Source organism: Malaclemys terrapin, chromosome 3 (genome assembly GCF_027887155.1).
Source record: "Malaclemys terrapin pileata isolate rMalTer1 chromosome 3, rMalTer1.hap1, whole genome shotgun sequence".
Lineage (NCBI taxonomy): Eukaryota > Metazoa > Chordata > Testudines > Emydidae > Malaclemys > Malaclemys terrapin.
Genome location: NC_071507.1, coordinates 147,076,286 through 147,220,464, shown reverse-complemented (window position 1 = coordinate 147,220,464; position 144,179 = coordinate 147,076,286). Strand labels below are relative to the sequence as shown.

The window sequence follows — 144,179 nt, the reverse complement described above, 5'->3', positions numbered from 1 at the left end:
CCCATTGCTTCTTGTCCTATTCTCAGAGATTAACTAGAAGAATTTTTCTCCCTTCTTGTAACCTTTTCTGTACTTGGAAACTGTTATCATGTCCCCCCTTTCTCTTCTCCAGACTAAACAAACCCAGTTTTTTCAATCTTCCATCACAGGTCAAGTTTAATCATTTGTATTGATCTTTTATCTCTGGACTTTCTCCAATTTGTCCACATCTTTCCTGAAATGTGGTGCCCAGAACTGGAAAATATCTGGTTAGAGTATGGTAATATTACAGTGCAGAACTAATGCTGTTTGGGTTCCCAACTCTACATTTCCATACCTTGACATATTTGGATTTCACTTAAATTTAACCTAAGTCTTGAATTTCCTAGGTTTATAATGCTTGGGATTTTTTAAAAATAATTATACCATCTCTGTAATTTTTTTTACCTTAAATTTCCTATGTAGGCACTCAACCTTAACTCCATCTTAACACAGTCAAATATGAGTATAAATACCAGACAAAAACAAACACCACACACAATTGCTAGACACTTAAGTTACTCTTATAATGGTATAGGCCCAATATAAAAGTAGTTTTGACTTAAAAAGGGCTTTTTTTTCTTTCCAATGGCTATATAGTTTTGCTGACTAGGATGCAAACATTATGCACAAAATTCCTAAAATAAATACCTACTATACAAGTATCTATACCATGAGATAACTTTGAACAAAATTATGATAATTCTTTGAGGCTGACTCCACAGCCAGCCTATACAGAATAACCAAACATTGCATGGATGCTGAGTTGTATTAGTTTTCAAGAGAATTTGTTTTAAAAATATAATTTATTTTGTAGAACTTCAGCATAATATCCTCTAAAATCCCAGAGGATGCTTCTCTTATTCACACTACCTAGTCAAGCAGCATAAACTAGATTATGAAAAATTAAATTAGCTGCATACCTTTCTGGAAGTTATTGCTAAATTGATTAGCATCTAGGTTAAAAATGCCAAGTCTATAATATAAAACACATAAGATAAAACATACCAATAAACAACATTATTAATAAACACATATATACAGTGTACTGCACAGATTGTAAAATGATTGTGCATAGTCATGTACAAACAATTTACGTGGTATTACTTATTTGCAATAGAAACCATTTTCTATTCACCCTACTGCTGTAAAATGGATAATACAAGTTAATGTATGACGCTCATACTGGAAAGAAGCATTCCTACTCAATTTGTTAAATTAAATTGTTAAATTAAAAAAATGTGGGTGGGGGACGTGAGGAAAGTTATCTCACCTTAATTCTTTTCTCACTCTCCTCCAGTCTGTTCTCTGCTGAGGCTAGCTTCTTTGCCAGTTCATCTCGTTCAGCTAAGTGCTTATCTTCAGAAAGCTTTTTCAGTTTTTGCAAAGAATTTTTTGTCCTGTACAGTTCATCCTCTGACTCTTTCAGTCTTCTCTCAGTTGTGCGTTCTCTCTCTCGAGATTTTCGTAAGCGCTCCCTTAATATTCTAATCTCATTGTTATGTCGAGCGAGGAGTTGAGAGATTTCATTTTCTGTATCTTCAAACTTATTCAAGGCTTTCTCCTGCCTGTACTGAAGCCTCTTCAGTGCCCTGTTTTCTTTCTGCAGCTCATCTAGTTTGATGTGGAGTTCAGTTACTTCATTCCGAAGCTCATTGATTTTTAGCAGTCTGGCAGAAAGAACCCTTTTTGTAACAAGATCTATATCTTTTGCAGGAGAATCCCTATTGAGGCTCTGGGAGCGAAACCCCCACCTTCTCCCTCTTTTGGCTGGTGCATATTTGGAAACTGGTTTCTTAGTGGCTTAAAAAAAAGCAGATTTTACTGTAAGGAACTCAGCAAAGCCCATTGCTATTTTTTTTTTTTTCTATTTAAGCAGGCATCTTCCTTGAAATAAAGCCCTTCTTGCCTGAGAGATTTTTTTACAGTACCTACGTCATGGTGGTTTTCTTTAGAGAAATCAAACACAAAAATGTTTATTCTCATTTTCATCGCTACAGGATAGAGATTTATGCTTATGATACACTGCAAAGCTGTTATATACTTTGATTTTCTTCTTACTCTGACTTTGAAACCAATTATGCCGCTTGCAACCATCAGAATGAAATGATAAAGTAATCATCTGTAGTAGTTATATTTTTGTTCATTAATTTCAGATTTCATTATAAGTGTTTTAAATAGAAATACTGTATCTCTGTACACATTTAAAATGGTGATCACCAGAGCTTCAGCTAGTTTTGTAGCAAGCATGCTGCAATTTTATTAGATACATTCAAAAGTACATATATAGTATTTCTGGAAACCTGCTACTGTACTTGCTATAAAGACGATGACAACAATGGGTTCATTGCAGTTAGAAACAAAGTTCTAAACCCTATGAAAATTTGTTCTTCCCTGATAAATTTTAGTTCTGTCACATGTTATTTTCCAAGGAGCATCCTCATTTTAGTATTAATAGATACTAATCCCAATTAATTTAAAATATTATTTGTATGTGTTTCATATATACACAACATACAGATACTATTTTAAAGTGATTTGGGATTAGTGTAGGTATATATATAATTTTAATATATAAAAATACAATTAGTATATTTATACAAACACAAACACACACACACACACACATAAATAAAAGCTTAGCTTTGGTCTTTTTGCATAGCTCAAACCATAATCATACTGCATAAGGCAAATAACCCATAGAAAAATTGTCATTTAGAGAACTGAACATATGCAGTTATTACTGAACTAATGCAGAATAGCCTTTAGAAGCAACATATCGGATGCCATCCTATACCTGCCATTGCAGCTTCTGAATCATGAGACTGGTATACAGCAGAAACACACTACAGTACACAAATCAGGTATTAGCTAAGAGGGAGCATGCACTATCTCCTCTATTTTCCCTTTTGGCACTTACTGTATCTCCTCTATTCTACAGACAGCATTCAATGGAAAACAGCAGCTTTTAAATCTTTTCTTAGTTTCCCCTAAGCATTTCACACACACACTCATCCAATAATATTTCTGATACTCAGTTTTCCATAGCTTGATCATATACAATACTCAGTTTTCCTTTCAGATAGAGAGGATTTGGCACATTACATTCAGTTATGAAAGGGTTAGGTAATAATTATACCACAGGGCTACCCCCGCTGCTTCAACCTATTTAATGGGTTCAGATAAATCTACCAATATAGATTTTATTTTCCAATACATATCAAGCACTCCAGAGTCTCACATATGGTTTTGCACTTTTGACCATCTGTATAAATCTGGGAACGAAAGATTGGTGTGGTGATCCTGCCATTTCTGAAAGACACTTGACATGTATGCCTTCATGTCAACAGATACAATCAGTTTTTGCCACAAAACCTGAACAACCACCCTCTTTCCTCCACAACACATTGCAACAAAACCATGGCAATTCTGTTTCCCAGAGACCTACATGTGAAGCTAACATACAAACAGGCAGGGGGACTTGACACTCCTTAGCTCAGCTGAATTGAGCACCATGTCAGCACCAAATAGGTCAACAAAGAAAGAGGGGTTAAGGCCATGATCCATGGCATTTCATTGATTTGAGGCCTCATTATGATCTAGTCAGACCTCTTGCATAACAAAGGTCACAGAATTTCACCGAGTGATTCCTGCATCAAGCGCATTGTGACAAACACTGTACCACATGCACTATATTTGGGGACTATTTAAGAATGTTATCTGTATCTTTGTGATACTATTGTATCACTCTGATAAAAAATTATCTGCGAAAGCAAGGAACTAAAAATCAGTGTGTGTGGGAGTGATTACTACAAATCCTGGGACAAGTAAACAACTTGAAAGAAGTACCACAGCTAGGGAAAATTGAGATTTTGATCCAATCAACAGACATGAACCTTTGTCCAAACCGTACTGAAAGGTTGGAGAGACAAGGGTCTGTACATGACTGAGGCAGGCTTAAGTATGTGTTTAGACCTTTTATTTTTTGTGTTTTCTCTGCATTGCTTTTGTCCTTAAATAAAAGTACTTTGCTTTGGAAGAGTTGTTTCATTATTTGCAACCACTTGCATACACTGTCCATAGCCCCTTTGAGAGAAAGCAAAGCACAGGTGCTGGATTCCAGTCAGGCCTGCGGGAATAATCACAGTGAAGTGCAGGGGGTTGCAGCCTAAAACCCCAGTCAGAAGGGAGAGGGATGCAGGTCTCTGCCCAGAGAGACATGAAGGCGAGTCCTGAGACTTAAGAGGGCACTCCTTGAGCAGACCAGAGGGGTCAAAGAAACGGTGAGACTCATAACTTCTGGTTGAGATAGAGTATATCTTTTAGAAAGACAGGATATATTATAACTCAAACTGGAAGTTGTGTGCGATGGCTCAGTATAAGCAGCCAAAACTCAGTATAGAGGCTGTTCAGTCATTGTCCACCTTAGGAGCCCCAGAGCTAGTCTCTTCTCACTTCTTGCTGGATGGGGAGTAGGGTGACCAGATGTCCCAATTTTATAGGGACGGTCCCGATTTTTGGGGTCTTTTTCTTATATAGGCTCCTATTACCGACCATCTGTTCCGATTTTTCACACCTGCTGTCTGGTCACTCTAGTGGGGAGTAAGTTCCATTACCTCCACAATCCCAGTCAGCAAAGCAGTTTACCCAGGGGATTGAGGTGGGGGTGTGTTGGTAAGGGAGATGGGAGTGGAATGAATTTTAACTTTGGAGAATAATCAATTAAAGCACTTTTGTTTTTGAAGCTCCAAGGATGGAAATATGAATATTTCTTTTGAGAAAGAACACACTATATATAACTACAGTGGAAAGTCTAGTAAAACAGATATCCACAACAAAGATCTTTGGGACATTTTGTCTAAGAAATTATAAATATTCTTCCCTGGATTTAAGTATTATATATACACTGTATAACAAGAGTTTGCTTCAAGAAATCCAATGACAACCTTTGGAAAATAAGCAGATCTGAAGTTCTGTTGCAATTAGAGGATGGGACCAGGGCAGAATTCACTTGTCTTTTTATTTCTTGTCAATAATAATAATAATAATAATAATAATCTAAAATTAAGTTTAGCAGAATGTTATAGACAAAGGCTCATTTCAGTTATCAAAATAAAAGTTACAGACCACTTACCAAACATAAAATAATTTATATTTTCTTCCCTCAAAGTTTAAAATACAGCTGACCCTAGCAGACTCTTTCAGGGTGCCATGTTTTGTGATCTGCTTACCTTGGTAATGCACAAGGCTACTCAAAGTCTCTGTTTTGTGATCTTTTTTCCCATGGCTTGTAGACTGAGAGCTTAGTGTAAGTGATCGGTCAGAGACATGAGATGCATTATCTTCATCTGAATAGTAGGAGTTGCTATTTTTATCACCATCCGATGTTCTGTCATGGTCAGAATCCAAGCTCCTTGTTCTTTCTCCCATTTCTCAAATCACAGTTGTTCTTCAGATTTTTCTCAAAGAATGTTCATTTTGGCAGGCAAGAACTTTTTAGTAGTTAGAGGTAAAACTGTTGACTCCTTTCCAAATCTTTTTTATCCTCATGTTCAGAACATGAGCTCTTGGCATTCATTTTAGCAAGCAGGGGCCATCATTCATAATGCATTTTTTCTACAACAATTAAAAAAAAGGAACTGAGAATATTTTAGTGGTTCAGCTTTTAGATTTCAGACAGAAAACCTCCCAAAAAGGGCAAGATAATTCAGGATTCCCACGGTCTCATGCCAAACATGTCTGTGTATCAGCCTCATCAATTATGTCAACAGGAATAGGTATCACTCTGGGAATTGCTCAATAGCCTTTTTGGGTATTGCACACAAAAACACCCTTCCCCACCACCCAAAACAATGAAATGGTGGATTTAAGCATTTCAGCATTCCACACTATAAAAAGTTATAAAGAGGTAATATTTGGACCACAAAACTGCTGACAGAATTCTTAAAATTTAGACCCAGAGTTGAGGATCACAGGCTTTGGGGCATTTTGTTTTCATAGTAACACTCTGCAAGACTAATGCCAGACACAAAAATTAGTGAGGAGACCCTCTGTAAACAGTTGATGACCAGTAAATGCCGACCTAGGCCTGAAGAGTTCTAGGCACAGCAAAGGACAGACAGACGTGAAACACAAGGAAGTGGTTGTTATCCCAGCTAGTGACGGTGCTGATGGAAAATCAGCAGCTTTGACCCCCAAGCCCGTCCCTCCCCTCAAGCCCCCTTACCCCTCCTCCCCACTCCCAGCGCCCTCTCCTCAAGCACCCTCCCAAAACCCACTCCCAACCCCTCCCTCTTCCCCTCAAGCTCCCTCCCCCACACTCCCTCCACCCCACTCCCAGCCCTTCCCATCCCCCACACGCCATTCGCCGACCCCCTCCCTCTCCACACTCCCAGCCCCTCCCCTATGACCCCCCCAATCCCAGCCCCCGGCCCTAGCAACGAAGCCGGGTCCATACGAGGCTCTGCCCAGCCCCCGCCCGGTACCTAGTGCCGCCGGCTCCACGCCGCATCCCCTCCCAAGCCGACCCCCCCAGGCGGTTGGCGGGCCTGGCCTGCGCTTAAAGGGGCCGCCGCCCGTCTCGGGATATTTACAGCGGGTTCCAGGGCAACGGGGCAAGGAGGGAGGCGGGGAATGGGCGGGGCGGGCAGCGGGATATGAAGCTACCCATTGACTGCCCGTCCTGCCAAATCAACAGTGCGGAGCCAGTCCCTGCTCCTGATTGGCTTCGGGGCGAGTGGAAGGCGCCCTTCCTATTGGCCGGGAGTTTGTGGAGGCTGCGCAAGGGGGGCTGCTGATTGGCTATTGTGCAAGAGCCTCGAAGTGTGAACTCTGGCCTTAATGGGAGGGGGAAGAAAAGGGCGCATGGCCGAGGAGGGGAAGCTGGGGCCGGGCCGGGACCAGGAGTCGAGTGCGACCCGCCGCGCCGAGTGCGGTGTCCTGGAGCCCCCCTGCCAGTCTTGCCCCGCTGCACCATGGCTACAGCAGCCCTCCCCCCGGGACGCTGTGGGGCTCCCCTGCAGACAAGCCAGACTGACAGACCTGATCCACCAGTACAACTTTTGTGGAGACCTGCCCAGTGTGATCAGCCCCCGCCTGGCCTGCAGACCGCCCCCTCTGGGATAAAAGCCTAACACCTACCCTGCACAATGCCGAGTCCTCAGTCTTCCCGTATATTAAGAGAATATCTGTCCCTTATTTGATGTCCAGGTTCCTGCACCATGTCACACCGGCCCTTCACCACAAAAGCACTAAGGCTCAGATGCTCAGGTTCGTACTTAGGTGCTTTAAACTTTAAACTCCCACTTAGGCACCTAAAAACCTTCCAGGAGCTGGACCTAAAATACCAAAAACTAAATCAAAACAAAAACATAGTACCCCCTCCCCATATAACTCACAGACCTCTGATACTAATCTCCAGGTCATTGTTGTGAAGCAACTCCCTCCAAAACTCAAAATGTCACATGGACATCTAAAAACAACACAAAAGTTAGAGAACAGATAAAGCATTTACAAGTTTAACAGCTGCAGTTTAATCTTTCAATTGCAGTGAGCTGGGCAGCCAGAGAACAGCGGCTGTTGGCTGGGCGCCCAGCTCTGAAGGCAGTGCCCCCCCAGCAGCAGCGCAGATGTAAGGGTGGCAATACCATACCATGCCACCCTTACTTCTGCACTGCTGCCTGCAGAGCTGGGCCCTCAGTCAGCAGCCGCCACTCTCCGGCCGCCTATCTTGGAAGGCAGCAGCGCAGAAGTAAGGGTGGCATGGTATGGTATTGCCACCCCTACTTCTGCGCTGCTGCTGGGGGGGCACTGCCTTCAGAGCTGGGCGCCCAGCCAACAGCCGCTGCTCTCTGGCTGCCCAGCTCTGAAGGCAGCACAGAAGTGAGGGTGGCAATACTGCGACCCCCCCTAAAATAACCTTGTGACCCCCCTGCAACTCCCTTTTGGATCAGGACCCCCAATTTGAAAAACACTGGTATCCCCTGTGAAATCTGTATAATTTCAGCACATCCCTCGGCCCGTGCCGCTTCCCATCGTCCCCATTGGCCCGGGACGGCGAACTGCGGCGAGTGGGGGCCGCGATTGGCTGAACCTGCAGCATCAGCGGGTAAATAAACTGGCCCGGCCCGCTAGGGTGCTTACCCTGGCGAGCTGCGTGCCGAACGTTGCCGACCCCTGATATAGGGTAAAAGCACACAAAATATCAGATTTCACGTGGTGAGACCATGCCACCCTTATGTGATATTATAATGAATATAATTCTGCTATTTGTATGCATGTAGCATTTTTGTATTTGAAGTTATGAGTATTGGCTCGTAGTGAGGTCGTATTGGCGAACCGGGAAGTGGGCGGGCTCAGCCGCCCACTACTAAAGGCCCTTCCCCCAGCCTAGCGGGAGGGACCACTGGACCCAGTACCAAATGATTACGTGGGACAACTAATAAAAAAACAGGGAGTGAGGTAACGGTCAAAGGTTCAAAATCAGGGAACCAGATGGGGACACCGAGCAGAGAACCCCAGACAGCGCCCACTGCTCCTCGAAGGTGGCAAGGGAGCCAGCGGACGCTGCCCAGTGAAACTCCGCACGGAGACGTGAGACCAAAGAAGTATAAAAGTAGGCCCCACAGTCGCAAAGCACCCCCTCGTCCAACATCTTCTCCCTGGTATTATAGATGGTGAGTTTGGCCAGGGCCAGGAAGAGGTTGACGAGGAGGTCTCGCGACTTAGTGGGGCCACGGATAGGGTGTGCATAAATAAACAAGTGCGGGGAAAAGTGTAGCCAGAACCTCAACAAGAGGTTCTGGAGAAGCCGAAAAAGGGGCTGCAGCCTGGCGCACTCAAGGTAAGCGTGCGCCAGGGTCTCCCTAATGCCACAAAATGGGCAGGCCTCAGGAATAGGGGTGAACCGCGCCAAGTACACGCCCGTGCTCACGGCCCCATGAAGGAGCCGCCAACCAATGTCCCCGGCAGGCCTTGGAACTAAGGTGGAATAAAGGCTGGCCCACCGGGGCTCCTCACCCTCCACAGGTAACAGATAGTCCCTCCACTTGGTGTCAGAACGGGACACGAGGGTGAGGTGATGCAATGTGTGAAGCACGAGCGTGTACAGGTAGTCCCTAGGCGCGGTTCGAAACCGGACCGGCTGCAGGGCGCGCAGCCTGCTCGGATTATGGGAGCGGGGGAGCCGGGGGGGCTCACGGAACAGGGGCCCGATAAAAAGGTCCGGAGGGCCCGGGGTGAGGGGTGGGCGGGGAACGCCCTCCCTCAGGGCCCGCCACAGGAAGCTGAGAGCAGGAGGTGACAATGCAGCGCCCACCTCCTGGAGTACATGCAGAGGGGTCGCGAGGGTGGAGAGCCCCATGCGCCGACCAAGCGCGCGGGGATCCACCCAGTCCCCTCTGGTGTAGTCCAGGAGGTCTCCGACCCTGGTGGTTTCCGCCAGGACCAACCTCCGGCCCACCGAGGGTGACTCCGCCACCTGCACACGGAGATCGGGATTGTGCAGCAGGGGCTCCGCGAGGAGATCCGCGCCCTCGGTGGCCACAATGGACCTGGTCGCCGAGAAAAGCTTCCAGGTCCGGAGAAGGTCCTGGTAGAAGACCGGCAGCTCCGAAAGGTCTCGCGGAAGACCTCTCGGATGAAGAAAAAGGAGCTGCCGGTCGTATCGGAGCCCTCGGAGGCGGCGGAGGAAGGCGTGCGCTAACGTGCTCCATGCCGGACTACCTTCACCATAAAGGAGCCTCTGCAGGGCCTGGAGGCGGAAGACATGGACCTGGCTACGAAGGCAGACCAGGCCCTGTCCCCCCTCCTCCAGGGGAAGACTCAAAACCCCTGCAGAGACCCAGTACAGCCCAGGCCAGAAGAACTCCAGGGCCATCCTCTGGAGCCTGGCCAGGAGTCCCGGGGTTGGGCTCAGGGTGTTGAGCCGGTGCCAGAGCATGGACAGGACGAGCTGGTTCAGCACCAGCGCCCTCCCCCGCAGGGAGAGACACCGGAGCAGTCCCGTCCATCTCCGCAACCGCTCACGCACCCTGGCCTCCAAATCCAGCCAGTTCTCCGGTGGAGAGGGATGAGTGGCGGAAAGATAAACGCCTAGATAGAGCAGCGGACCCGCGCTCCACCGAATGGCTTGAAGCGCGGGTGGGAGGGAGCCCGCCTGCCAACCGTCCCCGACCACCAGGCCAGAGCTCTTGGCCCAGTTGACCCGGGCGGAGGAGGCGGTCGAATAAACGGCCTGGCAGGCCTCCACCCGCACCAGATCCTCAGGGTCCTGGACCACGAGGAGCACGTCGTCGGCGTACGCCGACAGGACCAGCCGCAGCTCCGGCTCCCGGAGCACCAACCCTGCTAACCTCCGGCGGAGGAGGCAGAGGAAGGGCTCGATCGCCAGAGCGTACAGCTGGCCCGAGAGGGGGCACCCCTGCCGTACTCCCCGCCCAAAGCTGACCGGCTCGGTCAGGGTCCAGTTGAGCCTGACCAGACACTCCGCCTCAGCGTACAGCACCTGGAGAAAGCCCACAAACTGGGGCCCGAAGCCGAATGCCCGCAGAGTGCCCAGGAGGTACCCGTGGTCCATCCTGTCGAACGCCTTCTCCTGGTCCAGAGACAGGAGGGCGAACGACAGACCATCCCTACGTCCCAGCTCTAATAGGTCCCGGACCAAGTACAGGTTGTTAAAAATGCTCCGGCCCGGGACGGCGCAGGTCTGGTCGGGGTGGACCACGTCCGCCAGCACGGACCCCAGCCGCAGCGAGATGGCCTTCGCTACGACCTTATAGTCCGTGCTGAGGAGCGAGATGGGACGCCAGTTTCGTAAATCGCGGAGGTCCCCCTTCTTCGGCAACAGGGCGAGCACTGCTCGCCTGCACGAGAGAGGGAGGACCCCGCTCTGCAAGGACTCGGCCCAGACGGTGACGAGGTCTGGGCCGAGGATGTCCCAGAACACGCGGTAAAACTCCACGGTCAGCCCGTCCATGCCTGGAGATTTGTTAGTGAGCATGAGCCGGAGGGCCGCCGAGAACTCAGCCAGAGAAAGAGGCAGCTCCAGCCGGTCTCGGCCGCCCGCGCTGACCGTCGGGAGCTCGGTCCAGAGCACCCTGCAGGCCTCGGCGTCGGTCGGATCTGGGGAGAAAAGAGCGGCGTAGAAGGCCCTGGCCCTGCCACGCATCTCCTCCGGATCCGTGAGGGGGGCGCCGTCCTCCGCCAGGAGGCAGGTGACATGCTGTTTGGCCCCCTTCCGTTTCTCCAGGGCGTAGAAGAAGCGGGAGCCGCGATCCATCTCCCGAAGGAGACGGATGCGGGATCGAACAAACGCGCCCCGGGCCCGGTGGTCTTCCAGGGCCCGGAGCTCCTCCTGCTTCTCCCGGTACGCCGCGCAGAGGGGTGGATCCTCGGGGCCGGAGGCCAGACGCCTCTCCAGCTCCAAAACCTCCCGCTCCAACTGCCCTAACAACGCATCCCGCCGCCGGCTGGCGCCCCGGGTGTAGTTCCGGCAGAAGAGCCGCGCGCGGACCTTCCCCACATCCCACCACCGCCGCGCCGAGGGAAAGGCGCGCCGCTGCCCCCGCCAGGCCAGCCAGAACTCCCGGAAGGATGCCACGAAGCCCATGTCCTCCAGCAAACTATTATTAAAATGCCAATAGGCCGGCCCCGGCCGCTCGGAACTAAGAGAGGCCGTCACGGTCACCAGGTGGTGATCTGAGAACGGGGCCGGCCGGACGCTGGAGGCATGGGCCCGCGCCAGATGAAAACGGGACAGATAAATGCGGTCCAACCGGGAGTGGCGCGACCGGTCGTCCTCCACCCGGACATAGGTGAAGGTGGTGTCGTCGTCCGGGTGGTGTTCGCGCCAGACGTCCACCAGGGAGTGATGGTCTACGATCTCCCTGAGGACGCCCGCGGCTGCCTGGGAAGACTCAGGCCCGGAGCGGTCCCGGTCCTCGAGGGTGGTGTTAAAGTCCCCGCCCAGGACCAGGCACTCGCGAGAATCCAGAGTGCAGAGGAAGGCCGCCGCCCGCTGATAGAAAGGCACGCGTTCCGAGCCCGTGGTCGGGGCATAGACGTTGACCAAATTCAGAACCAGCCCCTCCACACGGGCCCGGACGTGCAGCAGGCGGCCTGGCATGACCTCGGCGACCCCCAGCACCTCAGGCCGCAGCCCCGGGGAGAACAGGGTGGCCACTCCAGCCGAATGGGCGCTGAGGTGACTAAAATAAACCCCGTCTCCCCACTCCAGCCGCCAGCCAGCCTCGACGGCTGGAGCCGTGTGGGTCTCCTGTAGGAAAATCACAGAGTACCCCCCGTCCCGAAGGAAGGAGAGCACCTGGCTCCTGCGGAAACCCACCCTACAGCCCCGGGCGTTCAACGACGCAAAGGTGGTAGCTGTCATACGGAGGGCTGGGGCAGATCCTCACGGGTGGAGGGACCATCGGCCCCCAGCGGGCCTCGCAAGATCCCGGTTTCGACTCCGAAGGTCAAAAGGGAGTCGCGGAATCTGCAGGCCCGCCGATAGGCCGCGATGTCCCGCCGACCGGACCCCCGGCCCTCCCCCAAAAGCGCCTTCACGGCCCGGAGGACGAGATGGAAGTCCCCCCAACGCTGAAGGGCGAGCTGCACCTTACCCTGGGAACCACGGGAATCCAATAGAAAGAGGCGCAGCTCATCCCGCAGCGCGGAGGGGGAGGCAGCGGCCAAGCCGCCGCCATCCTCCGGCGGGGCCCCTGAAGGGTCCTCGCAGCCCACGGTGACGGACAAACAAGGGGCCGAGCTCCGGCGCTGCTGCGCTAGGCAGCCCGTCCCCATCCCCGGCAAAGGAGAGAGCGGCTGAGGGAACAACGCAGCCCCAACAGTGGCAGGAAGGGGAGACACGAAAACCGCCCCCTGAGGGTTGTCTGCAGGCAACGGAAATGCGACAACCCTGGGGGCGGCAGTAACACCAGAGGTGGCAGAAGGAGACACCTCGGGGACAGGATCTGGGGCAAGGGCGGGAGTAGGGGCGGGGCTCGAGGTGGGAACAGGGACTTGGGCAGGAGAGGGGACAGGATCAGGGACGGGAACGGGAACGGGAACGGGCTCCCCATCTCCCGCTGCCAAGCCACTAGACTGCGGCTCCCCTCGGCCAAGGTCAGCATCCGAGGGGACGGAGGCAGCAGGGACAGGGGAAGCCTCAGGGGCAGGAACGATGGAAGGGGCAGGATCGGGGACAGGAACCGGCCGCTCAGCAACGGCCGTCGCCCCGAGGGGCTCGGCGGCCGTGCACGAGATGGTAGTTGCGGCCGGGCTGGCAGGTAGGGCTAAGGGTTCTCCCAGGACTAAGTCGGGAGCGGCAGAGTGGGGCGAGGAACTGGGAGCAGGAGAAGGGGGCGGGACTAAGCCAGCACCCGGATTGGGGCCCGCTGGCGGAGGGTCGTCCTCCCCCTGGGTAACCGGGGTCAGACCCAGGGCCTCGATCTCATCGAAGATGGAGGCGAAAGCGGTCCCCTCGGCCCCGGCGACCTCCCTGCCAGTCACGGAGACAAAGGCCGCCCCGGCATCTGCGGCGGCGGCGGGGGGCATGGACGGAGCAAGGGCCGGGAGAACCGCTACGGAAGCCTCCTCAGGTGTGGGCTCAACAAAGGGGACAGAAGTTTCCCCAGCCACTGCCACGGCATCCACGGTCTCCATGGCCGGCACCTCCTGCTGGGCACCGTCCGGGGGCGCGGAAACAGAACTAACAACATCGGCCCCCCGCGGCATCTTTCGGGGGGCCTGCTCTCCCTCCTCATCAGAGGGGAGGGAGAGAGCCCGCGACCTGCGGGCGCCGCGCTTCCCCCGGACGGTCACCCAGCCCCCCGAGGTGGAAGAGGAGGTGGAGGGCCGGTCAGCAGGGGCAGGGCCAGAGGGCAAGGGCGATGGCTTCGGGGCTCGGGGCGGCAGGGTCGGAGGGACAGCAGGGGTGAGGGAAACCTCCCCCTGGGGCGGGCCCTTCCCCGCGGCCGGCGGAAGCCGCCCCGCCCTCTCCTCCACATGCCCCGCCGATCCAGGGTCGGCGACGGCAAGGCCCGCCCGCCCGGCCGTCTCCGCGGCCAGAGCGGGAACCGCGGCAGAAGGAGGAGGGGCGGCGGCAGCAGCAGTGTCCGAACCGCCAGGGTTGCCGGCGATGACAGGGCCGGCACCCTCCCGGGCCCCGGGGGTCTCGGACGCCCCTCCAGGCCGGGCCAGGGGACAGTCCCTCCGGACATGCCCCGGCGCCCGGCAGAGGAAGCACCGGGCCTCCCCCGTCGAATAGTGGACCCGATAATGGACCCCCCGGTAGGGCACCAGGAAGGACCCCTCGAGCGCCACTCCGGCACCCGCCGCCGGTGGCAGCTGAAGCTGGACCTGCCGGCGGAAAGACAGGATGTGCCGGAGGGCAGGGTCCTTACAACCCAATGAGAGAGGGCTCAGAATGGAAATGGGCTTCCCCAGGGTGGAGAGGGCCGGCAACAGGGCGGCATTGGGGAGGTAGGGCGGGACGGAGGTCAAGAGCACCCGTACGCCCAGGTCCTCCAGGGCTTCCAAGGGCACAAACACGCCTCCCACCGCCAGGCCTCGTTCCACCGCCTCCTGCGCAGCGGCCACCGACGCCAGGAAGAACACGGCCTTCCCGTACATCTTGGAGGCCGCCACGATGGCCGTAGGCCCCACCACCCTCGCCAACGCCCGCACATAGGTCTCAATGTGGGGCGAGGCAGGCACCAAATGGCAACGGACGCCATGCCTCCTAGTCAGTGAGGGGAAGGGGCCGTGGTCACCAGGGACAGGTCCAGAGGCGGCGGTCGGGGCGGACGACGCGGCGGCACGCAAAGAGGCGGCGGCCACCTGGGCGTATGCTCTGGGGGCCGGAGGTGGAGCGCCACCAGAGCTGGTGGAAGGGACGGCAGGAGAGGGAGGGGCCGCGGCCGGTGTCGGGGCCGCAGCGGGGACCGTAGCCCCGCCCGCAGGAGGTCTGGCTCCACGGGCGGGGCCCTTGCCCTTCTTCCTCCCTTGGCCCTTCCTGCCGGTGGAGGGGGCAGCCGTGGCAGCGGCGGTATCCGGGACAGGGCCAGCCGAGGGGCCGGCCACTGGGGTGGGCGGGGACAACAGAGCAGGGGCAGGGGCAGGGGCAGGGGCAGGGGCAGGGGCAGAGTCCCCCGCCATTACAACCTGCAGCCGCTCCTCCCCTCTAGGCAAAAGACAAAACGAGGGAAAGGCAACCACTCCCCCCCGCTAGGCTGCAGGCTGGGGAGGAGGGTGCCAATGAAGAGGGCACACAGGAGCGAAAAGAGAGGGGTGGGGCACAGGTGCCAAAAAAGAAAGCCGGCTCCCCCGGCTACACTGGGGCGGGGGGGGACTACAACAACAGTAAAAGGGGGGGTGAACAGTGCAAAAAGGGGGGGGGCAACAAAACGGGGGCACAAGCGTGCGCGGGGGGGCGAAGGGGGGGGGGTGCACCGGAGCAGCGGCTCAGAAACGGAATGGAATGTCCAGCCAGCTGCAGCCCAAGGACAAGGAGGGGTAGGAGGAAAAACTCCAGCCAGCCGCAGCCCAAGGACAGGGCCGGGAACACAGCCAGCAGGCTAGGAACCGAGGGGGGGGGTGAATGGGCACCAAAAAAATAAACCGAAGGGGCTCAAAAAGAGGGGGGTAGGGTAGGGCCAACTAATACAAAGGGGGCTACAGGGAGGGGACCCCACCAGCGAAACGTAGTTGGGGGGCAGGAGAAGTCCAGGGCGAGGGAAAAGGTGCACCCACAGCGCTCGCGAAGCGCAGGCTCCGCCGTTCACTGCTGCAAGTAAACAGTCCCGGACGATGGAAATGGCGGGGGGAGCAAACAGCCCCGCCGAGGGGCGAAAAGCAGGTCCAGGTGACACGCGGGGCGGTGGAGGGGTTGTCGGCAGCTGTCGGCGGTGGGGGTGGTGGTAGAGGGGGAGTAGATGGACGAAGGGGGGGGGCACCGCACCCCCCCCCGCACCCCCTTCAACAGTCCGCTACGGGGGACGGGACAGCAGGATCCCAAGTCGACCTCGGAGCTTCCTGGCAAGCGACGGCTTCCAGTCCGAGGAATTACAAACGAGAGGCTCAGTACCGTCCACACTCCTAACGCGACTGGGGGCACCACCACCCCAGGAGCAAAGATGGCAAAGTTACTCAAAACACAGTCCTCAAACAACCCCCTCCACAATCTCCCGAACCAGGGACGCAGTCTCTTCGCACTCCGCGACGGAGGCAGCGGCTCCCACACAGGAACATCAGCAGCAGCGAGCGGCAGTCAGCCGGCCGGGCAACCGGCCAGGCAGGCAAGCAAGCAGGCAGGTGGGCCCCTAGATGGTATCGGTGTTGGCGTTGGGGGGCCGATGCTTCTCCCTCCGGAGGCGAGGGCGAGGGGCGGGGGCAGGCCGGCAAGGCCCCCCCCTCCGCACTCACTCACTCACTCACGCAGCGGCAGCGGCAGCAACAAGGAGAGCAGCAAGCAGCAGCAGGAGAGGGCCAGGAAAGACCAGAGGGAGAAGGGAGCACAGAGAGCTCCTGCAACCTGTAGTGAGGTGGCCTGGCTCCCAGCTGCTCCAGAGAGGTAGGAGCCACTCTGGATTCCAAAGTGGGCGGAGCCACTGGAGCCTGCACCCGCCCCCCAAAGGTCAAAGTGCAGGACAGGAAGTACAAAAGCCCCACTGCAGAGCTTAGAAGTTGCCTGGTTGCCAGAGAAGCCAGATGCTGGGGGCCTAGTGCCTATTGGGGAGACTTCTGCAGCCTGTGACTGACTTGAGGACTGGCCATACCAGTCAAGGCCTGATGATGACCAGACCCCAGAGAAGCTGTTAAGACTACTGGTGAGAAGCAACCCAGAGGAGCTGCCAAGCCTACTGCTTGCTGAGTACCCTAAGGAGCCCATGGTGCTTGATTCTCTGGAGGACACCGACCAGATGCAAATACTGCTAGAGGGGGAGGTAGGAAGTAGCCTGGGGGCAGCTGACCCTAGTCTGGCTGTGGCACACCCAGAGCCAGGGCCGGCTTTAGGCTGATTTGGCCGATTTCCCCCGAATGGGGCCCTGCGCCTAGAGGGCCCCGCGCAGCTGTCCACCTGGCCCACTTCCCCCTCCTCCCCTGAACGCTCTGCCCACCTTCTCCTCCCTCTCCCCTGCTTCCTGTGAATCAGATGTTCGCGGGAAGCCTGAAACAAGCAGCAGGCAGGAGGTAAGTGGGGGGGGCGAGGAGAGTTTCAGGGAGGCGCAGTGCGGCCCAGTCCGGTCCTGGCCAAGTGCGCGGCTCCCTCCGGCCTGGCCCCGGCCGAACACCCCCAGCCCGGTCCCGGCCGAGTATCTCTGGCCTGGCCCGGGCCCCGCGGCGCCGGGCTTGGGCCCGGCTGAGCGGCTCCGGCCCGGACCCAGACCCAGAACCGGCCGAGCGGCTCTGGCCCAGCTCGGGCCCCGCGGCGCCAGCCCCAGCCGAGCAGCGCCAGCACGGACCGAGAGGCTCCGGCCCGGCCCTGGCCCAGCGGCTCCGGCCCAGATTTGGACCTGGTCTCGGCCGAGTGGCTCTGGCCCGGCCCGGCCTGGGCCCCGCGACGCCGGGCTCGGGCCCGGCTGCGCGGCTCCGGCCCGGACCCGGACCCAGACCCAGAACCAGCCGAGCAGCTCTGGCACAGCTCAGCCCCCGCGGTGCGGGCCCTGGCCAAGTGGTGCCGGCCCGGCCCGAGAGGCTCCGGCCCGGCAGCCCCGGGCCCGGCCCCAGCCCAGACGTGGACCTGGCCGAGCGGCTCTGGTCTGGCTCAGCTCGGGCCCTGCGGCGCCGGCCCCAGCCGAGCGGCGCCAGCGCGGACTGAGAGGCTCCGGCCTGGGCCTGGCCCAGCGGCTTTGGCCCAGATCTGGACCCGGTCCCGTCCGAGTGGCTCTGGCCCAGCCCGGCTCGGGCCCGGCTGAGCGGACCCGGACCCAGAACCGGCCAAGCGGCTCCGGTCCAGCTCGGGCCCCGTGGTGCCGGCCCTGGCCAAGTGGCGCCGGCCCGGCCCGAGAGGCTCCGGCCCGGCCCTGGCCCAGCGGCTCCGGCCCAGACCCGGACCCGGCCCGGACCCGGACCCAGGCCCAGGCTGAGCGGGCCCGGACCGTACCTGGACCCGGGTCTGGAACCAGCCTGGACCGAGCGGACCCAGCCCAGATCTGGACCCAGGCGAGCGGCTCCAGGCAGCGCGGTAAGGGGGCAGGGAGCAGGTGTTGGAAGAGGGCAGGGGAGTTTGGAGGGTTGTGGGGGGGTGGATAGGGGTTGGGGCGGTCAGAGGGCGGGGAACAGGGGGTTGAATGGGGGAAAGGGTCCTGGGGGGGCAGTCAGGAAGGAGCAGGGGTTGGGTTGGGCGGTGGGGGGGCAGTCAGGGGCAGAGGTTCCAGGGGCAGTCAGGGACAGAGAGAAGGGGTGGTTGGATGGGGCAGGAGTCCCAGTGGGCCATCAGGAATGAGAGGAAGGGTTGGATGGGGCAGCAGGGGGCATTCAGGGGACAGGGAAGGGGGGTGGATGGGGCAGGGGTCCCGGGGTGTGTGTGTCAAGAACTTTAGGTAGGCTTAGCATGCATCCGTATACATTATGCAATGTATGTAATATATAATTTTGTTATTATTTATATAGTTATGGAAAGTAAATAATACATGGAAGAAATGAAAGGTGTTTTTTTATGTGTCTTTTTGGTTTTTTTAAGTCATCCCTGTTGGGGCCCCGCCGAAAATGTTCGAATTGAGCCCCGCACTTCCTAAAGCCGGCCCTGCCCAGAGCCGATGTCAGTGTGTTGCGGCCAGGATCCCCACTGACACAGCAGCAGGCTGCCTGCTGCTGTTAGGGCCCTGGGCTGGGATGCAGTGGAGTGGGTGGGCCTGTGTCCCCCCTGCCACTCCACTTATGTGTGGCAGTCTCCCCCTTACCCCAGATGCTAGAACTGGGTGTCAGGATTTTTGTTCCTGAACTATTTGCTCAGCCCCTGCCAGGGGCCTGAGCTCTAGACTGTTTACCCCCCCTGCCCTGACCCAGGGACCAGGCTTGTTCTGGAACTATTTGCTCAGTCCCTGCCTGAGGGCCTGAGCCCTTGACTATTTCCTGCCTCACCCAGCTAGTTCCCTGACTCAGCGGACCTCAGTAGTGAGGCAGCCTGGCTCCCAGCTGCCCCAGAGAGGGGTGACCCTAACAAAACCCGTCTATATGGCTCTATACCTGGATTTCAAATGTTTGCTTCTGGGGTAATGACCACAAGATAGTTAGCACATCTTGGAGGGCCTAGTCAAATCGACAGGTTTCAGCGTGGTAGCCTAGATGTGATTAGGTCCTATGATGGTGTCCCTTGAATAGATATGTGGACAGAGTTGGCAACAGGCTTTGTTGCAGGGATAGGTTCCTGGATTAGTGTTTTTGTTGTGTGGTGTATGTTTGCAGGTGAGTATTTGCTTTGGGTTGGGGGCCTGTCTGTAAGTCAGGACTGGCCTGTCTCCCAAGACCTGTCAGAGTAAGGGATTGTCCTTTAGGATAGGTTGTAGATCTCTGATGATGCGCTGGAGAGGTTTTAGTTGGGGGCTGAAGGTGACAGCTAGTGGCGTTCTGTTACTTTCTTGGTTGGGCCTGTCCTGGAGGAGGTGACTTCTGGGTATTCTTCTGGCTCTGTCAATCTGTTTCTTCATTTCAGCACACGGGTAATGTAGTTTTAAGAAAGCTTGATAGAGATCTTGTAGGTGTTTGCCTCTGTCTGAGGGATTGGAGCAAATGCACCATCCTAGGATCTAATCACATCAGCCACACCATCAGAGGCTCGTTCACCTCCACATCTACCAATGTGATATATGCCAACAATGCCAGTCTGCCATATACATTGGCCAAACCAGACAGTTTCTCCGCAAAAGAATAAATGGACACAAATCAGACATCAAGAATTAGAACATTCAAAAACCAGTCGGAGAACACTTCAGCCTTCCTGGTCACTCAATTACAGACCTAAAAGTCACAATTCTCCAACAAAAATCTTTAAAAACAGACTTCAACGAGAAACTGCAAATTAATTCCAATTCTGCAAACTGGACACCATTAAATTAGGCTTGAATAAAGACTAGGAGTGGATGGGTCATTACACAAAATAGTAACTATTTTCCCATGCTAATTTTCCCCCTACTGTTACTCACACCTTCATGTCACTGTTGGAAATGGGCCATCCTGATTATCATTACAAAAGTTTTTTTTCCTCCTGCTGATAATAGCCCACCTTAATTGATTAGTCTCGTTAGAGTTGGTATGGCAACACCCATTTTTTCATGTTGGGTGTGTGTGTCTTCCTACTGTATTTTCCACTGCATGCATCCTATGAAGTGGGTTTTAGCCCATGAAAGCTTATGCCCAAATAAATTTGTTAGCCTCTAAAGTGCCACACGTACTCCTTGTTCTTTTTGCTGATACAGACGAACACTGCTACCACTCTGAAATGTAGAAGAGAACTTCACTCTGATAATTCAAGGATTAATTATCATTAGTTAGCTATTTGTGAATTTGTTAGCAAATAATTAATCATTAGTTACTGAATGACTTGTATTCAGACTGCTCCATCAGCCTTTCCAGTTACAACAGTTTTATTGCAGTTAAATCAACTGCTGAACTGGAACAAACACAGAGATTTTGCCACACTGAAATAGAAACTGTTTGGAGGATGTTTTGAAAATGCTTAAGTCTAAAACATACACATAATTTGTCAAGTGAGCTGTTGGTGCCATTTATGTAAGTGATGTGTAACTTGATACCTGTCCTGGAGCAGGACAAACTAATGTGTGAGGTTATTTAAATAAATATTAGCAAGACTTCATGCTTTGCAGACCTCTGATATCCCTGAGAAGGAAGATTGAAGCATTTACCTCTTGCATACAAAACCTGGATGGGAAAGGTTTTGGAACAAAGCCCTGAATTACAGGGCTAGAGGAGGTAAAGACTGTTTTAATATATTGAAAGGGAACACTTCCAAGCCCCAAATCTCAATTGAAAATAGGATTTATATATAATATATAGGAAGTTGAATGGAAACATTGGAAAACCAAATCAGGTCAGTGTCATAGAATCTGAGATTCCAAGGCATACCAGCAGTGAGAGAGGTCCCAGAATTGTTAAAATTTGTGGAAACCTTGCTTATTCTATTGCTATATCTAAATATTGAAGGAAATCCCCCAATGCACAGAAAAATGGTGCAGAATTCCACTGCACAATAGGAATGACCATGGCACACCAGGAGGGACTATAATAGTGATTGTATCTAATGTGATGGATAAAGCACAGATTCCTTGAGCTACCAGAACAAAAACAACCCTTGAATCTGAAGGGGGGAAATCTTCATTTTTATTGGTTTGAGTGCCAGAACTTTAAGTAGAACTGGGGACTTTCCGGTTGAAAAACAATATGGATGAAGGAGCAGAGATGATGCCCCTGTTTACTACCCAGCAGTGGGTGAATCATGATAAAGCTTTTTGAGATTTAAAGCTGCCTACTTAACTTCTGCAAAAGATCAGTGGATAATAAAAATCTTACTAAGGACTCAAACAACAAGCAAGAAGATTATTTTTGTCTCCCTTTGCCTCCCCATTTTCTTGGGTCAGTATTCTTTTCCTTAACACAAGATGTAACTCAGGAATTTCTGATAATTGTATATTGCAAAAAAAGCACATAGACACTTATGTAACACCAGTGATAACCATTGGTGTGTATTATTACAGAGCATTTTTGTTCAAACTCCAAGAATGCTAGTCATATTAAAGAGACATAGGTTTAAACCAAAACCCTATATCCAGTCATAGCAAACTTTCTGGACCAGGCCTATGAGCTCTAGTATCAAGTAAACTAGTTGCTTCCCCTTTCCTATGCAATAATGGTGTACTTGCAATTGTTACTAAGGGATAGATTCACAAAGAAATTTAGGCACCTAGAAAATCACAGTGATTCACTAAGCCTGGGTTGGCTCCTGAGGCTTCCTATACAATGAATTGGGAGAGATGGGAGCCTGATGGTATGTCTACATTACAGGCACTACAGTGGCACAGCTATGCCGTTGAATCACTGCAGTGTAGATACTTATTACATTGACAGAAGGGGTTTTTCTGTTGCTGCAGTAAATCTACCCCCTTGAGAGGCAATAACTAGGTGGATGGAAGAATTCTTGTCCACCCAGCAGTGTCTACACCTGAGCTTAGGTTGGCTTAACTACAATTCACAGGGGTGTGAATTTTTCACATTCCCAAGTGACATAGCTAAGTTGATCAATGTATTAGATGTAACCCCCAAGGAGCTTACCTTGGTTCCTGGGTCTCTGTGTGCTATTAATTCAGGCACAGGCACACTGTCCCTGGGAGGAAGGGGGTTCAAGGGCCAACTCAGTCTGCTAGGCAAAAGGGAGAGAGGAGAGACACTATTTTTATGATAGGGGCCCTATGATATGTGGCGTGGGGCAGAGATAGTAGGTATGTGTGGATGTGTCACCAGCACGTCTACTCAGAGGAGGAGCAGTGTTTTAAAAAAAGGAGGGGAGTAGGGTCAAATGACTGAAAAGTAAAAGCCCAGGAAGAAGAGCTAGCATGAGCAAAAAGGAAGATTCTCAGTGAGATGCTGTGACATTCTCCAAGGCACCATCAGGACTGTTGAGCAGTGTGTTGTGACGCATAGCCAGAAAGGATTAAACATCCTGTAGGATGAATTACTCAAATTCAACCCTTAAAGACATGTGGGGGGATGATGTTTGTGTTTTTTGCATATTTACATGTATATGGTAAAGGTCAACAATGTAATCAACAGTCCCTGTCTATGCTATATTCTGATAATTCAGAGATTCAAAGAACATCCTAGAATTTAAATGAATTGTAAACACTGACTATTACTATTCATTTCAAAGAGATGAATACAGAGAATCATCTGTAAATGGCGGGGGAACAAGCCAATTGCCTTATATTAATTGCCTTTATATAGCTAAGTACCAGTGATGGACCTCCTTCAAAGTAGTCTTAATTATCTTTTGTTCCCCAAGGGACTCCAACTTGTCAAAGAAGACATGAAATTGTATAAAAGATCCTTGGGTCCTGATCCTGTTCATCTCGGATCTGCTTAAGCTTCATAAGGGGAAGTTTGAGTTGCAAGAGGAGATCTCAGTTATGCTGGTACACCCAATATATTGGACATTGGACTGTAATCTATGCACCACCCTTGTTATCCCAAATGGAGTTTCCCACATATTTTAATCCAAATACACACTTTTTAAGATAAAACAATAAGACCAGTTTATTGACTATAGAAAAATAAATTTTAAGTGATTACAAGGTCACGTGACTTGGGAAATTCATGGTTATTATCAGTATGGGGAGGGCACTGGTGACCCTGAGGGTAAAAGACTATTCTATTTTATATTTACTTCCTATTTAATACAATTGCTCTGAATATATTTTGTGTTATTGAGTCTCCACCTATCTGGTAAGTAACTCAGTCATCCTGTGGTTAGAATTTTTCTTCCAAACTGCCCTGGTGATTCTGCCAGGAAGGAGTGAGGGAGGTGGAAGTAAATTCATATGGGAAAAGAATAAGGAAGTTACACCCTGTTGAGCTGAAGGTGGGATCCAGATGAATCCAGGCCTGTCCATCAAAACCCATAAGGAGATTGGCATTAATGGAGATGTGATATTCTGGGGTACAGTCTTGACTAGTGAGGGGCTTTGTCACCCCTGCCCTGCAACCCTGGGGTGCCTCTCAATGCTTTGCTGTTGTAGCTCCCAATCTGGGCTCCTCACAAACAACCAAACAGCATACAGGACTCACACCTTAAGTGTCTGTCTGTAGCAAAACCCCTGGTCCAGCACCTCTGAGCTCAGCAGCCTGTTAGCAAACACTAGTCACGCTTTGGCTTCCACTAGCCTTGGTTACCACTTGCAGGGTGACCCCAACATACTCCCAGTCCTGAATTTCTCCCTAAAAATGTGTTCTGCACTGCCCAGCCCTCTCCTGGACAGTCCAGGTATATTAGGTCTTTGCCCCTCTAAAGGGATCAATATACAACAGTTTGCTACCCTAAATGGAGTTACCCACACAGCTCACAAAATTTTGATTAAAGAATAAAACCAGTTCATTTAACTACAAAGATTTTAAGTGAGTACAAGTATAAAGCATTAAAGTCAGAAATGGTTACAAGAGAAAAAAGATAAAACACTTTTTAAACTTAACAAACTAGACTTAGTTCAAGGTGAAATTCTTGCCAGAGGTTCCCAGTAAAATTGCTGACCAAATTCTCAGATGAGGATCTGCTCTCAAAGTGCATAGGCTGTTTATTTTGTTGTCTTAGGTGAAAAAGAGAGATGGCTAGGGAGAGAACTTGGGGTGTTTTTACCACTCCCTTTTATATTCAGTCACCATTTGAAATGCATTTTCCTGAGCGTTACTCCTAGATAAAGTTCCATCTTACTTTGAGGATGGAGACCTAGAGTCTGGTGATGAAAGAGGTCCCATTCTGTTTGCTAAGATGCAGATCTGGTTGTTCCACCCCCACTTCTTTGCCAAAGGATGGCCCATCAGCTTCAATGACTCTTGGCTAGAGATGTCAACTTATCCATTGTCTCTGAGAAACAGGTTTACCCAGTCCCCAGGCTTATCTGGTAAACACACTTCTGTCATGAATTCAGCTTATGTTCATAACTTTACATAGAATGTTGCTATATACATTTCACCATGATATTGACCAGCAAGTTATTAGTTTTCAGATGATACCTCACAAGGCATGTTTTGAATAAAGATTACAGTAGGGTGTGAATACAGGGATGCACTCAGTCACAGGAGGTAACTGGGTGGTTAGGGGTGTTACGTAGATGTAAGCCAGACCTGAGAATGGGATTCACATAAGCCAACATGCTCACCTAAAATAGCTAAGGGAGATGCCAAGCTAAGGGGGTATGTGCTAAGACTCACCCACTCTCTCAAAGCTAGTCGTCTAAATCCAGTTGCAGGGAGGCACCTCCCTTGGCATTATGGATAAATAGTGAAAGAATCACTGGGCGAGAGAGAGACTGACTCTGTAGCCTAGTGATTAGAGCATTTGCTTGGGAAGTGGGAGACCCAGGGTCCAGTCACCCTGCTTCAGTGACCTTTTTATTTATTCACAGTGAAACAACTTCTTCAGGAGAGACTGGAGGAGCCCCGTATCAGAATATCCTGTAGCTCAGTGGCTAGGGCATGTAACTGAAATCCCTGTTCAAATCCCTTCTCCTCCTCAAGCAGAAAGGGGACTTGAACTGGGGGTCTTGCATATCCCAGGAGAGTACCCTAAGCTGGGCTCAAGGTTATGAGGGAGGTTGTCCTCCCCGCTCTTGTAAGCTTGTCTATAGGACCCAATCTGGTAGGTGAGTTCTGAGCATGCTTACCAGATTGGGCCCCAGAGGCAATTTAGATAGAACACAATCTTCTTCCAGTGTGTGGTTTGCCCTGGAGCTTGGGCATCTTGACACCCGCAGTGGGGCTGCAGTCTGTAGAAACATAGGTGCCTACGGAACTTTTACTGCAAAAATATAGGTGCTGAGTGAGTTTAGATGCCTAGTGTTTGGAGGCAGCTGAGTGAGGGTTTTGTGAATTCCAATGGGACCTGATACTGGGATTTAGGCCCCTACAGTGTCAATGAGGTACCTGAATCCTTTTGTGAATCCAGCCCTAAGTTTTTTGTTTGGGCATGAAGGCTTTCTAGATACCAGGTTCTTTTGTTAAAAAATGTATGTTGGAATATTCTCTGGCATGGTTAAAACATTTCAATGAATCATAAACATCACTCACTTTGTTTTACTGCCCTCTATGTATAAAAGTGTCTTAAATACTAATAAAAAATAAAGTTTTTAAAAGTCAATCTGATTCAATGGGAACTATTTGTGGTCTCCTTTTAATGGTAAACTCTTTAGTCCAAGTAAATCACTCTGTCGCTGCAGGCCAGAGTGTTCCCCCCGTCCATGACTCACCTGGTCACCATCCTGAGAAGTGAGAAACCCAAGGTCACTCACAAGCTTGTCTCCCATGCCCCACTAAGATGACCTGAAATCTCTTCATTGTTTCCTTTCTCAAGTGCTTCTGAGTCATCCTTTCAGATTTGACCACTTACCTTTTATCATTGATCATTTATTTTTCTTTAGACTTTCCATTGTTATCAACTTTCATCCTATGGCTATTTGCAGCTCCCGCAACAGGATTTTCTTGTGCAGCCTCCAGATTGCAATTGCATTATCGTTGCTTCTGGCATTACTGACATTCCTTTTGTATCATTAAGAGGAAACAAAGAATCAGCTTCCATGAGCTGAACTGAACTTGAAGACGTACAAAAGAAGCACATTTGGCATTGTTCATGCTGAATTATTTTCAATAATTGCTATTTTCCAGGTCTCTGTAATGTTGAAAGATTAAGGGGGAAATAAAATTTAAATACATTTATATATTTCACACCACTTGTCAATTTCACAGTTTTCACTAATTTGTCAAGATCTTTCTTCTAATTCACCTGTTTTGATTTTGAACTCATAATTAGACTTGATTGTTGAGATACACTGGGTGAGTGTAAAAAGCAGAGTGGTGCTGCTCATTCACAAGAATATAATTTTGGAAACCAATGAATTAACACTTCTTCGGGGTGGAAGAATACTGCAACTATTCAATTTCTGCAACTGTGAATCAAACAGTTCATATTATATATGCATGTGTATAATCAAGATTCATATTAATACAGAACAAAGCCAGGTACTAGTTATGGAGGCATGAGAGATATTTTATGGGCAGTTTTTTAAAAAACCATGATCTCGTACACCAAAAAGATGCTGAAGGAAGTGAGTGGTAGCAAAAACTTGATTAAAAAGAATTGTTTGAAGGAGGTATTTGAATGCAGTATGTTCTTTTTCTAGTAGCCATGTTTCATGCAGTTTCTTCAGGATGTTCTTCCTAGTGGTCTTCTATTAGATGAGGATATTTCCTAATAGCAGTCTTTGATAACTTTTATACAGGTAAGTCACCATCCTTCTTGGAAGACAAACATACCAGCTCTGGGAATTTGTTTTTTGCGTAATCTATAGCTTCTTATTTTGTTCACAACTATTCATATTTACAACCTTTGCCAAAAATAATTTAAAAGGTATGTTAGTGGTATGACCAAGTAGCTTAGAGGCATCCTTTAGTACAGTGACAAGGGAAGTTACTTCTGAACATCCATTCTTTTTTAATTTTACCTTTTCATTTCTATTGCAGAGCTACCACATACATGTTGCTCTGTCCATGTAGAAATCAGTGGGATAAAGCAGTGGCTCTCAACCTTTCCAGGCTACTGTTCCCCTTTCAGGAGTCTGATTTGTCTTGTATACCCCCAACTTTCACCTCACTTAAAAACTACTTGCTTACACAATGGGAAATAAAAATACAAACATGTCAGAGCACACTATTACCTAAAAATTGCATACTTTCTGATTTTTACCATTTAATTATAAAATAAATCACTTGGAACATAAAGATTGTACTTTCATTTCAGTGTATTGTATATAGAGCAGTATAAACAAATTGTCTATATGAAATTTTAGTTTATATTGACTTCACTAGTGCTTTTAATGTAACCTGTTGTAAAACTAGGCAAATATCTAAATGAGCTGATGTACCTCCTGGAAGATCTCTCTGTATCCTCAGGGGTATGCGTATCACTGGTGTGAAGGCTGGAGTAAAGAGATCATGTCAAATGCATCTGTGGTATAATTGCTTTGAAGGCAATGGGTGTTACACTAAGGAGAAATTTGGCCCAATTCCTTTATGTGGCAGAAAGCTTTTCTGTTGCCCTGTTATTACAATGTCTCTTTATTCAGATTTAAATGTATTACTCTGACCTGGGCGCATAGGAGCCAACTCTGTGGGTGCTCCGGGGCTGGAGCATCCATGGGGAAAAATTAGTGGATGCTCTACACCCCCTGGCAGCCAAGCTCCCCTCACCCCCACCTCCTCTGCCTCACCCCTGAGCACACCTCATCCCTGCTCCTCCACTTACCTCCCAGCACTTCCTGCCAGGCTGCTGCCAAGCAGCTGTTTGGTGGTGTAGCAAGCTCTGGGAGGGAGGGGGAAGAGTAGAGTGAGCAGACGTCCCGATTTTATCAGGACTGTCCCGATGTTTGCTGATTTGTCCCGTGTCCTGACCTACCTTCGGTTGGGACGTCCGGCACAGGCGGAGCCCGGAGGGGGCTCATGCCCTCCCCTCCCCACCCCCCGCCCAGACTCCGTGGAAGAGACAGAGCGAAGGCAAGCTCGCCACCCAGCTGCAGGCAGCGCTGGGGTCAGGCAGGCTCAGCGGCACCCCAATCTGCAGGGCAGTGTGAGCCAGCTGCTCTGTCTCGCAGGGCCTGGTTGCTGCTGCGGGAGGTGCTGCGAGGCGCAGAGATGTTAAACTCCCCGCCCTCTGGTTACCTGGTGGGCTGGGGACACCGTGCTCTGCTCTCCAGCCAGGTAACAGCTGCTCTCACAGCCTCTGCCTCTTCCGTGTGTGGAGTCAGCGAGAGAGACACGAAGTGAAGATCTGTGTCCGTCAGCGGACGAGAGCGGTTACGTGGGAGAGCGTTTGTCCCGTTCGCAGTGTAGGCCCAGCTGCTGCAGGGCTCTCCAAGTCACCCGCGTATTGTTGGCACCTTGAAAGACTCAAGTTGGCAACATAAGCTGGTGCTGGGGGAGCCCATCCCACTCCTGCAGGGACTGACTGTTGTGGAGATGAGCCTCCCCCTCAGACAAGCAGCACTTCCCCTTTAAGAGGTCCACTTGGCTTCGCAGCGTCCCCTCCCCTTCCTGCAACGCCTGCGAGTGCGGTTCAGATGCAGGGTCGCCACCAGAGCCTGGGCTGGCCTGGCCCAATGGGCAGCCGGGACTAGGCTGTGGCGGCGGCGGGAGGCTACTCGCCGGGACTCCAGGCTCACCAGGGCCTGGGACCGTGGGATAGCGAATGTGACGGAGCTGGTCAGGGACAAGTCGCAGCCCTGCTGCCTGCACACAGTGGGGCCAGGAAGTGCAGCACAATAGCCCGGGAGGAGGGAGCGAGGGGCGTGGACCTCTGGCGGACGTGTTTTTTTTTTTTTTTTTTTTGCTCTGCCCCCCCACGTCCCGATATTTCCCCTGTGTGATCTGGTCACCCTAGGGAAGAGTGGGAACATGGAGCGCTCAGGGGAGGAGGTGGGGAAGAGGCAGGGCCGGGGATTTGGGGTAGGAGTTGGAATAGGGGCAGGGAGGAAGCAGAGTGGGGACTTTGGGGAAGGGGTTGGAATGGGAGTGGGGAGGGGGTAGGACAGGGGCGGGGCCTCCTGGAAGGGGTGGAGTCGGGGCTGGGCCGGGGACAGTGGGGGGGTTGAACACCCACCGGCGGGAGCAGAGGTCGGCGTCTGTGCCTGGATGAAACCTTGTTAGGGTTGAGTTAAAACACCATTGAGTCTGCTAGATGTGAACTCATCCTTCAGCATAAGCCCCTACCTAAGACAAAAGGAGTATGTGAACCCACTGTGACAGACCCAGACCAGTGGTCACTCGATGAGTAGTTTTCTGTTCCCTGAGTGACCAGAGCACTAGAGTAATCAGGAACCTGCTAGAATCAGTTAAGGTAGGCAGGCTAATTAGGAAACCTGGAGCCACTTAAGAAGAAGCTGCTAGAATCAATTAAAGCAGGCTAATCAGGGCACCTGGGTTTTAAAAAGGAGCTCACTTCAGTTTGTGGTGTGAGTGTGAGGAGGTGGGAGCAAGAGGTGCAAGGAGCTGAGAGTGAGAGGGTGTGCTGCTGGAGGACTGAGGAGCACAAGTGTTATCAGACACCAGGAGGAAGGTCCTGTGGTGAGAATAAGGAAGATGTTTGGAGGAGGCCCTGGGGAAGTAGCCCAGGAAGTTGTAGCTGTCATGCAGCTGTTACAGGAGGCACTATAGACAGCTGTAGTCCACAGGGCCCTGGGCTGGAACCTGGAGTAGAGGGTGGGCCCGGGTTCCCCCCAAACCTCCCAATTGACCTGGACTGTGGGTTCTTCCCAGAGGGGAAGGTCTCTGGTCTGTTCCCCAACCCACATGGTGCATCTCTGAGGCAAGAAAATCCGCCAATACGCGCAGGACCTACCAAGATAGAGGAGGAACTTTGTCACACCACCCAGGAGCTTTTTGCTGAGTATTATTTTGGGTAGGTATGCATAGAAGGAGGAAAGGAGAACTGACCAAAAAACAAACACAAAATAAAAAGTTGGGAAAGAAAGAGCCTGAAGGAGCAGCTGAAAGCAACCAGTGGCTGACCATGGAAGAAACCTGGGAAGAAGTTTTTGGGTCAGGAGTGCAGGCTGAAAAGAAATACTCTTGGTGCTGTGAGCAGAACCCCCTTTATCTTATCTAATTAGGACCAGGGCCAGCTGGGATAATCAAAAATTTGGATAATCTGGAGAATGGGCAAGTGCAAGACTGAAGCGCCATCTAATGGCCACAGGAGAGATTGTCCGCTTCTGAACCTGTGTGCACTAGTTGTTTGGTTAAACAGAGTTCTAATATATTTTATTCCTTCTGCATTCAGAGACACAGGACTTCGTACATTCTTTGTAAATAAACAAAACTGCATCAAAGAAATACCTGCCTATCACCAGTTTCTTCTAACTGGAACAACCTACTAGACCCCAAATTTTTGGCTAGCTGCTTGTCAAAAGAGGCAACAGCATCGTCTTTATTCTATTTTTTTGATCCAGTAATTTAGTAACTTGGCAATTCAAAAGGAAACAACATACACTTGTAAAGCCTTGCAATCTATACATCACTTTAGTGTAATCTTCTATCAGAATTAAACACCATTAAGCCAGCAACCTCATCTTCCCATTTCCAGGATCTGTAATAAATTAACTTTGTATTTGTCTTAATGGTAAAAGCCAAGATAATGTTTTATTTATATGATGTATCTATATTGTGTATTGATTGCTGTAGCTTGTTTTACGGCTGTTTTTTTTTTCTTTCCACTTTTGTAACTGAAACAAATTGATCCCTTTTTAGGACCTACTACATCATGAGATCAATCATTGTAAAGTCTGAATCAAAGCAAAGACATTGATTGAGCCAGCACTGGAATGCAGCAGAAGAGAACAACAGGGAAGAAATATTTCACATAGTCCTCCTTAGGGCCAAATCCTAGGGCTGTGTGTATGCACTTTTAAGGGGGAATATAAGCCCATGTGGTCATGTATGCTGTCTGCTTACTAGGTTGCACTATCATGAGAATGATCTTCCTGCCCTACAAGTGGGAGGGAAGAAGCTTGGCTGGAGGGAATTCTTGCTCACTATACAGGAGTAAGGGCTTGAGTATTGAGCTGCTTTTTTCCTCCTGTGACACTCCACTGATTCTCCCCTTCTTTCTGTCCCAGATGTATTTAGGATCTGCAGTTTTAGGACTGGGGGAGAGAAAATTCAGAATAGAGTGCTGAACTTCTTAATGAAAAAATAAAAGCCAGTAGTTGGAAGGGAGGTTGATCACTATGGATGGCCTCTATCTTACTCAGTCATGGGCTAGTAGCCATTGGTGAAAAGGGAAAATCTTTTCTCTGATGGACTCTGAATCCTCTCCCTACCTCCTACTTCAGTGTGAGATCCTTTTGTCAGTGAGGGGCTCACACTCTTTGGGTCTATAGGAGAATCACAATATGCTTAGTACTTCTTGGATATTATCCTTAGCACCCTGTAGAAGAGTCAGGCTTTTCCCTGGGCCAGGGGGAACAAGATGTGTGACTATGAATTTTAAACAGCCACCCCAGGATTCCATTAGGTTGCATATCTGAGGAGTGGGGCCTGGCTGTGAAGCTTTGGTAGTCACCACACTGGGAATGCACCAGGATCAGGATCAGGCCATTAGGCAGTAATTTCACTTAGCCAGAGAAGAATCCATTGAAAAATATGGATATACAAACTTATCTTAAACATGATCTATTTAAGTATGACAAGTAAACATGATTTTAACACGTCCAGCAAACTTTGGATAAGGTCCAAAGTAGAAAATACTTTATTCACAAAATAAATATTTATCACTGAGGGCACATCAGACAAGTCGCTTAGGGCTGGACCCAAAGCTCTTTAAAGTCAAACTCTTTAGCCAAGCCATTTGAGTCTCCTCTCCTAATATAGGTTTTCCATTCCTCTGATCATCCTAGTAGCCCTTCTCTGCACTTGTTCCAGTTTGAATTAATCTTTCTTAAACAGGGAGACCAGAATTGCATACAGTATTCCAGATGGGGTCTGACCAGTGCTTTGTATGATAGTAATAACACTTCCCTGTCTCTACTGGAAATACCTGATGCATCCTAGGATTGCATTAGCTTTTTTCATGACTGCATCACAGTGGTGGCTCATAGTCATCCTGTAATCAACCAATACACCCTGGTCTTTCTCCTCCTCTGTGACTTCCAACTGATACGTCTCCAGCTTATACCAAAAGTTCTTGTTGTTAGTCTCTAAGTGCATGACCTGGCACTTTGCACTATTAAATTTCATCCCATTTCTATTACTTCAGTTTAGAAGGTCATCCAGATCTTCTTGTGTGGTATTCTGGGACTTCTCCATATTGGCAATACCTCCCAACTTTGGGTAATCAATTGAGGACTTAAAACATTACTGTCTGGGACAAGTATCCCAAGAGTGGCAAGCCACAGCCACAAAACTTTATATATCTGCTGTTTTTTACCCCTGTCCCACCAAGTTATGTTTTTCATATAGCTAATTTATACTCTTCTTATAGAATACTTGAAATACAAATAAATTTGTGCAGCTTGCTCAACACACCCTGACTGTATATTACTGCTTCCTTAGATCAGCCACAGTCCCACATGGCTAAGTCTTCTTCCAGCTGGGGCTTGTTATTTCAGTTAATTCCACTGAATTCTTACATTGCAGGCCAGGCAGGAAGGGCCTAAACCCAATGCATCTTTCCATCCTTGCCTGCCATTGCTAACCCTGTGTGGTGTCATTACATCTCCCCATGGTCCATTAGCCAGGGAGAGCGGACACATTTGAGCTTATGATTGAAGGCTTGAAGCCCGTCGCGGCCAAAAAGCAGAAGCTCAGCAATGATTTACTTCTGTAACCCTCTTCAGAGCCTAATGCAATACTCTGAATACAGTTGCACTGAAATGCTCTAGGTGGAGCTTCAGCACCGACTGAGGCATTGAATAAAGTATGTCCAGGAGCCAGCTGCAGCAAAATCTAGCATATCCCTGCATTTCTACCTAATTCTCTCCAGCTATGTACAAACAAAAGAACCATTTATGGAGAATTAGGAATTGAACTAGTTTTTCCTTTCTTATGAGCTCTTTTCTTTCACTTTTGATCCAATGAACATATTTCGGTGTAGTTTATTTTATTTAATAAGACCAACTTTTTATTGGGGCTACTTATTCATCTCTTAAAATGTGTTTATTACCACCAAACAGTACGGAACACTTTCCAAAATAAAATTATAGGTGGAAGTTTTCAAAGCAGTGCAGAGATTTAGCCATTTAATGGAAGAAGTGTGTCTAAATCCCCTAAACTGTTTTGAAAATCTCAACCTTATATTTTAAAAATATGTCCTAATCTGTACTGAATTCTGTGCCAGTAGGCTATCTGCACGGAGTTCGGTCCAAGACCAGGGCCTCAAAATAGACTATAAGTTCTATGGGGCAGGAACTGTTTATTCTGTGTTTGTAGGGCCTAGCAGAATACATAAGAATGGCTATACTGTGTCATACCAAAGGTCCATCTAGCCCAGTATCCAGTCTTCTGACAGTGGCCAATGCCAGGTTCCCCAGGGGGAATGAACAGAACAAGTAATCCATCCCCTGTCGCCCATTCCCAGCTTCTGGTGAACAGAGGTTAGGGACTCCATCCTTGCCCATCCTGGCAAATAACCATTGATGGACCTATCCTCCATGAATTTGTCTAGTTCTTTTTTCAACCAAGGAGGGCTGGGGATGGCCACGTGTAGGGGATGAAGCTCGGCGGAGGAGAATGGGGCTTGGAAGATGGGAGTTAGGCAGACCGGGGGTGTGTGACCTGGCACCAGTTGGGGAGTCCCTAGCCCCATCACCAGTGGTTTACCTCTCTGCCGGCTGCCCCAGGTGCGTGAAATGATGTGCCTGTGCTGCTGGGGAAGGGTACGTGACTGCTCTTGCAGCTCCCCTTTGCTTCCACATCAGAAAGTCATTTTTCTGCAGGGAAGCAAAGAAATCTGCAGGGCCCATGAATTCTGCATGTGTAGTGGTGCAGAATTCCCCCAGGAGTAATATATTGATTAGCAACTTAGTTGTCCATTATCATACTAAATATATTTGGTTTTAACCACTAAATCTCCATTCTGCAAGTGTTCCACTAAGGCAGATCCTTATACCCACCTCAAGTCCTACTAAAGTCATTGTAGTTCTGCACAGGTATAGTGATAATCAGAGCCTTCCAGAAAAAGAATCTGGATCTGACTTGCCTGATTCATCCTGTTTTTCTAAATCTTTTTTTCAGCTCCTATTCATCCACTTAGGAAATAAAACATTCAAGTCAATCCATGTCCTCGAAAATAAAAATATCCCTTTGGTGAATCATGCAGAAGTTAGCAGGTTATAATGGAGCAGCCTTAATGCCCTTTTCTGTGAGTACCAGTTAAAAGAACATTTTAGAAAGAATTCTTGTCAAGGTGTTTTTTATATTTAAAAAAATATTTTACTATATTTAAAATAGCTTACTGGAAGCTACCAATTAAATCTATTTCATTTATTAATGTTTCCTCCTGTATGATGCCTAAAATTTATATCACCTGCATAAAGCCTGAATAATCAGATGTGCAGGAGTAATATTGACTCCCCAGCCCAGAGCCAGGGTGTAAGGATAGATTGTAACCTCCTCCCTGTGACTCTACCTGCAGCTCCTACTCTAATTTTTCAGAGTTAAATAAAGTCTCAGCCCTTCTTTGACACCTCTGTGAGGTATCAAGGCCACTGAATCTGTGCAATCATGGAGCCTGTAAACCCTGACCCCTTCCTGATTTCAGCCTCTGGTGGGCTAGCATGTAGACCCCCTTTACAGACAGGAGTCAGACAGCCCATTTGTGTGGGTGCTCCACCTACAATTCAGCACAGGTGCAGATGAACTGGTGCTGGTCAAATTTTACTCCGTGCATATATATGGGTTTGGTGCTTGGATTCTAGGGTGATGAATGTGGTATCTAGACCGATAGTGATGGGAAAATGGCACTGATTTTTTAAAAAAATAAAAACATCTTTTTAAAGTATTTAGCTTTTTTTCTGGAGATGGATACGGGGGTGGGGGAAAGTTGGAGAGGCTCAACATGGATATTAAATAGATTTTAAAATATTATATTGGCCAAAGTGTGCCAGAGGAGGAGAAAAGGAAAGAACACAATATTATTGTTGTAATTCTTAACTTTTCTATCTCTTCTTATAAAACAATCACAGCCATCAGATCAGCAGCTTTTAATAAAACTACTCATGCTTCTAATCCATTAAAATTTTAAAATTTCATAACTTTTTTTGAAACAGGATGTTCATTTTCTATTTGAGAAAAGTTAGATCTGACATGACAGTTGAAGATCATGTGACCCCAAACAAAATGGCTGCCAATATACAGTAAACTGAACAGAGGTGTACAATTTCTACAGTATTTAAGATTAACCTCGTTACATAACTGGCTTACATTTCTAATCCAATATATCAGACTCTAAATATACCATTTCAAGCCATTTGCTTTCCACACAAATAATCACTGGAGGTTAAGAATGAGTAAAAATATGTATTAAAAATATGTTTAATTAAATTACTGAAGAATTGTCATCTTGCTAGAACATCTTGCATTGTCCTGAAATTACATAAATAGAAGCTACCTGCACCCCTGGTGAACCCAAAAAGGAAAAAATAAACTCTGGAAAATAAAATATAGGAATATATATTTACATAGAGATTTTCTGAAAGCTGTCACTGACCACCTACCAAAGATTTAACTTCAGAGGCATCACTGTAGGTTTTCAGACATCTCATTTTTTTAGCATTATATTTCATTCATTAAGCATAAATGGAGTCACTGAATGATTGGCAGTGTTTCTGAATAATTCCTAACAACTAAAACACACTTTGGTTTGTCTCTCCCGACATTGCTCAGGGGTAGGGGCTTTGGGGAAGAGGTGGAGTTGGGGTGGGGTGGGAAGAGGCGGGGCAGAGTAGGGTTGCTCACTGCTGTCAGCAGCAGGCACCCCACTAATCCCCCAGACCACATGTCCCCCTGAATCACAGGGCCCCCTAAAGTGCAGGGCTTGGGGCAGTTGCCCTAGCCCATCCTATGGATGGGACGGATCCATTTGGGCACCACCAAAAATTATACAAACCTGCCACCCATTAATCCTACTGCAACACGCTGCCCTCAGAGTGGTGGAAGATACCACTCCCTTCCCTGGGTCACTTCCTACCAGTTCTCTAAACATAGCAGTCCCTGTGGCATCAGGGTCTCCAGGTTCTTCAGCACCTGGCACTCCCAGGGGTTTCCAACAGCCTCCGGTCCCCAGCTCTCTCTGGTAAGGGTCACAACTGCTCCTGGGCTGGGACCTCCACTGGGCATTCTCCTTCCTCAGCTGCCACCCCTGACTGAGCAACTATGCAGGCTTTTATACTTGACTCCCAGTTGGAGCATGCCCAGCAGAGCCTCAGGGGCTTGGCTTCTTCTGCCAGCAGGGAAGGGTTAACCCTTTCATTCCCATTGTGGGGCCAGTCTGCCCCATCACACAGAGGAAGAAGAGTCAAATCTTGGGTGGAATTCACCAATGGCATAAGACCCAAACATAAAAGAAATGACATAATCCAGTTACACTAGAATGCTAGTGTCATAACTATAAAGGGAAGGGTAACAGCTCTCTGGTGTACAGTACTATAAAATCCCTCCTGGCCAGAGACTCCAAAATCCTTTTACCTGTAAAGGGTTAAGAAGCTCAGGTAACCTGGATGACACCTGACCCAAAGGACCAATAAGGGGACAAGATACTTTCAGATCTTGGGGGGGAGGCTTTTGTTTGTGCTCTTTGTTTGGGAAGTTGTTCGCTCTTGGGATTGAGAGGGACCAGACATCAATCCAGGTTTTCCAAATCTTTCTGAACAAGTCTCTCATATTTCAAACATGTAAGTAAACAGCCAGGCAAGGCGTGTTAGTTTATCTTTGTTTTCTCAACTTGTAAATGTACCTTTTGCTAGAGTGTTTATCTCTGTTTGCTGTACTTTGAACCTAAGGCTAGAGGGGGGTCCTCTGAGCTCTTTAAGTTTGATTACCCTGTAAAGTTATTTTTCCATCCTGATTTTACAGAGAGGATTTTTACCTTTTTCTTTAATTAAAAGCCTTCTTTTTAAGAACCTGATTGATTTTTTCCTTGTTTTTAGATCCAAGGGGGTTGGATCTTGATCCACCAGGAGTTGGTGGGAGAAAGGAGGGGGATGGTTAATTTCTCCTTGTTTTAAGATCCAAGGGGTTTGGATCTGTATTCACCAGGGAATTGGTGAAGGTCTCTCAAGGCTACCCAGGGAAGGGAATTAGCTTTGGGATGGTGGCAGCGGGCCAGATCTAAGCTGGTAGTTAAGCTTAGAAGTTTTCATGCAGGCCCCCACATTTGTACCCTAAAGTTCAGAGTGGGGAAGCAGCCTTGACAGCTAGACATCAGCGAGCTTGCAGAAAGCTACTTCACACACAGGCGCTATATAAGAGGCTTCAAGGGTAGTTCTCAGCACAGCACTGCAGAGAGGGTGTGCCTAATATACAGAGAATGAGTCCACAGGTCCCAATCCCGACAATAGAGAGAAATCGCACTGCATCACTTCTAGGGCAACATATTCATTTGGGAGGGGCTAGTCAGAACTGAGATAGTTGTGGCAGAACCTGTTTGTCTCATTTGTGTCCATGAGGGCTCTTGGATAAAGCTCTAAGCTTGAGTCTCTCCATGAATTAAGAGTCAAATGGGTGGACTGCAGCTGCAGGTTACTCCTGGGGAAATTCTGTGCCACTGCACACATGCAGAATTCATGTCCCCCACAGATTTATTTGCTTCCCTGCAGAAAAATGACTTTCTGACAGGAAAGCAAAGGGAAGCTGCAAGAGCCGTCATATACCCCTCCCCAGCAGCCCAGGCATATTGTTTCAGGCACCTGGAGCAGCTGGTGGAGAGGCAAATCACTGGTGGGAGGGCTGGGAATGCCCTGGTCAGTGCCATGTCAGACCCACCCCACCCCTGTCTGGCCAACCCTTGTGCATCTGGACCCGCCCAAACCTCTCCATTGAGTCTCACCTCCCTGCACCTGGCCTCCCCAGAGGTGGGAAACCCTGGCTGGTGGCTCCTTTCCTGTGCCGGGCTCAGCTGCTAGTCCCAACTGGCTTGGGAGAGGAGGAGGAGCGCACTCCACACCTGTGTGGAGTGGCCAGGGCCAGACCTACCCCTAAAAACCTCTCCCAGCTCCACACCCACCCAGCTGCTCTTCCATTCACCCAACCCCCATGCATCCGGACTCCCCCCTTGCCCAGACCCCCTGCCAAGCCTCACCCACTGCACCCAGAACCCTTAGTGATCCCCACACCTCTGCATTTGTATCCCCATCCCTGCACCCAAACCACCCTCCACTGAGCCCTCTACACTCGAACCTGTCCCCCCAACAATCCCAGACCCTATGTACCTGGTCCACCCCAACAAGCCTGCACCTGGACCCCCACCCCACTGAGACCCAACCAGCTGCACTTGAACCCCCAACCCACCATGCCCAACTTCCCCAGCACCTGGATCCCCCCACTGAGCCTCCTACACCCAGACTCCCCATTGAGTCCCATGTTGCCACACCCAGACACCCCCCCCTGTGCTGAGCCCCAACTACCTTCACCTGGACCACTCTACAGAGCGCCATTGCCCCTGCATCTGGAATCCTACCCCAACGAGTCCCTGTGTATCCAGATCCCCTGAACCTGGACCCCCCGCCACTGAGTCACTCACATCCAGAGTTCCCCGCAGAGAACCCTTTTGCCCCACACCTGGATCTCCCCCAAACTAAGCCCATCCACACCCGGATCCTGCTGGGCTGAGCCAACTAATCTAGACAATAGGAGATGATGACAACAGAGCGCAGTGGGTCTGGGGCTGGCCCGGCCCCTGTGCTGTGTCTTGGTCGAGTTCAGCCTCCACGCCGGATATGTGTCTTGGAGGGGGAGAGCTGCAGGGTGATCTTCACTAGCATGCTGGAGCCTCCACATTTATTTATTGACAAATAAAATTTGCAGAATTTTAAATATTGTGTGCAGAATTTTTATTTTTTTGTGCAGAATTCCCTCAGGAGTAGCAATTGTCCTACTTGTTACCCTGGTCAGTTGTCACAGGTAAAGACTTTCAAACCTACCAGGTGGCGCTGAACGGGTTATGAATCTTGCTCATGTTTGTAGAATACAAGAAATCCAGTTCTTCTGGCAGCAACAGGGAACTTTGGAAACTAAGGTTCAGATCCACAAAGATGGTTAGACATTGCAATACTGAGCATCATGGTGCCTACCTTTTAGGTGCCTAGAAATATCACAAGAACAACACTGTGATCCACCAAGCCTAAGCTGGGTGCTTAGGCTCCCAATACAATGAATGGGGAGATACAGGCGCTTTAGAATGTAATCTACCAAAGCTAGCATGGTAGGCTGGGAGCCACCTAATCTAGCCAATAGGAGATGCTGACAAGAGAGCTCTGCTAAGCCCCACTCCTGTCATGGAGATAGGTGCATATGTCTGGGCTATAGGGAGGTGCCTAGCTCTCTAGTGATCCATGAATGGAAGCATAGGCACTGACTCCGTGGGTGCTCCAGGGCTGGAGCACCCACAGGGAAAAATTAGTGGGTGCTTTGCATCCACTGGCAGCCAAGCTCCCCCGTCCTTGCCTCCTTCTCCCCTGGCCCAGTGCGCCGCATCCCTGCTCCTCACCTTCCCTCCCAGCGCTTCCCTCTGCCCCCCTGCCTAACAGCTGTTTGACAGTGCTTAGGACTTTCCAGGAGGGAGGGGGAGGAGTGGGGACATGGCATGGTCAGGGGAGGAGGCGGAGAAGAGGCGGGGCAGGGACTTGAGGGAAGGGGGTGGAATTGGGGTGGGAAGGGGGTGGGGACTTTGGGGAAGGGGTGGAGGCGAGGATGGTGCAGGGGCGGGGCTAGGGGCAGGGGGGCTTGAGCACCCACCGGGAAAAGAGGAAATCGGCGCCTATGAATGGAAGCAGCTGCCTGGAGTCAGTCTGCTTAGGTGCCTAAGATGTTTCTTGTGTGAATGAATTAGGCACCCGCTTCTCTCTATACAAAACAGCTAGAAGAGGAGGCAGACACCTTATAACCCAGTAGTTAGCACACTTGCCTGGGATGTGGGAGAACTCGGTTCAATTTCCATCCTTTCAGCTTGAGAGGAGACAGGATTTGAATAGTGATTTCCTACCTCTCAGGAGCATGCTCTAACCGTTGAGCTGCAGCATATTCTGATGTAGGAGTCTCTGCTGTTGAAGTTGTTCCGCTGTAGACAATTAATGAAAAAGTGATTAGAGCAGTGGGCCAGGACCTGCGATCTCCCAATTCCCAGATGGGTGCCCTAAGCACAGATTACAGAGTGTATCTCTCTCTGGCCCATTGACTGTTCTACTGTGGATAAATACATAATAGTCTGAGAGAGAGTGTCTCTGTGTTATTTGCTCTACTTGTCACAATGCATATTTGCTATAGGTGTCATATAGATAACAACTGCTTGCGGAAATATTGGCAACTAGGAGCCAGTGTAGTAGGTTAACACCCCAAAAGATAGGGGAGGGGAAAATATTTCTGTTTGTATGATGAGTTTGGGTTTTGTTCTGTTTTGTTTTGCTTCAGAGAACTTCTTGGGCCTACCCTGAGGCCCACCATGTAAATAAAGGAAAATAAAACTTGAGTGAACAGAAAAACCCTCTGGAATTGGATTTCTTTACTCCAGGCCCCCTACTGCCCAAGGGAGAAATGCTGAGACTGATAAGGCAGTACTCTTCCACAGTGTGTACAGACCACAAGTGAGACAGGGGCTCTACTGTACTCACGTAGCAAGTTACAATGCCTGCTCTGCAGAGTACACAGACTTAATAAACTAGACAGACAAAAAGGGTTGGAGGGGAAACAGAGGCAAAGAGAGGTGAAATTACTTGTCCAAGGCGAGGCTACACAGCAGGTCAGTTGCAAAGCTGGGAATAGAACCCACGTGTCTAGAAGCTCAGTCTAGTGCCCTAGCCACTGGATCACACAGCTTGCCATGTCTTATTTATGAAGGGCAAAAATTCAGAGTTGGTCAGAGGTGACCTGTCTACATATCCTCACTATAACTTTGCTATCTTACATTTTACTATAGCTGTCTTGGGCCTGATTCTGGAACCCTTAACACTGAATAGCACTTACTTGTGTGACTAGTCCTATTTACTTCACAGGTTGCTACTTGCATGAGTAAGCACTATTCAGCATGCATGAGAGCTGCAGACTTGGACTCTAAATAACTGGACTGGAAAGAAAGCAAGGCAACTATTCTGTGAAGGGAAATCTCAACACTTATTGGGTCTTTATTTCTATCTCTAATACTGTTATTCTAGCTGTGAATCTTCTGACAAATAGGTTCAGCTTGTTTTGGTGGTGATGGGGGACATACAATTACTTGATATTGTTCCCTTACATTTGATCTTCTTTCATTAAGTTAGCTGGCTATTGTCTTTCCAAAAGACTGTTTCCTGTCTTCCATCTTGTGCATCTAACCAAAAGAAATGTAATTCATTGATCTGGTTCTCACAAAAAAGTTCATTAATGGGCAGTTACTCTAAGCCAAATCATATTGCGATCCTGGAGAAACAGATGGAGGGTTCAGGGAGTTGGAATTCTGCTTAGAAGTACAACTTCCATATTACAGTTTTTTCAGATAGGTCACTTAAGAACCAGTTTAGGAAATAATTTTGTATATCAATGAATGTTCCCAATATTATTTAGAACACATGCATCTCTCTCTTCCAAAATACCACTAACTGGAACGTACTTTTATATATATTTATCATTTTTGTAGTATTTATTTGTGTCAGCGGCTCAGGTAAGTTTGCTCTCAAACTCTGCAAGCTTTTAAATCCTTCTCAGCTAGGTCTGATCCAAAGCCCATCAAACTTAACGGAAGGCATCCCAGGGACTTCAGTGGGCTGTGGCTGAAGGACTTACTCAGAATGTAAACTCCTTGTTTAATTAATCAAATTCCACCTTAAATGTATCAGTACAAATATATTAGTATCTGGTAAGACATTTTGGAAAGGTTCCAGATCCTATAGATGCTAACTGATTGGGTATTTTATCTACATTCTGTGTAAAAATTATTGTTCTCTATTGTTTTGTTGATATGAACGCATCCACTGGGCCAATAAATTTGAGACCAACACGACTGAAACGTATCACCTGCGGTGGTCACCATTAAAAAGTTAATATTTACCCACAGCTATCACAGATTCTTGAGGCACAGGCTGCATTTGTTGTGTAGCCTGGGTTCCCCTCCCCCGATTCAAGTCCTTTGTCGTTCAGACAAGGGAAGGTGTTGAGTTGTGGGGAAGTGAAGACAAATCATGACGTCGCTCCCCACTTTATATAGTTTCTCCATATGGCGGGAACCCTTTGTTCCAGGCTAAGTTCCCAGCCCAGTTTGTGGAAAAATATAGGTACTAAAATGGAGTTCAGTGTCATGTTGTCTGGTTACATGCCCTTGCCTGCCTTCCTGAGTCAGAGCAGCCATTATTCATAGGCTGGCTGAAGCTTTCCCAGGTGAGGACAAACCTTTTCCATGGTCCATTGTCTTTACTGATGGGCGATTAGCACTGTTTAGCTTCTTTATTGTTGTTCCTGAAAGGTTAGTTGTGGGTGTTTTCACACCATCTTTCAGTAACACATACATAGAAAAACTTCATAACTTCACATACAATGATAACAAATACAATCCCACAAGATATTAATGTTTAGCAGATCAAGACTTTTAGAACAATACCTCACAAAGGATACTTTGTACAAAACATATAATTATATGACAGGGGTGAATATGCGGGTGCCAGAGTGTTGCTTTTGGGCACAGAGTGTCACAGAGTATTCCAAGTTCTAGCTACATTTTATAGTTTTAGTTGGACACATAGGTTGGTTTTTTTGGGGGGTGGGTTGTTTGTGTGTGTGTGTGTGTGTATATATATCTCACTGGATAAGCCTAACTTTTCAAATTAGGTATGTGATAGTACTGTTTGTGTTTGCAAGTTAAAAAATTGCTCTCTAGGAATATTCTCTAATATTAAAAAACACCCCCAAACCCATGCACCACAGTTGCCACTATGTGCCACAGTTACTTCACTGGAACATTCTGGGAAAACAAACACCGTGGAAGCATAAATGTAGCAAAAACATAGTATTGTTTCTTATTGGAGTGTATATGCATAAAAAGAGTGACATTTACCCCTGTACAGATGATCCTTACAGGCTTGTGTATCACTTAAGTCCCACTTAAATCTTATTTTAACCTAGGTGGTGCCTAGACCTTGTGTGGGTCTTCTGCACAGAGGTGAATTTCCTAAAAAAGCATAGATTTTTGCAAGTTCCGTTTCACCCTGTTGCAGATTTAATGACAAATCCAGATATGGTCATTAAGTGAGTGCAGCTCTATGCACATCTATGGAACTGCACTCACCTACATCAGGTCTAAATTTGGCCCATAAATGTATGTGGTGTTGTTTAATATCTTTTGTACATATGATGTGTTTATGAAAATAAACTTGTCCTTTCTCCATTTGGGAGTGTGGAAGCTAGGAGAGGTATGGAGAATGGAAAAAATCATTTTACATTTCCTCATACACTGATGCTGGTCTGCATCCCCAAAAATGTCAAGTATTGGGAATTGAACAGGAAAAAAACTTTTCAGCTTGGGTCAAAGACTAATTTTCAATTTAGTATTTCATGCTTTTTAAGTTGTCAACTACCCAACACAGAAAATCACTTCCATCACATCTCACATAGTATCTGAAACAAAAACCATAGGGCCAGATATTATCCTGGATTGAAGTCAATGAGAGCCACATGTCTGTCACCAAGGGTGGAATTTGGCCTTTGGTAACTGAAATGCTTCCTATTTCCATCTCTCCAAGTTATGTCCTTTCAAGATTTCCTTTAGCTCTTTATGCACAAGCCATGTTTGGAGAGAGTCCAGAGAAGAGGGACAAAAATGATTAAAGGTCTAGAAAACATGACCTATGAGGGAAAATTGAAAAAATTGGGTTTGTTTAGTCTGGAAAAGAGAAGACTGAGAGGGGACATAACAGTTTTCAAGTATGTAAAAGGTTGTTACAAGGAGGAGGAAGAAAAATTGTTTTTCTTAACCTCTGAGGATAGGACAAGAAGCAATGGGCTTAAATTGCCAGGGAAGTTTAGGTTGGACATTAGGAAAAACTTGCTAACTGTCAGGGTGGTAAGCACTAGAATACATTGCATAGGGAGGTTGTGGAATCTCCATCATTGGAGATTTTTAAGAGCAGGTTACAGAAACACCTGCCAGGAATGGTCTAGATAATACTCAGACATGACATGAGTGCAGGGGACTGGACTAGATGACCTCTCAAGGTCCCTTCCAGTTCTTTGATTCTATGATTATTACTATTTTCTAAGACAAAAGACTCCATAACATATTTTTTCATGGCTTATCGTTCTCTTGATTAATTAATGGCTGAATAAAATAAGTTATGATTCAGTAGAGCTACATATTAGGTATATTGCTCTTATAATTATTTTAATTTGTCTGGCTTTTGCATTTATTTCTACTTTCTACACAACCACTCATATCTATATTGAGTAACCATGTGATTTTTTTTTTGCTTAACAATAGTCTATCTTCACTCATTTCTCCCCCTCAAAAACACACATACCGTCTTGTTACCCCCAATTGTCACATCATGTGCACATTTGTCTGGCAAACTCCTCTTTGGAAGGGAGATCATTTTCTTCTATCTGCCCTATATATAAAGCACCTAAGAAACTTCTGAACTCTGTAATAATAATAAATAAGGTAGACTTCTCAGATTCCTTGGCATGAGCATTTTACAAAAGTTGCCAATTTTTATTCAGCTAAGTTTCTTGTTCTGTATAAGGTGACTCACTCGTTGTCCACATTATACATATATTATTGCTGACTCACTTCTTATGTGACTCATGGAAGAAATTAGTCTTCTGTAGTGGCTTGACAGCAGAATTGGAAGGGCATTCCATGTGCGGAGGGAGGCATGGAAAAAAGATGTCTGGGAGAGAAGCAGACATATGGAGTATCAAAACATGCATCATTTGCAGAGTGGAAAGGGGCTGCAGAGATATGATTTAGTAAGAATAGATTTTAGCATGACTTCTAGGAGGATGACTGTGGTATCTTGAAACAAGATGTTAGTTCATAATTTAGATTTCATTTGGGTCTGTAAATGGGGGGATGATATTGTGATTCTCCACTGTTAACTTTACTCTTCATTCCTTTTCCAGTGACATTGGTTAGTAAGGGCTGCAGAAGTGAGGAGTTTCCACCAAATGGTCTTCATTATTAAAAGAACTTGATTTTGCAGTTTTGCAGTAATCATCACAAATAACTTCAGTGCCTGAGAAGTGTCAGTGACACAGGGAGTAGTGGCATTTCATGAGGGTAGAATCTGAAGACTGAATTGCACGGGCTAAACTGGGAGCTGGGCATTTTGTACAGTGTGCAGCTGAAAATATAGAACCTGTTGGATATCTTAAAAAACCCCACAAAAATAAGAGTGTAGGCTTTGAGGAGCAGGTAGCTGTGTAAGTGCTGCAGTGGATTTTTAAACACAAGAGTGCAAACTGAACTCCTAAGCTTCAGCAGTATGTACATTTAAGGAAATCTGAATAATTAAAAGCACACAATGTCTGAATAATGCTTTCCTCTCCAGTTTCATTTATTACAAATCAAATGCCGGGGATCTGTCAGACTGTGAACATATTTGGAAAATGTTTTCATTGTTGTCTCTTTTAAAAGTCTTTAGTATGAAGAGTTTACGGATTGGGAAAAGGCAACCATGACTACCCACTGCTAACCATAGCTTCAGCTAAAGGGCAGCATCTGGAAAGGGCAAAATTTTTATATTAAGTGGTGGGTCCAGATAGACCAGTTCTCTTCCAGATTCTTTTAATTTAATGGTAAACACTAAATTTTATAATTACAGGAGGACACTGAGTGGTGGTCATTAATGGCCATAAATAAGATTGTTCACAGTAGTTGGTCTATGGCTTTGTGCACATTAGTAGCCAGTAACGCATATTGTGGGGGTGTTATTACTTAAGTATACTTTAAAAAAATGCATAAGCTCTTGTATTGGCGTAAGTACAACAACACTCTTCTCTAAGCCAATCAGAAAACATTTATTCTGTAATAACAGAGTAAACAATTACCACTGAATTTCATTGACATCCCTCATGTTAAATGGACACCCATCAGGTGCGTGGTATAATAGAAATAAAATTAACGGAATGAAACATTGTCATGGGATCCAGGATACCTGCTTTAAAAACAAATGCTGAAATTACTTTTGATAAATGTTTTGGCATTATCAAGAGATGTACTGTACTTATTTAGATTTGAATACAATAGCCTAAAAGAAGGCCTATCCCAGGCTCCACGTGCTTTTGACACCAATTAAAAATACAACACAAATCATAGCCAAAACCAAAACAGCAGCACCTTTCTCCCCTTCCCCACATGCTGCTAGTCTCCCTCAAAATTATTCCACCTCCACCAGCCTCAGCCCTCCACAACTGCTTACTCAAATGTTTTGTCTTTTGCAGTGGGCCCAGATGATAGACAGGTTCAGGGTATTTCAGACCAAAGCAGGGGAAACTTTATCTTGGGACAATGGACATTATCACTAACACTCAACTGTGGGAAAGGTTATGAAGTGTTTGGAACATAATTCTCTGATTATAGTCTGAGCTGCCCTGAAGAACAGAATCTCTATGAAGCTGAGTTTGCTACTGGAGGACTCCAGTGTATTATATAAAAACTTCAGTGCTTTCTTTCAAACTGTAGGATGATCTTGAATGATGAGTTGTTTGACTTGTGTGTGCAACAATGAAGTTGGGATATTGTGCACAATACATGGCTGCACCATTTAATAAGTGAACCCTGAGTCTCCTGAAGAGATTAAATTTAAATCTTAAAATATACTGGGGCTTCTGGGAAGTGTATTCACCATCAGCTCCAAAATCTTCATCTTATCCACTTCTAATAATGTGCACTCTCTCTTTCTAGCTAATATTATATAGGTGCCATTATTAGATAATTGAATGAATCTAATCATTTACCATACATCGCCCCCAACCCTCTTAATATGGTTTAGTGCCTTTATTTTATCCCTCCTTTTTCTTGGATTGAGAGGCGGGGAGTAGTCCTCCATATCCCTGCTGGAGCCACACTGGTCCTTTTTCTTTGTTTCTTATCTATTTCACTCTGTGAGGTCCAGCATTGTAGCCATATTTCCACCCAGAGAAGACTGGTCAGGATGCTCACAGCCCATTAATGCCCCTCTTAAATGTACAAATACTATTGCTGCGGATTAATGCAAGCCACTCCTTTCCAACCAAGGTGGAGGGCACAGCCTCCTTTTTATTGTCATCCATTTTACTCAGCCCTAGGATAGAGGTTCGATTTCTGCAGGTTTTTGGTTTATTATTTCTTCACAAAGATCAGACAAACATAAGATTTGGAAAAAAGAAGTGTGACAATTAGAGGTGTCAAGAAAACAAAATATGAAAGCAATATACCAAAAAAGGTTATATTGTATGGAAACAGAATTAGGCCAACAAAGCCGGTGATAAAAAAGGATACCAATGAATTGACAACAAATGCCAAAGAGGTGCTGGTATTATAGACGGGGCATTTTGACAAAGTGCTGAATCCTGTCTTTTATCCAGATGCAAGCATTCTACACACCCTAGATGAACAGGGCAGCTTGCAAGGCAGAATGGATATCAGCACTGAACCACCATCTGAAGAAAAAACAGAAAGAGCAGAGAAGCAGTAAAAAATTGGGAAAGCTGAAGGATTAGACAATATAACAGCTGAGCTGCTAAAAGCCTGCAGGACAAGTGCTATCAAAGTAACAGGAAAAAATATACAAGAAGGTATAACAAGAGGAGGTATCAGATGACTGGCTAAAGGCAATAGTTGTACTAATCTTGAAGAAAGGAGACAGTGCTGATCCAAATAATTATAGAGTTATAAGCTCATTGCCAGTATGATGAAAGTAATTGTCAACAGATTAAGGCCAGTTTTAGAGGAAGTGTACAACTTCTGACCAGGCCAAAGTTGCATTTATCGGATATTCACATTCTGACAGCTGATGGGGGAAAAAAAGCAAGAATGGGGATTAAAGATGTTTACTGTTTTCATTGACTTTACAAGGCATTTGATTCAGTTTGGAGGGAAGCATTATGGAAAGAAGCAAAATCATATGGCTTTCCAGATAAGATAATTGCAATTACAAAAGTTATGTACGAAGATTCCTGCAACTGCCATAAAAATGGTGGAAAATAAAGCAACTGTTTCAAGTCAAAGTTTTGTGAAAGACAAGGGGAAATGGAATCACCATCACTTTTCATCATGTTCTGAAACTGGACCTTAAGAATGTTAGACAAGTTGAAAGGTGTGACATTGGATGATCTAGAATTAGGCTCCTTGGTTTATGCAGATAACATTGTACAGCTAGGACGCACATTTGAATTTATGATGATAGTATTTACAAGCTTGGGAAATTGGTGTTTTCTATTTGGATTTCAATAAATGCCAAGAAGATGAAGTGGTTGCAGCTTGGAAAAGAGACAATAGGTAAAGTATTGAAATGCAGCAGCAGTGAAGTTGGGGGGAAGGGATAGCTCAGTGGTTTGAGCATTGGCCTGCTAAACTCAGGGTTATGAGTTCAATCCTTGAGGGGGCCATTTAGGGATCTGGGGCAAAAATCTGTCTGGGGATTGGTCCTACTTTGAGCAGTAGGTTGGACTAAATGACCTTCTGAGGGTCCCTTCCAACCCTGATATTCTAAGTTGTAAAACAAGCTGACTCTTACATGTACCTAGGAAGTTTGATCAGTGCCAACAGTTCCTTCAAGAAAAAGGTTAAAAGAAGATACACCTTAGCCACCAGTGCTGCACAGAAACTGATGAAATTATAGACTAATAAAAACATTACATTTGGCACCAAAATAAAAATTTATCAAAACAGTGTACTAACAGTATTACTATATGGTCTGGAAGCAGTTGCATTACATGAAATAGACATCAGAATGCTGGAGTCAGTAGAGATGAGAATTCTTCAAAAACTGGCAGGCATAAGGTGGAATGATTTTAAGACAAATGAAGAAGTTAGAAGGAGAGTGGGATGTGAAATCAGGATATAGGATTGGCTACAACAAAAAAGATGAAGATGGTGAATACACTGCAGACAAACAGATGATAGGATGCCAAAGAAAATAATGCAAACACAGTTAAGCGACTGACCACTGATTAGATGGTGGGACACCGTATGCAGGGACATGACCAGGCTGGGTTTAAGGGAAGAACAAGCTATGGACAGGAATGAAAGGTGATGCTGTTCTGCTCCAGGTTTCTGCAAAGATGTTTTGGGATGAAGAGAGAGATATTTCTTCATTGCCCCTTCTCTAGAGCATTGGCCTGTACAAACAATCTTCAACCACAAGTGGAATCGGCTCGTCAGCTACACATCTGCACACTCACTTCTACCATCCTCTGTTTCCCAGATATTTATTTTTGTGCCCTCTATTACATTTGTAGCAGCACAGTTTTGTTTAATCTTCCATAAAGTACTGGTATAACAATGAATTATTTTTACCATGAAACCTTTTTTAAAACAATCATAGTTTACATTTTCAACTTGTCTCAGAATGCAAATATTTCAGCCTTCCCTGTAAACATGAAAAACTGCTCATAAATCATTTGAACAATATTTTCTTTTATGGCAAGTTTCTTACATTCAACCAAATGTTTCTGCCATTTGGTTTCCAAGCATCTAATGTTGTACATGGAATGAGAGTCTGCTACAGGATATGGACAGGAGTGGCTGCAGAAACTGACTTTAAGGGCTAGTAATGCAAAGGTTCTGCATTTATATGATTTCTTGGTGTAAAATTTCACATGGCTGCTAGCTGTTTCTCTCTAGAGAGTTCATAGTATCTCTGTATAGTGTACACACAGGCTAAAATGCAGATCTACACGATTATGTCTCTGTAATTTCTCAGTATAAAATTTCTTATACTTAACCATTGCGAGTTGAATGTTCTTGGTCCCTTGTAGGATAGGATGTTTCATATGCATGGACTATAAAGAGAAATAAAAAGCAATCTGAATTTGCAATAGTTTTCAACCTATGGCTTGTAAAATTTTATACTGAGAAATTACAGACACAAGCCCTGTGAGTGGGCCCAAACTAATAGAAACTGATTGCAAAAATTGAGAATGTGACAATAGAAACACATTGAAATGAGGCATGCTCTTAATCAGAAGAGAGCAAAACATGGGAGAGATATTCCAGTGTGTATATTACAAAACTTTCAGGGCTAGTGATGCAGATGGATAATAAGAGAGCGAATAAAGGGGGATGAACTGTCAGGAATCGTTTGATCTCTTGTCAAAAGTATTTGTGGCAGAGCAGACATAAGACCACTGTTCCCGTTCATTGCCTGCCTGATCACATCCATCACTTCTTTTCAATCGCTGCATTCAAGTCCCTAAAAAAATGTTATTTTTATCTGAAGTTGTACATGAAACACAGATTTCTTTTTAGCTTTCTCTCATTGCTGTAGGCACACATCAAAGTATTCATTTTAAATGGAAGATAAAGGCAGCATTTGTTTAACATCAGAAGATGGGCCCAGACAAAATCTCCATGTCTAACCCCCGCTCAGATATTGGGGTTGTCCAAACTTACTTAAGCCCAACTCTATTTACAGTAAGACATTAAAAAAAAAACCTATGCAATTTAAACCAGCTCACAATATAATACCATGATTTATAATTAATATCCCTAAAAATAGAAAGAAAATGCTGACTATAAAAACCAAAATGTCAGCAATAATCCAGATGCACTTTCAGAATATTTGAATACAGCATTTAAAAGGTTTTAAGAGCCTTAAAGTACTCAAGAATATTTTATGTGGAAAGTCCTCTAACTTCTTAGTAATGTTGCCTGAGGCTACCTAAACAAATAGAACAAGCTTTTCTCTTCCCGTAGCTTCTCTTCCCATGGTGAGTTTATTGCAGCTCTGTAATGCAATGATGCAACATGAACTCTTTGATATATTTTAAAAGACAGACATGAAACTGGAGGAAAAAAATAATGGATATGAGATATGTGGCTTTGGAACTTAGCAAATAATAGAAGAAACCTTAATATAAGAGAAAAATCTTACAGTATTTTGCTGCCAGACTTTAGTAGCATGTTAGCATTTTAAAATTTTCTATTTCCTTACTGCATTCTTTCCAAATATACAATAGTTTAATTGGATTCAATTCCTGGCTCTGTTAAACAATCTGACTGAGTACATATTAGGACTGTTCGTGAGAGGCGCTGAGTGACCTCAGCTTCAGTTTACTCAAATCAGAGTTAAGAACACTCAGCACCCCACAGAATTGGACTCTTAATCTCTCTGTACCTCAGTTTCCCTATCTGTAAAATGAGATTAATAATACTTCTCTCCCTCACAGCAGCGTTGGAAGGCTAGAGTCACTAATATTTGTAAAACATTATGAGATCTTCAAATGGAAGATGCTGTATTCATTAGGCCTGATTTGGCCTGTTGTACTTTACCAATAAATATTTAGTATGGCCAGACTAGGAATATCAGGATAAAATACTGAATAGAGAACATTTAGGTGAGATATTAAGCTAAATAATTTTCCAAAGTGAAATCTATTAGATTGTAGAATCAGGTGGGAAGTCATAGAAGTTCCACCCTTAAAACCAGTCTGGAACACCACTGGAAGACAGAATGTAGAAAACAATCCTGCATTGAAAGGACAGTGGACTAATCTGTGTAATGGGTAATGTCCATTAGATTCTTATGACCACCACCCTGCCATCAAGAAATGTTAACAAATTGTTCCTGGTTATACAACAACTAACCATAATTAAAGTTTTGGCTCCTTTGGGCCCTCTGCTGGCTCTTCAACAGCAGTTACCCAGTAACTGTTGTGTGATGGGTTTCAGAGTAGCAGCCGTGTTAGTCTGTATCCGCAAAAAGAACAGGAGTACTTGTGGCACCTTAGAGACCAGCAAATTTATTTGAGCATAAGCTTTCATGGGCTACAGCCCACTTCATCAGATGCATAGAATGGAACATATAGTAAGAAGATATATATACATACAGAGAACATGAAAAGGTGGAAGTTGCCAATACCAACTCTAAGAGGCTAATTAATTAAGATGAGCTATTATCAGCAGGAGGAAAAAAAAACTTTTGTAGTGATAATCAAGATGGCCATTCCAGACAGTTGACAAGAAGGTGTGAGGATACTTAACATGGGAAAATAGATTCAATTTGTGTAATGACCCAGCCATTCCCAGTCTCTATTCAAGCTCAAGTTAATGGTATCAACTTTGCAAAGTAATTCTAGTTCAGCAGTTTCTTGTTGGAGTCTGTTTTTGAAGTTTTCTGTTGCAAAATTGCCACCTTTAAGTCTGTTACTGAGTGACCAGAGAGACTGAAGTGTTCTCCTGCTGGTTTTTGAATGTTATGATTCCTGATGTCAGATTTGTGTCCATTTATTCTTTTGTGTAGAGTCTGTCCAGTGTGGCCAATGTACATGGCAGAGGAGCATTGCTGGCACGTGATGGCATATATTACATTGGTAGATGTGCAGGTGAACAAGGTACTGATGGCATGGCTGATGTGATTAGGTCCTATGATGGTGTCATTTGAATAGATAGGTGGACAGAGTTGACATCGGGCTTTGTTGCAAGGATAGGTTCCTGGGTTAGTGTTTTTGTTGTGTGGTTGCTGGTGAGTATTTGCTTCAGGTTGGGGGGCTGTCTGTAAGCGAGGACTGGTCTGTCTCCCAAGATCTGTGAGAGTGAGGGATCATCTCTCAGGATAGGTTGTAGATCTTTGGTGATACGCTGGAGAGGTTTTAGGTGGGGGCTGAAGGTGACTGCTAGAGGCGTTCCGTTATTTTCTTTGTTGGGCCTGTCCTGTAGTAGGTGACTTCTGGGTACTCTTCTGGCTCTGACAATCTGTTTTTTCACTTCAGCAGGTGGGTACTGTAGTTTTAAGAATGCTTCATTAGAGATCTTGAAAAGCTTCAGAAACAGACTCCAACGAGAAACTGCTGAACTAGAATTAATTTGCAAACTAGATACCATTAACTTGGGCTTGAATAGAGACTGGGAGTGGCTGGGTCATTACACAAATTGAATCTATTTTCCCATGTTAAGTATCCTCACACCTTCTTGTCAACTGTCTGGAATGGCCATCTTGATTATCACTACAAAAGTTTTATTTTCTCCTGCTGATAATAGCTCATCTTAATTAATTAGCCTCTTAGAGTTGGTATTGGCAACTTCCACCTTTTCATGTTTTCTGTATATATATATATCTTCTTACTATATGTTCCATTCTATGCATCCGATGAAGCGGGCTGTAGCCTATGAAAGCTTATGCTCAAATAAATTTGTTAGTCTATAAGGTGCCACACTTGGCATGTAGGCAAAACTCAATGTGAAAGAAGCCCTTATTACGGATGTACTTTAATAATGCTGCGGATTAAAACAAGCTATCAGGCACTGTGGCCTGTATCTTCAAAAATGGTCCTTACTTGTCTCTGTTCCACTGTTGATTTGCTAGGGTAGCTAAATCATTGGCCATAAATAACTGGGGTGACCAGCAAGCCTGGCATACTGTGGTACTGAGTCCCGCAACTCAGGCCCAAGTCAATGGGAGTTGCGGGTGTGCTACATGATCCCTGGGAATCAGTGTCCCCTCTGGGGGGGCACCAGAATTTGAAGACAGCCAGAATTAGAGGCTACTAAGTAGGTTGTTCGCCATTAATCTACTTGACCTGTCGCCCCCGCGCACACATCTGGGAGGTGCAGGTTGCCCCCTGGAAACACATCCACCAGCTGGCAGAGCCGCAGCACTACAATTCCCAGCAATCATTGCGCACCCTCTTTCCCCCCTTCTGCTTTCATCTCCTGCCTCCCGCTAAGCTCTGGGTGTCTGAGCTGCGCTGCCGCTGCCCAGGCGAAGCGGGAGTCCCCAGGCGAACGCTGTGCTGTAGCTGCTAGAGCGTCTGGGCTTCAGCGGGGTGAGCAAGGCGGGCTAGGTCCTGCAAGCAACCCCCCCGCAGCTCGCAGCAGCGGCTTACAGCTGCAGGAGTGGGAGCTCCCTTAACCCTTTCACGTCTCCCCTTGGCTGGAGAGAAGCGGCGAATGAAGTGAGGATGATTATCCGGGTGTTCATCGCATCCTCCTCCTGCTCGGTGGCGGTGAGTGATGGGGGCGTGGGAGGCGCACCTGGAGGTGCAGGGGGGCAGGCGATAGCTGAGGCCAGCTGGCTGCTTGGGATCCCGAGCCACCCACGCTGCTATCGCTAAAGCTGGCTGGGGGTTGGCTTTTCCCGGCTGCAAACATTCAGCGCAGGAAAGAAACACACAACTCTGCCGCTCATCAAGTGTTTGGAAATTCCAAGGAACCACTTGGATTTGGGTGCTGCTAATTGCTTAGGGGACCTCTACATTTCAGATAGTAGTTCGTGGTGAACAGGGGTGCCTTTGTTGATGAGATTTGGTGGGGTGGAGTAAGAAAAGAGGTCTCAAATTTGAGCTATAAATTCCTTGTTTATTTGCGAAACTACAGTATCTGAGGAATTGCCTCATACAAGAATTATTGTTCTTTTTAACCTCTGAGGATAGGACAAGAAGCAATGGGCTTAAATTGCAGCGAGGGTGGTTTAGGTTGGTCATTAGGGAAAAACTTCCTGTCAGGGTATTTAAGCACTGAAATAAATTGGAGCCGAAGACGTCTCGAGGTCTCTTCCAGTTCTACCATTCTATGATTCCCATAATTTAGTTTAAAAGCAAGCAGAACAGGATACCTGCTTGGTGGTGGTGTGTTTTTTTTTTTTAAACAAAGTGCATTTCCTAGTTTTATTATAAGAGTATTGCTGTGATAGATTGTTTCCTCTTTCCTAGCACAAGTTCTTATCATGGAACAGCCCTGCCTGTTGTTATTCCACCATTTCCATGCTAAACTTGATTTAGACTAAAATGCGTTAGCATTAACTGTAGCATTGCTTCCAACATTATTATACTTGCAGGGCTGGCTTCAGGGTTTTGGCCGCCCCAAGCAGCCAAAAAAAAAAAAAAAAAGCTGCGATCGTGATTTGCGGCGGCAATTTGGTGGAAGGTCCTTCGCTCCCAGCGGGAGTGAGGGACCGTCCACCGAATTGCCGCCGAATAGCTGGAGGTGCCGTCCCCTCCCGAGCGGCTGCCCCAAGCACCTGCTTGCCAAGCTGGTCCCTGGAGCCAGCCCTGTATACTTGGTTGTAGTCAGTTTTCATCTAGCACTGGCATACAAAAACTTTACTGTGAGAGAAAATTTATTTATGCTGTCCCACTTATTTTTTGTTTTTTAAAATCAGCCTGCCTGCTTTAAAATAAAAGGTATCTAAAATGTGCAGGGGGTCTGGGGCCATGTGTGTGTGCTTGGAAAAAATTAAAATGACTAAAGAAAGTATAACAAAATTGGTGAGCTGACACTTAAAAAACATTATCTTAACTCTTCCTTAAGTTACTGATGAGATTTCTTGAGTAAAGTAGCCTAGTTTTACCACGGTTAGTCACGTCCCATGGATAGAGAAGGGGAGTCTTGCAACAGCATTGCTTTAGTCTGAAATATGTGTTTTTCCTCAGGGCACTGTAACAAACAAAATAAATTCTACTGATAATTACAAATTACTGGAGTCTTTTAGAAAGCCCCACGGACCAACCTCAGGACAAAGGCATATCTGTAAGTTAACAAGTATTTTGAAGTGGGCACAACTCTTTCCTTGAATTAATTTTGAAGGGCATCAATCATTATGTCCTTTGATTGATAGTAGCTGAAGTCCTTAGTTTCCTCTTGGTTAATTAATTATGCATGTGACCTATAAATATCTATATTCCTATTTAAAGTGACAGCTTATATTTCCATGAAGACCATCTGAATGTAAATGCTCATCTGAATGTGTTCTTTAATGAGAAACATCAGAGGGCTTCAGATATAATTGGTATACTTTATGCTTGAGCAGTGCTATTACTGGCATTCTTATTTTTTTTGTTTGTTTGTAGAGAGACAGTGGACTTTGTTCCTGACTGAAGGTTTGTGTATTCTCTTCCTTTGGTCTTTTATTGTGCACTGTTTGTGTTCAGGTCAGTGGCATGGTGACAGGTTTGTCGTCTGATACAGTTTGTCATGAAGTGCTTGGAATGCTTAGTAGTTGCATACTTACAGCTAATACGAACTAATTATCCATTTCAGTAGCATATTTAGCAAATACAGAATCTCTTGAGAACTTTAACAGAACATGTTCACTGAGCATTCATCATAGAAACACTCCCTCCCATTAACTGTCAGTCAGTTCATATTGTAGTTTCTCATATTTATTTCAAACAATAATGACCTATTTGAGCTTTTTTTTTTGGGGGGGGGTGAGCTAGAGGAGGAGAAGCTTGATCCAGTAATCACCAGCTAGAATAGTTAAGAATAAGAATGGCTAACGGTCCATCTAGTCCAGTATCCTGTCTTCTGGCATTGGCCACTGTTAGGTGCTTCAGAGGCAATGAACAGAACAGGTAATCATCAAGTGATCCATCCCCTGTCACCTATTCCCAGTTTCAGGCAAACAGGGTAGGGATGGATGGGCTAATCTAGCTAGTTATTACCTGACTGACAAACAAGTTAATTTTTACACCAAGATCAGCGGCAGTTAGAGATTCCCTACCATTACCGTGCCATCCCAGTTCTGTGGTTGAAGTGTAGTTTAATTCATCCACTGGCTTTTCTGCTTTGGTTGCCAGCAGTAGGGCCAATTGTGATGGTGACTTAGATCAGTGGTCTCGGCAGGAGGAGGTGCTTGCTCAAAATTTTTTTACTGATAGTGTTGTGTGGTCAAAAAAGTTTGCAGACCACTGACTTAGATGACATGGACCATTAGTACTGGACTGAGACCACCAACTCACTTCATATAGGTTATTGTACAGCCATCTGAGAGGAAAGACTTTCATTTGTTACTATCCTTGGCCAGAATAGAATAGGTGACATAGCGGGGAAACCCATTACCAATTCCCTGTATTAGTAATACTGTACTCTAAAACAGTGAAGTTTTAAAACTTATTTCTTGATGTTTTAGAAGACCATTGTAGAATCAGGTATCAGAGAAGGGAAAGACCAGCTAGGGCAGGGGTTGGCAAACTCTGGCACGTGGCTCGCCAGGGTAAGCACCCTGGTGGGCCAGGCCAGTTAGTTTACCTGCCGCGTCGGTAGGTTCGGCCGATTGTGGCTCCCACTGGCCACGGTTCGCCGCTCCAGGCCAATGGGGGCTGCGGAAAGCTGGGGCCAGCACATCCCTTGCAAGCACAGCGCCGCTTCCTGCAGCCCCCATTGGCCTGGAGCCCCGAACCTGCCGGTGCGGCAGATAAACAAACTGGCCCAGCCTGCCAGGGTGCTTACCCTGGCGAGCTGCGTGCCAGAGGTTGCCGACCCCTGAACTAGGTCATGTCCATCATCTTCCAAGTGCATGGAAAGCTTAGCCTGCATCTTCTCCTGTGCAATTCAGGACACAGCATTATCTCCCTGTTTGCCAGGGGCATTAGAAAATAATGAAACAACACATCTCCAGAACCCCACACCAACAGGTCTGGAAGGAACTGACGGTTTGGTTTCCACTCCTTATGACCACTTGGGTGAAGCTGTAGGACATCCATACGTGTAGGACTGTTCTCTCAAGTGCATTTGCTAGTGCTTTGTCCAATCAAGTTTTACATGTCTTAGGCAATGCTTCTTCCACCATTCTGCCTAGAAAATTATTACTGCCCTTCTGTTCTGCTGCGGATGTACACCTCTACCCCGATATAACGCGACCCGATATAACACGTATTTGGATATAACGCGGTAAAGCAGCGCTCTGGGGGGCGGGGCTGCGCACTCCGGCGGATCAAAGCAAGTTCGATATAATGCGGTTTCACCTATAATGCGGTAAGATTTTTTTTTTAGCTCCCGAGGACAGCATTATATCAGGGTAGAGGTGTACTATCTTCTCTTTCTGTTCCATTGTTTGTAGATAAACTAGTTCTATTTAATATTAAATCATGCTAGTATGTCATTCATCGGAATGTTGATTAGTAAGAAAAGACTCAGATGGCTTGGACATGTCAAGTGAATGCTGGATTACAGGATCCCAAAGCATGTGCTATACTCTGAAGCTCGAGAAGTATTTAAAATAGAGGCAGACCACTGTGCAGATTTCAGGATGCTTGCAAAGATGATTTAGTATCCTTTGGATGATTGGGAAAGGAGTGAAGAATGTCACGCTGGCTAGCGGCATCAGCTTGTATGTAGATAGATGGAGCAAGGCGTTGTGAAGCAGACTGAATTGGGGTTTGTGATGACCAGTGTCAGAAGAGGAAAGAATCTGCTGCTTGGATTGAGAACATCGTTAGTGTGTGGGTGTGGCCTATCTGTGGACGGGACTGTCACTCATGCATCGGACTCAGCAGCCATCAAAGAACTCATTGGCGCATACACTATGCTCTGTAAAGAGTGATGGTGCCTTTGATTGAATTCTATTTACAATGTGAGCAAATTAAGATTTTTTTTGTTATATTTGCAATTTTCATAATGCATATCTGAAATAGGAGTGTCAACAAAAGGAAATATGCAAGCATAAGAAGTTACAAAGAAATATCTTTAGACATTGAGACTTAAATTAGTGACTGATTCCTTAGAAGTACCTTAGATTGAAATGTACTCTCTCTTCCTTGACTGGCACTTGATTTGGAGCAAAGATGCTACATACAAATATAATGTAATGTGGATGTTTCCATGCCTGTGTTGTAGTACTGACTAGGGGATGGGCAGTTTTTGAAAATGCAAAACATTATGACTAGCTGGTATTTGCAGATATACAAATAAAATAGTTTTTTTCACAGTTATGCAAAATCCAAGGGCTGAATTCTGATATACCATCATTTTTAAATGTGTGTGATTTGTTTAAGAAATGTATACCTTTACTACCTGTTCCTTAACAGTGCACTGCTTTGTACCAGAGGCAAAATTCTGAGCTCTGTAAATTGGGAATAACTCCACTGATGTCAAATAGATTTACATGGTATCAGAATCTGGCCCATTGTAGCTATATCTATAACATTTAGATCAATGTTCTGTAATAAGACGTGTGGTGTGACTGTTTTGTTTTTCATTTCTTAACCTCACTACTGGTATTTTGGTTAAATTACTAGTTGTGGGGTGTTTTTTTTATTTTTTATTTTTTTTTTATTTAAATAAAGATTCAGCGAGCCTCCTATACTGGGCTTGGTTTCTTTGTTATCTACCCAGCAATGTGTTGCCAATACTCTAACAGGGAGACTTAACAAACCTTCTTCCTCTTTAGCCTGTGATAAGTCTGGTGTGAATGTGCTTGCATGGAAGGCAGGGTGAAGGACAGGGGAATCAATCATCTTATTTTCATTTAAACTAACCCCCTGTATGCTAACCACGAGGAGTGGTGACATTGCTTGGCAAGTATAATGGTCCAAGTTTACTCCAGTATAATTCCTTTGACATCTCCAGAATTATACCCAGGTTGAATTAAGTGCAATGAGCTGGAAATGTCTCTGAAAAATATACTAACCATTGCTAGCACAGTGTTCCCTTTGTTTAGATGTATCCTCACTGTTTTTTTCTTTCTTTCTTTTTAAATCCCTGACATGTGCAATCTGACCTAATCCAAAGAAAAGAAAAATGGTCTGTCTATAAATATATGTAGGAGTTTGAGGGATAAGCCCTCTTGGGGAGGGATGGGGAAATGGTATTCAGTGAGAGGTTGAGCACCAGAAGCAGCAGAGAAAATACCTCAACACTCAATTTTGGTGTTCGAATCCCAAGACTTCTCGAGCACATCACTGTTTCTAGCCCTGCGTATGGTGGTTGATGAACTGTAATAGCTCTGATGACTTTATTTTATTACAAAACCTGTAGATGCAAATGCTTCATGAATTTAAAAATATCCAGTAAAACACCTTTACTTGGAATGTAAATATTCCTTTCAATGTTTGCACCACACAGTCCCGTAACAGTGCTTGTGGGCACTATAGGAAACCCTAAGGCCTTGGCCAGACTAAAATAAAAGTTTTAAAAAATACCCTAGTGTAGACAGGACAAGTTATAGTTTAACATGTTTGAGCTGGTGCAGTTGAAACCCAATGGGAAACGTCGTAAAGACAGCCTAGCAAGTTTTTGCTGGCCCTGCCACCTCTTGCTTCTTCACCCTATACTTCTGTCCCTTCAGGGGAAGATGTCCTGAACTCAGTGTGCTAATTTACAGGCCTGAAGCAGTGAGTTTTACCTTTGTGTGTATTTTTATCAATAGAAGAAAAGGTGACGGTTGCTATTGTAAAAAAGTTTTTATTTTTTCCTCGCAGTGGTTTAGTGTCTGTGTGCCAGAAAACACCTGTTCTGACTTTTCACCAAATAATTCTAGGGGACTAGAATTTGATCTTTCTTTTGCTTTACTTTTACGAAAAACCTATATTTTTGTCCACATGTTGCTTGTAGTATGATGAAAATTAGTTGAAGATTTGAAGATGTAAACAATTCTTCACAGCTTTAGTTACCTTGGACTAATCAGGAACCTGGCTCCATGTACCCTCTGTGTCTGGGATGCCCACTGACAACATGCACAGAGGAGTTGCAAGATTGGGCCTCAGCTTGGTATGATTTCATTAAACAGATTCCAAAATATTGGAGAAAGTTTTTAACAATTATTTAAACTAATGTAATTCTCCTCTGTGGTAACAATTTATTGTAATAGAGCCATGTTCTTTCTCTACGTCTTTTTAAATTAAGCAGAATGATATTAAAGTGAAATTTATTAAAATAATGAAATCCAGAGATTTATTCCACCTGGTGTGCAATACAACATTTAAAAATAATTTCTCACTTTGGAATTTTGTATGCTTTCATACGTTGCGAAAACCACTGTGTTGAAAATGAATTGTATCTGCTAAATTACAAGCTCTATTCAGCCACATACGCTATCAACGCTTGCGGGAGGGGAATGGAAAGACACCAACATGAAAAAAGAATAGGCTTTGATAACAGTGATTAGAAGCTGGACTTTGATTTTTTTTTTTACCAATGTGTAATTAAGATAATTATGAATTTTTTTTTGTAGGAAACCTGATAGCACTGTAGTAATTACAGTATTACCATTGTGTTTTTTCTATTATAAAGACTGGTTTGGAGAGATTGCTATCTTAGCTGTTAAGTTTTAGCTTGTTGCAGTTTTACATATAAATTTTAAGTGCAGATTAACTGGAATTTTTTTCCGTTTCCTGAGTTGCATTTTTAACAAAGTGGATATTCTAGTATTTTACAATGAAATTTGACCCAACTTGCTCCAAATGATTTAGACAATATTGTGTGTTATGAAGAAACACATAATCTCTCCATATTAAGGCTGAAGTTAGTTTCTCGTGATAAACCTGGATTTTCAACTCCTCTCTAATTTCTCCAAAACATTGTACCCCGATTTTTTTAAATCACAGAATAGTTTTTATTGAAAAATCATGAAAATAGTCTGAGAGGTTTTACTATTTACTTTCCAGAGATGATATTAATGCTTTTGTGCATCTTTCTATCCTAGAAACAGAATAGTCAAAATAAAAAATGATTTATTCTTTAGTGCTTGATAAGATTTCATTGGTTACCCTAATAATTTGGAGACGTCTACAACTTATTACACAAATACAATTGATCCTAAAAAACAATTGTGATATATATTAAGTATATAGAGATACAAGGTGGGTGAGGTAATACCTTTTATTGGATTAACTTCTATTGATGCGGGAGACAAGCTTCTCACCAACAGAAGTTGGTCCAATAAAAGATATTACCTCACCCACCTGGCAAGTAACAGTTCTGCAATATTAAAATCAGGAAGAGACAACAATTTACACAAATCACTCCACTGACTTGTTATTAAACCCCCAGAATATTGGGAGCATTCTGGGCTTATAGTTGAACCAGTAAAGTTCATATGCATTGACATTTTAATTTAAGGGCATCTTTCTATTAATGTTAGCAGGCTTTGGATCAACCACTAAAGGTGTGTCTGCACTGCAGCTGGCCCGTGCCTTTGGGCTCGGGCTATGGGGCTGTTTCATTGCTGTGTAGCTTCCGGGCTCTAGCCCGAGCTGTGGGAACCTCCCACCTTGCACGGTGCTAGAACCCAGGCTCCAGCCCAAGCCTGGAAGTCTATATAGCAATGAAACAGCCCTGCAGTCTGAACCTGTGAGCCTAAGTCAGCGGGCATGGGCTAGCTGTGGCTTTTTCCTTTGCTGTGTAGACGTACCCTAAGTGCTTAACTATTGCCACATTTTGATAATTTAATATTAAATTGTACCTCTCCGATGTTTGTTCAGTTTCTTCTCAGTCCGTAGTATTACTTCCTGTCAGAATCTTTATTTAAAAAAAAAAGTGGATAGACTCCTGTGGATAACTAAAGAACACAGCAAAATCTACATGAGGATATATAATCTATGATCTTTGCTTATCCTTGTAAGCAAAGGTCAGTAAAAGTAACAGTAGTAGTTGTAATAATGCTTCAAGGAGGCACTGTTCTGTTCTGATCATGTTCCCAAAAGTCCTTTTGAACATCTGTTTTGCTGTGACTTCTAGTGTGCTAAACTGCTTTATATTCAGATATGACTCCAATCTCTAGCAATTGTACAACAATATGTGCTTTCAAGGTTAGCCCTTTTCTCTGAATTCACTCAGTCTGGCATGATTGTGAAATGATAAAGAACAATTTTATACATTTTTAAAGATTGTTTCTTTAGCCGGTAGAACTAACAGTTCCATGAGACAATGGCCTAGCCCATGAATACACCTTTTTTTCACTAGTGGTCACCTTGGCCCCTTTATCGGCCAGCTGTGTCATATAAGTCTAGACACTTACTTCATTCTTTATTGTCACTACTGGCACTGTTTGTAGAATATCCTTAATCTATAAATCACCATGTTTGCTAACTGAATTTGATTTCAATGAGTAACACAAAATTGGATTAAAACAGTTAAGGTTACTGACATTTAGCATCCACAATGCAAATGTGAAAAATCAAGGAAAAGCAAAATTAAGATATTCAAATCACATTTGTTTTGGAAATTAAAAAATAATCCATAACACATTTCATTTGTTAGAAAGCAGCTGTGTAATCCAACTAAAACCCAAAGAGGTAAGAGAACCTGTAGCTGTGTTTGTATTCAGCATCAGGTTTACTTACTATAGTGACAGAAACTTAGGCTTTGATCCTGAAAGACTTCAGTGCTGCTTTGTGTGGGTACAAGAGTCTATCCACACGCAGCTCACTGCAGGCTTTGGTCTTAGATGTCTGGTTTTACTCCTATTACCCCCTGCAAAGCCAACAAAACCAAGAGAGTGAGTTGAATTCCATTCTATTTCATGGATCAATTGGATTGTGTGAAAGTTCTTATTAGCTACACCTAGGCAATCCTATTTAAAGGCATTTACTGGCTCAGAGGATCCATGAGCCAAAGTGCCTATTTGGGCAAAGCATTCTAAGCAGCACAAAACGTCAGCATTTTTCCTTTACCTAGTTTCAATATTTTAATTATTGAAACAAATTATTCTAAAACAAATTGTAGGCATGAATTACACTGAATGCAGAGTGCAGACATTTTGTTAAAGGAAAATATCAAGTTAATGTCAGACCTTCTGGGCTGCAATGTTTTACTGTGTTAAGTATCCATATCAGATTTTATCTTGATTTCCTCCTTACTGCAGCAGCGTCTTGACCGTCGTGTTAGCAAAAGATGGTGTAATAGCTGCTGTACCAGATACAGTAAGGCCCCGATACAAAGATCCTTGATGAATTCAGTGGGCTTTGAATCAGACCCCAATTGACTAAATACAGTGTTCACAGTATTGCATTGCAGCTTTCTGTGCCTAGTAATTAAACCTTAAGGGTATCTTATTTGTGTGTGTGTGTTTGGCAATGGCGGGGGAGGACGAGTTGAAAACTTGAGTGTTCTTCAAAAAACAAAGTATCTTCAGTTTGTATTTTTGCTAATGTTTTATATTGCTATTCCGAAATGTGAAACTTGTGCAATGTTCTAGGCTCCAGCCTGAAAGCACCCTATTGATGTAATTTATAAATGTAATATAATGCCCCTGGGGTCAGTAGTGGGGATTGAACCAGATAGAAACGTTGAATCCTGTACTGTCTGAGCTAAAACACTCAGCTCTGTTAGGAAAAAGGGATGTAGGAGACTCATAAGCCTTGGTGGTCCAGCAAACCACACCGAGTAAATGTGGGTTACAAAATCAGAAGTCCAGGTCCAGCAAAGAGAATCAAATTTACTGCAAGACAATTATTAAGAGGGCAAGTGAAGTCTTAGAAGGGGATTGGGAACCAACAACTCCATTTCCAATTCTGGATTTTTTCACTAATTTTTCACATGGCTTTGGGCAAATCAGGTAGCTTTTCTACATCTGTGTTCCCCTTGTAAAATCCCGATAAATAATGTTACAGGCTATGAACTAGCTTTTGATCATTTGAAATTTAAAAGGGGTGTGTGTGTGTGTGTGTGTGTGTGTGTGTGTGTGTGTGTGTCTCATGAAAAGCTGAAGGATGAACAGCTCTGTCTATTTGGAATCTGAGTCATCTAGACAGCATCTCTTTGAAATGCTTCTCCCTCCCCCTCCATGCACATCAAAAATATCAGAAATATCATTAGTCTTGCAAAGTAATGCAAAGGGAATCTGTTGTACTACAGGAGCCATAATAACTAGTTAATACACTGGATTATTATCTCTGTTTCTCATATTGATGATGATTAAATCACATTCCCTGTTACATCTTGCTGTGAAAATATTAAGCCATAACAGGAGATGTGATGAAGCCTTAGCAGAATCAGATGAACATATCTCTAGTTTAATACTGATTAACTGCAGACCCACCTCACCTTTCTTTATTCAGATTTATAAAATGACAGGAGGTGACAGTCCTAGCACTCCAGGTGGCATTTGCATTCATTTGTCTTCTATTTTGTTGCATTGCTATTTTGATATAAGCACAGAAAAGAAACCATTGCAGAGTCCATCGTAAAGCCATGCAAATTTCTGATGCTCTTGTTACATTTGAGCCTGCAGTGACAGAGGCCTCGACCTATTTTTGCTTCTACTGCATTTCTTAGGTAAGGAAAGCAAGTCTGATTCAAGGCAATTTCTATACCCATACTGGGGCTTTTATGTGACAGAAGTGTAATTTTACCAAAGCAGTTGCATTGACTCCCAGTCCCCTGTTGTAAGTGCAAGACAACACCACTCACCTATGTGCATCTTAGGAAAAAAGAGACATGAGAAGCTAAAAAACACCCCCCACCCCAGCAGTATTACATAACCATTCACTACCTAGCTAAACCAATGGTTACTTGCCATAGCAACTGCTGCACTACGTATGCCACAGGAGAGAGGCACTCTTTTCAAAACAGACATCCAAATAGCTTGAAACACCTTGGACATTTCAGAGTTTAAGGAAAAATATGATGCTCCACTTTCCACTATCTAATCTTTAATACAGAGGTGCGACCTTAGGAGGCCCCATATGGTATGGGGCAGCAGTCTTTCCATTTTTATTCTAAATAGGCTTTGACTCCCAGAAAGCTGCTGCAGTGTCACTTAGCCAGGCAGTTTGCCATAGCATAGTGCATACAGTTAGCTCTCTTCCTTAGCGATTTCTAATGTGCTTATTACTCCAGTATCTAATCTTATCTATCTATCTATCTATCTATCTTTTTAAGAGCTCAGGTTATGGAGGGAGGGATAGCTCAGTGGTTTGAGCATTGGCTTGCTAAACCCAGCATTGTCAGTTCAATCCCTGAGGTGGCCATTTAGGGATTTGGGATAAAAATCTGTCTGGGAATTGGTCCTGCTTTGAGCAGGGGGTTGGATAGATGACCTCCTGAGGTCCCTTCCCACCCTGTTATTCAATGATTCTCTATGTTTGAATTGCTTTCAACAGAAAGTACAGTAACTCCTCACTTAACATTGTAGTTATGTTCCTGAAAAATGCGACTTTAAGCGAAACGATGTTAAGCAAATCCAATTTCCCCATAAGATTTAATGTAAATGAGGGGGTTAGGTTCCAGGGAAATTTTTTTCATCAGACAAAAGACATATATACTGTGTGATATATATATACACACACACACACACACACACAGAGTATAAGTTTTAAACAAACAATTTAATACTGGTACACAGCGATGATGATTGTGAAGCTGGGTTGAGGTGAAAGAGTCAGAGGGTGGGATATTTCACAGGGAATGCCTTATTGCTAAATGATGAACTAATATTTGGCTGAGCCCTCAAGGGTTAACTCATTGTTAATGTAGCCTCACTCTACAAGACAGCAGGCATGGAGGGAGGGGAGAGAGAATCGCAGACAGACACACACACTGTGTGTGTGAGAGCGAGAGATGCACATTTCCCCTTTAAGTAGCTGACCCCAGTCTTAAGTACACTGCCTTGTTAATTAGATCAGCTTGCTGAGACCGCAGCTACTGCCTGGAAGCTCCCTCTGTCCTGAACCCTGTCGTGTGTACCCCCTGCTCTATGGAAATGGGGTAAGCAACTCCCTCCACACCCCAATAGCTCGAGCAGGGGGAAACCCTGACAGCTCCCCACTTCCTCCCTCCCCCCGTACAGCAAGCAGGAGGCTTCCCGGAGCAGCTCCAAGGCTGAGGGCAGGAGCAGCACATGGCAGTGGGGGGAGGGACAGCTGAACTGCTGGCAATTGGTAGCCTGCTGGGCAGCTGCAGCACAGGGAACTTAGGGGAGCGGGGAGCTGATAGGGGGCTGCCAGTCCACCCTGATTCCAAGCCCCCACCAGCTAGCTCCAATGGGCTGCTCTTCCTGCAAGCAGTGGACAAAGCAGGTGGCTGCCAAACGATGTTAAAAGGAAGCATTGCACAACTTTAAACGAGCATGTTCCCTAATTGGTCAGCAACAAAACAACGTTAACCGGGACAACTTTAAGTGAGGAGTTACTGTACTCTAAGGAAGAGGCACGTGTGATGGTTTGGAGAACCTGTCTATGTACAACTTATGAATTCTGGTTGATTTTATGAAATTGCTGTATCACTGAGTGCCTCAGTGTATGTGGAATCCTCTATCTGCTCTCAGAGCTGGTATCATACCTCTCTCAGACAATGGACACTCTGACATTCCATTCAGATGGAAGCACTTTAGGACACTGGGATGGCTGAAGGCTAGGAGAACCAGTTCTCACTGAAGATAAGGGCGGGGTGATGGGAGAGGAAGAGGAGCAGTGGAATTTCCCCAGAAAGGGAACAAAGAGACTGAGGTGTTGGTTAAAAGCAGAGAGGGAGTCACAGAGAGGAACAGAAGGGTCAGGCTTTAGGAGCCAAGGAGGACCTGCTGACTGCAGACCAGCCAGCACTGAAGGAAACTGACTGCAAAGGTCAGAGAGACTCCATGATTCGGAGGATAAGCCATGAGCTGGAGGAGCATGGTCCTGAAGAGGGGGTGAAGGCTCCAAGAGGGAGTTTGGGTGCGGGAGGGGACTCAGGGCTGGGGCAGGCGGTTAGGGTGTGTGGGAGGGGGGAGAGTTAGGGCTCTGGTTGGGGGTGTGGGCTCTGGGGTGGGGCCAGGGATGAGGGGTTTGGGGTATGGGAGGTGGATCCAGGCTGGGGCAGGGAGTTGGGGTGCAGGAGGGAGTGCAGGCTCTGGGCAGTGCTTACCTCTGTGGGTTCCCAGGAAGTGGCGAGATGCACCTCCCGGCCAATGGGAGCTGCAGAGCCAGCGCTCAGGGCAGGGGCAGCACGCGGAGCTCCCATGGCCATTCCTACACCTACAAGATGGAGGGACATGCTGGCAACTTTCTGGGAGCCGTGCGGAGCTGAGTAGGGAACCTTCCAGTCCTATGCCAACTGGACTTGTAATGGCCTGGTCGCCATCAGAGTCCTTTTTTGACCAGGGGTTCTGGTAGAAAACTGGACACCTGGCAACCCTAGTTCTGGGAAAGGATGTGCTTGAACTATTGGGGTTTGGGGGGAGTCAGCACTAGTCCTTGGGACCTAGGGCAGCTGGCTATGGGAGTCCCAATTCCAGAAGGAGTATCAGACAGAGAGGCCATGCCCAGGAAGTATGCCAGAGATGTCATAGCCATAGTCTATGCTGGAGCCTACTCAGATGAAGGAAAGCTTGAAAGCACCCAGGCTCAGCATCTGGGTCCAAACACAGAAGTCTGGTGAGCATCCAGCAGGAGGAGCTTAACTAGAGCTGTAACAGTGCATTTGAAGCTAAATCTGTGCATACAGGTTGCTGAGAAGATAAAAGTATGGAGGCAAGGCTACTGTTCGTTCAAGAAATCAAAGCAGCTGAGAAGACTGAACGCATCTTTGTGCCCAGCACCTGTCATTTGCCTAGCTATGCTAGTACTGGAAAAATGTGCATACTATTTTGCAACTCCAGGGATTAATAAATGTGTATATTTCCAAACCCAGATGACAGCTAAATTATATCCATTATTTCCAGTGTTGGAGACTAATGTTTCATTTGTAATCTAGCAGATGGTTAAGTAATTTTCAGGAAAATGGCTGAAAAGCAGGTATTATTTTCTTGTATGTCTCCAATACAAGATTTCTCAAGCTTGTCAGAGGATAATCTGAATCCTTTATTTAGTACTCTACATTTAACTCCCTCTGATACCACTCTCCTTTGTTAAAATGTCATATTTTTAACAAGCATTTTGCATGTTGACAAAAAAATTGAATCTAGCAAAGTCTACCTTCCCCATCAAAATGTATTTTGTACATATACTGCGCAATCACAACCCTTAATTCAGTTACTCCTAACTGACAGGAAGGTTTTTCTCCTAATTAATGTAATTTGTTCTCTAATCTACATGTGGCATAATATTTACTAATGTGTATTATCCTTCTATTTTGTTGTTTTTCATTTCAAGGAATACGCTTCTTCTCCAGTAAAGTCTCCGTTCAATAAGGTAACTGAATGTTTCGAAAGTTGGGGAACTGAAAACTAAATCCCTGATCCTGCAATGTACTGAGAGGACTGATCCCTGAATATTCCTGGCAAACTTTACAGGATTACGTGGGCGCAACCTGTCGTCCTTGTGAGGGCTCGATCCTGCTCTAGTTTAAGTCAGTGAGTGTGTTGCCATTACATTAATGAGCAGGATTATGCTAAGGCCAATAGCTCTGCTAACGTAAGGGCTGCAAGACAAAACCACTGTTACATGATTTAGATGGTATTAAAGAGTAGAATCTTTTACAAGTTTGTGGGTTTTTTTTTTTTTTTTTATTAAATGTGAGGTTATTAAATAAACTAAGCACTTTACCATCCTGGTTATTAAGGGGCCAATGCTAAAATCCTCACTCAGAGCTCCTACTATTGGTGAATGGGAGCTTTGCCTGAGTCAAGGTCTTAGCATAGGACCTGAAGAGCTTCTCATGAAGCAGGAGGAGGGATGCCATTTATTTTTTATCATCTGTTAAAATTCTTTATTGTATGGGGGCAGTAACTTTGAAAAATGTTTCCTTTTAGTACAGGACAGTCCCTCTTTTATAGCAAGATATTTAACTCTTCCCACTCCTTTACTTTCAAAAAGCTCTCCTAGTCTCCACTTTTTCTTCCCATGCAGCCCCACCTACACCTATTCAGTGTTGGCAGGTATGTTTGAAGCCACCAAAGAATTCTACCCTGAAAAAATAAACTGTGTGAAGACAGTGAGCCTGACTATTACACTGGCACATGTGGTACTGGATACAGATCCAATATGTTTAAATTTGCAATCAGCCATTGTTTAAATTTGCAGTTAGTCTTGACAGTTATTTCTGTTTTGTAATTTTCTCAAGATGTGGGCACAAGTATCAGTTACTCAGCATTTGCTAACCTGTAGCTAGTTGAAGCAGATTTGGTAGCAGCTTTTAAAAAGCCAGGAGCTGCTACTTCCTAGTATCTTCACAACTTTTTAAAAATTAAAACAATTGCTGGTGCTCTCAAAACAAACAGTGAATGTGCTGCAAGCCCAGGAATTTATTCATCAGTTACACTGTAAAACTGCAAGCACAGACCACATTTAACAAAATTCATGGCCAGAGTGTGTGTCAGCAAAACATTGCTACAGAATCATTTGACTGATAAAGCACATAGAATTAGCTCAGAATGCTTGCTCTGAATAAAGCACCTCCCCTCACTCCTGAGTATTTACTGCAAATGAGACATGGAAATAGGTTTCTCTGCACTGTTTCTTCCCCTCTCGTGTAATTTAAGGCAGCAAAACCAAGTGGTGTAGGAGCATACTAAGTACTATGCTAGAAGGAAGATATTGGTAAGTAACAGTCCCTGTGAAATGTTAAGTAAACATGATTTAGTCCTGCCTGTTACATATTGGCTCCAACTCAGAATCCAGGTGCTACAACATGGCATAAAACCACCTTTGTCCCACCCTTTCCTGTAGTGCTGCCCCTTTTGTTGTTTGTTTCTCAGGTGGTGTGGCCCAGGATCTAGCCAAGTCTCATTGGAGTGCTATACATTTTCAAAGCAATGGCTGGTTGAGGAGAGTACTGGAGCCCGAATGGCGCTCCAAGCAGCATTGTTCCCTAGCAGAGTGGCAGATTTTCAGAGCAGCATTAATGCCCGCCTCAAGGCTCTGAGCCCTTCCTCCCATGATCTATAGCCTGATTTATAGTTTCTTTGTGAGGTTACTACTAAATTGTCTGTGATTATGAATAACAAACATTTAATAGCATACTCAGTAGCCACTATCGTACAGTGCCACATGTCGAAGTCTCAGGGAAACCAATTGCGAGGGTTGTGGTGGATGCTCCATCACTAGAAATTTTTAACTCAAGACTGGCTGTTTTTTTGAAAATGATGCTCTAGCTCTAGAAGGAATTAATTCCGGGCTTTCCTATGGCCAGCGATATGCAGGTCAGACTAAATTATCACAATGGCTTTATTAATCTATGAATTCATACAATCTACATATAAAAAGGAAGTAATAAAATTCTGTCTTCTGTAAAAGTAAACAACCAAAGTCCAACAGGAATATTTATCAGCATCTGCAATGAGCATATAAACAATAAGCACAGTAGAACAATGGTTCTCAAACTGTGGTCTGGTGAGTGTTTGCTGCTCATACAATGCAGTTTCTCTTTCCTGTCTTCAGCTGCTACGTGTAGTTTCGTTGGAAGGCAGCACTGTGTACGTTTGTGCATAGATCATTAAAAAACCCACAGAACCAACATGACGGTGGCTTCTACTTGCTCTGACCCCTTTAGTTTATATTGCATCTCCCTCCTCCCTCCCACTCTTCCTCTGTCTTGCCTGTTGAGGCTTGACTTTGTTTGCTCTCTATAAAGTGATTGCAAAACTCATTGATTTTAGTGGTACAAGACTGGCCCTTAAATTGTAAATTCATTGAGTCGGTGACAGTTTTTGTTTGTTTGTTGTGTGGATTTTGGGGGGGGCGGGGGGACAGTAATGGTGCTTAGTACAATGCACTTCCAATCGTAACTGGGTCTTTTGTGCTAGATTACAGATAGTAATTATTGTTTGCAGTGCTATTGTAGCTGTGATGGTCTCGGGATATTAGAGAGACAACGTGGGTGAGTTAATATATTGGACCCACTTCTGTTGATGAAGGAGACGAGCTTTCAAGCTACACAAAGAAGAACTGTGTGTAGTTCAAAAGCATGTCTCTTTCACCAACAGAAGTTGGCCCAATAAGAGAGAGTACTTCACCCACCTTGTGTCTCAGATTCAGTAGAACCTCAGAGTTACGGACACCTCAGGAATGGAGGTTGTTTGTAACTCTGAAAAGTTCGTAACTCTGAACAAAGTGTTATGGTTTTTCTTTCAAAAGTTTATAACTGAACATTGACTTAATACAGCTTTGAAACTTTACTATGCAGAAGAAAAACACTGTTTTGAACCATCTTAATTTAAGTGAAAAAAGCACAGAAGCAGTTTCCTTACTTTGTCAAATCCTAGTTTTAAAACTTTCATTTGTTTTAGTAGTTTACATTTTTAACACAGTGCTATACTGTATTTGCTTTTTTTATTTTTGGCTCTGCTGCTGGTTATTTGTGCACTTCCAGTTCCAAGTGAGGTCTGTGGTTGACTGGTCAGTTTGTAACTCTGGTGTTCATAACTCTGAGGTTCTACTGTAATAATAATCCTTTCCTAACAGTACTTTTTCATGTGACCGATTGTTGTGCTTGGCTAGAAATGCTATTGGTTTGTCTATGGGGCGGGGGGGGGGCAGTGTTTGCAATTGTGAATGAGGGTGGTGCATGTCTACAAGATAATTTCTTATTAATAAGAATTAATTAACCCTGTGAAAAGAAGAACAGGAGTACTTGTGGCACCTTAGAGACTAACAAATTTATTAGAGCATAAGCTTTCGTGGACTACAGCCCACTTCTTCGGATGCATCCGAAGAAGTGGGCTGTAGTCCACGAAAGCTTATGCTCTAATAAATTTGTTAGTCTCTAAGGTGCCACAAGTACTCCTGTTCTTCTTTTTGCGGATACAGACTAACACGGCTGCTACTCTGAAACATCTCTTAACCCTGTGGGACAATGACCATAAATAACTGTATTAATTGCATATTTAGATGTATATTCAGAATTGGATTTACATGCTTGACTTCTACAGACAAATTGTACCACTTTAACTCTAGTATAGTTTAAAGCAATACAATTCCCTTAGTGAGAGCTCAGTAATATTGGTATAAATGTGCTTACACTTATATGGGAAAGGAAATAACTATTGGGGCTGGCTGGAAAACAATATTTCTGTTTTGATACTTGTTTTCATTTCAAAGTGGAATATATGATAGAAGAGAACGAGAAGACCAGTGGTTAGGGCACTCACCTGGGATGGGGGAGACCCAGGTTCAAATCCCTCCTCTGCCTTTTTTGGCAAAGGGACCTGAACCTGGGTCTCCCACGTTGTAGTTGAGTGCCCTAAACGCTGTGTCATACAGTCTCTCTCTCTCCCTCTCATTGGAGCTGTTCCATTTTGTATAATAAAATATTCATTGGACCAGAGAGAGACTAACTCTATAGCCCAGTAGTTAGGACAACTCATATGGGATGTTAGAGACCCAGGATCAAGTCCCTGGACTTAGGCAAAGCAAGGTTCAAATGGCTCCTCTGCCTAATTTAGGGGACTTGATCCTAGGTCTCTCGCATACTAGATAAGTGACCTAACTATCAGGCTACTGGCTAATCAGGGGTGTCTCTGTCTCTCCTGCAGGTACCTGAAACCCAGTCAGGCCTGCAATGTGTATACCAACCACTTACCACAAGGTGGTGTATCTGGGTCCTGGTCTAAGAATGGAAGAACTGGGAGATTCCACCCTGGGACCAGTAAGGGCAGAATATCTGAGGAGGGAGAGTTGCACTCAGAGAGACCAGATGGGGAACAGAGGTGCAGCTAACCCTGTAACAACAACTCCCTACCAAAGAACAAATGCTATATGAAAGAACGTGTCCACACTTTCTGTGCTCCTTCAGACACCCCCAGTTCAAAAATGGCTAGAGTTCACCAGATCACTTTGATTCCTCTCTAAGTATCAGGCCAAATCCTGTTCCCCTTACTCATGAGTCCCACTGAAGTTAATCTAGTGTCTGTTTTTAGAGATGGAAGTAAACAGTTATTTAAGTTCATGAACTTGTCTATCTGCCCACCTCATGGGTGGTGATGAAATAATACAGAAATCGTAGGAGAGACGGTTCAGAAAAGAATCTAGTGGCTCCAGAGGGACTGAATGGCTCTTGGGTACAATTTACTGCAGGTTGTTATCATTTTAATAGCATTTCGATCAACAGTCACACCTTATAATGCACAGCTACCAAATCTATTTTTCCCCTCAAAGGTAAATTGCTCACATTTAAGAGATTTACAAAACATTTACTTATCTTTTGTAAAAACACTGTCTGAACACTAACATGGTAACAGAAGATGCTGATTTAATAGTTTTATATCCACAACATGTTGCTGACCTATTTTTACTTTGGAAGAGGGGGGGGGGGGGGAGTGAAGCTTATGTAAAGAAAGCGTTGGTAACTGATCACCACTTTCTGGAGACAGACATACAGTATCTGTGTCAAGACAGATAAACTTAGACTTCCATTTGAACAAAAAAATAGTAGTCCTCACATATCTATTATTTCCATGAAGACTTTCATTGTGCATGCAAAATAAAAGGGCGTGGTATTTCATTATGGAGTCTCATAGACTCATAGACTCATAGACTTTAAGGTCAGAAGGGACCATTATGATCATCTAGTCTGACCCCCTGCATGCTGCAGGCCATAAAACCGTCCCTACCCCTTCCCTGGACTCTGCTGTTGAAGTCCCCAATCCTGTTTTAGGTGACTTCAATCGGCAGAGACCCTCCTGCTAGAGATCCCTGCCCCATGCTGCGGAGGAAGGCGAAAAACCTCCAGAGGCTCGGCCAATCTGCCCTGGAGGAAAATTCCTTCCCGACCCCAAAAATGGCGATCAGTCAGACCCCGAGCATATAGGCAAGAGTCACCAGCCTGACCCCTGTCAGCCATTATACGATTTACCTACCATTGTTTGGTTTTCCTTGACTACTATGTTTTACCATTAAACCATTCCCTCCATAAATTTATCTAACTTAATCTTAAAACCAGACAGGTCCGTCGCCCCCACCGTTTCCCTCGGAAGGCCGTTCCAATATTTCACCCCTCTGACGGTCAAAAACCTTCGTCTAATTTCAAGCCTGAACTTCCCCACGGCCAGTTTATATCCATTCGTTCTCGTATCCACATTAGTACTAAGCTGGAATAATTCTTCTCCCTCCCTTGTATTAATCCCTCTAATATATTTAAAGATAGCAATCATATCCCCCCTCAGCCTTCGCTTTGTCAGACTAAACAACCCAAGCTCCTCTAGTCTCTTTTCATACGACAGGTTTTCCATTCCTCTGATCATCCTAGTGGCCCTTCTCTGCACCCGTTCCAGTTTGAGTTCATCTTTTTTAAACATGGGAGACCAGAACTGCACACAGTACTCCAAGTGAGGTCTCACCAGCGCCTTGTACAACGGGAGCAGGACCTCCTTATCCCTACTAGATATACCTCGCCTAATGCATCCCAAGACAGCATTGGCTTTTTTCACCGCCACGTCGCATTGTCGACTCATAGTCATCCTGCGGTCTACGAGGACCCCTAGGTCCTTCTCCTCTTCCGTTACTTCTAACCAATGCGTCCCCATCTTGTAACTAAAATTGTTATTAGTCATCCCCAAATGCATTACCTTACACTTTTTACTATTAAATTTCATCCTATTTCTGATACTCCAATTCACAAGCTCATTCAAGTCTCCCTGCAGGATATCCCTATCCTCCTCCGAATTTACAACGCCTCCCACCCCTGAAGGTGGTAGTTCCCTTGGGTCAAGCTGATGAAACAGTTATTATATCTGCCTGAAAAACATTACAGCATAGGTTTCTAGTCATAGTCCCAATTCTTTACATTTCACTTGCACTCAGATTTCTAAAGACATATTGATCCTATGTTTATAGGACAAAAAGGTATAAAATCTAGCTAATTTCTTCATAAATACCAAACTCTTCAACATTTCCTTCTGTCGATAATACAAGTATAAATTGTCTAAAATTAAATGTAAAGATTACATATTACAATATTTCTCTCTTTGATCAATATAACAGAGGTCACTAGAATCCTGTGGCACTCCAGGGCTAATTTTTATATTGTCCTTGGTTAGAGCCCAAAGCATTGCTGCAGCAAATGCTATGAAATTTGGCAAATTAATTTATCTTTGATAAGAATCTTAGAATCAGAATGAATATACTACACCAGTGATATATAACATGGTTTAAAAGGTACTAATAGTAGTATGCAATGGCCATTAATTCTGCTTGACAATCTGTGTTGTTCCATGATATGGCCTAGGGAATATCAGATAACTTTTTGATAGTACACGTTTTCATTTCAGTAGGTGTATCTTTGTCTGTTTATATCAGAAATGTAAATTTAATACATAGCATTTGTCAAATTCTAAATATTCCAAGTTTGTTACACATGTTAACTGTATCTATCCTTGCAGGAGCAAGTATTAATGTTGTCATGCTATCTCAAAACCAGAATGTCTTGTTTGATGCATCTGCATGGTCTCAATGTTTTTATCATGTTATAAAGAAAACTGATTTGTTCTTGGAACTTTGGCTAAACAGGTGGGCAGCACAGAGCAGAGTTGAGTGTATTTTAAAAATCTTTTAAGTTCAAGGGTGAGTAAATTTTAGTGTCTTGCAGTTCTCCCTGAGGGAAAAATTGCATTAATATTTCTCTCTGAGTCTAATCACCTATACAGCATGGGGATAGTAATTCTGATCTATCCCAGAGAGGTATCATGACATTAAATTAACTAATTTTGTGTGCAGCATATTGAGGTCCTTGGATCAAAGATGGTGCAGAAGTATGAAGCTTTATCATCCTGATTTTGTAGGATCACAAGCTAGGCTCATCAACTCTGACACCTGTCAATACTACTCTAGCACTCTACACTGAGAGATGTCTATTGGGGAAACCTCTACATGTATTCCCTGCTAACCCAGTTAACTCTCCTTTATCCTACAAAATCAGAATAAGGAAAGGAGGTAAGTTCTCTGCCTCCTGGAAATCCGGAGGTGGGAACAAGCTATCCATTCCACCGAAGACAATAGGAGCCAAGTCACTAGGCCATCTTTCTCCATTCCCATTTCAGTAAACACAGGGGAGGGCAAAGTAGAGGATAGGCTTGACTTGTTGGAAATGACAAGTTCCTGTGAGGACAGGGGTGACCTAGCCTGGTTCTTGTTGGGTTTTGCGGAATCATTGGGTGAATCTGACCGTGTTTTGGGTTAACGAAACTTTCACATGGATCTAAACAGCTTGTACATATTCATTTTGTTAGACCCTCTTTGAAGTAGCTTTTAGAAACAGTACATGTGATTTAGCATTGGATGCCTTTTCATTTGCTGGAGTAAATCAATAAAACACATGAACAAGAAATAAGAATCTTGACGTTTCAGTTCCCCATTGCAAAAGCCCCATCTATCAGATGAGCAATTTCACCAACAGATGAGTGACAAACTACATAATTACAGCAGTTCTGTGCATATTGACATGACACACTGTTTGTTGCTGTTTTGTAACCCTGATAGGGAGACCAGCTGCAAAAATGAAGTCTACATCTGGTGTAGATGGGGATTTCTGTTTTTCAGTTTTATTTTTGTGACTTGCAGTATGGATTAACAATAAAACCAAAGACAAAGTGCATATGTACTAAATGATCGATCAGCATGTATAATATAGGAGTCAAGCACTGAGCTCTAAAGATTAATACCGTATTAAATTGTGATGACTTTTTTACTATGTTAAAGGCAAATTAGGATCCTGCTACGTAAAAGGTAAAGGAAATCCAAGAATTTTCACTTTGTGTGATCAAGACAGCAGTTGAGGATCTGATTAAATCTAAGTTGCAATTGTCAGTTGTCTGACAGGTCAGCGTCCAAGAATAATGGAAATTGTCAGGCAGAATGAACATTGTGGAATGGGAAGGAATTTTATTTTTAAAAATCTTCCATTGCACATGCAGAATTTCCAAGGAAAACCCTCCTGCAATATCATCCTAGTCTGCACATCTTTACTTGAACAAATATTTAATAAAATGGCCAGTATTAAGAAAATCTCAATCTCCATTTCAGATTGAAGTTGTCTCTCATCTTCTGTTGTAAGTTACTGAGGATAAGAACGGTTTCTCTCACTTCTACAGTCACAATATGATTCCTTTAAGTTTAATGTCATAGTACAAGAAATCATTTTACTTTTAGCATTGCGCTTTGATTAGCGGAAAAATGGTGGTAATGATGGTAATTGAGCTACTACTTGTATTTTTTGCATACAGTTTTAGAAGATAAATTTGGTATGACAGTGATTGATCTTTCATAATGTGCATTGTTTGAAAAATCAGTATGGCATACATAAAAGAAGGAACCAACCACTGAATGAAACACAAATGTATTGAATAACTGGTTAAGTTACAAGGAATACACATATAAGAGCCAATCAGTTTCCTTCTGCAACAGAGCACATAAATGTTCAGACATTTTAGAACTATGTTGTTTTGCAGAAATTGGACCAAACCCTCTTGGAGATATCCATGGTCTTTGTTTCAAAGAGGACATAATTATTTCACCACTGGAAGTCATCTGAATGTGAATTTTTACTGTAATCTGTAATAAATTTCACTGGAGATTATTATTTTTGTGATCTGATGTATCAAATGAATCCAATATGAAGAGTGGTGTGACAAATAGTGGTGTGACAAATACAGCTAGTACATGCACTTGAAAAACTAATGGTTTTTAAATACTGTCTGGGTCCTATGATACCCAAAGGTAACATCCATCCACCCGTAATTTAATCCAACGGGCAAGTGGATAGATCTTGCTCCACAGTATTTTTATACTGTAAAATTCTTAAATATAAGTTTATCTCCACACAGTATGGCTGGGAAACATGTTTGAGTAGTCATAGTGAACACAGTGTGTAGCCCCTTTTAGGTGGAATGTGCCTTAGTAGAAGGATCTGGGACGTGCTGGAAATAGCGTGAAGCTGGTTGTATTGCAGAACCAATCCTGGCCGAATTAGTAAACCCGAGGCTTTCCCTCAATCTCGAAGACTCTATGGCTATGTCTTCACTGCAAAAAGGTGTGTTTTTACAGTTATCCCTTTTATACAAAATGCCTAGTGAAGACCGGGCACGGGCAGGTTTTTAACCCCAATGTAACTAGTCAAGGTAAACACTGGGAGGGGTGTGTGCGCTGTGGTATAGAGTTGACTTTGACTAGCTACATCAGGGTAAAAACTACCTGTGTGCTGTTTCTGCTAGGAATTTATGTCAAGATAACGAGTTCTATTAAACCCTCCCCCCCCAAAACGAAGCTCCCCACAATGCACCTCCCCCCACTTTTTCAGTGAAGACAAAGCTGGTGTGAGACAAGACCATCCCCATCTCAGAGCATGTGCACATGTTCTGTATGAACCTAAGAAATGAATAAACTGTGTTCAGGAAACTCACAGCCACATTTTAAAAGGTAGACACTTTGGAAAATCTTACTAGGTGCCTATCTGCATCTTTAGGTGCCTAAATACCTTTAAAATGTGGCCAGTAATGCATGGTGAATCTGCAAACCAGCTACCCTTTTATCTTTGACTTATTTGGAGTACAAGCCAGGTGTTCCTCTATCACAGGCATCTTTTTAAAGAAAAAAACAAACCCAAAATTACCCCCCCCCCTAAAAAAACAGCCAACCGCCTAGAAATGAGGCAGAAGTTTGTAGACTTTAGTAACTTGTACATAAAGAAACTGCAGTGTTAAGTCACATAATTTTAACTTAGAAATATTTGATGTTCTTATTGAACTTTTTGAGCTTTGAGTAAAAAATAGACAAGCATATTCAGGCTTGTAAACATATCTTTAGTAATGATGGGCTAGCTGTGATGTATTTCTCTCTCTCTCTCTCTCAGATAAAGAAGAGGCAGCAAGATGTGGTACGATTTCTGGAAGCCAACAGGATAGATTTTGAAGAGGTGGATATCACAATGTCGGAGGAACAAAGACAATGGATGTATAAAAATATTCCTGAGGAAAGACAGCCTGCACAGGGCAATCCACTGCCACCCCAGATATTTAATGATGATCAGTACTGTGGAGTAAGTAGCTTTGAGGTCCAGACTGGTTACATTAAGTTAGTGTTGACCATTGAAATACAAAGTCATCAGTATCAAACTAGTTCAAAAAGTGGAGAGTTGGGGCTTGTGTTTTTTATTTATATATATATAAATAAAAATATGGTAGCTCTTCATCTCTTGCTTCTTCAGTCCCTTGACCAGCGCGTCCTTTGGGAGGCGGAGTGTGCATATTGGCTGGTTGGGAGATCAGTAGGTTTGACTGTTGGATGACATGCCCCCCAGGAACCTAACTGGAGGCAGACAGGGGTTGTGTTTGTGGGTTGATGCAGCAGGAAAGTGAGATGGTGGATAGGTTGTAGTGGATGTCTTGTTTATAGCGTGCAATGGGTTAAGGCAGGTGGCTGTCTGGTGGAGGTGGGTAACAAGCGGGTCTGTACAGTATCTGGGAGATGATTCAACCCTTAATCTAACAGATGGCGTGGTGGAAAGGTTTGTTGCAGTTGATAGATGGGTGAGCTTTATTGTATGGGGAAGAAGGGTAACAGCAGTTGCTCTTCAGCCATACCATGTGTGGCTCGTTGTCTGTTCCTATTTATTTGCAGTGGGGTAGCTCTAATCCCAGCTGTGCGAATTGTGTCCAAGCAGTGCGGTGTGCAACAGGTCCATTGGATGGGATAAGTATGTTCCTAAGACATGAGGGGATACTTGTGGCCCTCTCACTTATGTACAGTGGAACTTCCGCAAGTGTACAAAATTTGGTTAATTTGGGGAAGGGATCTGAAATTTTGGGGGATGCCAATTTTGCATCTTTTTTGGGGTTCCTTTTATTAGTGCATTTAAGCATGTTTTATAATAACTAGCTAATTCCAAACACAAGTTGTGTTTAACTAGATGGAAAGAGTCTCCCATGTGTCACGAAAATCATCTTGTTACTATATCTGTGCAGTTGATATCTGTTTTGGTTGAGGAGACCTAATTCTGTTACTGTTGCTAGACTGCACAATCTGTGAACAGCTTTAAAGAGCGGCTTCTCTTTGAAAAGAGACTTGGCCTATGTCTTTCCTGACAAAAAGATGTTTACATCATAAGATAACTAACACACATTAGCAATGCTGCTGTAAAAACATAATGGAGACAAGCCACTTTAGTTTTACGGGGAGATAAAGTAGGCAAGATCAAGGGGTGGGGGGGAAGGGAGATGTATAGTGCTGACCTTGCCTAGCAACTTCCCAGTAAACACTATAAGTGTCTTGTCTCCACTTGGGATTTTATAGTGAGCTAGCTGTTGTGTGTTTAGTTTTCTTGCTGTCAAAACACACACACTTTAATGTCATTGAAGAGAAAACCTTAGTGAAAATGGCAGTGTATAGGGTTCAGTGTTTTTTGTGTCATCGTGATTTCTAAATCCTATGTGCTCAGCTTACAATGGTCTGCTTATTTTTCCAACCGCCAGGTCTGCAAACTCCACATGGCATCAGGAAGCTAACCTGGGTATTTTTTCCTCTAGCTTAGGCATTATCACCAGCAATAAAAACTATATAGGCCAGATCTGCTTGTGGTTAGCTGTGCAACCCTCTTATCTGATTCCTTGGATTGTCTTTTTTCTTTATGCGTTTGGGTGAGAGGAAAAAAGCTAATTAGATGCAGGTTTTTTTTTTTAGATTGATTCACTAGGGTTGCACAGGTGGACACGGTCCTACAATTGAATCCAACTGCTGATGTATAAGCCACTATAGACACACGGTCACTTGCATAGAAGTGTAGGTTCTGTAGTGATGATTAGTAAAAAAAGTAATGAGGGCTTTCCCCCACCCCCCTGCCCCTTGGTAAAAATCAGCAGATACGACTATGAATACACACTGGAACTAGACCTGCTAAGTAGGAAGGTGGCTTTTGAAGTATCACTTTTCAGAGTATAATTGCTCTGTAAAGGGAATATTATTCAGTTTTTACATTAGATAGCTTGGAGATTAAAGTGGCTGAAGCAAACCAATGAATGATCTGTTCTGGTATGCTGTCTCTAACCGTACCTAATGCTGAATGGTTCACAAGATGCAAAACAAACATAACACACCTAATTGCGCAGTACACTACTGTACCACCACCTGCTGATTAGCTCCTGCCCTGAAGCATGAAGACTCCAAGCCCTTGTAATTGTGTCTGAGTTAGTTTAACTGCAGATGTCCTCATAGATCTGCCTAGTGCTGTTTCAGTCTTTCAGCAATCTCTGCCTCACAGTTGCTCAGTAGTGAGCTCCATTAGTGGGATGTTGCAATAACAACAGTACCTATAGTCTTAAAGTAAAATTCTCAGACTGACGGCAGCCATAAACCCACATCAACATGAATAATTTAACCGTCCAATTTTGGTGCCAGTGCTGCTTAATATTGTAGTCATTTGTATGCTATTGGAATGTGTTGCCTCGTTCCAGGGACATGATTCTAGCATCATAGATGTGTGTGGCACTTGAGACAAAAAAGAGACATGAGGACCAGCTCCTTTCATTTACACTGGTTTAAATGTGTAACTACTTCAGTGTAGTTACTCTAGCTTACACCATGTAAATGAGAGAAGTTGGCCCAAAGGAGTTTACAATCTGTTGGATGTTGCATAAAGAACAGTTAAAAACAGAGACATTTGAGAGAAGAAAGGTGAGTAGAGCACCACAGTTGCAATAATATACAGCCATTTTCCCCAGATGGGGTGCTTGGTGTCAGTGGGAGAACTTCAGAGCTAGAAGAATCATTTTTAATTTCAGCTCAATGCTTACGTAGGTGAGTGAACAGGATTCAGTTGACTGGAAATGACCTACCCAGTCTAAAGCCTTTTGTGTTCAGGATTACTCATTTGTCTGATGTAGCACTAGTGCTCATGCTTTAAATGAGACTTTCATTGGTCTGATTAGGTTTTTTGAAAACAAAACAAAACAAAACCATTTTTAAAATAGGGAATTCCATTGTGTTCGGTTACCTAAAGAAGAACAGGCTTTGAATACTTCTCGCTCTGCCTGTCTCCCCCTCCCAACCATTCTAGGGGGAAAGTTAAGTAACTAAAAACACTTTTTAAAGCAATTCTATAAACTTTTTTGCATTTAGCAAAAATCAGTCGCAGAGACAAGTCTCTAAATTGGTCAATATAGAAGTTTTAGAACAAGGATTATAATACTTAAAACTTCAATGGTGCTTCATATTTTAATCCCTGATTAAAACAGACCAGCGTTGCTTTTATTTGAGCAATAAAATGTTCCTGCTAAGTGGGCCAGGCCTTAGTTGCCAGTGTGTTGGCTCCTGAAATACTGATCTGTATAATGACATTATTCTTACCACTGGCTGTCAGCATGTTACTTGGCTGTCTTTGATGTCACAATTTTTTCTGGGCTCTCTGTTTCTGCCTGCTCAAGGAGCAAATGTTCTGATGATCCAAGTGAAGGCAAGAGCATTCCGTAAATCTGCTTGTTCAGTATGTCACATTTTAAGGTTATGCCTGTAATGTCTCCAAACATTACTGAGCTCCAGTGGAGTAAGAAGACAGTGCAGGAAGATAATAAATCTCCTGAAGAAAATGTTGTTTTAACAGCAAGATAAAAATTCAGAAAATTGAATATAATGTTCATGAGCTCCAAAACAAAATTAATTGATTATAGAAAACTTTCATGATTCTATAATTCATAGTGTGTATCACTATTATATACACACACGGAATGCTGTGGTGTGGTAGTATAAAAGTGAAACCACTTTGTAGTTATGATTACTGGTAAGCCTTTATTGTATACCACACTATCAGATATTCTGCTATGGTAGAAATTTAAATAATTTAAAGTATATCTATCTGTATCTATCCCACTTGCTGTACAGTCTTCTTCCCCAGTCCTTTGAACTCCCTATGGGTGGAGAGATCTATCTATGCAGAGTCCATTGTAGGAATGGAGCCTTGGTTATCATGAAACCAACTGTTCAGGGCTGATAGAGAGCCATAAAAAGCTCCAGAAATGACCTAAAATTACTTTTCTATACCTAAAAATGTCATGACTTTAAAATCAGACACCAGACCTTTTTAGGGCTAGAATTTTGGATTGTACTGGGAAGGTGAACATCTTCCCTTTCCCAATGAAATAAAACTCCATTTTCTAACTGCAGGGCTGCAAATTAAAGCTTTGAAGTAATGACATTTTAACGTACAGTACAGAAAACCTGGTGCAGGAATGAATCTTACTTGTTGTATGTCTCAAGTGGAAGCATCTTTTCCTTTTTCCTGGGGGGAGTGGGAGCTGAGAAGGAAATGTTTTTATGGCAGGTTGTTCCTTTTAAAAAAACTAACAAACAAAAAAACCCAGAGTTGTTTCTTGGAAGCTGCTGAGGAGGGTTAGTATGGAGTAAGTCCTGAGGAAATGATTGCCAGGCAGAGAGCAATGGAGGCAATCATAAGTGCATGATAAAGATTCATTGAAATGTAGGGCTGGATGGGACCTTGAAAGGTCATCAGATCCAGCCTCCTGTCCTGAGGCCAAGTAAACCTAGGCCATCCCCAACCAGGGCTGCCCAGAAGGGGGACAAGTAGGGCAAATTGCCCCTGGCCCCACAGGGGCCCCCACGAGAATATAGTATTCTATAGTATTGCACATTTTTTTTATGGAAGGGCCCCCAAAATTGCTTTGCCCCAGGCCCCCTGAGTCCTCTGGGCGGCCCTGTCCCCAACTGGTGTTTGTTCAACTTGTTCTTAAAAACTGCCAACGATGCAGATTCCACTGTCTCCCTTGGAAGCCTATTCCAGAGCTTAACTACCGTTAGAGTTAGAAAGTTTTTGCCTAATATATAACCTAAATCTTTCTTGCTGCAAATTAAGCCCATTACTTCTTGTCCTATTGTCAATGGATGTATTTTTTTTTATCACCTGGCTCTTCAGTTTATCACATAAGTTTCAGCTAGACCTGGCCAGAAATTTTTCATCAAAATGTGTTTTTTCAACAAAATACCACTTTTGTTGAAATTTGAAACATTTTGAAAAGTGTCAATTTTGACTAACATCTGTGGATTTTTTTCCCCCCAAAATGAAAGATATTTCATCTTGGAAAGACTTCATTTTGGGGATTTCCAACATTTTGTTTTGAAATTTTTTTTTTACATTTTTTTTTTTTACATTTTTTATGCTACTGCTGAAACTGACATTGTAGTTGAAATATTAAATTTTTATTTTAAATATCATTAGGACCAAAAACAAATGTCAAAATGTCATAATTTCCCACAAACCAGAAATTCAGAGTTTTGACCAGCTGTAGAATCAGCTCCATTAGGCTGTGTACATTTATACTACAGAGAGAAATAAAATAGAGTATTTGCCAAAATACAGTATTTGCCAAAGGAGAAATCAGTCAGGACACAGACAATCACTGTGGCACTAATCTTCCTAGCTCCTAGGTGGAAAGAGGACTTTGGAAAACTTCAAGAATCCCCCTCAGAGTTTTTGCCCTTTTCTCTCCACAGCGACTGAGATTAGTGGATTTGCATAGGAGACAGGGTATGAGATCATCAAACCCTACAGAGCTAGAAGATCTGCAAGGAAAGCAAGCTCCATCCCTTTAGAGCTCGGGGCATCCAAGGAGAAGGACTGTCTTTGCGTATACGTCTATGCACCACCTCCTCGCTTCTGCTGAGCCACTCTGCCCTGGGAGCGGGTGTGGGAGGATGTTCTAGTGGTTAGAGCACTAGCCTGGGACTTGGGAGTTCCAGGTTACCCACTCCACCACAGACTTCCTATGTGACTTTGGGCTAAATTCACAAAGGAACTTAGGCGTGGTGATGCTGAGTGATGCCAGGCCTAACTTTTAGGCACCTAGAAAAATCACTGGGATTCACAAAGCCTCTGCATCATCTTGGGATTGATGTCAGGCTGTCAGGTCTATAATTATCTAGCTCATCCCATTTATTTCTTTCAGTACTAGCACAACATTAGCTTTCTGTGTGGGATCAAAACCTGCAATGCTTTTCCTATTGTTGACTAAGGCTTTTTTTGCCCTTCCCTCCCCCCCGCTTTTTTTTTTTTTAAAGTACTTTATTTGTAAATGTCTCATTGAACAATCTCTTATGCAAGCTATGCCAGCAGCAGGCTGCCCCTTTCAGGCCAGACAAGGAGAGTTTGTAACTAATCCTGCAGTCTTCACAATGTTATAGAGAAGGAAAGGTTTCACTGGATAGTGCTAAAGTTATGGCAGATGCCCACTGACCATCCTTGATAATGGCTTATTTTAATAGCTTTATACAGTTATTTCAGGTTTTAATCTTTCATGCGTAACTAACTCATTTTGTCTGAGAGGCTAACCAGCTGCATTCTCTGAAGTTCTTTTGTTCTGCCACTTTTGAATTAAGGGTAAGCAAAAATGGTCTCCCACAATTCAAAAATAAATTTAGCAATTAGCTTTCAGTAAAACAGACACAAATTGCTGGCATGAGACTAAGCATGGGACACTTCAGATTAAAAGGATAAAAAACAGGTAATGGAGATCTGCATTGTAACTATTTTTTGCTAGTGTGAGAGGCACATAGTACCCAATATCCTTGGACTGCAATCTAAATTTGCATTATTATAAAAATCAGAAAATCTCAATCTTGTCTGTTAATGTGGGGAAGAATATCTTCCAAGTAGCAGCCCTTTCTTAAGCTATACCCATAAAAGCACCACAGCCACCCCTCTTCTCAGCCCTCAAGGCTACAATACATTTCATCTAATACAGTAACCTCTGGAGGGACTTTGCTACAAACGGAAGCTTTACACAAAGGACTGATGACCCATCCCAGCTGTGGATGTACTCCAGAGATTTGATTTGAACCTGCAGATTATTCTATCACTGCTGCAAGCCTGAACCAAGAACTTTGCCATTACTGTATGTAATTGATTCCATTTAACCAATTCTATATCTTTTTCCTTTTATGAATAAACCTTTAGATTTTAGATTCTAAAGGATTGGCAACAGCATGCTTTGTGGGTAAGATCTGATTTGTATATTGACCTGGGTCTGGGGCTTGTTCCTTTGGGATCGAGAGAACCTTTTTTCTTTTACTGGGGTGTTGGTTTTCATAACCATTCGCCCCCATAACAGATGGAACTGGTGGTGATACTGGGGAACGAGTGTCTAAGGGAACTGCTTGTGTGACTTGTGGTTAGCCAGTGGGGTGAGAACAAAGTCCTCTTTGTCTGGCTGGTTTGGTTTGTCTTAGAGGTGGAAAACCCCCAGCCTTGGGCTGAAACTGCCATGCTGTAAGCAATTTGTCCTGAATTGGCACTCGCAGTTGGGTCCCGCCAGAGCCAGCATCGCTACAATACTGCACAAAACAGCTGCTCCCCAGCTCTGCCTCTTCTCCATTCTGGCAGGATACCATTCACCCCAAAGCTCCTGGAGCTCCAAAAATGGGGGTGAGTGCAGAGAGAGCAGCTGTGGGCTCCACAGAGCTATCACATTCCTTCCCTCTGCTACTCCCTCAGCCCATGGGTTGCTTTCAGAGACCTTCAGCCCCATGTTTCCCCTTTCTGTTTCATGGAGAGGAGCACAGGCCCTTAAGTGAACTATTTGACAGCCAACATATCTGGTCTTAAAGTAGAGAGAATCTTTCAACAAATCAGTTAAACAGAAAAATGCTACAAAAATAATCTGAGGACTTTTCCTTCCCCAGAGCACTTATTATTGAGATCAGTATTGTATTAATGTGGATGTTTATACAGGAAATACATTCCAATTTAATGCCATTATTTGAGGGGGGAGGGAGAAGGGAGGGGTTGTTTTATAAACAGTAGTGAATCATGTGGTTTGAAGATGAAAATGACATGTGCTTTACTCTATAGACTCTGCTATATTTTTCGCTATCTGGCTCAGTTCCATCATTTTCCCTCCTTCAGCAAAAGCACAAAATCAAGGAATGAATTTGTTTCTGCTGCTCCTTAGCTTTTTATACCTGGTAAACCAGCTTCTTCTGGCAAAAAAATTGAGTCCCTACAGAAGTACCTTTACATTCTGTTGAATTAAAAACACAGAAGCTGGAGAAACTCTTGTATACAGCTCTTATATTTAGATGAGGGCACTGTGCTATGTGAAATAATTTAGGCTCTTTATTTTAAAATATAGTTACAAAAGATCATTTGAAGTAGTACATTTGAAAATACATTTTGCATAATTTGTTAGATTGTTAATCTAGATTTTGTCTTGTTCAGATTATTTTTGATGTTTAACACAAGTATATCATCTTAAGCACAAAAGTCCAGAACTGTAAATGGCTATTCAGTACCCAATTACAAGCAGTTCACTGCACTTTCCAGGTAGGAGCCCCAGATTCTCTTTTCTGAAATGGAAAATAAATTCTTGTCAGTATCCCTAAGGCAGAGGTTCCCAAAGTGTGGTATGTGTATGTTTGATGTTCCATCAATGCACTTCACAACAGGTTTTAAGAAGGTGGCACATAAATCAATACAGTTTGGGAATCGCTGCCCTAGAGGATGCTTTAAAAAGACCATACATCTTTTAAAAAAAAACAATACTTGAAGGGTTATGACTACTTCAGTGGCATAGTATTCTCTTAGGGGAGTACAGTATAGTGCTAGAACGGATGAGCCCATTGACTATATGACAGTGGCAATTGCGGACACTCAGTACTGCACAAGATTTGGGCCTAATAGTGTACTAGTATAATACCTAGAGGAAACCATGGCAGTCAGTGTACTAGTATAATACCTAGAGGAAACCATGGCAGTCATCGATCAGTTTCCAGAAAACACTGTCAGAGTGATGGAATTATTAGAAGATGGTACACTGTATGCCCTACATATTTCAGTACAGCATATTTCCATGTCTGTTTACTTTAATGTAAAGACAAGAAGGGGAAAAAGTATTTTCTAAGGGTTATCCTAGACCAAAGAGATCTACTCTGTTTAAAAATTATGAAGGAGTTAATACAGTTTCAGGTACTATTCCTGCCCCTCATTTCCTTAGCCAGTTTTTGTGGTTTTATAATCACATTTTTCTATTCTTTAAATACTTTCCCTGTGTCTGTGTGAAAGACCCACACAAACAGAGAAGAGATTATCCAGGGAAACAGTCAGTCATAAAGTAAACAAACTGGGGAAAAAAAATCCCTTTTCCTTTTATAGTGCTCTGAAGTATCTTACACCAATATTAGGTAAAATGTTCTAAGAAAAAGTCTGGATTTTGTTGGTGGTGATGGTTTATTTTTTTTTTTAATTCATTTCTTTTAAAGTTACAGCTAGTGTATTCAAATTATATACTTTTAGGGAAGTAGTCATCATTTCAAATGTGTGCAGACACGCTAGTACTATAGGTAACATATCTTTAACAGCAGTCTTGGGTAAGAGGAAGGTTACCATAGTTCGTCATTCATCACCTAACTTTAAAACAAGACAACTGCCACCTTCCCAAAAGACACAGGCTTTGCACTTGTAATTTTAATTCAGTAATGATCTTATCAAAACAAATTCTCCCTAAAGTGGCAGCAGGATGCATTGGAGAGCGCAGAGAACTGGGAGTCAAGAGACCCATGGTATTCCTGGCACTTCCACTGATGCAGGCCCGCAATACAGTCTGCATCAGTGGCCTCCTGAGCCCCACGTTGAAGTCACGGGGGGCACTGTGCTGAATCCGTTGCAAGATTGGGGCCTTATTGTTTGATCTTGCACAGCCTCTTTGTGCTTCAGATCCCCATATTATAGATGGGGAATAATGATACTTCTTTGCTGGTCATTAAGTGCTGTGATATTTGAAGGCTGCTAGATTGTTGCTGAATATGTTATTGGTGGACATCAGTAAGGCCTGGTCTACACTACAGCTTACATATCAGAGGAGTAGCCGTGTTAGTCTGGATCTGTAAAAAGCAACAAAGAGTCCTGTGGCACCTTATAGACTAACAGATGTATTGGAGCATAAGCTTTCGTGGGTGAATCCCCACTTTGTCAGACACATGCTCCAATGCATCTGTTAGTCTATAAGGACTACAGCTTACGTTGCCACAGGACTACAGCTTACGTTGACCTAACTCTGTAAGTGTCTACACTAAAATGTCACTCCCACCAATGAACTTACCCACTACACCAATTTAATAAATCCACCTCCACGAGAGGCGTAGTGTCAATGCCCATGTAGTTATGTCAACGCAGTGTCAGTGTAGACATGTTGCTTACGTCGACTGTTGCTGCCTTTCAGAAGCTGTCCCACAATGCCCCACACTGACAGTTAAATTGGTGCAAGTGCTCCTGGTGAGGACGTGCACCCCAACACAAGCACAGCATGAATGTGCAAAAGCCATTTAATTACTGCGGTGGCTGTACGTTGCTGTAACTTATGTCGACATAATTTTGTAGTGTAGATGTACCCTAAGTCACAGTGTGTTATCTATTGTCCATGTAGCAGAGTTATTTCTAACATCTATCCCCAAGCATTTGGAAGCTTACCAAATAAGGAAATTAGTGAAAAATGTCTAATCTTTGTGTGAGTAGTAGATTGCTTATGTTACGTTATCTCTTAAGAATCCTAGCCTAGAGATCTTATCAGAAGGTTGGCTAATTGGAGACTTTGCTCTGTGTTGTACAGACAGAATCTTCTTTTTTTTTTTTTTAATATCAACTCAGTCTCCTGAGAGAGCTGTGCTGAATAAGAGTTTCCATTGTAACCCTAATCAGATCAATGTGTGTGTGTCATCTGTCCCACAGAACTGAATTGCTCTTTCAGTCAGGATGCTGATGTCTCATTCTCAGTGACATACAGTATTAACTCAGTGAGAAGCAGACTGCTGATTTGGTTTATTTCAATTAAGAGCCCCCCCCTCCCCCCTTTGCCTTTTACTATTTGTGTAAGATCAGTTGCGTTGTCCCTTTTTTTTAGAGTTCTGATATGACAATCATTTTTAATGCAAATAAATGGTTGCCAAGTGAGACTGTTTACAAAATAAGGCATTGGAATAGGTTTCCCTTTTAAGTGCTCTTATAATTATGCTTACGCTGTTTTTTTAAGTCTCTCTATTATAATACATGGGGAAGCTAGATTTTTTTAAAAAACTTTTCTTGCATCCTGGTAAGTAAAGCTAAACACCTGATAACTGCTGCAGATTTGTTAATCAAATGGTAAGTGGGCTTCTTTTGTTTACTACAAAGAAAAAACAAAACAAAAAATTATTTTTGTTTTAAAATAAATATATTGGGAAAACTTATTTACAACTACAATTTACAGCCTCTACAGTGCCTTTTATAACACATTTATTGTTAATAAGCAGACGTATATTTAGTTGGTATTCATAAATGGAACCTACTGAAAATGTTTGCTTTGATCTGGTGCCCATAAAATGTGTGAATGGTCGTCTGTAACTTGTCTTTTGCTGCATAGCATCTATTTTTAACACCACTGAACTGCAATACTGCTTAGCTTTTTGTGCAGAGAAAAATCAGTTCTCTCAACGTATATAGTATCTATTTAAATGCACTTCAGCGTACCCACTTTCAAAGACTTAACACAATGCCGAGGCACATTAATTATGGCCTGTGTTCATAATCACATCATTTGTGATCCCATCTCTTGGCACTGGGATCAGAGCTCAGAGCACGCAATCGTACATACCTCCCTCTGGATACTAGCTGTGATGGTTGTATGTGGCAGAAAAAAACAAGTAACTGAGGGAGGAGCCATGGAATTGGGACTTTACAGAGGAGGCAAAGTCACCCTTCAACCTCCCAATTGTCAGCAGTTCTCATGTTGGAGTGGCTAGGGGTAGGATGTACACGCATGTACTGAAACTGGCATAAGAAGTCTGCGGTGTAGCCAAGAACTGAACCCACATTTCTCAAGTCTGGTACCATAACCACTAGAACATGCTTCCTCTCATAACACTCTGGCAGTTTCTGGCTAATGTAAACGTTAATATAATTATCATTCCTTTATTGCATTATTTTTATTTTTATGCACTGTGTGGCAACCGCAGCAGCCATTGGCTTCAGTGTGAACTGCAAGTGCTCAGACCTGTGAAAATGAGGCTATTAACAGGTTTTAACATCATTGATACTTAGCTGTCACTACACATTGCAGTGGATCTTACAAACCAACAATTTGTAAGGTTGGGGGGATAGCTCAGGGGTTTGAGCATTGGCCTGCTAAATCCAGGGTTGTGAGTTCAATCCTTGAGGGGACCATTTAGGGATCTGGGACAAAAATCTGTCTGGGGATTGGTCCTGCTTTAAGCAGGGGGTTGGACTAGATGACCTCCTGAGGTCCCTTCCTACCCTGACGTTCCATTAATTTAATTACAACCATGGAGGAGTATTTGCAGAGACCCTGCATATGACAGTGTCTTTGGATAGGGCCTGTTTCTCCATTCTAGCTCACTCGCACTCTACAGAAGTAGACAATAGGGGAAATATGGCTTTATGAGGCCTCTGTACTTCTTCTTTTCTGAGGCCAGCCAGGGTTCAAGTTACTGCAGCCTTGGAGCTGTTTTCATTCTTTTATATTAAAAATAAAACAGAGAGAGATACAGATTATTAAATCATCTGGTCGATTCCCTGACTGTTCCTACAGCATATTTTTTAATGCTCCATCTAGTCTAGTTTTTAAATGAAGTCAGTAGTGAAAAGTCAGAGCTTAAGAAGATTCATTCCATATTTAGGAAATGTTACCCCTGCAACGGTGAACTTGCTTTTTCCTTAGCTTACTTTCATCTCATTATTCTTTTATCCCCTTTAAACCATCTAAACAATCACTTTCCTCTGACCTGCCATCTTCAGTTACTTTCAGACCGTTTTCCTAGCCGCCTTAGATGTTACATGTATTTTGTTTAAGTCGTTCTTCGTAAGTCAGTCTGCTCAGTTCATTGATCATTCTTGTTGGTCGTCTCTATTCACTGAGTTTTATTGACATTTGCCTGCAACTGAAGTCTCCAGAATTTTCTGCATTAACAGGACATAATTAAAAACTTGTAAAATACTAATGAACATAAATACATTGAAAGGGATATTATCAATGCTATATTTATACATGCAGTGCATACAGTGTGGTCCTCTCAGTATTATCTAGACAGGATTATCCCTTCCCTGGTCTATTATGTGATACCTTTGGGTAAGGAGCCCAAAACTGCATTGGTCTTCTCATATTAGTAATGTTAATATTGTAGAGGCACTTAACACATGCACAAAATAAAGTGTGTTATTTTATATATATAAAAACACACACAAAATAATCATTATGGGGTTATTTATTTATTTATTTAGGCAGGCCAAATTTTGTCAACCTCGATAATATCCTTTTAAACGTATTTATGGTCATCGGTAGTTTACAAAGTTACCACTTGTATACTATTAAATAGAACTGGTCAAAACTCAAAATCTGACACTTCAAAATTTCTTTCAGCCCGAATTAGAATGAAATCAGATTTAAAACTTTCCTGCATTTTCCAACAAAACTTGTCTTTCCGAATTTTTTTGACCAGCTCTATTATTAAGCAATGACGATTTCTTCAACTCAGTATAAAAGTGTCATAGCATCTTTATAGCTTTTAACATAGTTATATAGTGAGAAGCATGTCGTTGGCTAATTATTTTTCATGGCTCAAAGTGTTCTGCTCTGTGTTAGATGAATAACTAGTTAACTATGTAAGCTGATTTTATTTCCTTTCAAACATCTGCTAGTTTGGTCTTGCCCATTGTTTTTAACCTGGAAAATAATTTTCAGAACCAAAATGGGTAATTCCAAATTCTTCTGCAGGGCAAGGGGTGGCAATATATTAAATCAGCTCTGGGCCATTTTATAATAATTAGCACTTAAAGAATGCTTTTTGATCTGAAGGTGTCAAAGCACTTTACAAAAGTTAAGTGACTTTCCCAACGTTACACATCAAGTTAGTCAGAGGTGGGAGTAAACCCCTATTGTTCTGAATTCCATTCACAGACTCTGTCTCCTGGATCAACCTACACTTTCCTGCTGAAGTAGGAGGAAAGCAAGACAAGTAATATAAGTGCATCAGCCACTTTGTTAGAAGCTCCCGAAATGTGTTGTATTTCAAAATCAAAATTTTGGAGAGCTAAACTTCACCGAAGAAGTTTTTTGTTATTTTCCTTGGCGGTATGAAGCCACTGTAGCGCAGCATGGTCTGTTTGTAGTTGGAAACGCCGTCCCCAAACATATGGGCGTAGCTTTTCCAGCGCGTACACAATGGCATAGCATTCCTTTTTGCTGATTGACCAATGGCTTTTCCTCTCAGACAGTTTCTTACTGAGAAACACGACAGGATGGAATTCTTGATCCGGTCCTTCGTGCATTAAAACTGCTCCCACGCCTCGCTCGGACGCATCTGTGGTTACTTGGAACGGTTTGTCAAAGTCTGGATCCCTTAGCACAGGGTCAGACATGAGTGTTGCCTTAAGCTGGTTAAAGGCCTTTTGACACTCATCAGTCCACTGAACTGCATTTGGCTGGTTCTTTCTGGTTAGGTCTGTCAGTGGGGCGGCGATTTGGCTGTAGTGGGGTACAAATCGTCTATAATATCCAGCCAAGCCTAAGAAGGATTGGACCTGTTTTTTAGACTTTGGAACTGGCCACTTTTGGATAGCATCCACTTTGGCCTGTAGGGGATTTATAGTTTCTCGACCCACCTGGTGCCCCAGGTAAGTTACTTTGTTTTGGCCTATTTGACACTTTTTAACCTTAACAGTTAGTCCTGCCTGCCGGATGCGCTCGAAGACTTTTTCCAGGTGCTCCAGGTGCTCTGCCCATGAATCAGAAAAAATGGCCACATCATCGAGGTAGGCAACTGCAGATTTTCCCAATCCCGCTAGGAGACCATCTACAAGTCTTTGGAAGGTGGTGGGTGCATTTCGCAACCCGAAAGGGCGTACATTGAATTCATACACCCCTGCCTGGGTGACGAAGGCTGACCTTTCCTTAGCGGGTTCATCTAGTGGTACTTGCCAGTACCCCTTGGTTAAGTTTAAAGTAGAGATGAATTGGGCATGTCCCAATTTCTCCAATAGCTCATCTGTGCGTGGCATTGGATAGTTGTCAGGACGAGTTACAGCATTTAGCTTAAGGTAGTCCACGCAAAAGTGTATTTCCCCATCTGGTTTGGGAACTAGAACCACTGGAGATGCCCATGCACTATTAGAGGGGCGGATTATACCCATCTGTAGCATGTTCTGGATCTCCCTTTGTATAGCAGTTTTGGCATGAGGTGACTCCCGGTAGGGTGGGGTTCTAATTGGGTGAGCATTACCTGTGTCAATGGAGTGGTATGCCCGTTCGGTCCGTCCTGGAGTGGCTGAGAAAATTGGTGCAAAGCTTGTGCACAGCTCCTTGATCTGCTGTCGCTGCAGACGTCCAAGGGTCGTGGAGAGGTTTACCTCTTCCACGCCACCATCCTTTTTTCCTTCGTAGTAGACAGCTTTAGGCCACTCCGCGTCATCTGTTTCCTGGGCTGTAAACTGGCAAACGTTTAATTTTCTGGAATAAAAGGGCTTAAGAGAATTAACATGGTATACCTTAGGCTTTATGTTGGAGGTGGGGGAGGCTATGAGATAGTTAACAGCTCCTAGGCGCTCCTGGACCGTGAATGGTCCTTTCCACGACGCTTCCATTTTATGGGCCTGGAGCGCCTTTAAGACCATGACTTGGTCTCCTACTTTGAAGGACCGTTCTCTGGAATGTTTATTATACTAGGCCTTTTGCTCTTTCTGAACATCCTTTAGGTTTTCTTTAGCAAGGGCTAAAGAGTGTCGGAGGGTGCTTTGTAGGTTGCTTAAAAAGTCTAGAATGTTAGTTCCTGGAGAAGGCGTAAACCCCTCCCATTGCTGCTTCAGCAACTGTAATGGCCCCTTAACCTCGCGGCCATACACAAGTTTAAATGGTGAAAACCCTAAACTGGGATGTGGTACAGCCCTGTAGGCGAAAAGTAACTGCTGCAACACTAGGTCCCAATCATTGGAGTGTTCATTTACAAATTTACGTATCATGGCCCCCAAAGTTCCATTAAACCTCTCCACCAGGCCATTGGTTTCATGGTGGTAAGGGGTGGCAACCAAGTGATTCACACCATGAGCTTCCCACAGGTTTTCCATGGTTCCTGCCAGGAAATTAGTTCCCAAATCTGTAAGGATGTTGGAGGGCCAACCTACCCTGGCAAAAATGTCTGTTAGTGCCTGGCACACACTTTTAGCCCTGGTGTTGCTTAAGGGTACTGCTTCCGGCCATCGGGTAGCAAAATTCATGAAAGTCAGTACGTACTGCTTTCCTCTGGGTGTCTTCTTTGGGAAAGGACCCAGAATATCCACAGCTACGCGCTGAAATGGGACCTCAATTATGGGTAGTGGCTGGAGAGGGGCTTTAACCTGATCTTGGGGCTTTCCCACTCGTTGGCACACCTCAAAAGACCGGACATAATTAGCAACGTCCTTGCCCATTCCCTCCCAGTGGAAGGACGTCCCCAACCGGTCTTTGGTTCTGTTCACCCCAGAATGGCCACTGGGATGATCATGGGCTAAGCTTAAGAGCTTTACCCGATACTTAGTGGGAACTACCAACTGTCTTTGAGGATGCCAGTCTTCCTGGTGCCCACCAGAAAGAGTCTCCTTGTATAAAAGTCCTTGTTCTACAACAAACCAGGATTGGTTAGAAGAGCTGAGAGGCGGTGGGGTGCTCCGCGCCGCCGCCCAAGCTTTCTGAAGGCTGTCATCTGCTTCCTGCTCAGCCTGGAACTGTTCCCTTGATGCTGGAGACATCAGTTCTTCCTTGGACTGTGGACTGGGGCTTGGTCCCTCTGGAAGCGATGTAGGTGCTGGGGCTGTTTCCATTGACTGTGAACTGATGTCCGCTGGTGCACTATGTTGTATCTCAGGCTCTGGCTGAGCCTCCTGGGTAGGGTTATCTGCTGCTTCCGCCAGGTCAGGCTCGCTGGTGCCCTCTGGCGTTGGAGTTGTAGACGGGTTTGCAAGCGCTGGACTCAGTGCTGGCAGTGGTTCTGGTGCTGGTTGTGTTGCCAGTTCCGGTTCTGGGACTGGCTTTGGCTGGGTTTCGGGGATTGGATCCACTACGGCTGTTGCAGTCGTTGGCAGGGGATCCGGTTCCACCACCTTTGTTTGGGTCTCTGGTAACACAGACGGGGCCCTGGTGACCGGCTCAGGAACAGGGATGGGGGTGAAAGCTTGCTTAGCCTGGCTGCAGGTGACTATTCCCACCCTGTTGGCTAGCTTCACATGGTTGGCCAAATTTTCCCCCAGCAGCATGGGAATGGGATAATTGTCATAGACTGCAAAAGTCCACATTCCTGACCAGCCCTTGTACTGGACATGCAACGTGGCTGTAGGCAAGGTTACAGACTGTGACACGAAGGGTTGAATTGACACTTGTGCCCCAGTGTGTCTCCAAGCGATAACCTTCTTTCCGCCCACTCTCAAGGTTTTCCTTCGCTCCGAGGGTATAAGAGAGGCATCTGGGTCTGGGGATCTTTGGTGTGATTGGGGTGTAATGAACTGTAATCGGTTGGGTTTCTTGGGGCAGTGAGCTTTTATATGTCCCAGTTCATTACATTTAAAACATCGCCCTGCTAAGGTATCACCGGGGCGATGTTGGTTGGTGGAGACTGGTGTGGTGGAGTGAGAAGGCGTCTGGGGTTTCCCTTGGGATGTGGGTGGGGCCTTGGGTTGTCCCCGGTGGTAAGGTTTTGTTTCGGCTTGCCCCTTCTGATATTCGCTTTAACTGCTACTAGTTTTTTTCTTTTCTGCCACCTCCACCCATTTGGCTCCAATCTCCTCCACCTCAGTTACAGTTTTGGGCTTCCTATCTAGATTCATAGATTCATAGATTCATAGATTCATAGATTCTAGGACTGGAAGGGACCTCGAGAGGTCATCGAGTCCAGTCCCCTGCCCGCATGGCAGGACCAAATACTGCCTAGACCATCCCTAGTAGACATTTATCTAACCTACCCTTAAATATCTCCAGAGACGGAGATTCCACAACCTCCCTAGGCAATTTGTTCCAGTGTTTAACCACCCTGACAGTTAGGAACTTTTTCCTAATGTCCAATCTAGACCTCCCTTGCTGCAGTTTAAACCCATTGTTTCTGGTTCTATCCTTAGAGGCTAAGGTGAACAAGTTCTCTCCCTCCTCCTTATGACACCCTTTTATATACCTGAAAACTGCTATCATGTCCCCTCTCAGTCTTCTCTTTTCCAAACTAAACAAACCCAATTCTTTCAGCCTTCCTTCATAGGTCATGTTCTCAAGACCTTTAATCATTCTTGTTGCTCTTCTTTGGACCCTTTCCAGTTTCTCCACATCTTTTTTAAAATGCGGCGCCCAGAACTGGACACAATACTCCAGCTGAGGCCTAACCAGAGCAGAGTAGAGCGGAAGAATGACTTCTCGTGTCTTGCTCACAACACACCTGTTAATGCATCCCAGAATCATGTTTGCTTTGTTTGCAACAGCATCACACTGTTGACTCATATTTAGCTTGTGGTCCACTATAACCCCTAGATCCCTTTCTGCCGTACTCCTTCCTAGACAGTCTTTTCCCATTCTGTATGTGTGAAATTGATTTTTCCTTCCTAAGTGGAGCACTTTGCATTTGTCTTTGTTAAACTTCATCCTGTTTAACTCAGACCATTTCTCCAATTTGTCCAGATCATTTTGAATTATGACCCTGTCCTCCAAAGTAGTTGCAATCCCTCCCAGTTTGGTATCATCCGCAAACTTAATAAGCGTACTTTCTATGCCAATATCTAAGTTGTTGATGAAGATATTGAACAGAGCCGGTCCCAAAACAGACCCCTGCGGTACCCCACTCGTTACGCCTTTCCAGCAGGATTGGGAACCATTAATAACAACTCTCTGAGTACGATTATCCAGCCAGTTATGCACCCACCTTATAGTAGCCCCATCTAATTTGTATTTGCCTAGTTTATCGATAAGAATATCATGCGAGACCGTATCAAATGCCTTACTAAAGTCTAGGTATACCACATCCACCGCTTCACCCTTATCCACAAGGCTCGTTATCCTATCAAAGAAAGCTATCAGATTGGTTTGACATGATTTGTTCTTCACAAATCCATGCTGGCTATTCCCTATCACCTTACCACCTTCCAAGTGTTGGCAGATGATTTCCTTAATTACTTGCTCCATTATCTTCCCTGGCACAGAAGTTAAACTAACTGGTCTGTAGTTACCTGGGTTGTTTTTAGTTCCCTTTTTATAGATGGGCACTATATTTGCCCTTTTCCAGTCTTCTGGAATCTCTCCCGTCTCCCATGACTTTCCAAAGATAATAGCTAGAGGCTCAGATACCTCCTCTATTAGCTCCTTGAGTATTCTAGGATGCATTTCATCAGGCCCGGGTGACTTGCAGGCATCTAACTTTTCTAAGTGATTTTTAACTTGTTCTTTTTTTATTTTATCCGCTAAACCTACCCCCTTCCCATTAGCATTCACTATGTTAGGCATTCCTTCAGACTTCTCGGTGAAGACCGAAACAAAGAAGTCATTAAGCATCTCTGCCATTTCCAAGTTTCCTGTTACTGTTTCTCCCTCTTCACTAAGCAGTGGGCCTACCCTGTCTTTGGTCTTCCTCTTGCTTCTAATGTATTGATAAAAAGTCTTCTTGTTTCCTTTTATTCCCGTAGCTAGTTTGAGCTCATTTTGTGCCTTTGCCTTTCTAATCTTGCCCCTGCATTCCTGTGTTGTTTGCCTATATTCATCCTTTGTAATCTGTCCTAGTTTCCATTTTTTATATGACTCCTTTTTATTTTTTAGATCGTGCAAGATCTCGTGGTTAAGCCAAGGTGGTCTTTTGCCACATTTTCTATCTTTCCTAACCAGCGGAATAGCTTGCTTTTGGGCCCTTAATAGTGTCCCTTTGAAAAACTGCCAACTCTCCTCAGTTGTTTTTCCCCTCAGTCTTGATTCCCATGGGACCTTACCTATCAGCTCTCTGAGCTTCCCAAAATCTGCCTTCCTGAAATCCATTGTCTCTATTTTGCTGTTCTCCCTTCTACCCTTCCTTAGAATTGCAAAGTCTATGATTTCATGATCACTTTCACCCAGGCTGCCTTCTACTTTCACATTCTCAACGAGTTCCTCCCTATTTGTTAAAATCAAGTCTAGAACAGCTTCCCCCCTAGTAGCTTTTTCAACCTTCTGAAATAAAAAGTTGTCTCCAATGCAGTCCAAGAATTTGTTGGATAGTCTGTTCCCCGCTGTGTTATTTTCCCAACATATATCCGGATAGTTGAAGTCCCCCATCACCACCAAGTCTTGGGCTTTGGATGATTTTGTTAGTTGCTTGAAAAAAGCCTCATCCACCTCTTCCACCTGGTTAGGTGGCCTGTAGTAGACGCCTAGCATGACATCTCCCTTGTTTTTTGCCCCTTTAAGCCTAACCCAGAGACTCTCAACACTTCCGTCTCCTATGTCCATCTCTACCTCTGTCCAAGTGTGTACATTTTTAATATATAAGGCAACACCTCCTCCCTTTTTCCCCTGTCTATCCTTCCTGAGCAAGCTGTACCCATCCACACCAACATTCCAATCATGTGTATTATCCCACCAAGTTTCAGTGATGCCAACAATGTCATAGTTGTATTTATTTATTAGCACTTCCAGTTCTTCCTGCTTATTCCCCATACTTCTCGCATTTGTATATAGGCATCTAAAATACTGGTTTGATCTTTCCTCCCAGTTTTTTTTTTTTTTTTTTTTTTTTTTACATCTAGGATGTACCTTTCTATTTCCTCAGGAACACCCTCTAAAAACTGCTCCATTTTTACTAGGGAAAACAGATCTTCCAGAGATTTAACATTTGCTCCTGACACCCAGGCATCACAATTTTTGTTAATCTGGTAGGCATGCCGGGTAAATGACACATCGGGTTTCCACTTTAGGGCTCTGAACCGCCGACGGGCATGCTCGGGTGTTAGCCCCATTCTGAGTCTGGCCTTGTTTTTAAAAAGTTCATAACTGTTCATGTGTTCCTTAGGCATTTCAGCTGCCACCTCTGCTAAGGGTCCACTGAGCTGCAGCCTCAGCTCTACCATGTACTGGTCTGGAATGATGCTGTATCCAAGGCAGGCCCTTTCAAAATTTTCTAAGAAGGCCTCAGTATCATTGCCTGCCTTATAGGTGGGGAATTTTCTGGGATGGGAAGTGGTACCTGGAGAGGGGTTGTTAGGATTGGCTGGTGCATCCTGCTTAGCCTTTGCTACTTCCAGTTCATGCTTCCTTTCTTTTTCTCTCTCCTCCATTTTCTTTTCTTTCAGCTCCATAGTTCTCTTGTGAGCCTCCTCTTTGGCTTTTTTCAGCTCCATCTCTCTTTCATGGGCCTCCTTTTTGGCTTTCTCTTCTCTTGCTCTCTGCTCTGTCTTGAGTTTTGTTAATTGAAGCAGTCTCTGATGTTTTCTTTCATTTTCTTCTGCTTCTAGTTTGGCCAGTTCTATTTTTTTTAGCTACTTCTTTGGTAGTCATTTTCCTGTTTTCTTGTGCTGGGTCACCCCCTCTGCAGTTGACTGAAACTGGGAAGCTCTCAGCTCTGGCTGCTGCTGAGTTAACAGAGACTTTCTAACTAGCTACTCCCAAGGATGTAAAAAGAAAAAAAAATTCAGCTTGTAAATTCCTTTTACCAGTCGTTTGCTAATTGAACCCTTCTCTTAACAAAGGACCTTGTTAAAAAAAAATTATCTCTCCTTGCCTGAAGGCAGAGGTGTTAAGATATGCATCTACTTCCAGCTCTGCTTTCCAAGCAGCTAGAAGGAAAAAAAATCTCACTGGCTTTTGGGTTTAAAATGATCCCACCGCTCTGCCACCATGTCAAGGCTGTATCCCCACTTTGAACTTTAGGGTACAAATGTAGGGGCCTGCATGAAAACTTCTAAGCTTAACTACCAGCTTAGCTCTGGTTCGCTGCCACCATTTCCCAATTGGATTCCCTCCCTGGGAAGCCTTGAGAAACCTTTCACCAATTTCCTGGTGAATACAGATCCAAACCCCTTGGATTTTAAAACAAGGAGAAATTAACCTTTCCCCCTCCTTCCTTTCACCAACTCCTGATGAATACAGATCCAACCCCCTTGGATCTAAAACAAGGAGAAATTAACCTTTCCCCCTCCTTCCTTTCACCAACTCCTGATGCATACAGATCCAACCCCCTTGGATCTAAAACAAGGAGAAATTAACCTTTCCCCCTCCTTCCTTTCACCAACTCCTGATGAATACAGATCCAACCCCCTTGGATCTAAAACAAGGAGAAATTAACCTTTCCCCCTCCTTCCTTTCACCAACTCCTGATGCATACAGATCCAACCCCCTTGGATCTAAAAACAAGGAGAAATCAATCAGGTTCTTAAAAAGAAGGCTTTTAATTAAAGAAAAAGGTAAAAATCATCTCTGTAAAATTAGTATGGAGATTAACCTTACAGGGTAATCAAACTTAGTACTTTAACTCCTCCTGAGGGTGAAAGCAAACAACTGTCCTAGATAACTTCCCATTAGCCAAACTTAAATGAAATAATTTATTAGAAATTGTGCATCACAAATAAAGAAAAACATTGAATTGAGAGATGAGTAGAAATAAAGAAGCATGCTTACATGGATCCTGAATAAATGGAAAGTGTCACTAGATATAAAGTTTAGTTATAGAATATTGAATTACCTCAGCCTACAGCATTGCAGAAAACATTCTTTACCACAGCCCAAAGCTTTCCGCCTACACCAGTCATGTGTTCGAGTCTCTTGTACCAGAGAGCATCTGGATAAAATTCTGCACTTTCACACAGCTGTACAATGACCATTAACTTCAGTGGTGTTATGCTCTCTCTCTCTCTCTCTCTCTCTATATATATATATAGATAGATATAGATTAGATATAGAAACAGTAGCTATATATGTTCAGTCAGAATACATTTTTATTTTAGATAAAGGGAAAGAACAAACAAGAAATGACAGAAGTAAAGTCTTCATGAGATAAATTACATTTTCCTCTAAAATGCTTCCCTAAATCTATCTCACAAAATGGCAGCTGCCCTCTGAAGACAGTAGACTCCTAGATGCCTACAGATTTGGTAGAAAAAAAAAATAGAAACAAGTTATGCAGTGGCCTTAGCTGATCTGTAATTCAGGATGAAGCTAGCTAATTGTTATGGACCTGATTTTAACACCTCCCCGCATCTAAATTCCTTGGAAAAAAATGAATTTTGCATGCCCTCATCCCAGGCAATCTGTATGGGAAGTTTTGTAAAAAACAGAAATGGAATTTTAAAGTTGGGGTGTCTTGAAAATTGAGGTGAAGAGAAATGTGACACATAGTTTGGCTCATAATGGTTGCAATCCAGCAAAGCATTCAAGCACATGCTTAACTCTAAGCACCTGAGAAGGCTTTTTGAAATAAATTGGACTACCAGTGTGTTTAAATCTAAGCATGTTCTTGAGTATTTTGCTGCATCAGGGCCAGTATCCCCAGACGATGACCTAAAAACTCCAGATTTGTTTTGTTGGCCTTGCTGTGAAAATACTTAAGTGTTTTGTTTGACCTTTGTTGGCTTTATTTGTTTTGGGGGTGTTGGAGGAAACTGGGGAAGATGCTTCACCATAGTAGCTGTTAATGTAAGGAAGGGGTTAACTGGATGCTCGTAAATACAGGATTATAAAAAGTCAGTGGAATGCTGTCAGAAGGGTTCTGAAGGAGTCTTCTTCAGCAATTAGCCGATTGGTCGGCTGTAGCGATCATTTGCCATTTGTCCGTTTCTGTGCAGCCACAAGGGCTTGATGGGCCAAGAGTCCAATGTCGGAACAGACTTGATGCACCCATGTAATAGAGGGTCTGCCTCTGGGCCACATCCACCCCTCGGGTGGTGGAAGAGAAGTGATGAATATGGTGCTCAAGTGAGAGAACTGAAGAGGAGTATGTTGAGTGGCTGAGACGTGGGTGTATGGAGACATGGATGCTGTGCATGTTAGGATTCGGTGTTAGAGGTGGGCTAGTAGATTTTTTTTATCTGGGCTGAGAAGTTTTTGGAGACTCCTTCAAAGCTGAGCTAAGTAAACAATGCAGTGTGTATTTGTGATCATTCAGTATCATAAAGGGATTTATCCCAAATCCTACTGTGTTTATACTTTTGATTTTTGGAGTAACTAGTAGCTAAGAAATATGAGAATAGTAAATTCTGCTTGGCACATGCATTGTGCTTTATTTTTGAAATATGATGTATAGACATTAGGTATTCTACCAGCCTTGTGTCCAACTCATAAGTAGTTAGATAAACATTGGTATTCCCATTTTCTAGATTTAGGTGGGAGGGATGGAAGCTGTACAAGATATTAAGTTGATTGCCCTCGGTCACACTGCAGCTCCGGAACAGAGCCACAGAACTTCCTGACTCCCAGTCTTGTGCCAAATCTGTTAACTAGACCACCCACAGATTTTAAGGTGAGGGCAAGAGCTATGTGGTGGATAGACAAGAGTGGAGAGCTGTACATTCATCAGAAGCTCGAGAAGTGCTCGGCCTTTGACCTACTAAAAAAATAATTTAACTTAATAGGTTAAAGAGTTAGTTATACACCACGTGTTGATTTATCACACACCCATAACTTCAGTTTTCATAAATCTGCAGAACCATTTTAAATCAGCACAGTTTTCTTTGTAAGTCTGCTTTAAATCCCCTGGCTCTTTACTTATTGCTAGGGTTGCCAACATTGTATTTCAAAAATAAGGGACTGTTTCCTTAGCAACCCTGCTCCACTCCTGCTCCTGATGTTATCATTATTATTATTAATAATAATTAGTACTCACCCACATTTGCCAGGGGTATTTCTTGCTGCTTTTTGCAGCACTCAGCAACTCCAGATCTTGTACAGAAATGAAAAAATAAGGGACATCCCTTGTAATAAGGGACTGTTGGCAACCCTACTTGCTGTTCTTCAGATCTGTCTTTGTTCTATTGCCTAAACAAGATCAAAGGCGCCACAAGACAGTTCATGAATGGTTCCCCTGTAGTATCAATTCGTACATAGTCAGGGAAAACGATAATGACCTACGGAATAGATCTGTGCTATAGTAGAAACTTGTTCATTGACCAAATCTGAAAATATGTTATCACTTATTTTTCTAAAAGGATACAGTAATTTCATACTGTCTAAATTACTGGCTAATGATTGCTGGTTTCAAAGGGTAGAGTGTTTAGGTATCTGTTCCACGAGAAAAGGATTGTTCAAGGAGTTGAGCTGATAAATATGAAATTCAGCAAGGGCCAATTTTTAAAAGGTATTTAGGTGCCTCAAGATGCAGATTGAAAATCCCACTAGGAACCTATCAGCATCTTTAGGTGCTTATATATCTTTAAAAAGCTGGCCCCAAGAACCTTTCAGACATTTCTTGTATATGCAAATTAATACTGATTTTAAAAAACGAACAAACATAAGGAAGTACTTCTTCACACAACACAGAGTCAGCCTGTGGACCTCGTTGCCAGGGGATGTTTGAAGCATAAATCATGATAATAAATCATAATTGAATCTGGGTTCAAAAAATAATTCGATCCTTTCATCAATGGCTATTAGCCAAGATCGTCAGGGACGCAACCCCATGCTCCAGGTGTCCCTAAACCCCCAAATGCCAGAAATTGGGACTGGACTACAGGAATAGATCACTCAAAATTGCCCCTTTCTGTTTATTCCCTCTGAAACATCTGGTATTGTCCACTGTCAGAGGCAGGATACTGCACTGGATGGATCATTCATTTGACCATTCAGATGCTGGAGGCTTTAGTTGATATCTGAAGGAAATGGAAAACTACAGAGAAGCTAAATGAGAAATTGAACTCTTCCACTGGGTCTGGAATTCTAATTACATTTAGAATAATTGTCAGGTTATACAGCAGAACATGAGCAAGTATTTGACTGTTTTCCCAAGCATAGCTACAGATCAACCAGAGCTTTGATAGCATAGAATATAAAAATATAATGTGGAAAAACACCTTTTGAAATGTTAAATAATCTTTTCTCCTCTCTTTTCTCTAGGATTATGATTGCTTTTTTGAAGCAAAGGAAAACAACACGGTCTTCTCCTTTCTAGGGCTGAAACCTAGGTTGGCATCAAAGGTGAATATTGCATTTACAGACCTTTATGACTCCTCCTGCGATCTTCAGCTTGAATTTGCTTTGAGAGAAGTTGAGAGGTCAGCATGTCCATGCTGAAGCTCCTCTCTCTCCCTCTCTCTCTCTCTCTTTTTCCTTGCCAATATTCTACTAGTGAGCTATGTGAAATTGGAACAATAAACAGAAAAGCATTTTAGACCAAACAAAATCTTACCTGTTTTAATTTATGATATCTAATAGAAGCTATAATTATCTTCTGCCAATTGCACATTAAAGGCAAAATTCTGCTGTTGTTACGCCAGTGTAAATCCAAAGTGACTCCATTAGAGGGAGTCAGATTTCAGAGGGGCTGTTCTGGATTTACACTGGTGTATCAGCAGAACTTAGCCCTTAATCAATGACGTAAGTGCAGCTAAGGATGCAAAAACATCTTTGTCTTGCTTTGGAAATATTAGTCTGGGAAAATAGCTAACATTGGTCAACATTTGGTCAGTAGGTGTTTAAAAAAATCACTTAACTGATTTAGGATGTTGGTGAAACCACTTGATTATAGCAATTCCTTATGGGACAGTTAAAACTTGGAGGAAGTATGTATGTAGCAGGAAGTGAATAGGACGCATGGCACCAGTCAGTTGCAGTTAGCTTCTCTATTGAATAGACAATATAATTTCTGATATAGTACTGCTTTACCTGTTGTGATCCTGGACTATCTCATTGTCTCACTGTATGAGATCCTTTGTGCAATGGGCCAAACAGCTGGGCAAGTTTCTTTCCCCCTCGGATCCTTTGAATTTATTCTCCTCTTGCCACAAGTGCTATGTCAGGGCCAAATCCTGGCCCATGGCTTTCTATGAATAAATAAATCTCCATAAAGGAGGATTCCTTTCTTCTAGAGACTTGTTATTCCTGAATACTGTGCACTGTACAGGGGGTGAGGACATGCAGAAGGAGATTCCTCTGGCAGCCACCTCTTTGGTTTTCCTTGCTGCCTACCTTCAAGCCAGGGTCCCAGGAAAAAGATTCCCTTCTGGCCCCCAAATCAGAAACAGCAGCTGCTTGTTGCTGTGTTATTGGAAAGCACCCTGTTGCAGGCCTGGAGAAGAGTGTGCATGTGAATTCCCCCAGAACAGTATGTGAATGATCTAGTTTTAAAACGTGAGGCAAGAATGCAGCTGGCCGTCGACTAAACTTTTAAAATGACCAGACAGGCTGGCAAGCATACAAAATAAATGAACATTAATGTTATGGTGTTGCTAGGTTCTTGCAGTTATACAGTTATCTTGGGTGTTACTTATAATAAAAGTGGGTAACGATTTCAGACAGAAGTATGATCTTCCAGTTGTTGCTGTCCCTTAGATATTGCATGGGAATGTTCAGGTACTGTATTTGGTGTGGAAAATTTCAGTTGTAATTGCAAATGCACAGTCCTCTAATTTGATATTTGGAAGGTATATTTGTTCATCCAGTTATACTTGTATGAACAAATATGAGTTCAAGCTGTAATAAGTATCCCCAGACCCAAAGAAGAATAAAGAACTACACAGTTAGTTGATTTTTGTCCCCCCCCTCCCCTCTTTTAAACAGGAGTCAGAACCCTAGAAAATTTCTTTGAAGATTCAACAAGCACATCTGGATGAAAAACCTTGTTCAGCACATGACTGCTTTCCTAATGGATCACTGTGATAAAAAGCCAATGCGAATCATCAATATTTTGCTTGCCATGGAAGAGGTGCTTTCCAAAGGTGTGAAATTAATGTGTACACAAAATGGGATAAAGGGTGAGATGATACTCCTTTTTAAAAAAAAAAATGCCCACTCTTGATGTTTCACATTTGTCTATGGATTACATTTTCACTGGCTTTGGTATTCTAGCAAACAATCTGTTTAATTCCAGGATGTTGAGGAATGGAAGTGTAAAATCTGTATGGTCATGGAAGGGGATCTGGCAAGAATGTGAATCCTTTATAAGTCTTCAGCTACTGCAGTCTGGATAAAATTAGTTTATCATGACAGTTATAGTTTTGATGGTTAATAGAAAGTGGTGCTAGTTATGATACAGAAGATGAAAAACAGCATGAAGAACTTGGTTTATGCCAAAAACTGCAGATTTCTGCTCAGTATATTTACTGTGCTGTCTATGCTAGAACATGTTTATTGCAATATATGTGGGCTACTAAGCTCTCTCATAAAATATTCACATTACGATTGGCTGTTAAAAAACAGTGGTTAATGGGGAGGGGAGAGAACTCAAACTGATGCTGTCTTGACATCTATGGGTTCCCCCCCACACACACACACACACTGCAATAAAATTGGTCTGTTGATGTGTTTGAAAACAATTGTTTTGTTGGCAAGTACACTTTAACATGTGAGGTGCGTGTCAAACTCGTGCGTATAGCAGTTGAAAAGACATCATACAAAGCCATTACATAATATCTGTTATTTGGGTATGACTTTGCACCTCAAATTTTAGAGCTCATCATTTGGCTGTTTTAAAAGATTTCCAAAGTTATGGGGCTAATTCTGCTTCCCTTAATCACTTTCAATAGAATTCAACTCCACCATTAGCCCCATTGATTTTGGTAGAACTACTTCTAGAGGTAGGGCTCGATCTTGCAAATAACTTAAACACAGCAGTTGTCCTCATGATTTGAAGGTGAAATCTGTTAGACAATGGGATTGCTCACATGCTTAAAGTAAAGCTTGTGTATAAATGCTTTGCTGGATAAGGCCACAGTATCTGACCCTTGCATCAGTTACTATTCAGTGTGAATAAGGAAAGCAGAAACTGCCCTGGGGATTACCCTGATGTAGCAGAGCCCAGTTTGGCTATGTATGACTTAACTATTTTTTTAAAAATTGAAATTTTGAGAGTAGACTGTTTAGCAAATGGATTGTCTGTAATCTAGTCTAATTGCGTTTAGCAATGGGAATCCCTTTGCCCTGTTAAAATAACAGCTATTGAACTTCATAAATGTAGCTTCTGCTCAACTATGGCAGCTTTCTTCCAAAACAATTTGATGGTCATTTGACTGTGCTATTCCAGTAAGTATTCTGGCTTTGCTGGGCAAATGGCATATGGCCGCTAAGTGGGGGGGGGGCAGCTTTCCTGCAGTCACCGGAATGCCTGGGCTATATTTGGTGGTGGCTAAGACGCCTGTCAGATACCAGTGTGCTGGAAGACTGTTTTTTCTCGTAAGCATGCAAGTGAGCACACAGGTGACCCGCTCTCAATATAGTGACTCTCCTATGTGTAACAATTTCCATATGCTACTATAACAAGTACAGTAGTTTGTGAAATTGGAAGACTGCTGACTCAGGTCAGATATGAATAGAGGCACAGGGATAATTCTGCAGGACTGACATCCATAGCTCTGTCAACTGTTACTGCTTTGTGAAGAGAAGTGGTTTCCCTTCACTTACTTAGCATTGTCTCAGTTTACACATACTCCACTGAGAAGTCTGCTGGCTGTGTTTGTATTAAAAAGAAAATGCTAAAAATTACATGAGTGGAATTTTGTGAACCGAATTTTGCTTTTGATCTTCTCATGCTGTTCCTATTGAAGTAAAAGGAGCCACACTCATACCCTGAGCAGAATTTGGTTCTGTCGTTATTTTCATCAGCCCCTGCTCTGGATTCCTCTCCTGGGGGTGCTGTAGCCAAAGTTTTCAAATAGAAATATATTTTTTAAAATAGTAATATGTTGCCTATGATAAAAGTTGTGTTCATAGTTTTATAATCACATATTTTATGGGGTCTTAACTTCACTGTACAAATGGATTTGGCAAATCGGATCTGAGCCAGAGATCCATTTTGTTAAAGTTAACAAAATTCTGGACAACTGTTAATCTGAGTGCAAGAAATTGTCATCCCCTTGCAGTGTTAAGTAAATGAAATTTACATAGTTGCACAGTAAAACAGAGAAGCCATCCTGGATTATGCACATACTTGATTTGTTGTACATTCAGAGAATTATGTAAGGTCCCAATTCTGAGGAAGTTTATGCATATGATTAACATCATTGGGTGAAATCCCAACCCCATTAAAGTCAATAACAAAACTTCTGTTGATTTCACTGAGGCCAGAATTTCACTCATTGAGTTTAACAGAACTCTTCCTGTGTTTAAATGTCCACATGTTTTAGGTCTAAAATTATAATTGAACAGAAAACCAGTATCATTATTACTGTTAGGTAAAAGGGCTTCTTTAAAAAGATTAGTTGTGGACACTATTTATCTGGAAGACAAGAATAACTCCAAAAATGTCCATTTTGCTTGCACAGATTGGCATTATAAACCCATTTAGAGAAGTAATTTTCTTTTGATCTTTTTTAAAGCTGTAAGTTGCTTGAATTTGAGTTTTTTCATTGAGTTAAAGCCTTATTTTTTTAATTATTATGTAGCCTTTTAGTTTGTTACAAAAATTGACCTGGATTTCTTTTTAACCAGTTTTATAGTTATGAAATTTGTTAAAAACGAATTAGTTTTAACTGGAAAGCTTTGTTGAAGGTAGATGCAGTAGCTGAAACAAATGCCAAGTTTATTAATTTTTTAAAATAGCATAAAAAGTTACATCCAAGAAACAATGGGCTAGAATCTGACCCGATGCCAGTAGTTACCCCAGTTTAAACACAGGCAGAAAATCAAAATCAGGTCTAATGCGAATTAAACCTCAAAACTGTGTATACAGCTAAAGCTGCCATTAAATAAATGGGAATTTGGTTTTGCAAGGAATGTAAGCTCAGGCTTTAAAGTCCAATTCTATCCGCCGATGTGTGTGAATGATTCCTGTACACTTCAGTGACAGACCTTGTGTATGCACCAAGGCAAGAATCTGGCCCTTACAATGAACCATTAGAGATCCCTTTTGCTTTGGCTACCTTGTAAAAACTCAATGCCATCCACTTCACTAGCTATCACTTACTACAAGAACTGTAATCAAGAAAAAATGTTTGTATTGGGAGGGTGTGCACAAAGCCACTGTATCAGTGGTTTTAGTAAGTATGTTTGTTGTATTGTAACAAATGAGAGGTGCCACAAAGCACTGGGGAGTGTCTTGGCTGAAGTAGGACTGTTACTACAGAAGCTTATTTTATATATATATAAATAAAAATAAGAGTGTGTGTGTGTTTTGATTCCAAGAATAAGCACACACACAATTTTAATAGGGTTGAATCAGTCTGATAAACTTTTAAACGTCTTGTACTTTCTTTTAATTTAAAGAGTAAAACATTTTAAAATAACCTTGCTTTTGATGATTCAGGTCAAAGGCCAAGACTTTGAAAATAGAAACCTAAGTTAACCTCCTGAATCTACTTGTAATGTAAAATAAATGACCTGATTTGCAAAAGTGCTGGCCTCACCCAGCAGCTCACATTAGAGTCACTGGGAGTTGCTAAGTATTTAGCAGCTCAAAGAATCAGATCATTTTGTTTAGGAGTCTCATTTTTTGACATGATTTTCAAAAATAGGGGCCTAATATTTGTTAGTGCTGCTGGCCACAGAACTGCTTTAACTATTGTTTTCAACTGGTAGTGACAGAGGTGGTTTGATTTAACAATAAAGACTCTTAAAGATGGTTGTTAGATGTTACATTTCTGGGGTGTGGTTTTTCCTTGATTTGCTTAGCCAGGAAGTGCTAAATCCTGCTAGTCTTATTTGCTTGACTAGTTCCACAGATTTCATTAGAACTATTTACATGAACAATGCAAGGAGGATTTGGCCTGTGATTATTTTCATGTGTCTAGAATAAAAATAGTAGAAATTGGAAAGAGAAAAGAAGCCTAATAGATCAGCTAGAGCAGTGGGTCTCAAACTTTTTTACTGGCGACCCCTTTTACATAACAAGCCTCTGAGTGCGACCCCCTCCCCCCTTATAAATTAAAAACACATTTTTATATATTTTACACCATTATAAATGCTGGAGGCAAAGTGGGGTTTGGGGTGGAGGCTGACACCTTGTGACCCCCCTCCCCATGTAATAACCTCACGATCCCCTGAGGGGTCCCAACCCCCAGTTTGAGAATCCCTGAGCTAGAGCATTCCCTGGCCTTGGGTATTCTACCACTGCACAAAGTCTGTAGTTCAAACTGTTCCTATAACATTCCTGGGCATCACAAATACAGAACTGATGCTCCCTTTGATAACAAATGTTCTACATGGATTTGGGGAAGGAAGAAAAGTACAATTTGAGCATATTCTAGATCATCTAAAAATTATTTTTTAAAATTACCTTAATTAAATTATATACTACACCAGGGGTCGGCAACCTTGCAGAAGTGGTGTGCCGAGTCTTCATTTATTTACTCTAATTTAAGGTTTCACATGCCAGTCATACATTTTAACGTTTTTAGAAGATCTCTTTCTATAAGTCTATAATATATAACTAAACTATTGTATGTAAAGTAAATAAGGTTTTTAAAATGTTTAAGAAACTTCATTTTACAATTAAATTAAAATGCAGAGCCCCCTGGACCGGTGGCCAGGACCCAGGCAGTGTGAGTGCCACTGAAAATCAGCTCGCGTGCCGCCTTTGGCATGTGTGCCATAGGATGCCTACCCCTGTACTACACCATCTCATAAATAATGGCTGAATTCAAGGAAATCATCAGGACCTTGCAGTAAAATATGCCAAAGAAATCAGTGAAATAACAGTTAATTCACATACAGTTCCATTTGGCTGCAGCCTACTAGTCTGCCTGAATCAGCCCATGATGGATAGGAGCATCGCAGTACTGTCGTAGCTTCCAGCAGAAGGATGAGGCCTGTCCTGCAAGATTCTGAGCACCCTCTATTCCTATTGCCTTATGAGGTAATCACAATGTCCCAAATACCTTCAGGAACAAGCCCTAGCCACAAAGTGTTAAATAGGAGCAATTCATTAGCTTGTGGTGTTCATTTTAAGTACTGGATTAATTAGTATGAGTGCCAAGGGAGTTGGGGCAGATCTTCAGTTGGTGTCATTGGTCATAGCTCCATTGAAGCCTGTGGAACTATGACAATTGATACCATCTGAAGATCTGCACCCATGTTCTAAATTTTCATGAGTAGTGGGTTTTTTTTACATATCTATATTTAATGTATAAAACTAGGTTTCCTTAGGCTTATCTGAAATAAATGTAACCTGTTTTGACTGGGGCACTTTCTGATGTTCCCTATAAGATATTAAGCTAAGAGTCTAAATTGGTGTAATTTACTCTGTAAGTGGCTAACAAAAGGTGCAAGTTGCATCATTTGCAGCTCCCTTAGACCATTCTCTACCATGCAATTTACACCCCCCTTCCTCTCCTCCAAAATTGCCTCATTATCTTTGGCATAAACATTGCCATGAACACTGTACTAATTTGTAGATTCCTATAGCCAATGTAGAGAAGTATTATCCTCGGATAAGGGAAATAAGAGGTCTCAGGCACACAGGGAAGTCCAGTCGAACCATGAATTGACGCCCATACTCCACCTCAGCAGGAGGAGTAAGCGGAGTCGACAGGGGAGCCGCAGCAGTCGACTCGCCGCCATGAGGACAGCCAGATAAGTCGAACTAAGATACTTCGACTTCAGCTATGCGAATAGCGTAACTGAAGTTGCATATCTTAGTTCGAACCCTCCCACTAGTGTTGCCCAGGCCTTAGATTCTCACATGAAAGCGAGGCAGAAGTGAAGGTCAGGAGCAAATCCCTGGTGAAATGCCTTCCATCCCCCAGCTGCTGGATTGTCCCAGAAGCTAGCGTGGGGGCTCCACCCTTCATATTAGCCTCAGACTACTTGGTGCCTGATAAGCATGAAGTCCCCAACTCCCAGAACTATATCAGTTTCCATTTGAAATATCATTATTTCTACAATGATAAGTGCTAGAACCTTAAATTCATGCCCCCAAGATTGCCATGGAAGATTTCCTTCTCTCTGCTGTGTGTACAAGTGTATTTTTCATGCCCTGCTCCAAGCGCATAAATAACAGGGAGTGAAATATACAGCACACTGATTCTAGGGCATAGGCCTTCCCCAAAGCTTCTGCAATTCCAATTCTGGCTATTTAAAATATTTATCATAAGCAGGTAAACAGTAGATGCCATCATTATATAGCATTATACATTTCTTAGATGCTCTGGTTACCTTCTCCAGAAATGAGAAAGAGTTCTCGAAAGCTTGTCCCATCCACCAACAGAAGTTGGTCCAATAAAAGATATCTCACCTACCTTGTCTCTATCATCAGGAATTAATATACTGGGCTTGACTATCCTCTCACTCAGTGGTGTACATCAGAAGTAATTCCATTGAAGTTGCTAGACTTCCACCAGTATAAACTGGTGTGAAAAGACAATCAGAGGCAGTAGTCTTTGTGTTTAAAGCAGCTTCCAGAAACCCAAATGGGTTAACTTTGAAACAAAGGATTAAAAGGTTAATCCAACCGACTACTGGGAAAAGTGGTTTTCATACAAAGGAATATGATTTAAGCAATTTTCTTTCTGTTATTTAGATGTTTTAGTAATCTGAAAAACAGAACTCTGTTTTTAGACAAGTCATAGGAAATCTTTGTGACTTGAGAGAAAGCTTCTCTCTTTTTCAAACCTCATCCTCTAAAAACTACTTTATAATGTAGTATAGTCTAGCAGTCAATTAGTGAAATACTGAGCTTTTACAGTTAATTTTCTTGGTAGTCTGTTCAAAACAATCCTGATTAAAAAACAACAACATGCTGTTGTCTATTAACTTAAATTGTAGGATTCTATTTCAGGACTCTGCCTTCTGTTACCTGTAAGAACAGTGCTATTTTACGGTTTCAAAGCACTTTTTAAATTCAAAGGTAAAAATAGCAATTCTCAACATCAGTCAAATTAAAAAATGACTTCAGTCCTACAGCATTCTGTCTCCGTTTATTTTATTTAGGACCAGGTTTTCAGAAAAGGCTCAATTTAGTTTCTGATCTTGAATGCAAAATTTTGCATGTGGCATACCTTGAGTTTAATTCTGGGCAAGTGATATGTTAGGGCTTGAGTAAAATTGGCCCAGTTGAAGCCAATGGAAACTACCATTAATCTTAGTAGAGTCAGGATATCACTCCATGTTTTGAAAAGCTGATCCTCTGCTGGCTCATCAGCACTCTGTTGACTGTCTCACTGCAGAGCAGAACAAGGAGAGAAGCCAGCCACCAAGGCTACTACAGTAGAACCTCAGAATTACAAACATCTTGGGAATGGAGGTTGTTCATTGAAATGTTTGTAACAACTGATCATTGACTTAATACAACTTTGAAACTTTACTATACAGAAGAAAAATGCTGCTTTTTAACCATCTTAATTTAAATGAAATATGCACAGAAACCCTTTCCTTACCTTGTCAAATTTTTTAAAAACTTTTTTTATTAGTTTAACACAGTGCTGTACTGTATTTGCTTTTTTGGTGTCTGCTGCCTGATTGCATACTCCAGGTTCCAAATGAGGTATGGGGTTGACCAGTCCGTTTGTTACTCTGAGGTTCTACTGTTTTATCAGCAGCACCACCTTACTAACGCACACAACTGCAGGCAGGATTCAAGAAGCAACAGGAAGAGAGCCCAAAGTAGGGAAACTTGAGAGGAGAAAAGGTGCAGGCAATTACTCAATAGGCAGCAAGAAATAATCCAAGAGAGAGAATGGCAGGGAGGAAAATCAAGATCGGGGTGGGGGAAGGTTAGCCAAAGGAGGGCACCGACTGAAGGTGGAGAATGGAACAGAAACAGAGCAGAGTGAAGAAAGAAAGGGATGGATGAATGGAGAGAGATTTGGAGTGGTGGAGGAAGAAGTGCAGAAAAGTTCATTGGAGGGAAAGCACTGGGAGATTGAAGAGTGAGGCAGTGAAGGAAAGTGGAGAGAAGAGACCAAAAACTAAGCTAATTTATTCTATAGAAAGCAGAGTGCCAAACTGTCACTAAAACATACTCTCATAATGTATTTGATTTGTAGGTGGGCATGTACTTCAGTGACATGTGAGGGATTTAGGACACCTAGTTGTGGATAAACAGTGGCCATTAAAGCCTGGTGTTTGTCTATGGGGTACAAGATATGGTCTGACAAGTGCATTTTAAGCATCACACAGCAGGGATACTGCCTTTTTGAACACTTTCATATGTATATGTGGCATTTGGGGGGTTGGGCCTTTTATGATCTTTATACAATATAACTTGTTGCATTGACAATTTATGCTAATCCAGAATTCCAGATACACACCAGAAAATGTAGGTTCTGCCTGTGCACGTATGCATTTGTTTTGAAGTGTCTTTAGCTTCTACAATGGAAAAAGTTGTATTAAACTCTTGAAGAGTTTCTAAGGATGCCAACAATGCTTTCCCCCTTTCTTTGACACCTTTCCATTGCTCAGATGACTACAGACCAGCAAGTAATAGCAGCATTATGATACTTTGTTTTATTTTCTGTCCCTTTCCTAATATACTGTTAGCCTTTTAGACCACTGCTGTGTATTAAGCTGAAGTTTTCAGAGAACTATCCCCGGTGACTCTAAAATCTCTTTTGAGTGGTAACTGCTAATTTAGAATCCATCATTATATATGTATAGTTGGGATTATTTTTTCCCAGTGGGGATTATTTTTGTACTTATCAATGTTGAGTTTCAGCTGCCATTTCCACCCCTCCCCCATCACCCAATTTTGTGAGATTCCTTTGTAACTCTTGTTAGTCAGCTTTGGACTATAACTATTTTGAATAACTAACTGCATCATCTGTAAACTGTTTATTCCCTTTTCCAGATAATTCATAAATATGATGAAGAGCACAGGTCTCCATACAGATCCTTGGGGGATCCCCCACTGTTTTCCTTTCTCCATTTGTGAAAACTGACCATTTGTTCTTACCCTGTATTTCCTTGTAGTACCCTTCTACATACAGAAATGACACGGCTCCTGCAACTCTGCAGATATTATAGTGGCACTCTTTCTGGATCAGATTGTCTGTTGGTGTAAGTCTGCATAGCTTTTCTGATGTGAATTTACATCAGTTTACACCAACCCAGAATCTAGCAGTCTGTCTTTCACAGCTAGGTTTTGCAAACTCATTTCTATACTATAAAATGTCAGTGTTGTGGATTACTAGGGCAGCCAATTCCAGTCCTGTGTACAACTGCACAATAAACAGCAATGAGCACTTCATGATCACTGCCTAACAAGGACAATGAGCTGCTTCCAACTGGATCCATGGGCAAGTGAGTCATTTTCCCGGCAAGCAATTGTTGAAGGATTAAGAAACATAATAAGCAATATTAGAAATATAAAGAACTGTTATGTTGTCTGCATCCATCTGATCACAATGTCACACTGATAAGTGAAACTGCAATAAATGACATTTGCTGAAGATAAGTTTGCTCTAGTGCCAGATAGAGATTTCTTTTTAGTTTGTTAATGCATTAACTGTTAGCCACTTTCTTAGTTAGTGGAATATTGATATCTCACACCTGTCTTGTAGGAAGTGAGTAGTTAGCAGGTTTGATGACCAATGTGAACACTCCCCAGAAAATGGCAAGGGCAGCCAATTCCTTTTCTAGTGACAGTGCCAGCTGTCCTCAAAAGGTGAAGTTGCAAGAATCCCAGAAATGTAATCCTTTCCAGTAACTCTGTTTGTGGTAGGTGCAAGCACAGTCCCACCAGGTTGGACCCAAGTCTTACAGCACATACAACCCACCCCCCCTCATTCAGTGTTTTTAAAATCTGTTCTGTGAAGTAAACAACCATGTGTGAACGGTGACATTTACAGCTCTTCCCACTGATAGTGCAGTGCTGTCATAACACCACCCATGGCTCTGAAAGTCCATTAGTTTACTCACTGTGCTAGGAATGGAGAAGTCCTTTTCATTTTGGCTAGTGTTAACTTTACATGTGTTTTTTTTAAATAGCCTGTATTCCTTCTGTATAAAGGGATTGTGTACCATAACTTTCTGTACACTCTCATCTGAAACACTACTATATATATATGCAACTGATAATTACACTTAAATGTGATGCCAACAGTGTACTGATGTGTTCAAATATAAGTTTTATAATTTAAATTGTCTAATTAAAGCTATGTCTGCAGTTCTCTTATTTGTGTCAAATTTCTTTGCCAACTTACTCTTACTGTTCTCTTATTGCTATTGACACATGACAAGCTCTGCTAAATGCAAAGAATTCTAGTGGAGTAAGTCTCCCTATTTATTGTGCTGGCACTAGCTCCCATCTGTCATTTCAGGTCATCTTGAAAATGGCTTGTGAATTTGTTTGTTTTTCAGGTCTGCTGCTGATATTAATTATGTAATCTTCTGCAAGGTAGATGCTTTTGAACTGACAAGTTTTTTCTTTAAAAAAAAAAAAACACACCCCTCTCAACATTAAAAATAAATTGGCAGAAACTGACTTGGTGAACAGCTTTCACAAAGCAATTTAAAATGAGTTGTTAAGATGAAGTGATCTTCAGAAGTATTTTGACTATCCAGCTTGTATGTCAAAGCTGCTCTGCAAAGTAAATATAGCCATGTGTGAGGAGTGTTTACTTAGTAGCTGTTCTGATGACAGGCCTTTCATTGTCTAACATTATATAACCCATCATGCACATCCCTTTGCTTCAAAGGCTTTTGAGCTTGCAGTGGTTTGCTGCCATGAGGTCCTCTCCTCTGATTCTCATTTAAACCCTGATTCTGCCATGAGCTGCATGCATGCAGGCCCCTGTGCCCATTCAGAGTCTCCCTATCTTCAGTAAGGCTTCCACATAGATGCAGAAATCTGCCTGTGAAGAACTTGTGGAGGCAGGGCCTTAGAGGTCCTGGAATCTGGTCTCCACCCTATCCCAGAACTCAAACTGCTCTTTGCAAGGACACGGTCAGTCTCCAGGTGGAAATTTCTAAAAGCAGTGGCATATCAGCAAACCAAACTTCACAAAGCACTTCCATCAGCAGGGAGTTAGGAGAGTAATACTGCTTTTAGAACAGGAGGAGTATTTCAAATGTAGTTAAAGGAGGATGTAGAGGACTTCATCATAGATTAACAACATGGATAGTTTTTTCCTTTCAAACAATTTTTTCATTATACATTTTAAAATTTTGCAGATTTATTTCTAGTTAGACCTCTGGTTTCTTATTCTTTGGATCCAATTCTGACCTCATGCTTGGTTCAACAAGCTGCTGAGCACTCTGGCCCCAATCTAGTAAATCTCCTAAGCATGTGCTTAATTTAAAGCATGATGTTAGTCCCTTAGAAGTTAAGCATGTGATCAGTCCTATTAAATTTAAACTTGAGTTTCAGTGCCTTGAGAGATTGGGCTAAAGTGCTCAGCAACATGCAGAATCCAGCCCTGTGGGTGAATTCCTGGCCCCTCTGTCGGCAATGGCAAAACTCCCATTGACTTCAATGGGATCAAGATTTCATACCAGTATAGCTGAGATCAAGATCAGCTCCTCTGGCTGACAAAATTACTGCTTAATAGTTTAGAGCTACAGTAACTCCTCACTTAATGTTGTAGTTATAGTCCTGAAAAATCCAACTTTAAGCAAAACTGTTAAGCAAATCCAATTTCCCCACAAGAATTAATGTAAATGAGGGGGTTAAGTTCCAGGGAAATTTTTCCACTCCACAAAAGACTATATCACACACACAAATTTAAACAAACAATTTAATACTGGTACACAGTGATGATGATTGTGAAGCTTGGTTGAGGTGGATGAGTCAGAGGGTGGGATATTTCCCTTACTCCTAAATGATGAGCCAGCAATTAGCTGAGCCCTCAAGGGTTAACTCTCTCACTCTACCAGGCAGCAGGAATGGAGGGAGATATGTGCATTTCCCCTTTAAGTACACGGCCTTGTTAATTAGATCAGCTTGCTGAGACCACTACAGGCTCCCTCCATCCTAAGCCCTCGTGTGTCCCTCCCACTCTATGGAAGATGCGGTAAGCAGGGTGCAGGAGCATGGGGAGGGAGACACCCTGACATTAGCTCCCCTCTTCTTTCCCTCCCCCCGCACAGCAAGCAGGAGTCTCGGGGACCAGCTTCAAGGCAGAGGGCAGGAGCAGCACATGGCAGTGGGGGGGAGGGACAGCTGCAACTGATAGCCTGCTGGGCAGCTACTGCACAGGGAACTTAGGGGAGCAGGGAGCTGCCAGTCCATGCTGGTTCCATGCCCCCACCAGCTAGCTCCAATGGGCTGCTCTTCCTGCAAGCAGTAGACAAAGCAGGTGGCTGCCAAATGACGTTAGAAGGAGCATTGCACAACTTTAAACGAGCATGTTCCCTAACTGATCGTCAACGTAACAATGAAATAACATTAACCATGATGACTTTAAGTGAGGAGTTACTGTATAATGAAGGGATGGCAAAAAGTCTTGCTATTTACCAGGTTCTAGTTTTAGCCCTTTGTGAACTAATGCTACAGTTCAACATAGTTCCTGGGTATGTTAAAGGGGTGGAGGAAATGCATGAATTAAACATTTTCTTGACTCTTTTTAACTTTGGCTTAATTCCAAAGTGTCAAATGGGCCAGGGTGTGCTCTTTGAAATCCTACAGGCCTTGAGTATAAAAAACAAAAACAAACAAATTAAGTGTGTGGTTTTATTTTTTGTTTAAATAGCTAGAACTAAGTTTAAAAAATTTTATATATATATGCGCATGAGTCGACGTAGGGGTCTCATTCTCCTCTCACTTCTGTAAGTGTAAATCCAGAGTAAATCCACTGAAGCCAATAATTACCCCAGCATAAAACAGTATAACTGTAACCCTTGTTCCAGGTGATGTTGGCAGCAACAAGGATTGGGTTCAATATGTAAGGGGGTCCTCTTAAAATTAATAAAAATTTAGCTTAAGCCCTCACCCAGAAATCTGAGAAAACTAAACAAAGCTGAAAACAGGTATGAGTCAAATCAGCTGGGAGGAAGAATTTTTAATCAGAAAAATGTGAATGATCATTGGGAATTTTACTAGATGCCCCAAAAGCCATAATCCCACAACTGAGGAAGAAAGTTACAGTCACCCTCAAAATCAGGTAAGATTTTTAGTAAGTGAAGGAAGCTATAAAATATGTCTATCTACAGATAGAGTAGAAAATGGAAGATGCTAGTAGTGAATATATATCAGAAATTATCAATTTTCTACAATTCTTAAGAGAAACAAAGGGATACAAGGAGAAATCTATGGCCAGCAGAGTTAATGACAATAAGGAGTTTTTAAGTATATTAAGAATAAAAAGAATCCTGACAATGGTATTGGTTTATTACTAGATGGAAATGGTAGAATTATCAATAATGCAGAAAAGGCAGAAGTGTTCAATAAATATTTGTTCTATATTTGGGAGAAACAGTTGTAGTTATACAACATTCTTTCCATTCCATTATTATGTCAGGAGGATGTTAAAGAGCAGTTCCTAAAGTCAGACATTTTAAAACCAGCAGATCCAGATAACTTGCATTCATGAGTTTGAAAAGAACTGGCTGAGGAGCTTGCTACACCTGTTGATTTTCAATAATTCTTGGAACACTGGGGAAGTTCCAGAAGACTGGAAGAAAGTTAATGTGCCAATATTTTAAAAGGATAAATGGGATGACCCAGGTACTTGTAAGCCTGTCAGTCAGATATCAATCCCATACATGATAATGGAGTGGCTGATACAAGAATCCATTCATTAAGAATTAAAGGATGGTAATATAATTAGTGTCAATCAACATGGGTATATGGAAAATAGGTATATATAAACTATCTTTTGATGAGATTACACATTTGGTTGATAAAGGCAATATTGTATGTAATATACTTTGCATTGGTACTGAATGACATTCTGACTGAAAAACTGGTATGATACAAAATTAACATGACCCACATCAAGTAGATGGAAAGCTGGCTAACTGAAAGGTCTCAAACTAACTGTAAACAGGGAATCTTCATTGGTGGTTGTTTCCAGTGGGGTCCCTCAGACATCAGTTCTTGGTCCTACACTAATTAACATTTTTATCAGTGTGCTGGGAGAAGACAAATCGCCCACCGACAAAGTTTGCAGATGCCACACAAATTGGGGATGTGGTAAATAACAAAGAGGGCGGTCACTGATACAGTGCAAGCAAAAAATATGTTTAACTATCAATGTATATATTTATGAATAAAGTTCTATATGGGGGGAGGGATAGCTCAGTGGTTTGAGGATTGGCCCTCTAAACCCAGGGTTGTGAGCTCAATCCTTGAGGGGGCCATTTAGGGATCTGGGGCAAAAAAATTGGTCCTGCTAGTGAAGGCAGGGAACTGGACTTGATGACCTTTCAAGGTCCCTTCCAGTTCTATGAGATAGGTATATCTCCATATTTTATTAATTATTAGTATTATAAGAATATAGGCTATACTTACAGAATGGGGGACTAGCTTGGGAAACGGTAATTCTGCCAAAGATTTGTGAGTGGTGATCAGTAATAAGCGGAACATGAGCTCCCAGTGTGATGCTGTGGCCAAAAGGGCTAATGTGACCCTTGGGTGCATAAACAGGGAAATCTCAAGTAGGAGCAGAGAGCTTCTTTTACCTCTGTATTTGGCACTGGTGCAACAACTGCTGGAAAATGTATCCAGTTCTGGTGCCTATAGTTCAAAAAGGATGTTGCTAAATCGAAGAGGGTTCAGAGAAGATCCACAATAACGATTAAAGGATTAGAAAAATATGCCTTACAGTGATAGATTGTTAAAATAAATAGACTTCAGGAGCTCAAAGAAGATTAAGAGGATTAGTATGTAAGTACATGTATGGGGAACAAATACTTAATAATAGGCTCTTCAATCCAGCAGAGGAAGATGATGCAATTGCTGGAAATTGAAGCTAGACAAATTCAGACTGGAAATAAAGTGTCAATTTTTAATCCTGAGATTAATTAACCAATGGAACAACATACTAAGAGTTCTGGTGGATTCTCCATCACTGAAAATTTTAAATCAAGAGTGAATGTTTTTCTAAAAGCTATGCGCCAGGAATTATTTTGCAGAAGTTCTGTGTTATAGGGGGGGGGGCAGACTAAATGACCACAATGGTCCCTCTGGTCTCAGAATCTATTGCCCCCCACCCCCAGGCACATTAGCAGGCAATACTCCCCCACTCATAAGCATGGAATCCATGTGTAATAAGAAGAAAACGTTTATTAAGAGGAGAGGGAACATCACACCAATGACTCAAAAGAATGCAAATTATAAGTAAAGCAACTTCCTCACTGTTTCCCACCTTGCAGGATGAAAGTCCAGTGGATGAATGTCCCTTTAACACACCATTCTCCCTTTCCCTCCTCTGCACCCCACTTACAGTTTGTTGTCCAAGGTCAGCAAAGGCTCAGAGTCCAAGGGTAGATTCAGGTGGGTCCACCTCCAGCCTCTACAGGTGTGAGGGGTGGGCAAGTGATGCCTCTGCTGCTGCGGCTATGTTGCTGCCACCTCTGTCACTGTTCATCACTCTCTGCTGCTCTGGGATGTCCTTGGTCTGATCCTATAGTGCCCAACCACCTCACCCAGTTATTAGTAATCACGGTGGCAGGATTTACTGGATTGGGGCACCTTTGGGGCTGCCATTAACTGCAAGGCCATGTTCTGAGGTTCTACCTGCTAGCCCAGTTCTTAGTGATTTCACTGGATAAAGGGAAATCTCCTTGCCTCTGTTTTCTCCACACCACCTTTGAGCACAACACTGTCTCTATACCACATCTAAGGCTTAGCCCCTAGATCAGCATATAAGTGATTTCAGTTCTTGGGAAGAGATAAGGCCCATCATTTAAGTCTATTTAGGTTGGTCTTTCAACACTGGAGAAGAAGGCCCAAATAGCATCTCAGACTTTTAAACAGAATCTGCACCACCAGATAGGAACATCTATCATCCTCCCCATTAGAGCATCACTTGAAGTTCCTTTACTACCCCACACTTAGCAAGTGAGGTTAGCATTATAGTGACCCCCTCAATTAGGACATATTAAAATATTTTCAGAATGCTGATCAAGGGCCCCAAATAACACCCATAGTGCTTATTCAGTCCTAAAACTACTAGATACATAATGTACAGCCATGATTCATCCAATGCATTGAATTTGGGACCCTACCTCTGGCATTGCTTCATTGAGCTCCTGTTCATTTGTTAGATGGGTTGTAAATATTATGGTGTTTTCCACAAAGCCTTTGAAATGGTTCACAGTTGTGACCTATTTCCACATCGCTGTTGCAAAGTGATTCATAATACCTGTTGCACTATATTGTTAATGCAAAATTTCCCCCATGTTTCCTTCATTGAATTACTGTAACTCAATCAGATGTTCATGGTCTGACTGAGCGATTGTTCTTGGCCAGGTAATAAGCAGTTCAAAATACAGCCTCGTCTATGACTCCTGAAATTGCTTCCATGTGTCTTTTTAGCACATTTGCTTTCCTCTGCTCTTGGATTATATGCACTATCCCATGAGCTTTGGAATCCACCTGGCATCCCTCAGAATTGAAGTTAACTTAATATTTCTACTTTTATTGCAAGACTCTTCAACACAGTAGTTGCACCATGCATTATCAAGAGAAACCTCTTCTTTAAAAACTCCAGTTGGCCCAGGCAGCATGCAAGACAGATGTGGTCACTTTAGAAAAGCTTTAAATAAAATATCCCAGTGCAGCACTAATACCACAGCCATGTCGCTTATTACTAACATTACAACAGTCAAAGAAAAAAGCCAGGCACACTGCAGGTCAACAGATGCACCAGTTAGCCATCATTCTTACAATATACCCCACACAGAGAGAGTCAAAACATTTTGCATTAGGAGACAGAAAATATGAAAACATTCTTTGGATTTATAACAATAATACCAACACCATCTGAAGGCAAGCTACAAGGTGTATGGAACACTCATTTAGAAGTATACATATAATTTAGTATAAGAACTATTTGAAGAATGTGTTAGGTTTAATTCATATACGCAGTGCTACCTTGTGAATTCACAGCATTAATGCGTACTCACCGAGTTCTTGCCTTGCAGTCCAGTCAAGAGTACTTCTCCTTAAATTCCTTCCACTGGTTTTGTTTCCAACTATCAGGCCAAAAGTTGAGAGCGTAAGTCGATGACCTAGGTAGCTGAAGATTCTGGTCATTTCCAACAGCCTCAGTTGAGTCACAATTGCTTTCAGAATTTTCTACAGCTAGGAACTGTTGGGCTTCAGAAACCAAACTCAAATTTGTCGAGGAAACATTTGGTTTCTTTCCAAAAAATGAAAAACAAAAACAAAACAAAACAAACAACCTTTGTTTGCTGATGTTTCATTTTGTACAAAATAAAAATTCAGTTTAATGTTTACAGTTAATAGAACCTTGTCTGGGTGGCTATTTTTTCTCCAAAGTAGAAGGATATGTAATAAAATAGTTAAGTTTGTTTTTAAATAAAAGATTGTTTGACTTTAATATAGATATTGTATCCATTTTATAAGCAGGATAGTACACTCCTGGGTTGCGTGTTATGTTTCAACAACCTATGGTTTTGTTGGTCTGAGTCACCCCCTGCTGCCCTGTCACACCTCCAGTGACCCTCAGGAATACTACTGCCATATCCCTAGCAGAGCATTGAGCTGGGCCTGGCCCCCAGGGAGAGCTGGATATAAGGGGACACTGGGTTGGGATCAGCTCTGGGAATGCATACACTCACCCTTAAGTCTCTGGCCTTTGCATTCCTTGCCACTGGATCAAGTCAGCTCTCAGGCAGAGGGGGAGGGGAGTCCAGCCCACATCTGTAACTGTGAACTGAGGTGGGAGGGGCACAGCCCAGGGTTGGAGGGGAAGGCAATGGGATCTTCCCCCAGAATGACGGAGACTCATGCTGCCTCGGAGCCCAGACATGAGGGTGGAAGGAGAGTAAGAGCTCACCCATCCCTCTTAGCCAGTGCCCCCCACAGCCAAGGAGGAAGGGAGTAGTGCCGCTGACTGCCCCACTAGGGCCAAACCTGAGCAGTGCTTCAACCCCCTGCACCAGATCACAAGGGCCCAGCAGTTAAACTCTATTCCCCAAGCAGGAAAGTGTGACTACATCACTGTTCTGGAGAATCCTCTTCCACCTCACCCAGATGCTCAGTCTCAATGATGATCCAAAGAAATAAATGGACATCTGCTCCAGAGACTGCACCAGGTGTACCCTGCATCGCCCCAGCAGGACAGGGATGCAGTGAGCAAGTAAAGAAAAAAAATAATCCATTCATCAGTCACCGAACTTCCAGAATTGTCAACAATATGAAGCAAAATCATAACTTCCTGTGACAGAGTACAGGAAGCTAACAGGTGAGCCAGCACCCAGATAACATAGGCACCAAATCAGTTCCTGGAGAGCAGGCGGATAGGGGATAGGCAGCTCATTAGCTGATCAGGCTGCGAGGGCTGATGACCCAATTAGCCATTGGCTGAGGGGTATAAGATGACACAGGAAGGAAATGTGGGGGGGAGAGGAGTAAGATCTGGGTTAGATGAGCCCAATGTGGGCTGAAATCTCAATGAAAGGGAGACCTGTTCCTCGCTGGCCCTGTGGGAAAAGGCTAAAGAAACTGTAAATACATTGCTGTGTGAGACTGAAGGGGATTTAAATAAATTCACATGAAGTTGCCACCTACTAGATAAAGTCTGAGAGGTTTCTGGGGCATCAGAGGCTAGGGACAGAGCATGTCCCATTATGCTCCCCAATAATATAGTTGATCTCTATTTGATATGAAAGAGCCCCAGGAAACCACATGAGCAGAGAAGCCCACACACAAACACTTGTGCTGCCCCCTTACAGCTCTAACATTCCAGGCTACGCTCATGTAAATAGATCTTAGAATACGCCCTGTAACGGTGCGGGACTCACCCCTGCAGCACCGCCTGCTGGTTATCGCTGGGAATTAGCTCATCCAGCCTCCGGAGCACACTCTGCAGGACGGTGTCCCGCTGCTGCTTGGCCCCCCATGTCCCTCTCAGACCCAGTGCCCCATTATCTGGAGTGCTGCCCCCTGGCAATACCCCCACACTCTGCCTCTGGGTCTCCCCTCAGTTGTAGGCTACTGCCAGTCACCAACTAGCCCCCACTCCCTGGGGCAGACTGCAGTATAAGCCACTCATCATAGGCAAAGTTGGGTCTGGACCTGCTGCCTCTGCCTAGCCTTGGGCTGTCCCCAGCAACCCCAGTAACTGTTTGGCCTTCTACTAGGCCACAGCCTGGGGGGTTTCCAGGCTAGAGCTCCCCAGTTCCCTTGGCCTTCCCCCAGCCCTGCTCCACTCCAGGTACCTTCTCTAGCTCCCTGCAGCCAGGCCTGTCTCCCTCTACAGCTAGAGGAGACTGTGTCAGTTCCTGGCTTCACTGGCCTTTATAGGGCCAGCTGGACCCTGATTGGGGCGTGGCCCCCAGCTGAGGCTGCTTCCCCCAATCAGCCCAGCTTTCCCCCTGCCACAGCCCTCTCCCAGGGCTGTTGTTAGCCATTTCAGGCCAGGAGCGGGTGACCACCCCGCTACACTCCCACTCCCCAAATGTGACTCCTGATCCTGGGTGGTGTCCTCTCAAACAAATCGCCACTGCCTCTGGCAGTATAAAGGGACCTGGGCGTAGGGTAACTCATAGTTACACCTGTTTTAAGGCCCCTTTGCAATGCCATGGTGGTATAAAGGGGACTTAGTGAAAATGAAACTAAGTCTTTAAGTTACTATGGCCTTAAAGTTTTGCTAATAAGAACTATAATAATTCGAGATGGTAAAATATATTTCCCACCCCTCCCCCCATGTGGAGGAAAAGAATGAAAAGGGGGCAAAAAATCATTTTTGTGGAAAAACTGAGCATTTTTCAATTTTTGAGGAAAAACAGAATTTCAGCAAAAACTTTCCTTTAGTAAAATGAGTTTTCCATTGAAAAAAGTTTTGATGGAAATGTTTTTGACCAACTCTAGTATTAACAAGATGCTGAGCAGCCCCAACACAGGGAGAGGCAAGGAACCCAGCACCCCACCACCACACCCCTCTCCCCACTTCCAATTTTAGAACTTTATCTTACATAATGAGAGTGGGTGTTTGATCTCGTAACTTTGATGGTCCCTAGAATTAGTATACATGCGCTTCACTCTCTTCCACATAAAAACATAGAATGGTGTAAAATGGGTAGGAGAACCTGCAAACCATCCTGGATGTAGTAGGGGTTCCCCTTCCATCAATACAGTTCCTCCGATTTAGGGGGATGGCCTCCTCCTAATTCCCCTCGCCACAATTTTGATCAGGCAGGAGGAAGGCCCAATGAGTTACTCTTTTTTAACACCCTGTAGCAGTCCATTTTGGAGCTGTCAGTCAGGACACCATCAGGCTGCACAGCTCCTTGAAACATTGTCTTGCCTGACAGACAGTAAACTATAGAAGAACCTGCCCCTGTTGCCATAGATAGCAATCTGGTGGGGATGAAGCCATAGCTGTGGGGCAGGAGGGGTTTGTAGGTGTAGGACTAGGCGTCACACAATGCTTTGGCAAGATTACCTCTGAGGTAGACGCAACTCAGAAAAAAGGACTCATCTTTGAATGTTCATGGATCAGAGCCTATCAGCTATATATAAACATGCATACCAGAAAAATGTACTTAAAAATAAATAACCTTAACTGATTTTTGTTTAAGACCCCGCTCCTTTACATATTGTTAGAGGACCAATTTTATCCCTGATGGAATGGAGTCTAATGGAGTTACACCAGCAATGACATTGACCCATTAGGTTTCACAGGTATGTATTAAAAGCACTGACTAGATGACCTGTGTGATGCTGACATCTAGAGGGCTGAACAGAAGACATGTCATAGCATGATCAAATCTTGGCCACTATAATCTTTGTAATAAATGATGTGACAAGTAGAAAGGTGTAGAGGGACCCTATCAATTTAAATGGCATATGTTCCAAGGTATAGTCAGTTACCTGCTGTTAAACAGTTACAGTTAGTTTTCAAGCACCCAGGTGCCGGGCAGACCAAGTAAATCCCTGGTCCCCAAAGAACAGATATGGACAGTGTAAGAATGTGAGTCAGAGGTATCATGTGTAATCCTTGCTATACCTTTGAAAAGCTGTGGACAGAGATGTTCCTAGAGCTGCCAGCTGGTGTGGAGCCCAGAGATGCCTCCCCATGGTCACTAGCACTGCAGGCAGCTTTAGGCAGTACTCTCCTCCTTGCATTCTTCAGCATACATAGCCAGAATACAGTGCTTCCAGATGAGATAGGTGCCCAAAATGGAATGGGGAAGTGCCATGGTGGTGCCCAGTATGTTCATCTACATGTGTTTGTTCAGGGGCATGGTAACATTTGCAAATAAAATCCAATTGCTTTCCAAAATATGTGGGCTGTGGGTTTAAGGCACTTCATTAAGCTCAGGCACTTCCTGCTTTCCCTGAAGGTAGGGCAACAGAGCTGGGGACAGTTTAAAATTTAGAAAAACAAAACACCCCTCTTTCTATTCACATTGTTTTGTAAATCTCTTTTTTAAAACAAATAAAACATGAGCCAAACACTGCAGATTTGCTCGCACCCTCTCAAAGAGGAGCTTCTGCTGCGTGCCAGTAATTGTGTGACATAGTGGCAAACACTGGAGCTTGTTGGATGAAATTCATTGCAGTGCAGAGGGCCCTTACAAACCCCTGGGAACCACTTAAAGCTACATAAGAACATAAGAAAGGCCGTACCGGGTCAGACCAAAGGTCCATCTAGCCCAGTATCCCGTCTACCGATAGTAGCCAATGCCAGGTGCACCAGAGGGAGTGGACCTATCACAAATGATCAAGTGATCTCTCTCCTGCCATCCATCTCCATCCTCTGACAGAGGCTAGGGGCACCATTCCTTACCCATCCTGGCTAATAGCCATTAATGGACTTAACCACCATGAATTTATCCAGTTCTCTTTTAAACTCTGTTATAATCCTAGCCGTCACAACCTCCTCAGGTAAGGAGTTCCACAAGTTGACTGTGTGCTGCGTGAAGAAGAATTTCCTTGTATTTGTTTTAAACCTGCTGCCTATTAATTTCATTTGGTGACCCCTAGTTCTTGTATTATGGGAATAAGTAAATAACTTTTCCTTATCCACTTTCTCCACATCACTCATGATTTTATATACCTCTATCATATTCCCCCTTAGTCTCCTCTTTTCCAAGCTGAAGCGTCCTAGCCTCTTTAATCTCTCCTTATATGGGACCCATTCCAAACCCCTAATCATTTTAGTTGCCCTTTTCTGAACCTTTTCTAGTGCCAGTATATCTTTTTTGAGATGAGGAGACCACATCTGTATGCAGTATTCGAGATGTGGACGTACCATTGATTTATATAAGGGCAATAATATATTCTCAGTCTTATTCTCTATCTCCTTTTTAATGATTCCTAACATCCTGTTTGCTTTTTTGACCGCCTCTGCACACTGTGTAGACATCTTCAGAGAACTATCCATGATGACTCCAAGATCTTTTTCCTGACTCATTGTAGCTAAATTAGCCCCCATCATATTGTATGTATAGTTGGGGTTATTTTTTCCAATGTGCATTACTTTACATTGGATTTACTTTACTTTACATGAAGCTTATTTAAACCCTTAACATTGAAGCCTGAGTGGAAGACCCTGAATGGGCCCCAGTGGCCAGGGATGAATTTCACCCACAGACACCCCCGCACAAATAGGGAAAATGGGCATTATGCAATAATCACTCTTCAAAACAAGGGCTGGCAGCACTTGGCTTTTAGCTTCATGTCCCACTGTGCAGGGCTGGCTCCAGGCACCAGCGCACCAAGCAGGTGGTTGGGGTGGCCAACGGAAAGGGGTGGCACATCCGGCTCTTCGGCGGCAATTCGGGGGCGGGTCCCTCAGTCCCTCTCGGAGGGAAGGACCTGCCACCGAATTGCTGCCGAAGAATGAAGCGGCGGTGGTAGAGCTGCCACCAAAGTGCCGCCGATCGTAGCTTTTTTGTTTTTGTTTTGTTTTGTTTTTTCCGCCGCTTAGGGTGGCAAAAACGCTGGAACTGGCTCTACCACTGTGCTGTCAAGGCCTCAGTGTCCCTCAACCACAACATCGCCCCTTATGTTACTACTTAAACTAGAGACTGCATTTTTTCACTAATATATTTTAAAAAGCGAAAAATGCACCCCACATCAATTGGAACAGCATATGCCCAAATGCAAAATAGGATTCTGTTGCTTTCAGAGCTCTGCAACCCGATCTGTTACTGTGTGAAGTGTTTGCTCAGTTCATTTTAGGAACTTGTTCCATTACCTTTGATCTTTGTTATGGAATCAGAAGATGTTCCTTTGAACTGCTGGACATGAACAGCAAATGCCACTCCTGCCTCAGTTACAGTACAACTGTGACTGCTGATTGGTTGCTGACAGAATCAGTAATTGATAACATGTTTAAGATGTAATCATCAAAGGTTGGGTTAGATGCAGGAAACTGTGTCTGTCATTAAAAGTAAAGTGGAGTCTTTCAGAGACTGACTTCAAGCTGTAGAGTTGCATGTTTGCAATTTAGAAAATTCCTCCTCTGGAATTAACTCCAGGTTTCCCAGAGTTATTTAAAAAAAAAGAGAGGCTAATTGTATCATCACAAGGCAGAGGGTTTGGTGCATAATGGAAGGGTAAGCCAGTTGTTTAATTCAAGGCTAGACAAACTTTTTAAAATGACAGGACAATTAACTTTTCCCATGCTTTTGGTTTGTCTCATGGATTTATTGCAGTGACGTTAACAAATGCAGCTAACGCGTTCTAACCTGTGTAGTTGTTTCTTTGAAGCTACATGAAGCTTTGGCTAAGTAATAGTCTAATCAGATAGCTCTCTCTTCTGCAGATTTCATAGTCCAAAATTAGATTAATTAACAAGAGAATTTACTTTTAACATTGACTAAAGTATTGGTAAATGAATAAAAATTGAATATATTTTTACAATAGCTTTGAAAGTCTGCTTTTCCAAAGGAGAGATGGGAGCTTATTATATTCACATCAGTTAAACGAAACATCTCAGATATCAGAATCAGAAGTGGGACGAGTGTCATTCTCTTCAAATATACAATATTTCTTATTTGTAATATCAGAAGAAACTAAGGCTGTGTGCGCACAGCGTTGTGTTGGCGGGAGAGCTTCTCCTGTTGACGCAGCTTCTGCCATTAGTGGAAGTGGTTTTATTATGCCAATGGGAGAGTTCTCTCCCGTCCGCATGGAGCGTCTTCAACCGATGTGCTGCAGCAGTGCCGCTGCAGCACTGTACGTATAGACATGCCCTAAATTAATCTGAAAGAGCACCACCAAGTTATTATCAGACTCAGGTAGTAGCACACCATAGTACCTGAGATCCAAAACTTTTATCACGACTATTCTAACTTTCACTTGATGTCATCTTAAAGGGATGGGTGATAATGTATATATGAAAAAAATAACATGGCATCATTCACCATGGGTGAAATTCCCACATTTTGAGTGCTTCAGTAATGAATAGTCATTGTGCTGGCCCCTGAACAGGAATGAATTTCATCTTGATTGAAAAACTGTTGTTGCCTATAAGCTGTTGAGATAAATATTGTATTCCTGGTATATAGGAGCAGGCAAAAGAAGAAGAACATCCTTGCAATGTTCATGGGAAGAGGGCAGTAGAGTTATATAGAATTACTGGTTCCATTTCAATAAATATTACATGGTATATTTTAATTTGACCTCCGGCATGTGCATTTGTTGTGTATGTTAAGTAAAAACGATGAGTAAGCTCTAGAGCATACAAGCATGCTATAGAGACTGAAACAATTTGGTTGACATAGCCTTAAAGCAGATCTCTGACAGCCTTCAGCTATTCTAGTCTATTTATAATTAAAGTACATCAAAGAAAATAAACCTTAAAAAGTGTAACAAGTCTGAGATTAAAATAATTAAAAACAAAGCCATGGCTTCCTTTTAAAATGATTTTTAAATAATCCCTTTGCTTTATCTGTAACTATAAATAGTGGCATTTTCCATTTCTTGTAGCTGCAGTAAATTACTAAACTAGAAATGACACAGAATGACCCTCATTTTAATGAGATTACTGCATCTGGAATTGCCTTTTCCTAGTTCATCTGCAGTAGCATCACAGCAGAGTAGGAAGAATGCCCTGTTTACAAGAAATGAAACCATGGCACCAGGGATAATCTCTTGTGAAAATATTATTCTATGTAGAACCAGAAACCAGGCAAGAGCCAAACCAGATCTTTACTGATACCAGATCATAAAATCTCACTAAAGGCTAAGCGTGCTAGAGCTTCTGTATACCATTGTCATTTTTTCCAGTGTAACCACATTAAAGTACTTTAAAAGAGAGGTGGAACAACTCAAGTAAGTCTGATAGAGATCAGCTCCTCTCCCTCCCTGCTGGTCAAAACACAGAGAAAAAACACTTTAAAGTGTTTTGTGATACTCTTTATGAAAGATGCTGCTTAAAAATAAATTTTATCTGGAAGTAAAGACAAATACTAAAGCAAAACATTACTCATCTCGGCTCAGGAACTGGAGGAACTCAGGACCAGCCATCAGAGTAAATAACACTCTGCCCTTTTTAAACAAAGCACAGGATTATAGTATTTAATTTCCACCTTTCCATCAGCATTTTACTAGAGCACTGAACACAATGGGCTTAATTCAAACATAACTCCAATAACTTCAAGACTTGTGTGAAGCTGCAGCAGGAATACATTTGGCCTTGGTTATTTATTACACTGACAAGGATGGCTTTACTATGTGGGAATGTTAGGAAGTTGCCCAGGGCAGCAGACATCCCAGAGCTTGTCATGGGCATTGAGCAAAGCTGATCTAGATATGTCACCAGGAGTGTCTCTCCGCTGCGCTCCTTGAGATAGAGCATTCCTACTGAGAAGAACAATCTTGGTGAGTGACAGAGGGGGGCTTGTAGTTGGGTTGCCTAGGCAATGCCCCCTTGTGGCGTGTCAGGACACAACTCCCCAGCTGCAGGTCTCCGCTGATATGTTTGTCTCTGGGAGGTTGGAGGCAGCGGTGCTTTGGCCCGCCAGCCAGCGCATATACTTCAGTCCTACCCCTTCCAGGGTCTTAAGGTTCAAAGGAAATCAGGAACAAAAAAACACAACTCAAAACAAGGTCAACCCATGAACCTTCAGTAGGACCTGACCCTTCAATTCAGGGCGTGTCTTCAAACAGTCCATGCTCCTGCTGATCCCCCAGGATCTGGTTGGCCCTTTTAGCAGGGGTTTATCCAGTTGGCAAGCCAATTCAGTCTTTGAGCAGCAACCAGATTTCTTTCACATCAGGACAAATGGAGCCCTGCTCTACTGCCTGGTCAGCTAGTTTTCCTCTTTGTAGATCTCTTCTCCAAGCCTGCAGGTGTCATGGGACAGGGTCAACTGGCTTCACGGGTTCTCCTTAACCCTCTCATTGCCAGTGGACAGCCTGTCAGTCTCTTTAACTCCCTCATTGCCAGTGTCAACATGGGTACAATCCAGACCTAACATTCATGTCTAAAGACCAAAGTGGTAACACTCTCATTGTATCATGTGAAGTACTACTGGCATTTCCAAAGAGCCAACATATGCCTATAATGATCTACGTAGGCATCAAAATTCCTGTGTTTTTTCTGAAACAAATACCATGATGGAATTTTGCTAACGTTGATTGGGTTGCCTACAAACAGACTTTTGAGAAAACTGCTGAAAGGATTTCAGCGAGACCGGAATGCTATTAACGGTTCTCAGGGCTCCTGAAAGTATCAGGAAAGAAGAACATTTCCCAAGGCTTCCGGAAAAAGCACACTCCTTGGTGAACAAGAGAGACACAGGAGTTACTCCAGCAGTACAACCAGACCAGGAGCTCTCACACCATTAAAGCCCTGTGTCGTCAGATGCTACCGGTGTGGTGCTCTGCTCTGTTCAATGTTGATATCAGTCGGCTGTGTGCATGTTCCCTCTGTGTGCTGCCCCAGCTCTGCGCAGATAGCTGACACAGCAGACCCCGAGAGAACCCCAATGACCACAGACTCTTGTAAGGTACGAAGGCACCCGGGCCAGGTTTATTGTCGAAGAGAAACACAGTCTCCAGCTCCCCGGATTAGATATCCAAGGTGCTGCTAAGGTGCCGCTAGCTAGTACATATGTGCTCCCTGACAATGGACCGGCTCATTGGACCGGGACTTTCCACTGCCCCTTAGGCCAGACAAAGATATCCACTCAGGGTGCATTCTTATACACAGGTACAAACAAGTTACACATCACTCCTGATGTATTGAGGTGCAACCCCACTCCAGAGCAAGGTACAACCCCCACTACGAAGTAAGGTGCCGCCTCTCACCTTGTACATGTTGGTTCGAACAAAACAACTCTATCCATCATATTATGTCATTGGGATGGGTCAGCTTGTTCCTTGTTATCTGTGTGGAATGTACAGCTATGTGAATGTTCTGATATCTGGTGTCCAGTACCTTTTAGGTATGTCTCTTTTTGCAGCATCAGCCCTTTCCTTGCCAGCTTCTGTGAGCAGGGCCTGCCTCTGGCTCACAGCTTAACTTTGCTTTATGTTAGCAAAGTCTTGATCATTACTTTAGTTCAGGCCTTAGGCCTCATACTGGGCCTCTGATAAGAGTTTATGTTTCAGGGCCTCATCTTATTACACCCTGCTACACTCCCTTGACACATCAAGATGCCAGCGCTGGCTTGACTGTATGCAAAACCTTGATTTTACACATTCAAGCCCGGACCCTACTGCGATGCCTAGGGGGCGCTAATCCCACCAAAAATCCAGCCAAACTCAATAGCCTCCAAACTGGTGGAGAATACAAAAGGACCACTTGAGAAACACACAAGAAGAGAAGTGTATCAACAACTCTACCAGTCACTTGCATCAATCCTTTGAGGAAAACCTTCCACTGTCAGCATTGAGGAAGTAAAAGAAGGACTTGCCGTGATGAAAAAAAGGAAGACTGCAGGCCCTGATGGCATTCCATCAGAATTTTTCCACCATCTCAGCCCCAAAGGACTCCAATGGCTAGCAACATTGTACTCCGCTACCTTAAGGACAGTACAAATCCCTGAAATATGGTGTGAGGCAATGGTAATTGCCATTCCAAAGCCTGAAAAGCCCAATAATAAAGCAGGAAGCTATAGGCCAGTTTCTCTACTATGCACGATCTATACACTTCTTTAACATATCATCCTCAAAAGAATACACCCTTTTACAGAACCAATTATCCCTGTCCAACAGCCAGGCTTCCAGACAAAACTTAGTTGTTGTGACCATGTTCTGGCACTCACAACTCACATTGATGCTGGCTATCAAAAAAACCTAAAGACTGGTGCAGTATTTGTCAACCTGTGATCTCCGTATGATACTCTGTGGATTAAGGGCCTTTTGCTGAAACTTGCTAAAATTATATCTTGCTACCAAACACTTTGCTTGCTGTGCATCATGTTGAGTAACAGATGCCTATGGGTGTACCTGGATAATGAGACTAGCTCACCCTGTATCATAAACAGTGGGCTAACACAAAGCTCTGTACTTGCACCAACATATTTACATAAGTGACATGCCTCCAACTAAATCATGACAATTTGGATATGCAGATGATCTTGCCATGACAATCCAAGCATCAAACCTCCATGACATTGAGAAAGCATTAACTAAGGACCTCCAAACTATGGAATAATACTTCCGGAAATGGAGGCTCAAACCAAACCCTGGAAAAACAATAGTAAGTACATTTCATCTTCATAATAGGAGTGACAAAAACACAGTGAAAGTAGCTTTCTGTGGTAAAAATGTGTGACACAATTACACTCCAACATATCTCAGTGTGAAACTCACCCACACCCTCACCTTCCATGATCACCTTGAGAAGATAGCTGTAAAGATAAAAACGAAAGCCAACATAATCCAGAAACTAGCAGGTACAACCTAGTATGCATCAGCATCAGTGTTGCGAGCATCTGCAATAGCACTTGTATATTCAATAGCTGAATATTGTGCACCAGTATGGAGCATATTTAGCCACACGCGACTTGTGGATACCCAGCTAAATACAGTGATGCAATGCATCACGGGAATCCTTAAGTTGACTCCAACACCATGGCTACCTGTCCTGTTTCACATCGCTCCACCGCCGATACACCGAACTGCTGCAACATTCCGCAAAGCTCAGTGAATCCAGGAAAACAGATGTCTTCCTATTCACTAAGAACTTGACAATGCCCCTCCACTCCCAACATCTTAAATCCTGCAAGCCTTTCTGGGAACATTCATTTAGCTTCATGCAATCAGGCTATGATCAGAAGGAGGCTTGGAAAGCAGATTGAGCTAAACAAGACTTAAAAAATACAGAAGGTTCCTGGGTTTGACCTTCCACAGTCATCTTGATCAACGCTGAACTGAATTTGAACCAACCGTGGTAGATGCAGACATCTAATGCATAAATGGAAAATCAATGACTCTTCGTTGTGCGAGTGTGGTTCCCCATGACAAACCATTGAACATATCACTACCTACTGCCCAATTTATGAATATGAAGGCGGCCTTACTGCAATAAATCCTGATACTCCTGATGTAGCCATTTGGCTCAATCAACTTCAGGTGAAATTGTAGTTGCTACTCTACCCCAGCCATATGAAAGAAGAAGAAGAAAATTGCTGGGAGGAGGGGGGGCTCTCTGGTCCATCACAGGGAGGTGGTCACTAAGGCCCTGATCTTGCAAACATTTGTGTCTGTGAGTAATGTCAAAGATGTAGGTAAGCACTAAGAACATAGGAACGGCCATATTGGATCAGCTAGATGTGGCAATGCTAATGACCAAAATTGCACCTTGGTATCCACTTCTTATTCTGCTATTTTCACTGTTTACTCAGCCATTGTCAGCCTATTTTATTGTATTAGTATTAAAGTATATTTCCAAACCTGATCTTTATATTCCTACCCTTCAGTCCTCTAAGTTAAAGAAAATAGTCTTTAACACTTAAATTCATTCTAGGAAGTGTATTTTCTTGTGTTATTTGCTATTAAGTGACTACAAAATCCAGTAAATTAATAAAAAGAATAAATTACCACATCTTTCCATTGATGGAAGGTAAAGGCCTTGTACCTTTATTTATATGTAAATCAGTTTCTATAAAGGAATAAATTGCTGAGAGCATTCAGAAATGTAAAAATATGTATTGATAACAACTTCAGTATTAAAAGAATTATACAAGATTGGAAAGTTTAGTCTCTGCTACACATCACCACCTGAATATATTCTTTCTTTGGGGATATACACATTTAAGAAGATTTATGATTCCTAACTAACCAGATGAATTCTTCTCAATATCATAAACAAACTACTTTCATTAAAATGAACAAGAAGTCATTGACTATTTGGCAGATTACATGCACATTTGGAGTTGTTACATACTGCCAAATATGCATGTCGCATTTCCCATTTCCCTTGCACATAAAGAAAAAGCACACGTACATACAAACAGACAAAGATATCCTATTTCCATTTTAGAAAAGAGTCCTAAAACGAAAAAAAATCTTAAGTATATTCTCTTTAGTTATAGTCTCATTCAGAAATATTAGCAAAGAGTCCTGTTTTGGAGCATGAGCTTTCGTGGGTGAATACCCACTTCTTCGGATGCATGTAGTGGAAATTTCCAGAGGCAGGTATAAATATGCAAGCAAGAGTGAGTCAGGCTAGAGATAATGAGGTTAGTTCAATCAGGGAGGATGAGGCCCTCTTCTAGCAGTTGAGGTGTGAACACCAAGGGAGGAGAAACTGCTTTTGTAGTTGGCTAGCCATTCACAGGCTTTGTTTAATCCTGAGCTGATGGTGTCAAATTTGCAGATGAACTGAAGCTCAGCAGTTTCTCTTTGAAGTCTGGTTCTGAAGTTTTTTTGCTGCAGGATGGCTACCTTTAAATCTGTTCTGTTGGTGAACCACTGGCCATCACATACAGTCCCCAGCTAAAACCTCTCCAACGTATCATCAGTGATCTACAACCCATCCTGGACAATGATCCCTCACTTTCACAGGCCTTGGGTTGCAGGCCAGTCCTCTCCCATAGACAACCCGCCAACCTGAAGCATATTCTCACCAGTAACTACACACTGCACCACGTTGCATCCGAAGAAGTGAGGTTTTTACTCACGAAAGCTTATGCCCAAATAAATCTGGTAGTCTTTAAGGTGCCACCAGACTCCTTGTTGTTTTTACACTGCACCATAGTAACTCTAACTCAGGAACCAATCCATGCAACAAACCTCGATGCCAACTCTGCCCACATATCTACACCAGCGACACCATCACAGGACCTAACCAGATCAGCCACACCATCACCTGATTGAACTAACCTCGTTATCTCTAGCCTGACTCACTCTTGCTTGCATATTTATACCTGCCTCTGGAAATTTCCACTACGTGCATCCGAAGAAGTGGGTATTCACCCACGAAAGCTCATGTTTCAAAACGTCTGTTAGTCTATAAGGTGCCACAGGACTCTTTGCTGCTTTTACAGATCCAGACTAACACAGCTACCCCTTTGATACTTCAGAAATATTGATTCTAAAATGTAACTATGGGTGCCCATATCCTGTGCTCTGACAGTTCCATATACTAAATAATATATATACATATATATATGGAACATATATTAAATATGTGTTTGTAGTGGTCCCTTGCTCTCAAGTGGGGAGGGAGGCCATTCCGCTTCACTGCATCAGGCAGCAGTACTTGGGCTTGGGCCCCGCTGGCGGAGCCGAGCACCAAGCAGTCCATAGCTCATAGCCTTTCAGCAGAGGCAAACAAATGTTAAGAGTCTGGAGCTTTAGCCCTCTCTGGTGGGGCAGAGCAGTAAGCAGTCTTTAGCCCAGAGTCTCCCGGCTAGGGCTGACACCAATCAAGAGTCTAGGGGCATGGTTACACTAGCAGACGTAGAGCGCTTTATGTTAAATCAGCCTTCATAGAGCACAGTAGGGAAAGTGCTGCAGTCTGTCCACACTTACAGCTGACAGCGCACTGGCATGGCCACATTATCAGCTCTTGCAACGGCCACAGAGAGCAGTGCATTGTGGTAACTATCCCAGTATGCAAGTGTCTGCAACGTGCTTTTCAAATGGGGGGGTGAGGTGGAGTGTGACAGGGGAGTGTGTTGTGTGTATGTGGGGGGAGAGAGAGAGAGAGAGAGTGGGTTTGTGGGGGGCTGAGAGCTTGTCAGCATGCTGTCTTGTAAGTTCAGACAGCAGCAGCCCTCCCCCTCCCCCCACCCCCTGCCTCTCTCTCACACATACAGCATTCCACAGTAATGGTTGCTTTGTCTCGGAACAGATAAGCATGCCGGCTGTCAAATAGAGCTTTCAAAATTTTCCAAAACAATGACAAGAGTGGCCACTTGACTTAAGGGGATTATGGGACGTTTCTGGAGGCTGATCAGAGCACAGTAATGCAACACCACATTCACACTGACGCTGGGGCGCTCCAGAGGGGGTGCATCAAACATTATTCTACTCACTGAGGTGGAGTATCAGAAGCGCTCTAGCCGTAGAGTCAGAGCTCTCTACGTGCCTTGCCAGTGTGGACAGGTAGTGAGCTAGTGTGCCCGGGGCTCCTTTAATGCGCTGTACCTCGCAAGTGTAGCCAAGCCCCAGGGCTCTGGCCCTCTAGGCAGGGCTGGGCAAAAGCAGTCATTAGCCCACAGCCTCCTGGCTGGGGCAGACAGCAATTAACAGTCTATCAGGGAAGCTCTGGCCCTCTGGGTGGGGCAAAGCAGGGAGCAGTCTTTAGCCTAAGCCTCTGGGCTAAGGCAGACAGCATTCAACAGTCTAGGGCCTGGTCTACACTACGGGTTTAGGTCGACTTTAGCAGCGTTAAACCGAATTAAGCCTGGACACGTCCACACAACGAAGCCCTTTCTTTCGATTTAAAGGGTCCTTTAAACCGGTTTCTTTACACCACCTCCGACGAGGGGATTAGCGATAAAACCGGCCTTTGCGGGTTGGAATTGGGGTAGTGTGGACGGAATTCGACGTTATTGGCCTCCGGGAGCTATCCCACAGTGCTTCATTGTGACCGCTCTGGACAGCACTCTCAACTCAGATGCACTGACCAGGTAGACAGGAAAAGACCCGCGAAGGTTTGAATTTCATTTCCTGTTTGCCCAGCGTGGAGAGCACAGGTGACCACGCAGAGCTCATCAGCACAGGTAACCGTGATGGAGTCCTCCCAGGATCACAAAAGAGCTCCAGCATGGACCGAACGGGAGGTACGAGATCTGCTCGCCATATGGGGAGATGAAGCAGTGATAGCTGAACTCCGTAGCAGTAAAAGAAATGGAAAAGTATTAGAAAAGATCTCCAAGGCCATGAAGGACCGAGGCCATAACAGGGACACACAGCAGTGCCGCGTGAAAATTAAGGAGCTACTGCAAGCTTACCACAAAGCCAGAGAAGCAAACGGAAGGTCCGGGGCAGAGCCGCAAACTTGCCGCTACTACGCAGAGCTGCATGCGATCCTAGGGGGTGCAGCCACCACTACCCCAACCGTGTGCTATGACTCTCTCACTGGAGAAACACACAGGGAAGACGGTTCGGGGAACGAGGAAGATGACGATGGAGGTACTGTAGGTAGCTCACAGCAGCAAGGAAGCGGAGAAACCGGTTTCCCCAACAGCCAGGATATGTTTGTGACCCTGGACCTGGAACCAGTAACCCCCGAACTCACCCAAGACCCTCAGGGCACACAGGAGACCTCTGGTGAGTGTAACTTTGTAAATATTTGTAAACATTACAAAAAAAAAGCAAGCGTGTTTAATGATTACTTTGCCCTGGCAATCGCGGCCAGTACATCTACTGGAAAAGTCTGTTAACGTGTATGGGGATGGAGCAGAAATCCTCCAGGGACATCTCCAGAAAGCTCTCCTGGTTGAAATGGGGTGATTTTATTAAGGGGACATTCAGAGGCGCCCGTTCCTGCTCTTCTGACCAGAAATGTTCCCCGCTGTTAACCACGCGGGGGGGGGAGGGGTGAAGTGATCATCCCAGAGAATCGTGGGGGGGGGGAGGGGTGGTTTACTTGTGTTTGTGCCGCATGTTAACCGGGAAACCGCAGCCCCCTCCTTTTACATTGAAACCCCATTTTAAATGGACAACCCAATTCATCCTTGATATGGGAAATGCGCTGCTGTTTGCAACCTTTCCCGCATGTTAAGAAGGTTAAAAAAGCCAAAACACTGTGGCCTACGATGGCTGCCTGCAAGCCGAAATATGCAACCTTGTAATGAAAGAGTGTACCCATTGTTCTCTAAAATGTGTCTTTTTTAACCACCTCTCCCTTCTCCTCCACCAGCTGCAAATGTTTCTCCTTCGCAGAGGCTCGTGAACATTAGAAAGAGAAAACGTAGGACGAGGGACGATATGTTCACGGAGCTGCAGATGTCCGCCCACGCTGATAGAGCACAGCAGAATGCGTGGAGGCAGTCAATGTCGGAGATGAGAAAAGCCCAATATGAACGAGAGGAGAGGTGGCGGGCTGAATCGTGGGATGAACAGAGCAAGTGGCGGGCTGAAGACGATAGGTGGCGTCAGCTTGCAGACAGATGGCAAGAGGCAATGCTCCGTCTGCTGGAGCATCAAACTGATATGCTCGAGCGTATGGTTGAGTTGCAGGAAAGGCAGCAGGAGCAGAGACCGCCGCTACAGCCCCTGTGTAACCAACAGCCCTCCTCCCCAAGTTCCATAGCCTCCTCACCAAGACGCCCAAGAACACGGTGGGGGGGCCTCCGTCCACCCAGTCACTCCACCCCAGATGATCGCCCAAGCATCAGAAGGCTGGCCTTCAATAAGAGTTAAAGTTTTAAAATGCAGTGTGTCCTTTTCCATCCCTCCTCCCCCACCCATCCCAGGCTACCTTGGCAATTATCCCCCTACCTCTGTAAGGAACTAATAAAGAATGCATGAATGTGAAAAAACAATGACTTTATTGCCTCTGCAAGCGGGAGGGGAGGGTGGGGTGGGGTGGTTGGTTTACAGGGAAGTAGAGTGAACCGGGTGTGTGTGGGGGGGGTGTTGGAGGGTTCATCAAGGAGAAACAAACAGAAGTTTCACACAGTAGCCTGGCCAGTCACAAAACTCGTTTTCAAAGCTTCTCTGATGCGCACCGCGCCCTGCTGTGCTCCTCTAACCGCCCTGGTGTCTGGCTGCGTGTAATCAGCGGCCAGGCGAGTTGCCTCAACCTCCCACCCTGCCATAAAGGTCTCCCCCTTACTCTCACAGATATTGTGGAGCGCACAGCAAGCAGCAATAACAATGGGGATATTCTTTTCGCTGAGGTCTGAGCGAGTCAGTAAGCTGTGCCAGCGCGCTTTTAAACGTCCAAATGCACATTCCACCACCATTCGGCACTTGCTCAGCCTGTAGTTGAACAGGTCCTGACTACTGTCCAGGCTGCCTGTGTACGGCTTCATGAGCCATGGCATTAAGGGGTAGGCTGGGTCCCCAAGGATCACGATAGGCATTTCAACATCACCAATGGTCACTTTCTGGTCCGGGAAGAAAGTCCCTTCCTCCAGCTTTCGAAACAGAGCAGAGTTCCTGAAGACGCGAGCATCATGTACCTTTCCCGGCCATCCCACGTTGATGTTGGTGAAACGTCCCTTGTGATCCACCAGGGCTTGCAGCAGCATTGAAAAGTACCCCTTGCGGTTTACATAGTCGGTGGCTTGGTGCTCCGGTGACAAGATAGGGATATGGGTTCCGTCTATGGCCCCGCCACAGTTTGGGAATCCCATTTCAGAAAAACCATCCACTATTGACTGCACGTTGCCCAGAGTCACTGCCCTTGATATCACCAGGTCTTTCATTGCCCTGGCAAATTGGATCACAGCAGCCCCCACCGTAGATTTGCCCACTCCAAATTGATTCCCGACTGACCGGTAGCTGTCTGG

The 144,179-nt window shown here is 43.8% G+C and overlaps 2 protein-coding genes across 4 annotated transcripts in view; one reads left to right on the top strand and one right to left on the bottom strand.

Annotated features, from left to right (window-relative positions):
- LCA5 (lebercilin LCA5) overlaps positions 1 to 7,224 on the bottom strand; it is a 25,026-nt gene extending 17,802 nt beyond the window's left edge. Inside the window, exons 1-3 of one of the 2 annotated variants that reach the window (XM_054023826.1) lie at positions 7,159 to 7,224; positions 5,250 to 5,634; positions 1,292 to 1,821 (exon numbers count right to left, since the gene is read on the bottom strand). In XM_054023826.1, the coding sequence (XP_053879801.1) occupies positions 1,292 to 1,821; positions 5,250 to 5,448 (729 nt within the window). In that variant the 5' untranslated portion in view covers positions 5,449 to 5,634; positions 7,159 to 7,224. Of the gene's footprint in view, positions 1 to 1,291; positions 1,822 to 5,249; positions 5,635 to 6,503; positions 6,660 to 7,158 lie in introns of those variants that run through there. The other variant, XM_054023825.1, reaches the window with a different exon arrangement.
- A 47,082-nt stretch (positions 7,225 to 54,306) lies between these two features.
- SH3BGRL2 (SH3 domain binding glutamate rich protein like 2) lies at positions 54,307 to 118,350 on the top strand. Of its 2 annotated transcripts, XM_054023084.1 has the most exons (5): positions 54,307 to 54,603; positions 69,385 to 69,423; positions 80,012 to 80,197; positions 106,209 to 106,289; positions 107,871 to 118,350. In XM_054023084.1, the coding sequence occupies exons 1-5, from the start codon at positions 54,559 to 54,561 to the stop codon at positions 107,883 to 107,885; spliced, it is 366 nt and encodes a 121-aa protein (XP_053879059.1). In that variant the 5' UTR covers positions 54,307 to 54,558; the 3' UTR covers positions 107,886 to 118,350. The 2 variants fall into 2 exon arrangements, with proteins under 2 accessions (XP_053879059.1, XP_053879060.1); XM_054023085.1 differs by lacking the exon at positions 69,385 to 69,423.
- Positions 118,351 to 144,179: the final 25,829 nt, after the last annotated feature.

Excerpts from the sequence above, each read along its gene's own strand:
- SH3BGRL2 (XM_054023084.1), top strand. The coding sequence starts at position 54,559 with ATGATTATCCGGGTGTTCATCGCATCCTCCTCCTGCTCGGTGGCG. Across the intron at positions 54,604-69,384 it reads CCTCCTCCTGCTCGGTGGCG|GAATACGCTTCTTCTCCAGT; the intron begins GTGAGTGATGGG and ends TTTCATTTCAAG. Across the intron at positions 80,198-106,208 it reads ATGATGATCAGTACTGTGGA|GATTATGATTGCTTTTTTGA; the intron begins GTAAGTAGCTTT and ends TCTTTTCTCTAG.